Source organism: Lytechinus pictus, chromosome 17 (assembly GCF_037042905.1).
Source record: "Lytechinus pictus isolate F3 Inbred chromosome 17, Lp3.0, whole genome shotgun sequence".
Taxonomy (NCBI): Eukaryota; Metazoa; Echinodermata; class Echinoidea; order Temnopleuroida; family Toxopneustidae; genus Lytechinus; species Lytechinus pictus.
Window position 1 is genome coordinate 13,955,863 of NC_087261.1, and position 118,145 is coordinate 14,074,007.

The 118,145-nt window shown below is 36.8% G+C and overlaps 2 protein-coding genes across 5 annotated transcripts; one reads left to right on the top strand and one right to left on the bottom strand.

The window, feature by feature from the left end:
- Positions 1-830: 830 nt before the first annotated feature.
- On the bottom strand, positions 831-71,286 carry LOC129280633 (nucleoprotein TPR-like). 4 transcript variants are annotated; one of them, XM_064111869.1, is made up of 61 exons: positions 70,991-71,286; positions 68,613-68,717; positions 66,615-66,785; positions 65,035-65,138; positions 63,550-63,663; positions 59,588-59,731; positions 58,957-59,037; positions 58,055-58,211; positions 57,117-57,188; positions 51,683-51,777; positions 50,912-51,004; positions 50,330-50,434; positions 49,626-49,733; positions 48,872-49,002; positions 48,186-48,287; positions 47,641-47,797; positions 46,858-47,042; positions 45,907-45,985; positions 45,189-45,332; positions 44,677-44,850; positions 43,260-43,400; positions 41,069-41,252; positions 40,133-40,237; positions 38,090-38,239; positions 36,843-36,940; positions 36,101-36,235; positions 35,580-35,654; positions 34,716-34,793; positions 34,149-34,259; positions 33,454-33,563; positions 32,252-32,399; positions 31,969-32,106; positions 31,197-31,381; positions 30,881-30,943; positions 29,901-29,942; positions 29,584-29,625; positions 28,908-28,940; positions 26,818-26,896; positions 26,167-26,334; positions 25,975-26,013; positions 25,043-25,136; positions 24,418-24,605; positions 23,410-23,531; positions 22,675-22,943; positions 20,405-20,617; positions 19,850-19,934; positions 19,093-19,162; positions 17,083-17,275; positions 16,465-16,601; positions 15,830-16,036; positions 15,132-15,246; positions 14,468-14,667; positions 13,630-13,689; positions 13,048-13,163; positions 12,357-12,442; positions 10,985-11,083; positions 10,237-10,263; positions 5,818-5,956; positions 4,560-4,696; positions 3,111-3,275; positions 831-2,164 (listed from the first exon to the last, which is right to left on the bottom strand). In XM_064111869.1, exons 1-61 carry the CDS (start codon positions 71,157-71,159, stop codon positions 2,124-2,126), a joined length of 7,377 nt encoding a protein of 2,458 aa, XP_063967939.1. In that variant the 5' UTR covers positions 71,160-71,286; the 3' UTR covers positions 831-2,123. The 4 variants fall into 4 exon arrangements, with proteins under 4 accessions (XP_063967939.1, XP_063967940.1, XP_063967941.1 ...); XM_064111870.1 differs by lacking the exon at positions 10,237-10,263; XM_064111871.1 differs by lacking the exons at positions 50,330-50,434; positions 50,912-51,004; positions 51,683-51,777; ... (7 more) ...; positions 68,613-68,717; positions 70,991-71,286 and adding an exon at positions 50,048-50,095.
- Positions 71,287-73,937: 2,651 nt separating this feature from the next.
- LOC129280529 (eukaryotic translation elongation factor 1 epsilon-1-like) lies at positions 73,938-82,779 on the top strand. The gene is made up of 4 exons (XM_064111995.1): positions 73,938-74,087; positions 79,238-79,435; positions 80,782-80,877; positions 81,505-82,779. The coding sequence occupies exons 1-4, from the start codon at positions 74,001-74,003 to the stop codon at positions 81,637-81,639; spliced, it is 516 nt and encodes a 171-aa protein (XP_063968065.1). The 5' UTR covers positions 73,938-74,000; the 3' UTR covers positions 81,640-82,779.
- The last annotated feature ends 35,366 nt before the right edge of the window (positions 82,780-118,145 follow it).

The following is a 118,145-nucleotide window of genomic DNA, read 5'->3' on the forward strand; positions in this document are numbered from 1 at the left end:
GATGAAGTCCTGCTACTACTAAAAAAAAGTGATACTGCTAAAAAAAGTGATTCCGTGTACAAAGTTAATGCAGATTGTTTTCTTTTTTCAAACCAAAAAATCATGAATGTATGATTATTTTTCCCTTTGTTGGTTTATATGGATTTATTTTATGCTATTTATGATCACAAAAGGGTCCCTGACAAAGTAATTAAAACAAAGAAAGGTTCTAGAAGAAAGCAAAAAACAAATACAGAAGAATTAAAAAAATACTGAAATACATAAGGAGATTAATTACATGTTGGCAATTTTTTGTACATATTTGTTAGACATGTAAAAAATGATATTTTCACCAAAATAAGCATTCTAATAGCTATATCAAGTGACTTGAAGGGAAAAAGAACACAAAAAACAACTTTAGGGCAAATTAAAAGATATGAATGATTACCGTAATTTTTTGAAAATTTTATTACTAGTCTTGTAGTATACATCCAGCTCTACCCGCATGCAAATTTTCAGGGCGATCGCTCAGTCAGCGGCCAAGATCTGAAGTATATCCTGGTCTGAAATAGCCCAGTTAAATTAGGGTTAATAGAAATACATTATACATGCCTTCTTTTCATTTCTTGCTACATTGATAATATGAAATATTGGTATAGCACTTTAACGTTACAAAGTGCTGCATATTATTACATTCTTGATATTTCTTTTGTTATAATTTTAATTTGATGATAGAATTACAAACCTTAGAATTCTAAATGCTTGATTTTCATGCGTTCAACCATATTTGAAGCACATCACGAAACTTGGTACAATAAAAGAGAATAATGAGACAAACAACACTTGTGTACTGAAAATGAAATTTACTCCATGCATGAATTTATTAAATTTACAACAATGATTTGTATGTACTTAAGCATAGAAAAAGTATAAGCAGAAATGAAACAAATATATATCACTCCAGTCTGAACAAAAACTTTAGTCAACACTTAATTGATTGCTCAGTTTCATCTTCATTATTCAATATTCATGACAAAGAAAAATATACATGTACTGATGAATTTATTTAAATTCATTCTATAACTCATTACATTCTCGATGTAATATGAGTATTTGTTATTCTTCCGGATCACAGAAGAGGGTTTTGTCTGGTTTGAAAATCCGGCAAACTTGCAAATGACATGAATATAAAAGAGCCACGTAGGGACACCCAAAGTCCCCCCTCCCCCAGCTGGTTATTTATTTATTTTAGAGGGGGGAGGAGACAAAACGTGATTGTATTTTAAGCTAGGGATGCATGGCATGATGATAAGACTTGTGAACTTCATTGAGTAGGCAATATCACCTAATTCCATAACCATGTAAAATATGGGGACATTAATGGCTTATATATGAACATTAGCTCATATTACAAGAATGAATTTGATCCTATGCCAATTGGGAAGAGGAGTCAATTTGACAACTCCCCCCACCCCTGCACGACATTTTTTATTTCCGTGCAACCAGCCAATGTTGTGGCATGCCATTCAACAAGATTCTTTCAAATCTTGTGCATCTTTTGGTACCAAGCTCATAAAAACTGGACAAAACACAGCTTGTAATCACACATCCGATAAAAAGCCTTGCATTTTTTTAAAGAATGGAAACATCTAGTTTTCTGAAAATGCTATTGAACACTAGTAATACCAAATTATACATCTTGCAGCTGCCCTTAATGCATTCTAAACTTAATCTGTAGAAAAAGAATATCAATCCATAATTTCATTACACTACTTTTTCTCTACATCTCAATTTGAACTAATGATTTAAGAAAATAAAACAATATGATTACAAGTAACGTCTGCAGAGTCAAGTTGCAAATAAGTCCAGCGTCACTTCAGGCATAGTTTAAGGAGCCCCCACCCCCTCACCTGGGCGATTTACTGGTTTAAAACCTTTACATTCTTATATTTTTGTATCAATCTGAAACAAGAACTTCTCACTTTTAACCAAATAGTTCTCAGTTTACCAAGGACCTATCATGCCAAGTGTCCATTGTCCGAGGCTATAACACAGGGTATACTCTGGCTGTAGTATTCCCACTCCAAGTGTTGTGTTCAAGCAAAATATCAGTCTTTCTCAGTTACTGTTAGATTTCAAACGTTTTACTTCCATTGCGTCCTGGGCCCACCTCTATTACCGCGCCCTAATATAAAGAGAATAAAGGGAAGCAGAAATGTAAAAATAAAATCAGTCAGAATGATCAAATGATTATTTTTTCCAAAAAAAATATAAATATCTCTGGGTTTATCATAAATCTGTAATGCATGACTTGTGGAACAAACTGTTCAAAAAAGATTTTTTTAAATTCAAAATCTAATTGATGTTAATGTTTTTGGTCAAGACCTAGATTTCTGGCACATATGTACCTCTGTGGTTGTCAATTTCTATGTATTTCATTATTTTCAAATTTCGTGTTCTTCATTTTATAATATATGGAGAATTTATGACCATCACCACCATCATTATCACGACATTTGCTCTGGTGACAATTGCTCCGATGGAAAATCTTCATGTTAAGCCAAACCTAAAACTAAATAAATCCTAATCCTTGTATCATTCTTTAACCCAAAACTCTATCACAATCCGAACTCTAACCCTTTGCCCTCTGATACTAAGACCGGAGCAAATATCGCAGGAGCATATGTTGTGTCACCTAACCATCATTATCCTCATCATCACCTTCTTCATCACTATCATCGTCATCATCATCACCATCACCAACATCACCATCATCATCATCATCACCAACATCACCATCATCATCACCAACATCACCATCATCATCATCAACATCATCTTCATTATCATCACCATCATCATTATCATTACAAACATCACCACCACCATCAACATCACCATCATCGTAATCATTATCATCAGTATCATGACCACAATTAATATCATCATCATATGCAACATTACGGTTAAGCATTCTCCCTTGTCCCCTCTTACCCCTGTGAACCACATTCCTTGGACACTGCTCAAGTTCATTTCATACATTACTAAGCCCTAACTATTACCACCACTACCAATACCACCGCCGTCATCACGATCATCTAATATCATTACTAGAATACTCCAAATCTAACCTCTATATGCTACATTGCGGTTGAGCATTCTCCCTCGTCCCCTGTTACCCCTGTGGGCCACGTTCCTTGGCCTCTGCTCTAGGCTAAGGCCCGATTGCGTCTGCGATGAAGATTGGGAGGGACTATTACTCCAGACTATGGGTGTTGGCTTGGGTCGTACGTCACCTGAGGACAATAATAGCGAGAGAAATAGGTGTCCTGAGATGTATGGATAATGACACAAGAGCGTACCAATTATAAATTATTAATTTCAGTCAGTCTTAATCAATATCATTGAATTTGGCTAGATTATAAAGACGTTCCAAAGTATGTTGTATAAATCAATCATTCTAATTTTTTATCATCTGATTAAATTCCCCCACTTCTTAGCCCTGTAATATTAAGTTTGAAGGGTGGTACTTAATTAATTAATATTTATGTCCTTATGAAATTTTCTGATTGTACATAGCACCATGTGCGTCATGCGTGATGGATGTGTGCGCCCTAGAATAATCCGACAATATTGTTCTTTTCAAATTGTCCTCCGAAACCATCTGTCTTCTTTCAGCTTGTAGTTTATAACGCCAAAAATGCATTCTTACACTTGTAAATCACACATGGGAATATTGCTCAGGTCTCAGACCAACCAAAGGCCATGGCCTCCATCTGGTACCCCCCATTACCATTCACAATGATGCTGATTACAAACCTCGTTTTAAATACTAGTTTTCCTTAAATATCACTTCGATTTTTACTGATTACTCCTTCTATATTCCTTCTTTTTCTTGGAATCCAATCTTAAGTTATAATTTCTTTAATTTTTTCAATTCCTACTCTTGGTGCATGATACTACCGACAGATCTGATGAAAATTTGACGACCTGCAAAGAAAACAAGGCCTCTTCTGATAATGAACGTTGGTGCAAAATGTGTTATGACACACAGAAATTCTTAATTCTTTGCTATGAAACAACAATCCACTCCTATAAGGCTTAAGCCCAGTAAAGCATTGTGGCCCATTGAATTAGTCTACAGACTTCGAAACAGACTTTGAAACAGACGGTCATGGGTTCAAATCCTAGCATTCAACAAGAGATTGATCCTAATGTGCTGCACCTGACCCAGGTTAGGAAATACCAAGGAGGATTAATTCCTTGAATGCACTGAGCACTGCTGAAAAAGTGGTAGCTTGAGCTAAGGTCGGGCTAATAATAATCACACTTTGTATCCTCTGGCAAAAAGTGCTATATAAATCTATTTCTTATTAGCATTAAATGATGATGTTAAGTGCCATCGAGTCAATGACCCCATGGACAAACTTTCTCCATGCTGTTCTATCCTGTGAAAGCATGCTCAGTTCTTTAAAAGATTTTCCAGTTTCTGTAATAATTCCTTCCAGCCAACTAAACACAGCATTCAATACATGCACCTAAATGCACAGAATTTATTGGGAGTGAGAAGCAATCTTTACCTTCTGTGCTGGTTGTACTGGAAGACTCTGATCGTGCAGTCTCTGTGGCTGTAGCATCGCCGCTGCTTGGACCTGGTTTGTCTTCACTGGCTGTTCCACTCTCTGGCTGTCCTCCCCCTGTACCTGCTTGGTCGACACTGTAGAAGAATATGACATGTAAGAATAAAAAGAAATGTGCACAATTCAGACAGAGTAGAAAAAACCTAATAACCCATAAATTGCCAATTTAATCTAAAAAAACATGTCATGAACACAGCAAGGAATTGATCCACATTGTGCTGCACTCGACTCAGGTGAGATGAATGGGTATCTGGTAGGATTTATTCCTCAAAGGGTGCTTATATGGCGGCTCAGTTAAAGCCGCGGTACTAAAATACCAAGTGAAGTTCAAACGCAGTGATCTAGATGGACAAAATTTGCGTATTTGTAGCCGTTATGGGAGAAAACTATTAAAGGAGAATGAAACTCTTGGAGCAAGTTAGCTTTTGTGAAAGCAGAAAAATCAAAGAATAAGATCAACAAAAAATTGAGTACAATAGGACTAGCAATAGAAGAGTTATGAGCATTTGAATGTCGAGATCACTAATGCTATGGAGATCCTCCGATTGGCAATGCGACCAAGATCTATGATGTCACAGATGAACAACTCTCCCCTTTTGGACACTGAAAATATACCCCAAAACATCTCTTTTTGCTCATTCTAATCATATGACAAACGATTCATCAATGATATAATGTTGTGAAACCTCTGTACTTGTCCTCTCATAAAGAGAACACCTCACCTTGTGATAGACTCTATAAAAGTGAGAATATAAGTGAAATAAGTACTAAAGTAATGAGGGAGTTGTACGTGTGTGACATCACAGATCTTGGTCGCATTGCCAATGGGAGGATCTACATGTACATGGCATTAGTGATCTCAATATTCAAATGCTCATAACTTTCTTATCATTCATTCAATCTTCCTCAAACTTTCAACAATATGTTTCTTTGATTTTTCTCTTTGATATGGATTCAGCTGGTTTCAAGGGTTTCATTCTCCTTTAATGGACAAAATTCAGCATTTGGGATCCGAATGGGCAAATAAATGGCTACAATACAGCTATCCAAAAGTAGAGAAAAGGGCTACAAAACGAATGAAAAACAGCAGGCTGCTCACTGTGAATATATGCACATTTGGAAAAATTGACCTATATGATCGAACATAACCAATGGCTTACAAACAAAACCAAATCAATTCTTGAGAACAGGTACCCACCCTGGTTTAGGCTTGTCCGGTTCAGTGTCTGGCTCATCTTTACCACTAGGGGGCGGTGTGATGCTCGTTCTTGTAGCAGGCACAGATTGCCATCCTTCTAATCCTTCCGAGGGGCTGGTACCAGATGCTAATAAAGTCACTGAGTGAACGGGAATTTAAAAAAAAATACCCAAGTTTAAACAAGCATTTTTATGTTATATGACCGCCAAAAATTAAGATATTTCAGTGAGTGATACCATCAGTTCCCTAGTTTGTCTACCAACCAGGACGTGCATACAACTGTTTTGTGAAATTAAGCGAATCTTTAAAATTTCACATTCCTTTCTTATTTCACATCTGATTTTTATGAAATTTTTAGGGTTATATTTGCTTGAATTTTCTTTTTTCATTCAAGTCAACTTGTTTTGTTGTGGTGGACTTGCCTTTTATAATTACACTAATCCAGACATGTACACATAATGGTTTGAAGCAAAGATAAAAGCAAGGTACATGAATGGAGCATATACCATCATAATTGATTACTTTTAGATAAAAAAAGACACAGAATTAAAATCAGAAAAAAATCAATTTACTCTGCATATACTAGTATTACAATCTATGTAAGGAAAAAAAGACCCTTCATAGCTTCAAATAATATATTCTAACATGCAAAAATTAAGAGATAAACAAGGCTTTACTTGCAAGCAATGTATGTTAGTGTTGGGGTAACTATAGTACCCATGATAACGTTTTAAAGGGATCGTTTAACTTTGTGAGCAGCTGATTTAAAAAATTTTCAAACTGAGTTGAAACGTGCGTATGAGTGCCTGTATTTGTCCTCAAAAACCCTGAAACAGACCACAATATAGGATGAAAAACTCTAGTTTAGATACAAGTAGCAATTTATTAGCCTGATTTTGAGAACCGTCTAGTAGACGGGTTCAGCTTATGACCAGTTTTCTCCAATTCAAAAAGTCCGTTGGCTATTTTGACTGCCTTCTGTTGTGTGTATCTCCTATACACACACTATTAGCTGCACTGTACATTCAGTGTATACCTTGTACACACTGTATGTAGGTCATGCTGTGTTCATCTAGAATTAATGTGTTGTGCACAGATTCCCTGTATACACATAGTCATTGAAACCAACTCCCAATTATTTCAAACTTTGGTTTACATCTCCAAGGTTTTAAAATTGATCCTGTAAATATAATACTTTGAAACTTTTGGGTTGGTATTTTTACACTATAAGCCTCATGTTTAGCCCATTTTCAGGAACCAAAAGGAGAATTTTTTTAATCAGAACAAAGTGAAATGATCACTTTAAATGAAATAAGAATGATTATGGCCATGATGTTGATAGGTGTTTGAAACTGCATATCATTCGATATAATTTTGTTGCTAACCAACACTAGAAGGTACGCAGCCTGATTTAGACCATCGCCAGCCTCAGTCAGGAATGAAAACCCCAACCCAGAAAATAAAAAGTATGGGCGAGCAGGAGGGGGCCGAGGGTAATTTAGCCATTGATTCCCAAATATCCAACATAGAAGTATACTCTTCGAAATATCACCATCATTTACCTTGGGACTCGATGAGAATATTTGAAGTGAATACCAGTATTAAGGAGTTTGGTGACTTTTTGAAATCTTAAAGGAATCCCAACAAATTTGATATCATTGGAAAGATTGTGAAATATGTAAAAATAACAGTGCTTCAATCAACTCATTGTCTGATATATTGACGGAGATATTCCAATTTACAGGGAAAAATATGCCGATTTTGTTCTATAAAAAAAATATATTACAGGCTTGTTTGAGTGGGGGGACAATGGCTTTTTGAAATCTTGTAGGAATCCCAACAAATTTGGTACCACTGGAAAGCTTGTGAAATGAGAAAAAGAATGGTGCATAAATCAACTCATGATGTTAAATATTGACAGAGATATTTCTGTTTAAAGGGGAGAATGTGCAGATTTTTTTAACAGCAAAAGTGGATTTTGATAACTTACACAAAATGCAATGAATGGGACTGTACAATCCTTCTTTTTTTTAAGTGCAATGCGCTATGTGAGGCAAGGCATGCCCTTGAATTAGACATCATTTTATTCATAAAACTTCAAAGTTTCTCATGGTATAGGATTCTATGGGGTTTTTCCTCCTTTAATGGCTTCATACTTGTTTATACATGGGTGCACAGACAGATACAAATTCTGAAAGTGGCATTTTCACCGGACTCCCTACAAGTATGATTGGATGATTAAATATTACTTTAAAACTGAAAAATAGGACTATCACATTACCATGAAGGGGGGGGGGGGGGCTGATGGCCATTTAGTCCCTTGAAAAAAGGTTTAAAATGACATAGCACTATTAATTACCAAGGGGTTCATTAAAAATATTAGGATGAACATAAGCATGAATAAACCAAATCTATAATGAAACTAGCACATCAATGATGTGGAGCTCATCCGGCATCTCGCAACGCGATTTAACACAATTTTAATTTCAGCCCAGTTGACACTGTAGTGAATTATATTGGTGACATGAATTGAGGATATAGAATTGAAATTGATGAAGAACTGACATAGAAGCATTTTTTGTGATCTATGAACAAATTTCATATAAATTAAGCATAAATAATTTTCTAGTCAAAATTTCTAAACTCTGTGTAGAACCTTGGTGAACCTCATGTAGCTCTCAGATGGAACAAAAATAAAGAAGTGGAATTTTCTGTGATTTATGAATACATTTTGCATAAATTGGTATAAATAATTTTCTACTGAAAATTTCAAAATTCTATGCAGAAGTTTGGTGAACCTCATGAAGTTTTACCAGGTGGAAGAAAAAGAAATCAAAATCGGTCGACAATTAAAGAAGAAGCATTTTATCTGAATTTTTAAAAACACGCATAAATTAGCATATTTTATGTGTTTCAAAATTCTGTGTAGAAGTTTTGAATCAATCCCCCACCTAATGCTATCATATTAAGCAAACAGAATTGAAATCAGACTTGAAATGATGAAGAAGAAGCATTTTCAAATTCAGTCAACAAATAAAGAAGAGGCATTTTCTGTGATTTACACTGTATGAATAAAGCATAAATTAGCATGAATAATTTTCTACTCCAAATTTAAAAATTCTGTGTAGAAGTTTGGTGAACCTCATGAAGCTCTACCAGATGGAAGAAAAAAAATCAAAATCGGTCAACAAATAAAGAGGAAGCATTTTATGTGAATTTTTAAAAATATGCATAAATTAATTTCGCATAAATTAGCATAAAAATTGTTCTAGTCAAAATTTCAAAATTCTGTGTAGAAGTTTGGTGAACCTCATAAAGCTCTACCCGATGGAAGCAAAAAATTCAAAATCGGTCAATAAATAAAGAAGAAGCAGTTTTTGTTAATTTTGAAAAATGCACATAAATTACATATTTAATGAGTTTCAAAATTCTGTGTAGAAGTTTTGAATCCCCCACCTAGTGCTATCATATAAAGCAAACAGAATTGAAATGGCGAAGAAAAAGCATTTTGAAATTGTGGACGGACGCCAGACGACGGACGCCACGGCATAAGCTCATCCGGCAGACCTGCCAACCTCTGGGAATGAAAAACTGTATTCTGTGATTTTAAAAAATGTATTTTCCCAAAAAAAGTGTATTTCATAATTAAATGCTTGGCGCACTCGTTCATCGCGGCGCTCAAGCTGCATGCAAGCTAAAATGCGCACTGCTCTTGCAGATGAAAAAAAAAACATCAAAACATGTGTATATCTTCACCCTGGTTTGAACAAAATGATTGAAAAAAAAAAACAAGTTACCTGAAATTACATTGAACTAATAACCATATTTGTGCACGTTTTATGAAATAGAGAGATTACTTTTCTCAATAAATTACGATTTAGTTTAATTTAATTTTTTTTTTTTTTTTTTTTTTTTTTTTTTTACAAAAAGCGTATTTTTCGTACTAAATACGGCTAAAACGTACTGGTTGGCAGGTCTGATCCGGCCCTTCGGGGCCGGATGAGCTAAAAATAGGATGAACATAAGCATGAAAAAAAAAAAATTTATAATGAAAAAGTAAACTATACCAAGCAGAAGGGGGGGGGGGGTTGAGAATGCAATTTTGTTCATCAAATATCAAAAAAACATGTAACACCTTTCTACTGAGAAATACATTGAGTGTCAAGGAATTCCATGAAATAATTTGTCATAAATAAAAGGCATGAAGAAAAAAACCCAAAACCTATACCAAAAAATATCAAGCATTTTCCAGAAAATCATGAAATTAATAGCCCACATGCTATAAAATTCAAATTATATGATAATGGGAAAGTTATTTAACAAAAAAGACGGGAGTATGAATGAAATGATATTCCCATGCAATATTGCAAGATTTCAATAAAATATCTCATGCTGAGAAGTCAGGAAAGAAGTACATACTTTGTGAAGGTCGATCCCATGGCAGAACTTTAAATCGTAACCAAGAAAATAACAAAGATAAGCACAAAACATTATCATATGAGAAATTACGTGGTTACGTATGTGGAGCACTCGACCCTCCTGGCCAAGGTCCAATAAAAATCAATACAAGAACAGAAGGAGAGCAAATACAATTTACAACTGTACAAAGGTAATGTGAGAAAAGGTAAGATAAAACAAGAAAATAAACAGATACATACGGCAATGAAAAGAAACATTATTATTAGAATTGGGTGGTCATAACAACCTTGAGGAAGAACTTGCAGGCATGTATTATGAAATGCACAAATAAATTACTGAAGTGATGACGTCACAAAGGACTCTTGCATTTCAGCATTTTTTATACCATATTTTGGTAGAGCATGATAAAATAGCTCCACTTCCAAAATTTGGTGCGAATCGGTCCATGGGGGCCTGAGATATGACCTCATGAATACATAATTAGACCATTGAAGTCAATGTATTATTGGCCTGGTTCCTCCCATTTAGAACCACTCCAATACTTCAATGGAGCTAATTATTCATTCATGAGGTCATATCTAAGGCCCCCGTGGAACGATTCGCATCAAATTTTGGTAGTAGAGGTATTTCATCATGCTCTACCAAAATATGTTATCAAAAATGCTGAAATGCAAAATATGAAATTGATGACGTCACACTTCGGTACTCTATTATTATATTAATTTGCTACAACAAAAGATTTACTGACCTGGAGCTGTTGTCTGGAGAGGTGTAGTAGGAACGCTTCTCCCGCTGGCTTCATCTTCTCCGACCATCAGATTAATGCGAGTATCGTCCATACCGAGATCTACTCAATCAAAGTGAAATGAGAGATGGAAAGAAAGAAAAAGAGAGGAAGAGAGAGTCTGCATAAGTAGGCCTTCCAAGAATGAATAATATACACTACCCACTATACCAGACCTGCCAACCTCTGGGAATGAATAACTGTATTCTGTGATACAAAAAACTGTATTTTCCTAAAAAAAAGTGTATTTCATAATAAAATGCTTGGCACACTCGCCCATCACAGCGCTCAAGCTGCATGCAAGCTAGAATGCGCACTGCTCTTGCAGATGAAAAAAAAAACCATTGAAACTTGTGTATATCTCACCCTGGTTTTTACAAAATGATTGAAAAAAAAAAAAGTTACCTGAAATTACATTGATCTAATAACCATATTTGTGTATGTTTTATGAAATAGATACATATAGAGATGATTTTTCTCAATAAATTACAATTTTATTTTATTATTATTTTTTTTTTACAAAAAACGTATTTTTTAAAGAAAAAACGTACTGCCGTATTTTGGTTGCAAAAACGTACTAAATACGGGTAAAACGTACTGGTTGGCAGGTCTGCTATACTACAATTCGGTGGATTCACAATATGGTGCGCCATCTATCGGTTGCATCGTGCGCAGGCAGCTCACAGTTCTAGTTTTCTGTAATGTGATGCTTCAAAACTGAAAACCATATAGCAGGAATTAACCAAAAAAGGTCTAAATTTCGCACAGACGTATGCAGGCAAATTTCTCTCCCACCTCCTAGACCCTAGTAAACATCATATCCTGTCGAGCTGCGTCGGCCAGCGCTGAATAATCGCATGCATGCATGCACTTTGAGCGCGTGCAACTTAACAGATGTTGACTTTTTTCCCATGAGGCATTGCGAATTTGGGCCTGTTTGCTGCAACCGATAGATGGCGCATTGTTTGGTGAATCCATCGAATTGATTGACCCTTTCAATATTACCAAACAATCACATGTAGATGAGTCAAACATAAAAACCATGAAATTTCCTCTGGAGTGCGGTATGTGCGCATATGAGCTAAACCACAATAGTAAATGAGCGTGCCAGGTTGATGCAGGAGTTGATCTGGCTGGAGTTCGCCGTCTTTTCTGCTTTTTAATTTCACAACTACCACTAAGAAAAATTGGATTAGATAGAGGTTCTGCCTTTGTTCTTTTTGTACCAATAGGCAAGTTATCTGCACAAATACCCATTCATGAAGGATGGCTCTTTGACTGAAATTACACGGTCACATAAAATGAGAGATGAAAGAGGGAATGGATGATATCTTACCTCCTTGTGTGGCAAGTTGGGCTAGCCCAGGGGCAGGTGATCTACTGTCGCCCTCAAACTGGAATCGGACTGGTAGCAGAGGGGAGCTGAAAAAGATGAGGAAGGATTGCTTTAATGGTCACAGATCAGAGGTGCCGTTTATATAGCTAAATCATCGTCGTCATCATCATCGTAACCGTCAATAAAATCATATCATCATTGTCGTCATCATCATAATAACCATTACCACAATTATCTTTCGTCCCCTCCTCATCTCTCCACCTTCATGCACCACCTGAATTACATGACCATCCTCCTTTCGTCCTATAGAAACTTATTTATTACATTCACCACTGACGTCTCCGTCTACACCACTCCCATTACCATGAGTACATGTAATATCACCTTGTAATGCCATTAGTATTATCAGAACACCACCCATTGTCTCTAAAGATCAGTACAATACCATGAGCAAATTCTTCACTTCTGAAGTCGAATTTTATTCTTCATCACTGGTCTTGGTAATCGTACCTTCCCCAAAATTGTCATCACTACCAATATCATAGTTAACCATGAAGATTAACAACTAAACAACAGACATCAATACTATCCCTATTATCATTATTGAAAAATAAATTACCATTATAACCACCAAGATAAACAACTGTACCATATCATTAATACCACCACTATTTTCATAATTGAAACATACTTGATAGCTTCTGCAAATCCATCATTTCCTCTGTGTGGTACAAACAGAGTTGGAGTACTGGGGACTTGGCCATCATCGTTGACGTCTTCGAAGGGAGTTCCCCCACCAGATGGAAGCTGAAAAGAGTGAATCATACAAATACATGTATATACAATAATCCCAACAAGTTTGATCAGTGCATTTAGTCCGAGTAAGCCAACTTGTAATATGTCAAATAATCACCTAAATGAAGAGAAAATCAGAAAAGATTATGCCAGGCAGATGTGATTATTTCCTGTATTCAGATTATATCACTTGGAAAAAAATTGCAAATTGTTAAACATTCCTGCATTTACCCTACATGTACAAGTTATTGTTTGCTTATAGTTTGATTATTATTATAAAATTTCCTGTACACAAATGTAGTGATATGCGTATCAATGACCCAATTTTCTTTCCAAATTTAAATCAAGTCCAAATGAGTAAGAAATTTCAGTTCTCAGATGTTGAGTGCAGGGAATTTATATTGACCACATGTAGTACCTTCAAATTGAATATAATATAGGTGGAGGTCAAAGGTCGAATGTCAAAGGTCAAGCTTACCAATGAGAATGGTGGTAATCTTCCCTGAGATCCAAGTCTTTCTGTCCTCATACCATGACGCTGTACAAAACAAAATAACATTATATACACTCATCAAACCATAAATCATACAAAATAACCATCTGCTGCATGTTTTATGCCCATGTGGGTGTGTGAATAAACTCATTATTCTGAATATTTCTTGAAATCAATTAAACTCAATATTTACAAAATACAGGAGAAAGAAATGTGTTCGAAAATTTCACTTCTTTACATGGAAATAGTTTCCCTTTATTTGCATATCAAACCGTGTATAAATGTATCCATGTTTATCTACGTGATCAGATACTCCCTCTTTGCCAGGAAATTGTTTTAGATATTCAATATAATATATCATACAAATTAAGATGCATGCACTTCAATGTCTCTATCATTTCCAACAAAGTGAAGGTTTATCATTTTCAGTGTTAAGTATTAGTACTAAATTAGCATATTTCTCATATCAAAGGGAAATGTAAGTTGGGTTTCTGTTCTTTTGATACACCCTGTACATCGTGGTCTAGTGGTTCTGACTCTCGCCTTTCAAACAGAGGGTTGTGGGTTCGAATCCTAGCCATGGCTTGATTTCCTTCAGCAAGAAATTTATCCACACTGTGCTGCACTTGACCCAGGTGAGGTGAATGGGTACCCGGCAGGATTAATTCCTTGAATGCACCAAGTGCCTTTAGCAGCTGGAGCTACAGCCGGGGTAATATATAGTGCGCCATTAAATAGGCAACTAGATAAATCGGCGCCTTATAAATGCTATATATTATTATTATTATATTAACTTCTTGGGATACACTATAGCACTACAAACCTGCAGGAGTGGGGCATGGGTGGATGAAGTCTGCTCCTGACTGCTGCTAGTCGGTGTGGGGTCCGGGGGCACCACCCTCAGCTGGGGTGGGGGCACCCTTGGTATCTGTTGGGCTTCCATGGGCTGCGGGGCCTCGCTCTGCTGGTCTGAGCTGTGGGTGTCCATCTCCGAAGCGACCTCTGCTCCCTGGTCATCGTCATCTATATCGAAGTCCATATCGAAGAGACATTGTCAACATGCAGTTTGTGAATGTAAACATGTTCGAAACACATTTTATTATATGAAATCCGTCTTATACTTGTATTAAAAAAAAAGTTGATCTGATAACTTTGCATGAATATGTAAAATATGCCATTTGTAATCCATCTCATATATGTAGTTGTAAAACAAAAAAGGTGATCCAATAACTTTTCTATTTTTCCCACAAAGCTCACCATGTTAACTATTGTCAAGTGAGGTTCTGTCCAAAGTCCAGCTTGATTAAATAAAAAAAATCAATTTCGACATGATTACATGACAAAATTATCATTCAATGCAGTAATCTTATCATATATCTTTGTTTATTCTCATGGATAAGTGCCCCAACAATGAAATTAATTTCCATCAAATTTCTCTTAGATATAGTTTCAACAAAATCAAGTGATAAAATAAATTCCAAACTTACCAATAATCTCGACTATATCATCTTCCATGTTCTCTCCATTATCTTCTCCAGTATCTTCCATTTCTTCTTCCTCTTCCTCTTCATCGTCATCCATCTCCTCTTCCCCTTCTTCATCCTAAAATTGGAGACAAAAGGAAAACCACCATTCTAACATGTTTTTAAAGGGAAGTCAACCCAACAACAAAAAAGTTGATTTGAAAGAAAGGAGGATATTCAAACAAATGTAACACTGAAAATTTCATAATAATTGGGTGTGAAAAAAAAATTATGATTTTGATGATTTTCAGTGTAAAGCTGGTTTGATTGTTCTCCGTTTATTCAAATCTACTGTTTTGCGAAGTGGATGCGTCCTTTAAGCTTAGTACTTGTAACAAGTATTACACCCACATGTTTGGTCCGATGTTTAGGCAGTGTTGGTTCTCAGCTAAGGTGAGGTCAATGGGTACCAGCAGGAAGTAATTTCTCAAAAGCTGTGAGCACTGGAATCGGTAGGCTAGCCGGGGTAATAAAGGAGCGACTTCAGCACCTAACAAGGTGGATCAGTGCGTTATATAAATCCTATATCATTATTATTGTTATTTATTATTAGGGAATCAGAGAACCTTCAATTTGCAGTATACCTTAAAACATTCTTCCTAAATAACATGAAAAGAACTTTAAATCTGTTTATAATTGTCTTCATCTTTCAATTTAATCACCTCATATTCCACATCGACATCCTCTCCCTGAGCTTCTTCAAAGGCATCATCCTCCTCGCCATCCTCCTCTCCGATGTCCCCTTCGAATTCCTCCTCGTCATCGTCGTCGACCTCTTCTTCAACTTCCTCCTCTCCCTCAAGATCAGCATCGGCATCGTCCCCTTCTTCATCAGCCTGGTCTTGGTTGGAGTCTAGTCCACCAGTATCCTGTAAAAAAAATTCCAGTCAAGTTGATGATATCACTATCATTTTCTTTATCGTCATTGTCATCATCATCACCATAATGCACACCACGGTGTGATCGTCAGTCCAGACTTTTCGCATGTCCTAGGAGGAAACTCTCTACAACGCACCAATGCCTTTGAAAATGCAAGTCAAATCACAAAGGAGAGCTGAGAGGCTTTTGTCGAAAGTTGATGGACCGGGACACCATCCTCTTGACTCTGGACAACAACATATATGCAATTGTTCTTCTGCTGTAAATCTTCGGATGAGCTGCTGTCCCAGTACACCGTCTTTCAACAAAAGCCTCTAAACCCTCCTTTGTGATTTTAATTGCATTTTCAAAGGAACCGATGCGTTGTAGAGTTTCTCCGTAAAAGCGAAAACTCACTAGTGTCTTCTCAAATACTGACCTCATCGCTGTCGACAACGATGACCACATCATCTGACTTGCTTTCCCCCGTCTCCTCATCCTGCCTCTCTTGGGCTGCTTGCTGCTCAGTTGGTGATACCTCAAGAACCCTAGTCTCTGGTGCCGGTTGGGATGGTTCTGCCAAGAGAAGAACAAAAGAAGTTCAAAAGGCTATTGGATTCAGAGCACAGTGGATCCCCTGACATAGGCATATGTGATCCCGATCCCCAAATAAAACCAACAGTAAGCCGCTCAAGATATATTTTGAGATTGTTATTACATGTGTAAAGGCATAAAGCTTGAAAATGTTACATAACTTGTCAAAAATTGACTAAAAATAAACCACACTTGATTGTATGTGGAGTGGAAAAAAAAGGGATAAAGATGATCACTGCATCACTGCACCTTGTCCACATAAAAAAAAACTTGGGGAGCACTTCATGAAACAAATAGTTTCACTGAATAATGTTATAAGCTAATGAAATCCTTGCATCTGATTGGCTCAGAGTACATCAGTCAATGGAAATCACCGACAAGGTGCTTCATGAAAGACTCCCCAGATTCAAAAGGTTGGATTTCAAATTCCACAACGATTCCTAAGATAACTTCAACAACTTACCCACTTCCTGTGTTGCAGCTGTCTCGACCTCAAACAGTGTCTCAGCTTCGACCTCCTGAGTGACCTCCGTCTCAACTTGTTGTACTGGAATGTTAGTGGTAGTCGTGGTCGTCTCTGTTGCTGTTGTTTCCGTCTGCTCGGGTTTCTTCTCTTTCTCGTCCTCTTTCTCCTCTGGTTCATCCCTGCTCACTTGCTGCAATGTTAGAATACCACAGAGGTGTCACAAATATGTAACCAAAACTTACACTAAAGATACCTCGCAACGTTTGCATGCCTAAAATCTCAATGCTGCAGTTTATCTCAGTTACACATTTCAAAGTTTTCTTTCGGTCATAAAACAAAAACCTTGATATGAATAATAGTGAATATAACCAAGTTAGTGAGCCTTTGATATATATACGTAATACTCAATCTTCTGCTCTGAGAGAGTAAAGCATGATTGAACTCTTAAAGGGATGGTCCAGGCTGGAGATATTTATATTTCAATAAATAGAGTAAAATTCACAAAGCAAAATGCTGAAAATTTGAACAAAATCAGACAATAACAAAATTATTGAATTTTAAAGATTTGCATTATTCCGGTGAAACAGTTCTAGGCATGTCTTTATGAATATTCATTAGGTGGGCTGATGATGACATATCCCCACTTGTTCTTTTGTATTTTATTACATGAAATTAGGTTTATTCAAAATATTCTACCAAGAACTAAAACAATTGGATTAACAACTAATTGAGTGCATTATTATTTATTGCCGCAACTTATTCCATCATAATGGAGACACATCATTTACACATGTATGAAATAATGAAACATTTATGATTTCATGTAATCACATAAGAAAAAGGAAAGTGGGAATGTGACATCATCAGCCCACCTAATGAACATTCATGATGATGTGCATATGACTGTGTTCACAAAATATTGATAAACTTTAATATTCAATAACTTCATTATTGGTTATCCGATTTTGATGAAATTTTCAGCATTTTGCTCTGGGAATTTTACATTATTTTTGAATATATAAATATTTTCAGCTCGGACCATCCCTTTAAAAGAGAGTAATACAGAATTGCCAGAACTTATTTTAAAGGACAAGTCCACCCCAACAAAAACTTGATTTGAATAAAAAGTGAAAAATTCAACAAGCAAAACACTGAAAATTTCATCAAAATCGGATCTAAAATAAGAAAGTTATGACATTTTAAAGTTTCGCTTCATTTCACAAAACAGTTATATGCACATCTCGGTCAGTATGCAAATGAGGGAACTGATGACATCACTCACTCACTATTTCTTTTTTATTTTATTATATGAAATATGAAATATTTTGATTTTCTCGTCATTGTCATGTGAAATGAAGTTTCATTCCTCCCTGAACACGTGGAATTCCATTGTTTTAACATTTTGTGCTTCAGGCAAGGAGGTCCTAATCATCAAATTCGTAAAAATTGAAATATTGTATAATTCAAACAATAAAAAACAAAAGAAATAGTGAGTGAGTGACATCATCGACTCTCTCATTTGGATGTAACTGGCTCGTTCATATAACTATTTTGTTAAAAATAAGCGAAACTTTGAAATGTCATAACTTTTTTATTTTACATCCGATTTTGATGAAATTTTCAGCATTGTGCTTGTTGAATTTTTCTCTTTTTATTCAAATCAACATTTTTCTGAGGTGGACTTGACCTTTAATACAAGAGGGATATTATTCTTAAAATCAAAATTGAGGTCTGTGCACAACAGATCTGTATAATTCTATTGACACACATATGCTGCTCATTTTAATTCTGAAATCTTTAACTACATCTGCTATAAACACCTTTTTTGAGGGTGGGGCTTGTATTCCAATCCCCTGGGAGCATTTCACGAAACATTTTGTGAGTGATTTTTCACTGACTAACTTGTTCTCAACCAATCAGATGCAAGGATTTTCAGTAGCTTGTAACAATGGTCAGTGAAAATCACCAACTTCTTTGTCATGAGATGCTCCTCAGTTGTATGCTTACCGGCTGAGGAGCTACTCTCTGTCTCTTCTCGTTGGGAGGCTGTCCTTCCCTATCTGTTGTGGTTGTATCCCTGTACAGGAGATTGAGGTAAGAGGAAAACAAAATCAGTTCATGCTTCACAATTCACAATGGAAAAAAATTACAAGGAACTGGATGAGAAGAAATGATGATTTCATGTTGCATTTGACTAAATCGTATCCAAGAACTCTTTCATATAATTATGCCGCTAGGATGTTAAAACCTTATCTCAAGGTTTTAAATGTCAGCTTAGAAAAAACTTGATTTTAGATTTATGCCATTAGGAGCATCCATCTTATTCCCAGGAACATTTCTCTACACTGCCACTTAAGAATATGTCATGAGGCATCTTTTCATTGATTTTTACTGACAAATTTGCTGAGAGTCAATCGGTTGCAAGGATTTTGGTAGCTTTTAACACATAGTAGAGAAAATCATTTTGTGAAATGCTCCCCTTTATCTTTCCCTTCATTAAATGGACAATCTTACCCACTGCAAGTGTGTCATGAAGCAACTTGTCAGTGATGTCATTGATAAATTTGCTCAAAGCCAATCAGATGCAAGAATTTCAGTAGCTTATACCAAATAACCTGTGAAAAGCATTGATCATTGGTCTTATGAAATGCTCTCCTTATCTATGCTTTTAACCTGTTAACTATTGAATTCTATGACCCCCAAAAGCTGTGTACAGTGACTAGCTGCTTCCAGTAAGCAATGGGTTAATCTCTGGATATCTTACCCGTCCGTTGGATCATCCCTTGGTCTCTTGGCCGCAGCGCTGCCCGGTGACGAGGATGACCCACCGGTCTGACCACCTGAAGGCCCTATGGAATTACAAAAGGTATGGTCATGGTGTCTTTATGAGAGATATTCTTAATTTATTACTTATCTCTCTCTTTGACAAAAAAATAAACATTTCCTTGCAACGCAATAGAATATATAGAAATAGCTTTGGCGTTATACATGTATAAATGCATATTATTATTATCATTACTTATATTTCATTATATTTCAAACCCTTGTCATATCAAACCTCCAATATAGAAGTTAATTACAGTGAGTTTGACTGGCTTCAGCAGTTGGCAGTAGGACTAACAGCAACCAAGGCTTATTCATATACATCTTGCATGTTTTATTTTGACTGGCATGAGTGGAGAAAATGAAAGAAAACAAGCAAGAAATGGCCCAATTTCAGCTTCACACATTAAAAAAAGTCCCCAACATGGAATTTAATACATTTATCTTTGAATAATTGTAAGAACAGAAAGAGTTGCCATCAAACCCTGGTACAAACCTGTATCATCGTCCCTATGGGTCTCTTGTCCTTGGGGATCCTGCTGGTCCGTGGTACGCCGTTCTGCAGCAGCCATGGGCGGGGTCTGCTGAGAAGGCGGGGTCTGTGCAGTGGGTGGGGTCTGCTGGGTGGGTTGGACCGCTTGGATGGGCGTGGCAGGGGCTAAGGGGGCTACCGTAGCCGTGTCCTGCTGGAATGGTTGGTCATTGGAATCTATGGACCATGAAAAGAAAATGGACAAGAAAAGTAATAATAAAATCTTAAGTCAAAATGTATTACAACCCCACTGCCTCCTCCCCAAACAAATACAGAAGAAATGCCAGTTAATTTTACCCTAAAATCTAATAAGAATAACTCCACTCAATTATGCATACAAGTGCCAAGTTCAACTCTCAAACTGGTCTTCAGTCACCAAGATAATGTATTTTATGACCTCTGTAACCACTGATCTTTGACAACAATATCCGAAAATTCTATTGAGATTATTGTCACTCAAATATACATACAAGAGCAAAGCTTGTTAATGTTGATCCATACAGTTCTTAATCATCGTGATAATGTGACATATCAATCTATAAAATGATGTCTGTGTTCTATGACCTTGATACCACCATCATCCCTCTTAAATGTTTACTTGGAACAATTTTGAAGACGTACCGACTGACGACCTAAATCATAATGCCCCCAGCTACCACCAAATGAAAATAAGTGGTTTTTGTTTCACTCAATGATGATTATTTGATACATGCTTTTATAACCAATCACTGTGGTCGAGTGGTCTAAGGCGCCTGGCTGACACTGGAAAGTCCAGGGTTTGATCCCCAGCCACGGCACCTATGCCAAGAGCAGTGCATTCAGTTGACAGTGCTCTTTTATCCTGCATTCAAATAAATGGAAATGCTACGCATTCTTGGTAAGTATGGCCTGTATTCTGAACACAGGTTTAACTTAGACCATGGTCTAACTCTGTGCTAAAATTATGGGAAGCCAAAAGTGTCAAAATTTTTATTAAGTTGTATGTTTCTTGTGTTTACTGTGCTCTTTCCTGATTCATCGATGGTGGAGACAATCATCTATTTATACTTCCTAGACAATTATGAATGATTTGAGAGACAAAGCAGCTGTAATATGATATCTCTAATGTTAGTGATTTATGTAACAATGGGCTATCCATACTTACACCACAACTTTAAACCAAAGTTTAAGTTAAACCCGACTTCAGAATATGGGCCTGAGTGTGTACTTGTTAAAACAAGTGGAATGCCTCTGGCCGTCTCACCTGCATCACGCGATTCAATATAGCAGCAGTGCTGATAACTCGCACAAGATGTTCAGTGATACTTGGTTACTCTTATTTCCACGTTTTATGAACTAGACCAATACACTTATAGAGATATGATGGCAATTCAAAAAATACCCCCAACGTGGCCAAAGTTCTTTGACCTTACATGACCTTTGACCTTGATCATGTGACCTGAAACTCGCACAGGATGTTCAGTGATACTTGATTACTATTATGTCCAAGTTTTATGAACTAGACCAACACACTTTCAAATTTATGGCTGTAATTCAACAAATACCCCAATTTGGCCAAAGTTCATTGACCCTAAATGACCTTTGACCTTGATCATGTGACCTGAAACTTGCACAGGATGTTCAGTAATACTTGATTACTATTATGTCCAAGTTTCATGAATCAGATCCATAAACTTTCAAAGTTATGATGGTAATTCAACAGATACCCCCAATTCGGCCAAAGTTCATTGACCCTAAATGACCTTTGACCTTGGTCATGTGACGTGAAACTCATGCAGGATGTTCAGTGATACTTGATTAACCTTATGTATAAGTTTCATGAACTAGGTCCATATATTTTCTAAGTTATGATGACATTTCAAAAACTTAACCTTAGGTTAAGATTTTGATGTTGATTCCCCCAACATGGTCTAAGTTCATTGACCCTAAATGACCTTTGACCTTAGTCATGTGACATGAAACTCAGGCAGGATGTTCAGTAATACTTGATTAACCTTATGGCCAAGTTTCATGAACTAGGTCCATATACTTTCTAAGTTATGCTGTCATTTCAAAAACTTAACCTCAGGTTAAGATTTGGTGTTGACGCCGCCGTCGCCGTCGCCGCCGTCGGAAAAGCGGCGCCTATAGTCTCACTCTGCTATGCAGGTGAGACAAAAAACCTTTCTTGACGGTTCTTTCATTGACGAAAAGTGCATTATTTGATTAGGTGGGCAATGTACAGAAACATGTACCTTCTTGTTCTGATCCTTGGTCTGTCATAGGTGCTTCTATGGTCTGCGGCATGACCGTTGCCATGGGCGTCACCATGGTAGTGGGCGTGGCCATGGTGGTGGTGATAAAGGTCACACCCGTCTGCATCCTGGTCACGGCGATGGGGCGGATGCTGGCCGTTACCTTGGCAGTGCTCTGGGAGGAGGTGCCCTTGGACTGACCTACGGAGGAGGCAGGCGATGCCATTGGTCGGATGTTGGCTGTGGGCGGGGCTTCCTCCCTGGAGGTACTTGGGATAGTGAAATTAGAGATTGTTGAGTAAGCTTGATAAAATTATAATATTAAGAATAAAACATAATATTAATATAACGCTTTCTATCTTGATTAAATACTCAAGGCGTTTCAGAGCAACTTAGAGAGGAAACAAAATACATTACAGGTTTGAACTTTAACAATATTTATAAAGTTACCCCTGAATACATGTATATCTTTTGATCTTGTATTTCAAAATGAATTAATACGCTACATTAATACTCTACATTGCTGTAAGGCAGGAATTCTTTGTAAGATGTACAAAGACCACCCACTCATGAAGCCGCAATGATAACCAAATGTTCCCCGATATGTCTAACCTTTATCTCAGAGTATAAAATCATTATATTGATGAAAATTTGCCTAAGATAATCATATCAGATAAAAATAGTTTACAATAGGGTTCCTGAGTAGCATGGGAACTTTAAAGGTTGTAAATTCACCTCTGCCTGTCTGATGTTCCTGATGTCCCAGGTTGACTAAGTAACGTTTGATCTGATTGGTCGATCAGCGGCTGGATCTCTCTCACTTGCTCCTGGTGCTGCTGCTCTTCAAGGGCTCGTTGCTTGAAAAGTAAAAATACAAAATTAAATAAAATTCAGTGGTGTGCACTTTGTGTTTGAGTATATGCTTTGTGGAAAGAAATTTTGAATGAAGACTTTCTTTTAAAAACAAAAGATTAGTAATATTAACCTGTTTGATATGATTGTGTTTAACCTCTCCCTCCCCCCTTGATATTTATGATGATAAAATTGTAACTTGAGAAGCTCTCACTACGACCATGAGTTCTGGACATAGCACACAGCATAACTTTTGCCATTCAGCTTGTGCACTGAACCAGAAATTCTCCTTCTTCAGTGATGTATGACCCAACCACTTCGGGTCTACCCGTACCGTAGCTATTGCGAGTCTAAGTCGTATCTGCTTTCCCATCGCATTCTCAATCTCTTCTTACACTCTGAGGAGGAAACCTGGTAAAACTTGCTACTTGTGTTTACTCTTCTGCTGTATACTATTCTTACCTTCAAGCTACAGCAAGTTACTGGATCACACAAGCAAGAGAGCTTCCTCTGGGAACCTTTGGTTATTGTTGATAGCAATAATTCTTACCAATGCCTTTGACGACATGTATTATTTTGTAGATTACTTAAAAATAATAATAATACCAACATGCTTATATCGCGCATATCACTGCTAAATGCATCCCTACTGTGCTTAATTGGGTATTATTACACTGGCTTTAGCCCGCAGCCTTTTACAGCGCGGTGGCATTTCAAGGATTAAATTCCTGCCAGGTACCCATTTACCTTACTCATTTACCTGGCTCGAGTGCAGCACATTGTGGATAAATTTCTTGCCGAAGGAAATTACGCCATGGCTGGGATTCGAACCCCGACCCTGTTTCAGAGTCCGAAGACTAATCCACTGGGCCAGAACGCTCCAACACTTACCAGTGTTTGACGACTATCCTCGAGCTCCCTCTGTAGTTCTTGGATGCGTGATTCGTACTCTGTTTTCTGAGTGGCTTGGCTACGCTCCTGCTGGTTCATTAGACCATTGAACGCTGAAATCTCCCCTCTCATCTCATCGATCTGATTCTTGAACTTATTGTTCTCAGCGGTCAGCTTCTCCTTATCAGCTAAAAATGGAGGGGGAGAGAGAAGAATCACAATACCAATAAAATATATAATTATACAGTCCTAGAAACAAAAACTGCATTGTATAAGAGAGACTAAAATACAATCGCATGAAGACAAATTATACAATTATAAACAAATTACAATTACAAACAAAAAGTCATTACAGTAAAAGGGAGGAAAAAATACATCACATGAGAGTAAAATATACAATTATAATTGATAAAACAAGAAGTGTAGTACAAGAGTCAAAATTATGGTGCATGGTGTAAGCATGGAGTGTAAGTGTTAATATAAATGTACACATACATGGAAAGTATGAGAATGCATTATATTTTACTGAGGCCGAGACTCAAAGTCACATTTAATCTACGTGGAATACCTCCCTGCATACAAAAGGCACAGGGGCATGACAAATTCGTCCAAACTGATCACTTACCACTTAGGTTGTTGATTTTCTGTCTGACATTCTGCATGAGTTTCTTAGACTTCTCGATTTGTTCCTCTTTCTCCGTCAGCAGAGATTGGAGTGCCTGCATTCATCATCAAGAGTAATATGAAAATATGTTTTACCTCAATATCATGTTTAGCTGTTGGTCAGAAATATCATTTATTGTACTCATAATTAATTTCACACCCAAGTCCATTATTATTCATGTATGTAGCCTTGATAAATGTAGAGGAGTACAAAATTGAACTTTAAATCATGTACAGGCTTTCAGACTTAGGTGTAAATACCACATTTTCCCTTGTTTTATTAACAATTTTACAATACAGTGTTTATTTCATTTCTTTTAAATTTCTGTTTTAATAATGTACTAATGCTGCAATTTACAAGCATACACACAAATGCTTTTGTAGATTACACTTCCAAATTCCCCATGCAATTTACAAGCTGCTAATCAAAAAGGCTGGGCAGGTGTTTTGTGACCTTATCCAGGTTGGGAAATAATAAACAGACCATACCATGTGGAAACTTTCTAGGAAAATGGTCAAATAATTATTGCCCAAACTATAATTACCCATCCAGCGGGAGTTTCATGATTAAATATTTTCAAGAGTAAAGGGGAAAAGAAAGAAAAAAGTCTGAGGCCCAGAGGGGAAAAAATATTGAAAAGAGCAAGACTGAGAATGAGAAGAAGAAAGAGAAGAGGAAGTACATGTATAAGAACAAGAATAAGAATAAGAAGATGAAAATGAAGAAAAGAAGACAAACAAGAAAACTATGAAGAAGAAATATACTTAAGAAAAAGAAGAAAAAGCAGAAGCTAGCAAAGATGTACACTGTAGAGGAAGATAATGAAAAGACTGAATGATATATTTGAAGGAAAGGAAAGAAGGGGAGAAAAAATATTAAAATCAAACATTTACCTTTGCTGATTCTTCTGCCGATTTCAACTGAGTATTTTGCTGAAAAGTTATGAAGGGAGAATAAAATAACAACATTATGACAAATCTCAAATGTGGAGGAAATAGCTGCTCAACATGTATTTGCAATTCATAATAGGATTTAAAAGGGACTTTGCAGAATGAATAAAGGCCGATAAACGAAAACCTCATTACCTCCTTGAGTTTTGTGACTTCCTCTTCTAATGATTTAACCTTTGCTTCTGTCTCAGGGTCAGGCTGTGGGGTTGCGGTCTTCTCCTTATCAACCTCCTCTTGAAGTTTGTCAAATTGAAGTTTAACTTCCTCATACTGAGCTTTGTATCGGCGGCCGATCTTCTTCACCTGGAAAGATGAGTTAAGAGTTAATTAGGACTTGATTGTGAGCAGTCTTTTTATATAATGAGCCGGAAATTTCTAGTCTCATTTTCTCATCCTTTTGTTCTTGTGCAAGTCTCTCTCTTCCTCTCTCTTACATGTACATAGAATAAAAGGCATGGCCATCATGCCCACTACTAACAAAATGACATCCTCCTCATCCCTATTCTTTATCTCATCCTTTTTCCTTTTCTCCTCCTTCTTCTCCCCTCCTCCTCTTCTTCTCTCCTCTTCCTCCTTCTTCTCCATCTCCTCCTTCTTCTTCCTCTTCTTCTCCCTCCTCTTCGTTTTCTTATTCCTGCTTCTATTCTTATTTTCATTTTCTCTTTCATGATCCGTATCCTCATCATCATCACTATATATGAAACTACCAAAATCTTCACCACTATCATCATCATTATCATAAAAAACTATAGAAGCAAACATCACTAGCTCACATTATCAACTTACTTGATTAATGGTCTTATCCTTGTTGACTAGTTCATCCTGTTTAGCAGCAAAGCTGGCCTTGACTGAAGCAATCTCAGCCCTGGAAGAAATAAGTAAAATCCATTTTAATAGTTGCAATAGATAATTAGACTTCATCACACTCATACCTGCCAACCTTTGATAATAAAAAATCAGTATCAAAGCCACGAGGGCCCCGAACGGGTCGCGCGCGAGATGGTTTCCCCCTCCCATGGTAGGGACTCTGCATTTTCTGCATGTAAAATTAGCATTTCTCTACCCCTTTTAAAGCAAATTTACCATACCACAGGATGACCTACATGTAACGTTAGTCTACTTATATGTAATATAATATCATTTGTCAATTAAACATTAAAACAAAGGTCTTGAAGATATCACGTTTGTGACAAAAAATACACCCAGTTTCATTCAGGTGTGATTTGTTTTCATTGAAATCTATATAGACTTAGGAATAATTTAATTTTTTAATAAATTGTGAGGCCCTCTATTGTTGGAAAGTTTCTGGAAAGATTCTCTTTTTAATCAGAAAAAAAATAATTTCAAGAATACAATTGAGTTTTGGGCCAAGGGATATTTTGTATCATTAATTCAGATTCAAGTTGGCCTACTGTATTAAAAACTGAGTGCAAAAAAATCTAACATTTATTTATCATTTATATCAAGTCTATCATATGCATCAAAATAAGCCAAACATTGTCATCTTATTCATGTTTATATTTCACCACACAGGAGTAGTGACTGAGGACAAGGTTATATCATAAACTTTATTAGATAAGTGCTTGTTGGCATAAGAAAGCAGATTTTCAGCCATGACAAAAACGGAGCCGAAGCTTACGGCGGCATACGCCCGACCCGCAACCACCACTGCACTTGCGGTGCGCCGGTGAGACTGGGAGGCTGAGGCGCAGCAACTCGGGCGCCGGGAGTTTAGGCAAGCGAAGCAAGTAGATTTGGCGTTCAGCTCCGATGGCTCAACTTGACTCGAAAGTTGATAATTTCCTTTCTTTCTCACAAATTTGACAATTATTCGAAAAAATAAAGTACAGATCAATTTTAACATTGCGTAGGGATAGATCTAACTTGAGTAACTGCAGCAGAGCCTCCCCATGTGCACGGCGCGGCCGGCCGAGCGGCCGGGTAATTTAAGCAGCCGGTCAGCAGACTCATCAATGATATTACCAACACACTCTAGACACCAAAACACGACTCATTCACTAACTCATTCCACAATACAAAATCATCCGGCGAAAAGGGCAAAACCTCGAATAAAAAGTGAAATTTTCTTACTAAATCACCATATTTCGCGTCAAAAATATCACCATCGTTAATTCTATACATCGTAGTTAGGAAACAAGGGGTCTAAAAAAGTGAATTTTTCACGGTTTTTCCGATGTTCGTGGATTTTGAAAACGTGTCCTCACTGAAAACTGGCACTTTCGCGAGCCGATGTCAGCCGCCATTTTGTTCCGGAAGTCAACGCTAATATCGGCCGCGCGCTGCTCGTAATTTTCACATGCAATTGCAATGGAACTGTGCACTTAGCACTTAGCCGTGCGCTCCAGTTGTTTATGCGTTAGTCGTATGTTACAGCCGCTTATGCGTTATTCGCATCATACAGCCGTTTCAATAATTTCAACACTATATTGATTGACCCAAAAATCGGAATTTCGGTTTAAAAATTCGGAATTCGGAATGGAGGCTAAAAAATCGGTATAATTCCGCCAAAATCGGAATGGTTGGCAGGTATGCACAATATATGTCAGTAGTTATTCAAACTCATTTCTTTTCAAAATGGTCTAAATCTCATGTTTCAAGTTATGGGTCATTTATCTAAGAAAGGCATGCATTGGACTTTGGAATGCCTGTCTTTGTTTCTTTCCATAATTTTTACTTGAATAAAATCTGATTATGTAATATACAATACAATGTAATGATTGCAAAAACAATTGTTTGAAAATCAGTCTTAATTTTGAATGAATTTTGAAGTACAAATAACACAGAAATTCAAATTCATCACAATGTGTCTGTTCTGAATAATTATTGTAGCAAAATAAAATAAGAGAAGTGCTTACTTTAAACTGTTTTCAACTACAGATTTTTCATTTCTGCAATGAAAATGAAAAGGAAAAGTAAAGATAAGACAGTGGAATAAAGTCAGCAATGAATACATCACAACTTAATTGAATATTACAATTTGCATTTACCATTATATGAAAGAGCAATTCCTCATCTTTTAAATGATACATGACGTGTACCACTGACATCTGGCATGACTGAAGAACTTATATATTAGTTTGAAAGACAAGAGGTGCAGATTCCCCATTTTTTTAAACGAATTTATTTAAAATTCTGAATTCTATTCTGAACAGAGTTGAGGAATCTGTAATATATTATTATCTTTTCATTTATTTTCAAATCAATCAATAGACCATTCCTTATACTTATGTCATATGTAATTGATTAATGTCGATCTTCTTGAAGTGTTATTGTAAGTAATTTCTTATATTGTATGATTTTATTTCTTTAAAGTGCAGCGAGAGTCATTACAGGTCTGAAATGCGCTATATAAGAACTTCATTATTATTATTATGATCATTATTTCATTCACTTTATTTTACAATTGTCAAAAAAAAAAAATACTGTCATAAGAACATTTGCAAGAAATACAAAGGGGACCAAATAAGTACATGGAGGGGGATACCAACAAAAGAATATGCTTGTCTGGCTAATACAAGAAGATATACTCACTTTGTGGAGTTGATGGTCATATGTAGCCTGCTAATCTCCGTCCTAACAAAAAAAGAAGATGAAAGAAATTACATCAAGGAGGGATGGTACTTGAAACTGGTTATCCTGAACAGAAAATGGCACAAAAGGAATAACTTAACATTGAGAAAGAATTATTGATATACCCTCTCCATGCATAATTTCAGACATGGTATTGTAAACAGCAGTGTTGGTATATGCATGATCCTTTTGTTACATATTGGGGAAAACTATATAGTGTCAAAAGCGTTGCTCCCATAAAGTAAACAATGAGTGGATACAGACAGAAAGATACTTACTTTTGTTGTCCTAATTCAGACTTCAACCTGGACACATCAGCTCTACACATGGAATAAACAAAACATAAAAAACATATTTTGACAGTCCTATACAGCTTGGGAAATGATCATAAAACCTTACTTCTGATAATTGTTTCCCAAACTGTCTAATTCAATAGTATCCCACTTGTACAGTTAAGGATCTAGTCCATCTCAAAATCAAAACGAGGAGAATTCGAGATAAATAATTTCATAGAAGTAAAATCATGAAAAATAGATTTAAAAAAAATATAAAACCTCTGACACACATGTATCATAATTTTCAGCAAATAATTTCAGAATGTAAGTATAATAATTTGACAGTTCATTATTTCATCTTGATAAAATGAATTTCAGTTACATGCATGTTGGCTGTAATACCAGATTTATGTTGCATATTTCTTAGCGATTACACAATTTCTTCCAGATACCTTAGGCACATCCTTCTTTATATTTATAATTACAGACACTTGGGTGGTCATTCTATTCAAGTCTGTACTGACTCATTTAGAAATCATTACCACAGTTCGCAAATATCTCCAATGTCATCGATGAAAATTCAGCGCACACCTCCTGAGCATGATCAGACAGATGCTAGAATGCATTACATTTCATATGCAACTAGGAATTGAAGATTTAAAGTTGCACTTAATTGTTAGTGAAACATACTCCTCATTATATTTTTGCACTGCATTTTACTTCGTTCCAGTTTCTAAGAGATAAAAATTACTGCAAGTAGCTTTTTTCTTTATTGAATAGCATCACTTTCAGATGGTGTTTCATAAAGCTGTTCATAAACAAGTGACTAAAAGAACGACAGGTAATCCTTTCTGTGACGCTAAATCAGCATCAGTGAAGATTTGGTGATTATCATTTCGCACAAGAAAGGATCACCAGTCCTTCATAAAATCGCCCTTAACTTACAAACAGCTTGATGAAACACCTACCAGGACTGAACTTACTTGTGTCTCATGAGCTCCTCAGTCTTCTCAGATATCAGTTTCTTATTCTGATCACGCTCAGCCCTGATTAAAGATAAGCAAGACAAATGAGAGAAGTTGAAGTTTTGTGTGGCTTTAAAGCACTAGGGATGCAATTATACAAATACAATAATTGCAACTCTTATAGACATGTTCCTAAATAATTGTCACACTCATAGCATGTAAGAATATCACCTTAGTAATAGCAGAGCAGCCACAGTGCTTAGAAACTCTTGATAAACTAAGTGTTGAACCTCAAATCATTATTGAAACAATGTGCAATTTACATGAAACTTACAAGAGTTTCTTGTATTCCTCAGGATCTGTCCTGTTGGACTTCTCGATGAGCTGGTTGGTTCGCTGCTTCCAGCGGTTCACCTCGTTGGACAGGGCGACCTTCTCTGCAGCCAGGGCATCTCGCTGCGCTGTGATGGTACGGGTCTGTTCCTGGCGAGGGATGATAGCCGCCTCGAGCTCACTCATCTGGAAGGAAAATGTGATCGTCACTTCAGTATACAAAAGTCTGTTAACTTCGGAGGTACTTACATGTAATTCCAATACGATAAAGACCCATTCTAACACGATAAAGACCCATGACATGAAATTAAGCCTAACTTTGTTGTTTTGTGCAATGTATGCACCATGCACCATGTACAGCTATTACAGCAGAATTTTGTGGGTTTCTTTTTCTTTTGAAGCTTGCACCTCTTTTGTAAACAAATTCACAAGTAAAGTAAAAATAACATTGGTTCAGTAATCCCTATAAAGAAATGCTATGGTTTGCCAAAAAAGTAATACAGGCTGGTGGCTTCATATCAGGGCCCAGTAGTATAAAAGTTGTATCTTTCCATCAAATGGTAATGCTGATCAACAGCCAATCAAAATCAATGACTCCATGCAACAAGGCCCAAGTAGAGGCAATTATTATACAAGCATAAAAAATGTATGAAATTCTATAAAAAGTAACTTCTTGATGATTCATGGAAACCAATAGGGTCAATTGAGAGGAATACAGGTGGACAAGGAACAGCTCGAGAGGGTGTGTAAATGGAAGATTGCACTGTTCGTACCTTAGCCTTCAGCTGCTGTAACTGCTGTTCCAACCTCTCCTTCTCCTCCCTCAGAAGTCTGTTGCTGTCTGTGACAACATTTAAACTCTGAACTTTCTTCATTAAATCTTGGTGCTGTGCTGAGGACTGTACAAGAACCTGGATAAAGAGAAAGAAAGAGTAAGAGCTGATTGCTATTCGAAAAAATATATATAACTAATGTTAAAAGCAACTCAAGTACAGTATTCCTTGCCATTTTGGGGAGTGATGTTGACAAAGCCCAAAGTAATTTTTCCCTGCTTACCTGGGCTCTCTCCCGTTCTCCAGACAAGCTCTTCTGCGCTTGCTCCAGCTGGTTCTGAAGATGCTCACTCTTGTGCTTGAGCCTCAGGGTCTCCGTCTGGGCCAGCTCGAACCGACTCTCCGCCAGCTCCTTCTCGCGCCTCAAGAACCTGTCAAAGTCAATGTCAGTGATTCTTAACTTCATTCAGGGATCTAAAAATATTCTTGCTCTTGCAGTAAATGCTGTAATCATAATTGCAAACATTCAGGTCAAAAGTGAATCACCAGGACAAATTCAAGCTAATCAGTCGCACAATTGCTACAACAATGATCATTAGTCATGAGCTCTTGCTCAACAAATCTCCACAAAGTTACTCAATCCCTTTAATATTATTTATGCTGTAGACCTCCTAACCCATGTAACTGGAAGATATGAATTGATTTTGCTCAAAAAAGGAGAGAAACACTATTTACCATACGACTGTGGAATAAAGTTATCATACAAAATTATACCATACCAAAACAAGAGCTTGAAGTGGTACAAATAATCATACTTTTCCTCCAAATCCAAAATGGTTGAGAGGTCTGGTGATGTAAAGATTTCACATAATTTAACAAACTGACATTATTCATACAGCCAATTCTTTCAATGCTATGGTGATACGTGTACACATATTTAAAAAACTAACGTTTTTATCCAACAGCATATACTTTTTTGACAAAGGGCAATTCCATGTAATAATCAACCTTTTTGTACATCCAAACCCCATATTTGCTTCACTTCATTATCTATTCATGGGATGATAATTTTAGAGCATTAGTTATATTTTTTCACATGAAGCCCTACATCTCAAGTTCTTGGCCAGTCAAAATGTCAAAGAACCTGTGCAAGGATGCAAACCACTGACAAAAAGGTGGTTGAGAGGATGAATTGTGACTTGTTTCAAAACAACCCCAAATAGAAGTGCGATTGTAGGGGAATCAGACAAGAATTTATATTAATTCCTGGGGCCATTTCATAAGATATTTTTGTCAGTTAGGCATAACGTCATGTACAACTGGTGACTCTTTCTTATGCTAAATGATATACACAAAATGTTCAATGGTGTTAATTTAGGTCATAGAATAGGGTCACCAGTCGAGCATACACTCTTTTGTAACAGACAAACTACTTAATGGAACACCCATCAAGTCATATGTTAACAGACAATCAACATTTCTTACTTGATAACATCAAGTAGCTGTTCAGCAGATTTGTCTTCTTCTCGGAGGGAAATACTGGTGTTTGCAAAGTCCTTGGCATGTGATGACTGCTTTAACATCCTGTTACTCAACTGCAATTACAAAGAGGAAAATATTGATTAGTATTGCATGAAATACACTGGGTGACTTGTTTGGTGTTGGTGTTGAAAGCACAACTGAAACTGTCTTTGCTAGCTCCAACACCACATCAAATTATTGATAACTCCACAGTAAGTCAGATTAGTTCTAGGACCCGACTTCACTTCCAGTTTAGTGCTGTTCAACTGTGAAAATCTACTTACCACATACACCAAAGACATTGAGTAACATTCTTGCTTCGACTGGAATTAAGCCCAGGTTCGAGTATTTATTAAAAAGTCATTCAATGAGAGTCAATGGATTTCCGCACTGATGAATTAGCTGATGCCCCATTTACATTAGGTGTATGATCATCGTAGGGTGCCCGCAGTGTTTATCGTATCCTACTAATCATACTACCTCCTTAGGGTGGCGCATGACCATTGTACAATTTTTGTACAAATTCTCAATCACTACACAATCGACATTTGTTTAGAGCAGAATTCCACAATTTTGTTTAATGTTGAAGGATCATAGCCATTGTAGGACCATTGTACAATTATTGCTAAAGAGGATTTGAATAACCCATAGAGTCTTACTGCTTCTAGCTGTTGATGCAACATCTGGTTCTGATTCTCAAGCTCTTTGTTCCTCTGTGCGAGCTGCTCTACCTCAGCCTTCTGAATACGAAGTTGTTCCTTCCACGATGTCTGAAATGATCAATAGTTTAGGTTCAATACATTTCTTGTCATGTAGTCAGGCATAAAATTCACAAGATAAACTATACATACAGATGTTCAAAATAAACACTATACACTACAAGGATATAGATGTGTGAGAATTGCACAGGGTATAGAACTTGGAAAGGCAAATCCCTATCCAAAAATAAAAGAAACAAAAATTCAAAGAGATGGAATTACTGAAAGAGTTGATATCATAATGCAACAAAAAATGTTAGATCAAAGAAGAGGTTTTTTTCCCTGACATCAAGTATAATGTAAAGCAAGTCAGAAATTCTAATCAATTCATTTCCAATTTGTACTTCAGAGCAACCTTACCTCTGATGAATCAAAGAAGAGGTTTTTTCCCTGACATCAAGTATAATGTAAAGCAAGTCAGAAATTCTAATCAATTCATTTCCAATTTGTACTTCAGAGCAACCTTACCTCTGATGAATCGAGTGAAGTTTGCAACTTCTTAGCAACCTCCTCTACCTCTGCCATTTTACTGTTGTGACTGGCGAGCTGCAAGAAATGAAAGAGAACTTAGTAAACAAACAACAATAAAATACTAACAGGGCAATGCAAGAAACTAATCATCTATTACAAAATACAGTTCAGACCTGAAATCAATCATACATCTTGTAAAATAATTTCAAATTTGCAATCAATTGCTGATCTGGGATTTGTTTCATAGGCTTAAAACTATAATTCTAACTTCGCCTCTGTGGGATCCTTGACTGTGATTAGATGCTGAGCCATGTTGCCAAAGTAGTTGCCATATAATCATGGCAAAGTTACAAAAGCTGTACGATAACTCTTCACAAAATGGGCTGCTGCATCTTGCAACATGGGTATTAACTGATTGGCTATTATAGCTAAAATTGATTTATCAGTCATGAAAGTACAACAGAAATTTGCATTGATAGCAGATATTTTCTTGCAACGACCCTTGGGTAAATCCAAAATCTTTTATTCTGAAGCCATCATGTTTTTTCCTTGATATTTAGATATCGGAGAAAAAGAATGTGGAAGGGGGCAAGCTATAGGGACAAATAATGCTATCTTGTTGGGGGCTAGGTCATTGAACTGTTCGTAAAAGTTACGTATGACAAGTATATGACGTGAGATACGAGCATATATTGCAAAATTTGTATCATTATATACATGCATGTCTGCCCCAATATAAAAATGAACTGTGCTTTGTTGTGCTAGTATAAGTTTTCATCGATTTTTTTCTGTTACTTGGTGAAAAAGATCTGAATCTGTTACATTGTATAAAAGATTGAGTTTAAATAGAATTTCACTTACTTGTTCTTTGACAGTGACGAGCTGTTTCATGTCAGCAGCGTGTAAGAGGAATTCCCTCTCATATTTATCTTGCATCTGAAATGTGACAAGAAAAATATTATAGATCAACCACAGAGAACAGACTAAGCAACTTCATAAAATTTGCCATTTTGTGGCAATTTCATGAACATATCTCTAAGGAGAAATCTAAATGGTCAAAGTTCACTGCTTTCCAGCTGATTTTTAAATGGGCCAGAAAAGGGGTTGGAAAATGAAAGGAAAGGTGGCTACAAAATGACAAGTTGCTCACTGTGAACACAGGATAAGGCATCAATATAAGTAGAACAGAATTGAATGAAAACACAAGGCAAGTATGATCATATAGAAAGAAACATCTGTGACAAGTACTAGTAACTGGGCAATAAGTGTAAATTAAAATAATGGTATATAAAGGTTACACAGCACCATTTTTGTTTAGTAATAGACATCTTGATAAAAATATCCGAAATTTATCCTGATTCATATCAAAACTCTTAACTGACCTCCTCGGCGACTTTGGCTTGAGTTTGACTATCCTGTCGTGCAGTGAGTTCCTTAGCCTCTGCTTCTTTCTGCCTAGCGAGGGCCTCCTTCAGCTCATCCTGTAGATTGGCCAGGTTACGACGCAGTTCTGCAGTCTGGTAACATAGAAAGCAGGAAAATCTCTGCAATTCTGTCTCAAATTCTATCAAATATTAAATCTTAAAGTCAATTCATACAAGGTATATTGTAAAAAGAAAACGCAACTTTCTTATCTTTTGAGAAACAAATATTAAACCAATAAATTTGAGTTAATTGAAGGTATATCTTTTAGTGTTTCAATGATATATTGATCAGCTTTTAGGGTAATGCATTTAAAACATTTTTCTCAAAGTAATCACCCATAATCACAGTTGGTTCATTGCATGCATTATTACATGGGCAAATCCTTGCTTTCTTCCATTCAGTTTGTCTTCTAACCATTTGATGTTAGGCCTCAATGCCAGCCCACGTATGTTAATGTTAGAGCAAACATTAATTGTATCAAATTGATTGTAGACCAAATGAGTGTAGCCATGCTGGTGGTGGAAGTGAAAATTAGACCATCTGGGAAATAAACTAAATGGGGATTAGACTGACTATTAGACCATGTGTAGGGTAGACTAAACAACAATTAGACCAAACTGATACTAGACTAAGTGGGTCCATGTCTATATGCCGACATGTGTGCTTATAGACCAAGTAAACGTATTTCATTCAAAGTACCTGAGTCTGCACAGCAACATGGAGCTCTTTATTCTCTGATTCTTTCTCCTCTCGATCCTTCCTGAGTTCCGTAACCTCTTTGTGGAGATCGTCACGTTCTAGAGTTAAAAGCAAAGGGAGAAAAAGATACAACTCATAGCAGTGGAGCTAGCTAACATTAGTTAAAGTGAATGCAGGGGCCCCGTCTTACAAAGAGTTGTGATTGATCCGATCAATCACAACTATGGACGGCCGACAACGCCAACATCTCTTATGCATGTTTGTTCAAAATATTTTTGAACTACATGTATGATGTATATTCATGCATTCATTGTTTTCTTGAAAATTCACTATGCTTCTCTCTGTTTTTTAAGGACATTGTTCAAACTTCCTGTAGAAAAAATTATGACACTGATGGATTTCCATAGAGTTACGATTTAATGGATCAATCGTAACTCTTTGTAAGACGGGGCCCTGATCATGATTTTACTGTACAAATACATCATAGTTTGTATTCTGAAGTTCAATTCAACTTTAAACCATGGTCTGACTACGTGCTAAAATCATAGAAAGCCGAAAGATGTTAAAATGACTGCAATAATATACATGTATAATCAACAATTAAATCCCTGAAATTCATAAGAACATGTGGTAGGCTTGACGCACTCATACATGTATGTAACTCCTATTTTGCTATCCTTACACTGACTCCCTGTAAAATATATCATTTTTGTCATTAACTTTCCACTATGTGAATGGTTCTTCTCCACAGTACCTCATTACATCAATTCAAAGCTACACCCCTCAAGATCCTCAGGGTCCTCCACTTCCAGTTCTCTTGTCACCCCTAAAGTTTCAAAAACCTGGGGTAAAGAACATTTTCCCTCTAATCCTCTATGGAACAGCCTTCCTGAAGACATTAAAAGGTGTTTTAATTCTGGAACTTAAAAAACCCTTAACCATAATAGAGTCGGGTTATTTAGACCCATCGAGCGGCAAAGGGGAGGGGGAGGTGAGCATATTCCGCCCTCTTCCCCTGAAATCTTGGCCGCTGATTGCCCGAGTGCCACAAATATTTGCACGGGAGTAGTGTGCGATGAAATCTACAAGCCGCAACTCTTAGGGTTAAAACTTCTGTTCAATTGTTCTTAATATTCTTTAAAATTTCTTGAAACGCACCTTGAGCAATCTACAGGGCGGATTTGGTGCTACACAAGTCCAATTCATTATTATTATTATTATCATTGTATTACCACACTGATCCTTACCTTGCGTTACTTCTTGCAACCTCTTTTCCATCGTGGTCTTGAACGTCTCGCTCGCTTCATTCTGCTCCTTCATGTTCTGCTCGACCGACTTGCTGATAGACTGGTAGTGGGCCCTCTGCTCCTGCAGCTTCTTCATTTGCTCCCGTAGGACTGGTGGAGGGAGAAATGGTCACCAGTCATATATGTACATGAACATGTCCTATTCAAGATTCTTCTATGTGTATTTCATTGTGTCCATTGTTCTGACTCAGGTATATTAACAGGTATACCCTAAATCTCTTGATTTCTTTTGCTTCTAAAATGTATTGTACAATGCCTACTTAACTTGTTGTATGCGAACAAATGGGAGGCTGAATGTCAAACATTCATACCGTTGCACACACGACCGTACCATCCAAAATGTACCGTTGCACGGCTTTAGGAGATGACGTCCCAATACGATTTAATTAATTGCACTCAATAAGAAATGAAGGTGAAATACACGTAAAGCCTAGTATTTTCATATTTTCGCTAAAGTCCAAGGCGTTGTACAACACAAATAGTGAATATTCTTATCCGTGCAATGGTGCGAGATTTCGCATTCAGTGAAAGAAAGAGACACTCTATTCTACTCAGCTAATGCCTCGTTAAATAGAGCATCTTTCTTTCACCTCATGCGAAATCCCGCACCTTCGCACTCATGCCTATTTCGCTATTTGTATAATACTAAATGAGGGAAAAGAGCTTTTGTTCATGCTGGGGACTCACTCTGGAATTCCCTCCCTAAACAGATCCGAGATACCAACCTCCCTTGAAGCATTTAACCCTAACTAGGCCAGGCTTTTTTTTTCCAAAATAATGAGATTTTATTTCATATGAATTAATTATGCTAATTTATGCATAAATCATACTTTTTGCTCTAATTCACTAAATAAAGCTCCTAGAATGCTAATTTTTGGTAAAAATAGTCTTTGTAGCATTCTTAACAATGGCAATTGAAAAAAACTTCGGTTTGGAAATCAATTTCTTATGTATTTTATTGTTTTATGAATTTCTTATGTATATCTTTGTTTTTCAACCTTTTGTTTTTCTTTGTTTTTTTCACCAGATTTATTGCACAACCTTTTTGAAGCATAATTATGCTAAAATCAATTGTTTTCAGCTGTTTAAAGTAAAAATAATCATATCTTTATGAATAAGATGAGAAAACTCAATTTGCATTGACTTTGTACACAAAATCACGTTTTGGAACAATTTATGGTCTGACACGCACTTACAAAATGTTGCGTAATTTCGGAACCGCGTACCTGGGCGTTGTAAATTTGGTCTCAAAAGATGCGCGAGACTTAAAAGTATAAACTCTGCGAGTGGCGCAGTAAAAAAATGTCGCGCGGCGGAATGATCGCAGAAAATGTTGAGGGGGGGGTTGATTCAACCCCCCCCCCCCGGCCAGTTTAGGGTTAAAGTAAAAGTGAAGACTTATTTGAAGAACTCTGCAAATTCATAATTTGATGCTGTTTTGTTTCTCTCTTTTCACCTGTGCACCTTGAGCATTTAGATTAAAGTGGATTTGGCACCTTAGAAATCACATTTATTATTATTTCATAACTAAGGATATATATGTAATCCTATTTCCATGATTTCATTAAACAAATTATGCGTTTTCACAGATATGGCATGGGTACCACATAACTTTATTACATGGCTTATCGTCAATAAAATTGTGCCGAGTATAAAGTCCAATGGCTAGCCTGTAAACGACTTCATTTCATAAAATCATTGAAATTCAAGCAATGGTCGAGAAACAGAACTTTGTTACTGCTAAACCATTTTCTTTGATTGAGGTGTATCATTAAAGAGCAGATACTAAACATTTGGGACATGTGAATTTCATTTTGAAATTCACATACCACCCGCCAAGCAATATTTTTGGTATCCTTTCTTAGGGAACCAATCTAAATTGTGCTTTTAACACCAACACCGAACTTGAAATCACCCAATGTATACTGAATATAAAAAATAAAGGTACATAATGAAAAGTACAGTAGATGAAGGGATACTTACTCTTGATTTGATTTTCAGCCATTCTTAGTTTGTTGTTGACTTCCTTCAGCTCGGTTTCACTCACTGAAGTGACCCCACCATCAGTCTGCTCCAAGGCTGTGACAGCTACAAAGAAAATCAGGTTTTCAATCAAGAGATGTTCAAGTTCAATTCAAGTTCAATTTATTTATTTTCTCACCAGTATAATAAAAACAATATACAATATGTAAAAGAATGAAAATTACATGTAAAAGAGAAAAAAGGAAAACTACTGAAAAGTTCATAAGAACTTGTGAGTACATGTACATGTATATATGCATATTTAGCAGGCATTATATAACAGAGCTGCCCACTTTAATATTCACTTTTCAAGGGAATCTACTGAGGAAGGATGGAGATCCTTCTCGATCATACACATTTCAATTAAAGAAATCAATGTAAGACTCAGGGAGATGCTGAAAATCTGTCGTTTTTTCGCTGGAAAATCAGTTGATTTTCGAGTCCCCCCCTGACAATTGGAGACTTGGCAGCCCTGAGCTGGGATTTCTTTCATAGGCTTACAAATACCAAACTATATATATTTATCAAGCGGTTTAAATTTTGTTTCGTTTATTTCACATTAAAAACCATACAGAAAATCACAAAATTACAAATAAAAAAATGTACATATAAAAGAACTAAACATACATGTACAACATAACTATATCATACAGGTAAATAATGTGGCCGGGGCTAGCATAAATGGAATACATAACAGAGTCAATATGATTTATGTATTACAAGGCGTTTTTCCTTTGTAGTTCCGCGTTTTTAGAACTCCTTTATAGGTATGTCTGTTTTTCTTGACATTTTGAGTTAACTTCACTTTTTCAATGAAAACCATTACAAGAGCCAAAATTGTGAAAACCATGATAACAAATCAAAAATGAGTACAGAGTAATAGAACAAGCAACAAACCATCATTTTTCTCCTTGATTGCAGATTCCAGTTTGACCTGAAGTACTACGAGCTGACCGTCGGTGGAGGCGGCCTGTTGTCGTACATTCTGGAGGTCATTTCTCATCTTGGCAAGGTCATTCCGGGTTCTCTGATGGGAACTGAGCTCTGAGTTCAGCTGCCTCTGAAGGTCTTGTACTTTCCCCTAAAAAAAATCAGTTTCAAGATTACAGTATAGGATATTCTTCTGAAGATTAAAGGTATTCTTCTAAATTCTAAACCATTAAGTATTTTAAAAGTACGTATGGTCATTTCTTGTGAGATAAAATCGACATTGGTAAAAAAAATATTAAGTTCTATCTACTATAAAATTTGGTTTACATGCCTTACTTTACTTTGTTTCATCTCCTGTTGAGTCTGATTAATAATTTTCATATTATCATTATTCAGAAAACTTTTCTTGGATAATATATCAAAAAAGCAGGTCCTCGCTGACAGCAGCCTGTTTAGCATGACCTCCATATTTGTTATGCTGTTTATGATGTCGTTTATGCAGACCTGCCAACCTTCTACAACAACAAAAAGTATTCTTAGAAGGAAAAAATGTATTTTTTTACACAAAAAAAAAAGAGTATTTTTAAAAATTTGTCTCAACGTAACAATCGCCAGCCTGTTGTAGTGAGATCGGTGAAATGACTCTACTTGAAACCTTGACAATTCACCATTTAAAACATGTGCTCAGAGGCAAGATTTACTTGTTCTTTTCATGCAACTGGCCCGGACGTGATATTTACCGGTCGGGACCGGCGCTAGTGTTGCGCGCTGTATATAATACATACTCGGAAATTTAAAAAAAGGAACAATCATACAAAAAAAGTAAATCAAGTAAAAAAATAAATCAGAAATGAAATTTGAAATGACCTTTTTTCTTATCATTCCTTATTAATTAGGTCATTCATTGCATGAAAATAAGAAATTGTAAATTCAATTTGATTCGCATATGTGAGAAAACTTAAGGACGTTCCACAGTTAAGGTGAAATCCATGTCATCTTCACCAAACTTTGCACATAGATACTTTAGAACCTTAATATTCGAAATATGCAAAAATTAACATAGGTCCATGTGCTTGATTTTTTGCTATAGAGCTTCAAAGTTCACTCAAATTGATGTTCTTAAGAATTGCGCATTCAAAAGAATTTGGCATTTTTAGACCGCCCAAGATTACTACAATGAGTTTAAACCTCTATTACTCAGTCAAAATACATGAAAAAGTCATCAAATTTCGCAAGAGAATTAATAATTGTATCGTTAGAATGGAGAATCTATTTATAGTGCTATTTGTTTGCAATTTTAAGTTTAACAGCACTGTCAATTCTTAAAAATGGCGTAAAAGATAACAAAATCCCAATCTAAAAATGTGAAATTTCAGTAACAAACTACAAAAGTACAATAAATGCTGCACTTTATTAAAAATCCATGTCATTTTCACCAAAATTTGCAGAGTTGTAGAAGATGGTATTCCTAAGAGGTACAAACATTAAAAAATAGGGGTTCATGTGCTTGTTTTTAAACTATCAGCATTTTTATTAGAGCAAATGTGCTTTTTAAAACACCAAAAATGCGCCGAATGCTTTGTATCTATGTGAAGAAAAATCAAAACCACTCTACCATTTATACAAACTGGCGGTAATATTCGTGATTCTTGGCAGCACTGCAGAGTAAAGTATTTTGAAATTGTAGACATTTTTTTTTTGAATGGTCCATGGAATAATTCAATTTTTTTGCTTCATGAAATAACGCATCGGATCTGCAGTTAAAGTGCAAAAGATTAGAAAAATCAGCTCATACCCGCAGCTAATTAATCACCTGTTCATCCATTGTGACGTCAGCGCGCAGAGTGTAAACTATGCGCAGATCATAATGCGCATAAACATAACTGTGGAACGTCCTTAAACTAGCAGAACATTGAAAATTACATCAAAACCATGAGAAAGTCACATTTCAATGGTATTTCATAAACTCTTCATTAAGTTACAAATAATTTAATGCAGTACTTCTGGCATGACTGGAACATGTTCTTGGGTACTAAGTCAGCTACACAGGGATATATCATTTATCACGAGAAAGGGTCACCCGTCGTGAGTTAAGTAACTTACAAACAGCATTATGAAACACCCACCAGGTCATTCTTCCAAACAGAGATTGCCTTACCATCCATGATTTGAGAACGTTCTGATGTTGGTCAGTCTCTCCGTCCAGTTTTCTCCTGACCAAAGAAAGCTCTCTCTCCATTGCCTCAAGCTGATTGGTCATTCTAGTCTTCGACTCGAACTCGGATCTTTCAAGATTATTCTGAACAAACAAATGGAAACAATCATGTCATTGACGATTCCAGAACGAATCACCACCAGTTTATTTTCATTTGGTCTGATGCCAATTCATCCAATTGCCAACTCATCTACTATCATTTGATCTAACCATCAGTTCATCCAACAGCCACATGGTCTAATTGCCATTTTGTTCACTCACCATTTCGTCTAATAACCGTTGGCCCAATAGCCATTTAGTCCATATACCATTTGGTCTCATTAGACTAAATATCTAATAGGCAAAATGAATGAAAATAAAAAAAGACATTAGACCAACTCGTTATGAGATGAAATGGTCATAAACGAACTGGTGATAAGATGAAGTGATGATTGGACCAAATGGTTGTTAGACAAAATGTTGATGGACGAAATGGCATTAGACTAAATGAAGGTAGTCAATATGGTGAGTATACGAGTTGGCAGCAGACGAATTGGCAATTTACCTCACCACCAACATCCCAGCAACCCTAATCATCATCCTCCCCATCATCGCAAGCCCTATCATCATCACAACCTTCATCACCAATGACCTTCATAATGACCTCCAACCGTCATTCATCATCCTAACCACTGCTACAACCATTATCTCCAAACCATCTGCATAACTGCCAAGCATCATCATCCTCCCCAACAACTACCATCTTCATCATCCCAAACCACTACAACAACCATTATCACTAACCGACTTCATCACCACCACCAATCCTCATCATCTCCAGCTATTGCCATCATCATCATCACCCAACATAACCACCACCAACATCAATACCACCAACCACCATCACCACCACCAGTAACCACCATCATCACCTACGGTGACCATCATCGGTAAATTGCCAATGCATCTATTGCCAACTCGTCCACTTATCATATGGTCTAATTCCATTAAGTCTAATGCCATCAAGATCCATCAACATTTCTTCTATCAACCATTTCGTCCAATCATCACTTCGTCTAATCACCAATTCATCTATGACCATTTCGTATCATAACCAGGTGGTCCAATACCTATTTCATTTTCATTCATTTTGCCCAATTAGCACTTAGTCTAATTAGTCCAAATGGTATATGGACTAAATGGCTATTGGACCATGTGGATAGTGGACGAAATGATGGTAGACCAAATAATAGTAGAGGAGTTGGCAATTGGACAAATTGGTATTAGACCAATTGAAAATAATCCCCCACCATCCACCATCATCATTCTCATCATCACCAACATCACCGCAATCCTATTCTACCACAGACAAGTCAATTACCTGAATCTGTTGTAGATTAGTAAGAAATAGACCTTGATTCTTATGCTCTCTCAGCATAGATTCTTTCTCTTGAGTCAGACGGATCTCCATCTCCTTCAGAAGTTTATTTTCATCTTTCAAGTTTCTTGCCTCTACCTCGGCCTTATTCAGCTTCTCCTGGGCAGCTAACATGTCCTGCAAAAAAAAAGAGATTTTACAACCCATTTTTTTAATTAAATGAATTACATTGTCAATGTAAATAACAGTAATAATGCTAGGCCCTTTTTACAGTGCATATTACACAAGTCCAGCTATATGGAATAATAAAAAAAACAAAAAAACACAGAGTTATAACAATAAGTTAATTGGAATGAGAATTAAGGTTTGAAGAGATACTAATGTCTAAAAAAAATTCATAAGAGAGATTTTGAATTTATCTTATGATTGCACCTGATCAAAAGACCATTTGATTCTACAGATTACACCCACCCATATCTCCAGTAAACAGATTGCGACATTTACATCTACCATACCTGTGTAATTGAACTAGCAGATTGTTGAAGTGTTACAACTTGGCTGGAGAACTTCTGATTCTTATCTGCAAGTGCTGCTATCTCTTTCTTGTATCCCTCCACGTTGGACTGTAAGACGTTGTAGCGTTCACTTGAAAAGTCCAACTAGATAGACACAAATAAGGAGATTTACCATTCAGTATGTTTTGAATGCAATAAGCTGACATACATAGTTCTTATTCATGGATCAATTAAAGAAGCAATTATCACTTGTAAAGGAAAAGAAATGAAATGCACTGACATACACATTATTTCTAAGCCCTCTAAAATAATTTTTATAATTTTTCTTTTACAAAAGCAAGACAGAAGCACGATTAAGAATAAGATCAAAGTTTAATTAAAAACTAGTTTAAAGTTCAGTGTTGGTCCTGGTTTTGGAAGCACAATTCATATTGCCTTCCCTAGCTCAAACACAACATGACCAAGATGTATTTTCACAAAAATTACATTATCCAAATGATTGCTAGCTTAACACCAGATATCACACAAGGACCAGCTTCACTTTAATAAGTGTGGTGCTATATTGAGGTAGAAACCGACTAACACTAACACCAAATCACATTATTTACTGCTCAACACCTAATGAGGTTCAACCAAGGACCAGCTTCATTTTAGGTTTGGTGCTGTGCTCAGGTAAAAACTGACCTAACACTAAACACCAAAAGTATTTATGGTTTACCTGTGATGAGAGTTTGGTGTTCTGCACTCGGAAATCTGATAGCTCTTTTCTCAATGTCTCCAACCGATCATTCAGCATCCTACAATGAACGAAATTATTAAACGTAAAAGAAAGTAGTTGCAGCAAATAATTATTTCATGAGAAAGTCATTTAAATCAAGGTTAATTGTCACCATATTATCATAGATCTAGATCCTGGACATCAATGTAAACTTATCTTTGTGAAATCATGAAATCTTTGCTGAAAACTGATAATTCTGATGATCACTAACACAAAATAGCATATGTGTATTATTACTGCTTGGAAAAATACCCGAAATTTGATGGAATTTTGTGCTTATTTTGCTCATATCTCAGCAATTACACATTTTCTTCCAGAGCCATTTGTCACATATTTTCTATTTATACATACAAAAACTTGGATGGCCATTTTATTGGATTGTGTTTGAACTAATTTTGAGATCGTTACCACAACTGGCATTAAACTGTATCATTAAAAAACAAGACAGTATGATCAATAGGTGCAGATCTAGAGTCAGACTTTTACGGGGTGCGAACTTGTCCGAAAAATTTGACAAGCAAATAAAAGGCAATCACTCCCAATTAAAGGGTGCGCAATGAAATTATTGTATGGGGTGCACCATTATAATTTCCAATTTTACGGGGACACCCACATCTTTTTTCTTTTTTTTTAACAGAAAGGATGTGATATTTACGAGAATGGCAAGAAACAAACAACATACCATGTATTGCTATCAGCTAAAAAAGAAATCATCGATTCCTGTGACATTACATGCTACATGCAATAGGTGACCCAGCACCGAACTCTTACTTTATCTGCAGTCTGTATGTGCTCTACAATTATGAATTATGCAGTAATTAGCATAATCCCCAACAACTTTCAAATGCATCTCTTTGCATAATGGAGCCACAAATTGGTTAAAAATCTTACTTCTCGTTTACGCCCTTCTCTTTCCTATAAGTATCAAACTCAGTCTGTAGGGTATCGAAGGCCTTCTTTGTTTCTTGGTCGCTAGGCAACAGAAGCCCCGGACTCTTCTGGCTGGCCGTCGTCACAAGAGGGCTCTTCTTGTGTGGACTCTTCTGGTTGGGTGTGGTGAAGGGTGATGTGGGCAGCTGAGAAAAAGTAATAAATGAGTAGAAATGAAAATTAAAATGAAATAATAACACCCTCAGTTATCTCTAAATTCTTGATACTAGGATTCAATGTTTGCATTTCTCCGTAATACATTTTTTGCACATTTCAGGACATCAGAACATTCTCATTCCTCTTTTTATGTTTTGTTATTGTTTACTGTATTTATTTGTACGAGATTATCATACTGTGTTTGCTTTTCCCTTTCAGGAACCCATACACTGCTCCTGGGTCCAATGCAGCACAATGCGGAAGGCAATAACACTATGGCTTGGATTTGAATCCATGACCCTCTGGAAGAAAGGCACAAGTCATAACCACCTGACTGCAATGCTCCCCCTATATATGGAGAGCGGCGACATGTGGATTGACGCCTTGCCAACAGGCGCTAGGCAGCAGTGGGAAACAAACACGGTGACCCAACATTTGCTACGGCCACTATTGCTCCGGGCTATAACATCACAAGACCCTCTGATTACAAGGCGAGAGTCTGAATCACTACACCATGACCTGTCAAGGGAGTACCCATTTTCAATAAGCAACGGATTTACCACCATAAGTTTAGAAGCATACACTTACTGGTGGGGGTGAAGCTCCAGTCTGTGCTAACAATACTCTATACATGTCCCTCTGTCTCACAATGGATTCTACCATTTCAGTCTGCCGTGACCTTGCTGACCTCATGTCATCAAGCTCCTCTATGGCTTCATCAAGTTGTTTCTTCAAATCGGCGGTCCTATGAATGAATAAAGAGAATTGGAAATGTTAAGATAATTTATAGTCAATTTCATGCAAGATACAATCATAAGATAATGATGAGGAAGAGGAGGGGAGGATGAAGACGATGATGATGGTGACGATGATGGGGATAATGATGGTGATTATTGTATGATACAGAGGAGGAGCAGAAAGGAGGAAAAGGGGAGGAGAGGGAAGGGGAAGAGGGGAGGGGAAAGAAGGAGGGAAGGGAGGGGAAGGGGGAAGAGGGGAGGGGGGAAAGGAGGGAAGGGAGGGGAGAGGGAAGAGGGGTAGGGGAGAAGGAGGGGGAAGGTTGATGGGAGGGGAAGGGAAGGGAGGGGAGGAGGAGGAGGATAAATAATCAATAGAAAATGGAAATAGCTTACTTTGATTGCAGCGTCTCCGATTCTTCTTTCTCCTGTTTCTCACTAAGGTCTCTTACAACACCAAGCAAGCGTTCATTCTGCTGCTGTAGCTCTTCAACAGATCTATCAAAGAGCAACAGAAAAAAAATACATATCACTCAAGAAATTGGTGTTCAGAGGATGAAAGGAATCAAGAGTTAAAACCACTCTTTTGAAGGATTAACAACGAAAATAATCACGTAGGTAAAGATAGAGCGTTTAGAGACAGTTAAATGTTATGTGACAGGCCAGTCATTTATTTGCTGCAGTATGGAAAATATGATTTCCGGCCCTCACCATGCTACGCGTAAGAATATGTCTGACTATAAAGGAAAGTGGAGCATCCACTACAAATAATGTCTCATGACATTTGTATCAAATAAAGCAAGATGAGAGAGTATAGATGGCATCCACCTTATGTGGTCTTGCCACATTTGACTTACATTTGCTGGAAAGACATCTTCAGCCATCACCTAATTTATAGGCTATAATGCACTATGATGGGTGGTTTATAAATATGTCATCCCATTTCTTGCATATGCAGGCTACATTTTCTGAGTAGGTACATGTATGCATGTTTCAGCTGTGAAATGAACCTCTGTCAAATCATTTTAAAAAATTCTTCAGAAATCATCAGAGATGATCTCTTGATATTGCCAACAGCTCACCTGAAAGAGACGAGCGTATCTGAGATGACTTGAGATGAGCTGGAGATATCGCTTGAAGACACATCCATCTGATCTGGGGCTTGGATGGGACCTCCCCTGGCTTCCGATACCTCACGCACCAACACACGCACCTGAAGGACAATGGACAATGCTGAAGATCAATTATTGCTCGCAATGTAAAGGAATGAAAGTGAAATCTGAAATGACTTGACAAGAGCTAGAGATATTGTTTGAAGACACATTCAACTTATCAGGGACCTGGATGGGACTACCCCTGGCTTCCGATACCTCACGCACCTGACGAACAATGGACAATATCGAAAGAGATCAATCATTGCAGAAAACAATAACAAGTTGCTTATACAGCACTCATCACTTACTTTATCAAGTCTCCAAGTACTCTACAATAATGTACCATAATTACCCAGGCTTTAGCAGAGCTGTCATTATGTGCTATTGCCTATTAAGACTTCCTGTCAGGTCCCCATTTACCTCACCTGGGTTGAGTGCAGCACAAAATGGATTAATTTCTTGTTGAAAAACAAATACCTGGAGTAGGATTCAAACCCTCGACACTCAGATTAAGAGACGCGAGTCAGAACCACTACGCCATGATGCATCCTTTCCAAAAGATTCCCGTGAAAAATCTGTCACCAAATTACACGCCTACTATTCAAGTTTATTGTGGCATAACAATATAGCTGCTCTCCCCTTACATCATTGTTAAAAAACATTATACGGATAACGATTCTACCTGTTGGCTTAGGTCAGTGTTTTTCTGCTTCAGCCTGACATTATCTCGTCCTAGATGGCTCACTCTACGCTCCGAGTCGTCCACGTTGATTCTAAACTGCTCACCCTCCTATAAATAAAAAACAAAAAAATGTCACAAGTATGCCAATGGAATAATGAAATACCAATGGAATTTAAGTTTTTTTATAATACAAATATTGACAAGGAATAATCCATTTCAACAGAATCAACCGTTACCCAAGGCTATGGTATTCCTATGAAAACTTGGATTATCAGTTGGAGTTGATGATATTCAATCATAAGCATCAGTCCCACAATCACTCACTGAACTTTTTGTTACGGGCGCAAAGACATTCATATGAGTATATGGGATACAAAGTATGGGATGACCAAGATGGCTTCCAATACGATCTAGTGGCATACCAACATGGCTGCCTCTAGTTTGGATGATAGTTAAGTGACTGTTCCTAAGGCATGTTACAGGTTCATATGAGTATTCAATCATGGGATACAAAGTGTGGGATGACGAACACATGGCTTCCAATAGGATAAGGGTGCGTATCGACGTGGCTGCTACTAGTTCGGAAGATAATTGAGCGACTGTTCTTAATGCTGAATACAGGGCTAAAAATGTTTATACAAGTATTAGTGGGATACAAATTATGGGATGACCAAGATGGCTTCCAATATAATCAAGGGGCTTACCAACATGGCTGCCTCTAGTTTGGATGATAGTTGAGTGACTGTTTCCAACGCTTGTTCATAGTCTTCTCTCTGCTTCTGTAGAACTGGTGCCTTCTCCTCAATCTCCTACAGAATAGAAAACAAAGTTTTGTATGGAACTAAAAAAAGGTTGGCAAGGACGGTATTGCATTACTGCTGGGAAGCAAAACCTCCATTGCCAAAGTTCTCTTATAAGAAAAACACATGATTGGAACAGCATTTTTCCATTCAAATTTTAAATTTTGCATTCTTGCCATGCAACAACGGAAATTGGTTGCTAATTATATCAAGACTCTAAAATCAAGCTTTTTCTGTGCTATCTTCTAAAGGTTTTAAATATTTATAACATAAGCAGCAACCTTCTTTTGCCAGGAGCGAGTTTTCTCCATGAATATGGAGACTGTTGTCAGACAGTATGATGTTGCCACAACTGCTGTAATTCTAAAATACAGGTTTCTCTGACCCATCCTCATATTTTTTTTCAATTATGAGATATGAAGTTGTAACAGCCCACTAAATGATATATTAATATCACTGGTTACTGAGACTAAGAACACTACATACCGCAAGAATCTGATCCATGTACATATTGAGTCTTTGATTTTCTTGCTTCTCCATCATCAGCTCGTCTGATGTCCTCACATACTGGCTGTAAATCTGTAGAAACAGGGGAAGAATAAGACTGGTAAATTAAGAAACAAAGATGAAAGATATAAAAGGTTAAGACGAAAGAACAGTTATGGGAAAGATGGATATACTCTCTCCTTTCCTTCCTATTCATTTATTATCATATTCATCATGATACTTGGGAGCCCTGCCTTTAAGGGGTCAATGGTGTCTGCTGGCTTTTCCATTTTCTGTACCATTTATAGTTCTTTTATGTATATCATTGATTGTATTCTAAAAAAGATTTTGAAATATGCGCAAGATGTAACAGAAACAAGTCACAAAGACACTAATGGGGCATTGCAAGTCTATTTTCGTTCCCAAAATCAAGCATATGCCGTGCAATTAATTGTAAATTTGCGATTGATTGCTAATCTGCTCCATGAAACAAGGAGTGTAATCTGATTTTATATAGTTAAAAGTGATCAATCAATTGTTAAATTGCAACAGAATATTTGCGATTGATTGCAAATATTTTCTTACAACACCCCCTAAGTCTCAATTCTTTTTTAATGCCAACAAGTGTAACAGCATTACCCCCCCCCCCCCTTTCCGGTTATTTTTAGTGTTTAACAATCCATTTCATACTGGAACCAGGAGGATCCCTGAGCAATGTCTATGTGAGTTATACACAACAATGTGGTCATTGCGTTACTTTGCTTTTGTTACCTCTGTGAGCGTCATGCCTGACTTGATGAAGGAACTTGCTGCGGCGGCGGTGGGGCACAGGTTACTCAACTCCTCATCAGACATAGGTGCTACACCTTGACATGGAAAACAAATGAAGAATAAAAGAAATAGAAAGATTTATATATATGGGAAATAAAAGAAAATAAGAATGAATGAGAAACCAGCCATTCTCCAAACCCAGCCAAACTATGAGCTCATTCTTTACTGGAGGAAAAACTACTTCTTCCAGTGAGTAGTCCAACTGTGGAATGATCTACTACTGAAGTTGTATAAATGCATTAATATATTAGAGAAGGCATGGAAAACAAAATGTAACTGTTTTGACCCACACACAGAATTCCTATAACAAGTCCTAACCTACACATGCATGGAATAATTGTAGACAACAGCTGAGGACAAGTTCAAAGAGGATGCAGAGGGGGTAATAAGTCTTCTATACAGTGGCCCATATTCTGATAGCAGGTTTAACTTACAGTGCCGGCCTCGGGAAACGTCACAGTGCCCCCTAGGGCGAACGCGGTAGCCCGTAGCGGACATTTGAGGGGAGCGGACGAGGGAAGACGCCCGCGTCCGCTCCCCTAGGACATGAGTGCCCTAGGGGAGCGCCCGAGGGTAGTGCCCGCGTCTATCCTAGGGTGTTTCCCTAGGATGTTCGGCCGTGCATTCTTGGTCGAAAGAAGAGGTCTGATTTGACACATTCGTTCAAGACTGCATGTGATTTTTATCTCATATCAAGCATAAGTTTTCGATCATTTATCGTGGATAAAATCTGTTATGAAAATTACAAAGTTTGGGTTGATAACTGGGATTTTAGGCTTTTTCGCCGAATGACTTAATGTGTTCGATTACACACTGGCACCAGCGTAAAGGGTCCTTTCCTATGAATATTCTTCCCGTGGTGTCCATTATTTCATTCACTGACATGGTTAGTCGTGATCGTAAATGAGTTTCTGACGAAGGAGCAGGTATTTGTCGATGTTGACCCTACATTCCGGTGGTCGTCCTAGAACTATTTACTCTATTCTTTCCCTGCATGGTCATCCTTTTTTATATACCCTGACATGCCTTTCAGGCGCGGATCTACGAGATACAGATAAAAGGGAGAAGAAGAAAGCAAAAATGAAAGAAAAGGCGAAAAGGAAGGGATGGATTGAAGACGAGAAGGAAAGAGATGAGAGAAATAGAAAAAGTGAGAGACGGGGAAAGGGGAGAAAGAGAAAATAGAGGGGGGGGGCATAGAGGCGAAAGAGGGAGAGGGGGTAAAGAAAAGAAATAAGGAAAAGGTGAAATGGAGAAGAAAACAGAGGGGATGAAAAAAGGGAAGGTGAGACAGAAAGAAAAGAGGGAAAGGAGAAAAGGAAACTAGATGAGAAAGAGAGAAGGATAAGGAGGGGGAAATTAAATAAAATGAAGAAGGGAGACATAATAAAATGGAGTAAAAAAGCGGAGGAGGGAAGAGCAGGAAGTGTGCAGGAAACGGTAAGAAGTACAGGGGACAAAAGAAGAGGGACTTAAGAAAAAGTAGAGGAAAAGAGAGAAAGCGGGAAGAAAAATTTGGGAAATTGTCCAGTATTCCATGTCAGAAAATACTTTACTAACTCGCATCTGCCCATTTTTACGCTGATGACAAGTATTGAACATTCTTGCGCTCAATTTTGTAATTATTTTCTCTCACCATGCTCACAATTTCCTGCTCTCGTTGCATCAATTAAAAACTTGTCCCGAATTAACATACGCTCATTCAAGAAAGAAGAAAGAAAAAGGCAAAAAGGAAGGGATGGAGGGAAAATGAGAAGGAAAATAGAAAAAGTGAGAGGAGAAGGGAGCGAAGAAAAGAAGGGGAAAGGGGAGAAAGAGAAAATAGAGGGGGCTTATTGTTTCATGGTAATATGGATACCCTATAGTTCTGCAGTACTTAAATATGAAACTTGTTTTACTCAGTAATGCTCACGCGTGATGATTAAAAGGATTTTCGACTATATAGAGGTGAACCGGGACGGGGCTTTCATTCTTTAACTTGGCTTGACTAACTCCTTTGTTCCCCGAAAAGAATTGTTAGGTTTGATAGTTAGCGTTTGCGTGAGCACCCACCAAAACTCTTAACAAAAGATAAGAATGTTTTGTATAGCTCCATTCTTGGTTTGTCGGCAAGTGATAATTAACTCGTTAAGTACCCATTTCACACACTACGTCATAGTATCTTTCGAAAACATACTTTTACTTGGGTATGTGTTTAAACATTGAAGCTAAATGTGCTAAAAAAAATTAAATAGTTACATTATGTAAATAGCTTTTGTTGCTTTGCTCTGAAGCGCATTGAGCATCCAATCAAGATGGAAAGTGCGCTTTACAAATGTCATGTATTATTATTTTTAGCTGCCATATAACACTGAATTCTGTATTATACCAAGTTGTGACTTGGTTTTATCATTTCCAATTCATATAACAAAATATTATTTCGAAGGAAAGTCTTGCTTTACTGAAATAAAAAAATTAAAAAAAATGTTTATAACTTTAATTGATGTCCGACTAATCTATCAATATAAAACCGCAGTTCGTAAATATGATAGTTTAATCTTTACTTCGACGTCAATTATTCGTGTTATTATCATCGTGTATGTGTATCAGGGATATTAATATTCGTTTTAATCCCATCTATAATTTTGTATAAAATTGCGCGAAATATATGCGTTGTTCTCATCATGAAGCTGGAACCCCTCTTCATTTTTCTCATCCTCTTCATTCTTCTCCTTTATTATTTCCACCACTTTCATCTCTTCCCAATTCGAATATCTACCAATATAAATTAAAGACCGCAATAGAGAGCAGGTAATGTAATCAGATGTTTTAGCAAAAAGATAAATCTGTTCCATCTGTTACATTGAGGTAAATTTATACTTTTTATAGGGTGAGGGTTTTAGAGACCCGATTTGAACCGAAATGAAAAGAATATCCTCATTTATTGTTGTTAACGCATCAACAAATTAACCCCCCCCCCCCCATTTCTATGAACATCCTGTCATAAATTGGGAAGCGGATGTGATCAAAGGAGATCAAAGGTGTGGGCGGGGAGCAAGACTCTACCAGACTGTTGACAATAACAAAAGAACCAAATAACAAATCGATGAGCACAACCAGTTTTGCCGGTGTTCGCTTTTTGCACGTCTACTTTAATTTGTATGATCTTGGTCATACTAGTATTCGTTTTCACGTACCTTTCATTCCCTTTATTAGGGTTTTATCAACCATGTCAACGAATTGACGATCCCAATATTGACCGCACGTTTGTTTTAACATAATGAGAATTCGCAAATGCCCTTGATATTCATAATTCTGTTTTATTTTAAGTTTGCCATTAATGTTTGTTAACATTCACTCTGTTAATAACTTGTCAATTTTGATTTACCAAAAAAATCAAGTCTGCTTATTAATGTCTTTTATCTATTTTAATTCTTTTTTTGTTGTTGATATGCCTTTCTTTCTTCTTTCCTAATTCCACCCTGTGCACCCCGTTAAAACTCAACGAAGAATGTTTCAAATGTTTCTTACACTGTTCATAAGGAGATGGGATTAGGTGTATAGTTCACGCTGAAGGGCGAGGAATGGGTACGTATGGAAAAAAACATATCCCAAAAGATAGAGAATTGATCTCCATGACATTAAATCACAATTGTGTCCTATTTTTTTTTACAAGTTTGTATGATACATGTATGTCTCCCACGTAAGGCGTAAGTTAAAAAAGTTTACATAATGCATCAAATTAGATTAATTGATTAGATTCATTGCGGTAAATGAAAAATAATAAATTCGATGTTCCAGCCAGGGTGACTATGTACCATCGGATCGACCGAGCCAGGCCAAAAAATCAACAAAAAGGCTACACAATGTTAGACTTGTTAACAAAATATATTAAGAAAGGGGAAGGGAGGGTGAGCGGAAGAAAGAAAAGATAAAAAAATGAGGAAACAAAAAATGAATTGAGAGGAAAGAAAAAATAAGGAAAACTTAAAAGGAAAAAAGTTTGAATAAAAGGATGAAAGAAAGAATAAAAGACAGATAACGGTTTCCGTCATTACTTGAAATGAATAAAGAAAGAAAGGATTAAAATAAAGGAAGGAAAGATGAATAAATGTGTGAAAGAAAAAAACATAAGGAGAGAAAAGAGAAAAGTAAGAAAAATGGAGGAAAAGAGAAAGAAAGAAAAAGAAATCCTTCATTATTTGAAAGAAACAAAGACAGAAGAAAACAGGAAGGAAGCAAGGAAGGAAGAAAGGGAAAGAAGGAATAAGGGAAAAGAATTAAAAGGGAAAACATAAATAAAAAAATGAAAGAAAAGAAAACAAATAACATCTAAAAAAAAAATAATAATCTACAATAGATTCCGATCACGCTAGTTTAAAAACATAATGGTCTAACACAAGATAACCAAAGTACATGCACATGTAAACATAATGCAATGTACGTACCCTAGGGTACCCTAGGATAAGTGCGGGCACAGCCAATATTATAGAGCACGCAGGAAACTGTGGGCGCGGCTAAACGCCCTAGTCTGCTCCCCTTGAATACCCTCGGTTAGACGCGAAAGCCCCCTAGGGTGTTTGCGTGCTCGGGCGTGACGTTTCCTGCGGCCGGCACTGTAGACCATGGTCTAACTCTGTGCTAAAATTATGGGAAGCCAAAAGTGTCAACATTTTTATTAAATTGTATTTTCTTATGTTTACTGTGCTCTTTCCTGATTCATCGATGGTGCAGACAATCATCTATTTATACTTCCTACACAATTATGAATGATTTGAGAGCCGAATGAGGTGAAATATTATATCTCTACTGTTAGTGATTTATGTATGAATTGGCTTTCCATACTTAAACCACAACTTTAAACAGGAGTTTAAGTTAAACCCGACTACAGAATATGGGCCTTTATGTCTAAAATCAAGGTAATGAAAGGAGAGGGAGAGACAGATATACACACACACACACACACACAGAAAGACAAAGGGGTACAGGGATATTTTGTTCTCCTAAAACAAGATTTAATTCATCACGGTTTCATTATGTAATTGGTGTACCTCAAAGGATTGTGAGCCAAATATAAGACAATTCCCAAGTTTAACGGTATATCTCTCATGGTGAATGATTCTTTTTCGCTACTTTTCCAGTAAAAACAAATATTCATATTTTGGGCTAGCCTATGCCCATTAAACAATTGATTTGGATCACAGCTTCAGTCAGATCTCTTTTGAGAATATCACTAATTTCTGAAAGCAAATACTCTGAAAAGGTGAAACACTGATACACAACTGTACCACCATATAAATTACATCATCTTCAAACAGTATAACCCTAGTTTAAATATGAACAATTACAATACCCCTGTCAGAAATAAACTAGAGTATAAGGAATAAAACATTACCTCTCTTGCGAGCTGCAGCCAAGAGATCATTTGCATCTTCAAGCTCTCTCTCAAGTTTACTGATCTTCTCACCTTAAAATGAAAACAAATCAAATGTTAAGGTATATTACAGGCATGATATTCCCATCTGAAAAAAAATCTGAAAAATGGCTAAGGATCGCTAAGTCACCACCGAAGTACGAAGCAGTTACAAGCTCTTGCATAGTAAAGAAATCAAAAGTGATTTTTCAAGGTGAGTCTACATGATAAGTTTTATCATTTGACTTTAAAAAGCAGTAAAAAAAAAACAGCATGAGAATGTTCTTGGGCAAAGGATTTCACGTTAAAAAAAAAATTAAAAAAATAAAGAAAGTAAAAAAAAAAAAAATGATTAAAAAAATTCGGAATTCTGATTTAAATTGGGAGAATATCATGCCTGCTATTATCCTCTTTATCAGTAATCTAAGTCATCTTGATTGATAAAACTAAGATTTTGTAAAATGTTTCTCTTTATAGACAGCAAGTGTTAATTTATATAAATCCTGAAAATGCAATGTGTCGGTCATATATCTAACATTGGCATTTAACAGATGATTAATTAACTGTAATGATAATAATAGCTGGATTTATATAGTGCTTTTTGCCTGAGGATACAAAGCGCTTGCTATTATTACCCTGGCTACCATCACCGGCGCTCAGTGCATGCAAGGAATGAATCCTGCCGGGTACCCATTCACCTCACCTGGGTTGAGTGCAGCACAATGTGTATAAATTTCTTGCTGAAGGAAAACACGCCATGGCTAGGATTCGAACCCACTACTCTCTGTCTGAAAGGCGAGAGTCAGAACCACTAGACCACAATTACCAGTACCACAATCATAATCATAAGCATAATCATAATCATTATCACTATCACTATAATCATTATCAGTATTATCATTATTACTATACAATCTTACTCATTTCTTTTGCGTTTCCTGCATGGCTACTCTCCTGATCCTTCATACTAGTCTCCATCTCAGACGTGGCTTCCGTTGCTTGCTTCAAGAGGCCTCTCAGCTCCTCCACTGCTGTGATCAGCTCCTTGACGCGAGACTCGGCCTCATCACCAGCACGCTGATGTAGCAAAGATAGACCAAGAGGGTAATCATTTGTGCATACAGACTATGGGGGTGTTGCAAGAAAATATTTGTAATCAATTGCAAAAAACACTCTTTGCAATTTTACAATTGATAGATCATGTTTAGCTCTATCAAATCAGATTACTCTGTTTGTTTCAAGGAGCTGAGTAGCAATCAATCACTAATTTGCAATTAAATGCAAGAAATATGACTGATTTAGGGACCAAAAATGGACTTGCAATAGATCGCATATTTCTTGCACTGCCCCAGTATTGCACAGCAAGTTTTGTACATAAGCCTTTCGGGAATTCCTTCTTATCACATTCTCTGACAGGATAGTGGATGGGCAGTGAGTGTCTGCACATGCACTGTGTATCATGGTGCTTAAATCCACCGACTTGCCGTGAACACAAAAAAGACTATTAAATGTATTGTATAGCAGTCCAGTAACGAACATGGAACAACATTGCAGCTTTGTTCGTGTGCTACCAGCTCCCATTTTTTTACTCACTTCATTTCTCTCTCTCTCGCTCACTCTCTAAAAGAAAGGACAATCAATAATCTGAGTCATTGCTATAATTGCTGATGGTTGCCGCATATGGCTTCATCCTTTGCACAGTAGATTCAAGCAAGTATAATATGGGTTATCCTCATGCCCCACCCCTCTAAAATTTATCTCTTCCCCCACCCCATCCCCCTTGTCTCTCTCTCTCTCTCTCTTTCTCATCCCTTATACTTACCTTGTAGAGGTTAGAAAGCTTGTTCTGGGCTTGAATCTCGGCTTGGAATTGTTCTTCATTTTGAGAGATCACGTTGAGGCCCTGTTAACAAAGCATATCAACTCGCTCAAGTAAATATCCCTTGAACTTATTCTTGAGTACTATCACAAAGAGACTAGCTATTCAAAAATGTTCTCTAAAATACAGTATTATCTTCATATATATTAATTTTTTTTTCCTGAAAATGAACTTCTACAAAACCAACTTTGCCTTCATATTGATTTCAATCACACTTAAAAGATTATTAGGAATGCTATTTATCAAAAGTAAATCTAACTTAATATAAAAATATTCTACGTATGAATCTCACCAAGACAATTTCAATATTAATGCCAAACTTAGAACAATTAGCCCTATACAATAAAAGTTTTACTGGTCAAGATATTATACGGTAACCCTTAAAATCTTAGCTACAGACCACGGATCACACGATCATTATCACCATGAATGCCATAAGCTTTGTGATGGTAGAAAATGACAATCTACAGAGTTGCATATGGCAGTTTAATTTCACTAAATCTTTCTTTTCTGTTCTTAATTGAAAAATTGAGGTGCATCTTGTGTTGCATAAAGAGTGATGTTGGATGCCTACCTCCTTGACCTGTGCACCGAGTTCTTCAATCCTTTTGGCTTGTTCCTGTGTCACTTTCCTAAGGTTTTCAGATGCATCTAAAGCATGTTTACACTCATCAGACTTGTCGTTTAACTGACTCTGTAGCTGTAAAATCTGGTTGGACTGGTATAAAAATCAAACAAGTGGAACGCCTCTGGCAGTCTCGCCTGCATTACGCAATTTAATATAGCAGCAGTGCTAACTTTGAAAACTACTATAAAATAATCATTCACAAAAATATCATTCATATAATGACATAATACCACGTTCATTGACCATAAATGACATTTGAACGGAGACTTAAGACTGTCAACTACACCCATGTCCACATTTCATTCACTCTATCCATAAACTTTCAAAGTTATGATGGCACTTCAACAATTACCCCAACATGGCCTAAGTTAATTGACCTTAACTGACCTTTGACTTGGTTTTGTGACCTGAAACTCACAGGGGATGTTCAGTGATGCTTGATTACTCTTATATCCAAAGTTTTATGAACTAGATCCATAAACTTTCACAGTTAGGATGGTAATTCAACAAATACCCCCAACACGGCCAAAGTTCATTGACCTTTAATGACCTTTGACCATGGTCATGTGACCTGAAACTCGTACAGGATGTTCAGTGATACTTGATTACTCTTATGTCCAAGTTTTATGAACTAGATCCATAAACTTTCAGAGCTAGGATGGTAATTTAACATATACCCCCAACACGGCCAAAGTTCATTGACCTTAAATGACCATGGTCATGTGACCTGAAACTCGCACAGGATATTCAGTGGTACTTGATTAACCTAATGTCCAAGTTTCATCAACTAAATCCATAAATTTTCAAAGCTATGATGGTACATGTAATTCAACAAATACCCCCAACTTGGCCAAAGTTCATTGACCCTAAATGACCTTTGACCTTGGTCATGTGACCTGAAACTCAGGCAGGATGTTCACTAATACTTGATTAACCTTATGTCCAAGTTTCATGGACTAGATCCATAAATTTTCAAAGTTATGATATTAATTCAACAAATACCCCCAACTTGACCAAAGTTCATTGACCCTAAATGACCTTTGCCTTGGTCACGTGACCTGAAACTCGACCAGGATGTTTACTAATACTTGATTAACCTTATGCCCAAGTTTCATGAACAAGGTCCATATACTTTCTAAGTTATGATGTCATTTCAAAAACTTAACCTTCGGTTAAGATTTTGAAAATAATTTTCCCAACATGGTCTAAGTTCATTGACCCTAAATGACCTTTGACCTTGGTCATGTGACCTGAAACTCAGGCAGGATGTTCAGTAATACTTGATTAACCTTATGTCCAAGTTTCATGAACTAAGTCCATATACTTTCTAAGTTATGATGTCATTTCCAAAACTTAACCTTAGGTTAAGATTTGATGTTAACGCCACCGCCGCCGCCGCCGCCGTCGGAAAAGCGGCGCCTATACAGTGCGTATCAAAAAAAACGGGACAGATTTGAAAAGTCTATAAAATTTTTGTTTCAAATTATTATGTCTATATTTTGGTGTTAATCGGTGCTTTAAGGTCTTGTCTTTCAAATGCTATTAAAAAAATTTAGTTTTGTTCATGCTTGAGCGAACACGGGACGTTTTTGTTGGGGGTTCAAAAAGAGGCTTGCGCCAGAATTGCAGAATATGAGTAATATGATGATCGGACTTCTTGCTAATTAGCAGACTTCCTCTTGACCTTTTCATTATCTTTGCCATAATTTTCAAATCATGCGGTCAAAATTCATTTTCAGATCTATTTATTTGATTGCATTATTCTGTTATTTCTTTTTAATATGCTCTCTGTTAGCTTTGAATATTCCTTCTTCAAGCTAAAATTATTTTTTTCAACCAAATTATGGGAGAGCATGGATTTTTTATTCAAATCCTTTCATTATGTGCTACAAAGGTTATGGTGCCTTTTGAACAAAGCCACACAGATGGGGCGGGCGCTCGGGGGTTGCTCCCCCCCCCCCCCCTCAATTAAAAAAAATCATGACCAAGAAAAAAAATGGACAGGAAATAAAAGGAAAGATAGAAAGTAAAATATGATATTATTTGCTGAATATTATGTCAAAATCTATCACAAAATTTGACATTGTAATTAGAAAAAGTGGGAATATTTGCGTGCTCACTTCGTTCGCTCACAACTTTTTAATACATTTTACCCGATCTGCCATATCTAGCTCCTTCAAAATTGACTCAATACACCAATGTCATTGAAAGACATGAATCCCTTCCTGTGTTTCCTGTCAAGCAATTAAACTTGGTCAACGAATTAATGACCCATTGAAAAATAGATTTATGTCTTGTAAAGGTACATAACATAATTTGTTTCACATAATAAAACGATTTGAATAATCACAAGTTTTCCCAATTAATCATTCAAATCTTCTTGCTTGGGTTAACCAAAAAATTCTTCTTTTCTCAGTTACTTATGAAGGAAAATTAAAAGGTAAGAGAAGTTTAAATGAAAAAACAAAATAATTCAATTAAATAAATAACTTTGTAAATGAAATTTGACAACATAATTCGAAAATTGTGGCACAGATAATGAAAAGGTCAAGAGGAAGTCTCCTGATTAGCAAGAAGTCTGATCATTGTATTACACATATTCTGCAATTCTGGCGCAAGCCTCTTTTTGAACCCCCAACAAAAACGTCCCGTGTTCGGTCAAGCATGAAGAAAATTTATTTTTTTAAATTGCATTTCAAAGATAAGACCATCTATTAACACCAAAATATAGACATCATTATTTGAAACAAAAATTTTATAGACTTTTCAAATCTGTCCCGTTTTTTTTGATACGCACTGTAGTCTCGCTCTGCTATGCAGGCGAGACAAAAATGATTAATGCAAAGGAGATATGAGGACTCTTTTGCTTTATACTGTGTCACTTTCCTAAGGTTCTCTGATGCATCTAAAGCATGTTTACACTCATCAGACTTGTCGTTCAACTGACTCTGTAGCTGCAATATCTGATTGGACTGGTATAAAAAAAAATGTTTAATGCAAAGGAGATATGAGGACTCTTTTGCTTTATACTGTGTCGCTTTCCTAAGGTTCCCTGATGCATCTAAAGCATGTTTACACTCATCAGACTTGTCATTCAAGTGATTGTAGCTGCAGAAAATGATTGGACTTGTATCAAAGAAACAAGAATGTTAATGCAAAGGAAATCTCCTAAAGCATGTTCAGACTCATCAGACTTGTCATTTAACTGATTCTGTAGCTGCAATATCTGTTTGGACTTGTATCAAAGAAACAAGGAATGTTTAAAGCTAAAGAGATATGATGAACTTTGTTTGTTTCATCCGGAGTCACTTTCCTAACGATCTAAGATAAATCTAAAGCATGTTTACACTCATCATCTATAGCTTCAAAACCTGGTTGGACTGGTATATCATACCGATAGTAATAATAACAAAAAATCTACATTCATACATACTTACATATTGTAAATTACAAATTTACACCTTTTTTTTACACTTTTAAACTGAGAAAATATACATGTTTGCACTGCTATTTGGTTACTCAGATAACAATCACTCCATAAAAGATTATAAGTTAAACTAGGATTAACTTGATGAAAGCTTATACCGTATTGATATTTTCATGAATTACACAAGAAATATCAGAAATATCGGTACTTTAAACTGATTGAAATTATTGCGTATGGCAATGGGATATCCACGTAAGCGAGGTTGATTGTTGCGCGTGATCATAGGGTGTTTGAAGTAGGTTTTCACTGCATATTTTCTTTTATAATGGAAGTTTATTCCGGGCGCCCAAAATTAAAATCCAGGCACCCAGGTATAAGAGTTAGTGTCGAGCTCTGGCTTATGAACCAGTAAGTTGGCCACAGTAATTTTTCAGCCTTTCTAATTCACTTTTCTTTACAACTTCCAATGCATATCCCTTACCTTCTCTTTTCTCAGAGTAAGAACCTCATTGGTCTTCTTCTCCAGCTCCGTCTGAAGGTACCCAGTCTGTGAACCCAATCCTTGTATCTCTTGCTGCAGTCGCTTCTCTCGATACTACAGGGATAGGAAATGAACAATGAACGGAGCATTATACAAATGTGATCAGCCACCCACAAATTGCATTTTATTGTTGAATTAGTTTGGTTTATTGAAAACAATATCAATTATCAAACAGGCAGCTCGCAGGCTAAAAATGTTCAATTTACAAGCAAAAAATCAGCAGAGATAGTATAATTATACAATGGTGAGAGATAGATCATAAGTTAAATTAACATCGATAAAAGGTCGCCCAAAATGATTTTTGACATTTTTATTCAGCTTTAAAATGACATAAAACTTGTCAAAATTGATCAACAATGACTCTCATAATTACTTGATTGAATGAAGAAGACATTCGACAGGAGCTACGAAAAATTAAGGAGAAAACAGGGTTTGAAGTCTGGGGTTCACTCATGCATGACATGTGTGCACTGTGAAATCTCATTGAAACTTTCAAGCAGTCCACAAAAATTGGTGTCAAAGAAACTCTAAGGCCCGAATTCACAAAGGTGGTTTTGAAAAGCTACGGTTGAATCCATGGTTTATGCAGATTTCCAGTATAAATTACACTTAATTTAGCGTGTATCTGGAGCGTGTATAAGAAATGTCCAATGCTGATGCGCACTTGTGTCACAGTGAGCCAAATTGACGCCTGTTACCATGGTAAGATACACTTTTTTATTCATGAGTCCACTGTTTGAAGAGTGGACTCATTTAAAAATAGTGGACTCATGAATAAAATAGCGTGGATAACCACGGCAACAGGCGTCAATTTGGCGCACTGTGACAAAAGCGCACATCAGCATTGGACATTTTTTAATATACGCTGTAAATTAATCGCAATTTATACAGAAAATCTGCATAAACCATGGACTCAACCGTGGGTTTTCAAAACCACCTTTGTGAATTCGGGCCTAATATCTTGTTTTTTAATAAACTTTAAAACTTCAAATTATGACAGTGTGAAGAAGAATTACTCTTTCAAATAAACTTATTTTCTAATTTTTGCTTTTTTAAGACCAAATTACTACTTTGGCTATTTACAGAGAACATTCCCTGGTCCCTGTTGCATTAAAGTTGCCATTATGGTAACTTGCATGGAATCCTTGATTCTGAATGGCTTTTCTGTGACGTCACAAAGTAAATTCATAATTCTGTTATCCTTTGACAGATTTTAAAACCCTTCATCAATTTTTCTTCTATTGTTAATGCTTTTATTAAGAAAGAGAGAGAGAGAGCATGATATATCAGTTTTATGGGGTTTTTTTTTCATTCTGGATCATACCTAAAAATGTACCTGTGAAATTAATGCAACAATCTTTCCCTGTATTAGGTTATGACTGCAAAAGGAAAGTGTATGGAAGAGCAAAGACATCCCTGACTTACCTTCCATGAGACATCCTCATTCTCAAGCTCATCCAACCTCATCTGGATTTGTGTCCTAGCAGCATTGGCCGAAGCAAGCTTCTCAGACATACTGTTCCATTCATCTGAAGAAGAAAATATTATTTATGAGCCAATGCAATCTTATCGATACTTAATATTTATTCCCTCTTATAATTTTTTGTCATTTTTTTTTTACTTATCCAGGCCATTAACGAAATTGTTGGTAAAGGAATGCTTGAGTCACCTCCACGAGGCACTGGCCATCGCAGAAGTGGACAAATTTCTTAGAGTCTTGAAAAAAGCAACAAAAAAACATGAATTGTATAATGGAACAAAATATCATGTCCAATTCAACTTAGAATTCAGTGTCTCTTTATTAATGGATTTGTTTAACAAATTTACTTTAGGCCTATTTACTTGTGCAAATGATGAAGTAAAGGTACACCATATCCTACACAAGGCAAGTTTAAATAAAACTATGTGAAGGCCTACCCCTTTCAAGTTTTGGCAAATCTAAATATTACTTATTTTCAAAGTCTATTTTCATTGTCAAACAAAACTGAAAGATTCCTAAAAGAACTTCCTATGTGAAAGATGTGATTAAACATCTGATATAACTGAGAAATTCACATTTAAAATAAATGGTAAACCTATTTTGTTAAATATATTGTAAAATTTTAATGTAGCTACGTCAGGAAGGATCAAATCCCAGGAATAAGCCGTTCTACGTGAGCAGTTGGGTAGGCATCTGTCTTTCATACGCAACTGTCACACCAACCAAAGCAACTCCTAACCGACCAATGATATGTCATTAGAAGTAACGCAATAGATTTGGTTGTCTGGAGGGTAAATTGCCTATTTTCTAATGCCAAATCGTCCACTCACCACATGGTAAACTTTCATTTGGTGTAATGCCATTCCGTCCATCAACATTTCGTCCAACAACCACTTGGTTCAATAACCATTTGGTCAATTATCACTTCGTCTAATCACCATTTTGTCTATAGCCATTTCGTCTCATAACCAGTTGGTCTAATATCTATTTCATTTTCATTCATTTTGCACAATTAACACTTAATCAAATCAGACCAAATGGTATATGGACTAAATGGCTATTGGACAAACTGGTTATTAGACGAAATAGTAAGTTGTTCCCCTTTCTTTCCCTTTGTTCCCCCACTCTTATGCACCAGTTTATTATGCCTTTCTTTGTAACCTGTTTGACCAACCTCTCACTAATTCTCTTGTTATTCATCTCTTCCTCACACCCCCTATCACTGTTTTGTTCCAGATCCTGTTTGATGTTGCCTGCCCAATTGTCTTAATCCCTCACAGCTTAAGGTCTTTTACTGGCCTTACTTACACTGACTTCCCTTTTCCTAGGATCGAAAGCTTGGGCCCCTTTTGACTCTCTGAAACAGTAAGGTGACGAATTGACCATGTGGATAATGGACAAACTGATGATAGACCAAATGATAGCAGACGAGTTGGCAATTGGACGATTTTGCAGTAGACGAATTGAAAATAAACCGTCTGGAGTAGGATTGGCCAGTGTGACTGCAGTGCACAAACTCACTTACCCTGAAGCTGTTCTAGCTGTTTAGATTTCCTCTCGACCACCCCAACAAGGTCCTGCTTCTCGGCCTCCAACTGCTGGCTGACCCTCGCAAGTTCCTGGTATGAGCTGGCCGTGCCCTCACTTTGACCTTTGAACTCGACCAGCTCCAGCTTGGCCGATTGGAGCTGGCTCTCTGTAATAATTACCATCATTTATTACGCTCTCCATAGTTTACTATACAAGTATCACAGCATTTAAATCAACCAAGTACATATTACATACAACACATTTCAAAAAGAGATAATGAAAATGGAAGAAATGCAGTCCTTCACATTTATAATTTCGTGGAGCTCTATAAATCGCTCTCCTTATTTTTTTGAGGAGCTCAATTGAGCTCCTCAGAATCGCTCTCCTTGAGGAGCTCAAATCAATTCAATACAATACATGTATGATAAATTGTAGATTTTTCTTAACATCGTATATGCAATAGCTATGTAGCTATTAATTAAACTGTGGTGAAACTAGGCCTGGGTCAATACGTTTAAAAAATATCGCGCTCCTGCAAAAAAAAAAATTGCTAAAATTGCTAAAATTTCACATTTTACATCTTTAAATCCATGAAATGGCCATCTATTTTCCATAATTCCTTGAAATTATTTTGATTTAGTTGAAAACTATCAGAAAAATGAAAAATATTCACCTCTTTCCCGACTCTGATATGAACTTACCTCGGTAAATATCGTAGTCCCACATGTAGACTTCCATGGTGTTGCCATGAAAATCTACATATGGGACTACAATATTTACCGAGTTTAAATTAAAAAAAGAGTCGGGGAAAGAGATGAATATTCTTCATTTTTCTGATAGTTTTTTTTTTTTTTTTTTAGGAGTGCGATTTTTTGCTCTCCTTATTTTTTTTAGGAGCGCGGTAGGATCGCCGGCACGATCGCGCTCCTTAAAAATGAAGGTCTGGAAATGGCCAATCAGAGAAGAGGTATATATTTTTTAGTTTCTAAAACTGATCTACAGAGTTGGCTGATTTAATGAAAGGGGATTGTTGATCTATTGTTTAGATGCTGTTACAGTAATTTAGGGAAATGAAGGGTACTCACAAATCCTAAGGCCTGTCAAGTACACTTATCAAGGATTACAATGAACACAAAGAGGGGTGGGAAAAGTGAAGGAGGGAGGGGTTGAGAAAGTAGGGAAGAGGAGTAGGAGTAGGATAGAATGAGGACATGGGAATATATAGGATAAGGGGGAGAGCACTGGCAGATTAACAGTAACAGTGGATTTTTTTTTTATAATAAGGCTATTAGAATATGAAGAACATTGTTCTTAAAATTCAAGGTCATCCCACAAAAAAAAATTATTTTTAATCAAACGAGAAAAATGAAACAAGCATAACAAAATTAACACTGAAAATTTCATCAAAATCGGATGAAAAATTTGAAAGATATGACAATTTTAAAGTTTCCCCTATTTTGCACAAAACAGATATGCACAACTCAGCGACAGGCAAATGAGAGTCGATGATGTCCCTCACTCAATATTTCTTGTTTTTCTCGAATTATACAATATTTCGATTCTTACAGAATTGAAAATAAGGACCAACTTGACTGAAACATAAACATAACATAAATCTTAAAACAATGGTAATTCCACATGTTCAGGGAGGAATAAAACTTGTTTCACATGACAATAAGGAGAAAATAAGAATATTTCATTTTTCATATATATATACAAAGGAAATTGTGAGTGGGTGACATCATCGGTCCCCTCATTTGCATATAACTGTTTTATGAAATTAAGAGAAACTTCAAAATGCCATAACTTTCTTATTTTATATCTGATTTTGATGAAATGTTCAGTGTTATGCTTGTTGGATTTCTTTCTTCTTTTTTTTTTTCAAATCAACTTTTTTTGGGATGGACTTGCCCTGTAACTTCTTCACTTAACGTTATCTTGTTTTGAACTGCAGTGCCAAGACACACTATCCATACATTGAACAAATCTTTACCAAGTTCTTCTGCCTTTTTCTGTGCATCCTTGAAATGGGTCGACTCTGTTTCCAGCTTCTTGTGGGCTGCAATCAGCTGTTTTTCCAGTTGTTCATAGCTTTGCTCTGCATAACACAAGAAGGAAAGTTAATCAAGATTCAGAACTTAAGCCAAATAGTGTGATTTATTATGCTCAACTTAGGCCTGGGGATGGGGTAGGGCATGGGAGGGGCGACCCTCCCTCCTAACTTGATCACTTTTTTTTTTTGCTTGTCAATTTTTTCCTCCGGAAAATGTGCCCCCCCCTTTAAAAAAATACTGGATCCACCCCTGCACCCTATGATAGTAAAAGTATATATTTTCTGAAAGGAAATTGCTCAATGAACACAAATATGCACGCACTCATTAGGTGTAAGGCATTTAGTGTTATATTGTGATGAATAGAAAAATATGAATATTTTTAATTTCATATTTGTGATTTTGATAATTTGTATGGTCCCCCAATGATCAAAATAATCACATTTCCGTACAGTACAGAGTAAGACCTTTCTATCAGTGTTTAGTTTTATTACTTCAATTACTTCAAAATCAATCAGAATTTATGCAATTTTTTTCCCCAAAAAATAAAGAAATGTATATGTTGTGTGTGCTATTTTTGCCTGCATTCATCATCATCATCATCTGGTACAGGATGAAGGCGCAAGCCTGTAATTCCCGGTCGCTTCTTGTAGGATTGGTCACTGAAAACTACTACTTCATGAGCTTGCATGAGGAGTCATGGAAGCTCAAAGTGCTTTTTTTGCCAAAATATATCAATATTTCTTTTAAAGAGCAGTATTACATGGTGGGTATATCTACTGTTTTTATCTGATTTAAATAGGCCTACGTATAAAACAATTAAAAAGAAATTATAATAACATTATACCAAATAATACTTCTAAGATTCTTTAAATATTGTAGGTCTGAAAGTCTCTGACCTAGGTGATTTGACCTTTCATATCTGTAAACAAAACCAAGTATCGCTTTCATCCTCCAAAATAGTAGAAATCACATTTTCTGTTTTTATACACAAAAGCTACATTGAAATTAAGAATAACTGAAGAAAATATTTGTCAAGACTCAATATAGAAGAATTATTGTGAAAAGTGAACAATTTCGACAACTTTTCTATTTCTTTTTCAATGTTTTTTTTTACCTTGTTTTTTTTATTTACATGACAATGACATTGTCAAACTTATTTTTCAATCAATTAACAGCAAAGAAGAATGTTCTAGCATTAATTTGATACCAAATTTGTAGTTGGAAGTGAAGTTTTCACAAAAATATTAACGTTTTCCTAAAATAGCACAATATATTGAAAACCCCCTTAACTCTGTACAGGTGGCACTGCTTCCAGCGGCACCGCTTCCAGCACCACCCCTGTTGCTCCATCTTTAAAGATGTGTCTATTTATCCTAGAGCAATGAAACTTTCTACATTGTTAGCCATTGAATTCAGCTTTAAAATGTTACCAAACTTGTTGGCATAGCTACTTTGGTTTTGAAAATTTTAACTTTAAGGAATAACTTAATAAAACCAAAATATGTAACAGCACCACACTTTTTGGTGGGCAACCTCATGACATGGCCAAATATAACTCGAGGGCCGGTGTGAGATTTCTTTCTTGACTTTGCGCGCGGGTCATGCGCAATTCGCGTTCGCGATTTTTTTTATTCAGCAGTGAAAAAATATGTGTGGGGAACTGGGATCATGGGAACTAGCTTCAAATCACTGATTTTGAATTTGAGACGTTTACAAATACAAGAACATGAAGTGAAGAAAGGGAAAGGAGTGACTCTGTGTCCAATAGTAAGTTTAGTCCTTGGTCGTTCCTAAGTATCTCTCATCTCGTCATGAAACAGGCCCCAGCATGCAGCATCGCGAGGCTAGCCTCTGCGCCAGCGCCAGCGGTAACTTCGACTCTTCGGGCCGATTGCACGAAAGGGTCTTTCCAAGGACCGTCTTTTGTGTCGCCCATCTTTTGTTTTATGATGCGCTATAAGTGGGGTGTTTCTGAAATTTATGATAAACAAATAAACTTCGTAAGCTTGCTTTTAAATCAAATTTTATACAATTTCATGAGATATCACATCATTTTATAAACAAATATTTTGTTTATTTTAACGGACAAATAGAATATATTTGCAGATAATTTATTTGAAATGCGTTTCACATGGCGTATCATAAAAGATGGGCGACACGAAAGACGGTCCTTGGAAAGACCCTTTTGTGCAATCGGCCCTTCGTTTCCCCCGGCCACTGTCACTGACGTGATGTGAATTAACGGCCGAGTCTCATCAATCCCCCCACAACTCACACAAGTACAAGTCAGTCACTTCGCCGGTTCCTGAATACTTACCTGAATTGATCTTCAGTCGTTCATTACTTGTTTTCAATGTATTTAATGACGTTGTATTCGAAGATAGCAGTTTTTCTAGTTTCAGCTTAACCTCTTCCGGAAGCGAATTCAGCTCCTCAGCGCTCAAAACATAAGAGAGTTCTTTAACATTTTCAGAGTCACCCGCCATCTTGACCGAAACCGCACATGGAGTGAAATTAGCCAATTTCCAGTTCAGTCAAACAGTTATATTGCCAATTTGAAAGTAGAGGCAGGCATAAAGATTATGCATGATATAGGCATGCTAAAGAAGAAGTGGAATAACAAATAGAAGTAAATGAAAGGGAAAAGGAGGCGGAGCAGTGGCGTAACAGGCGGGGGCAGGGGGCAGCCTGCCCCCTTACCCATCCGTAAAATGAAAAAAAGGGGAAAGGGAGAAAAAAAGGGAAATGAAAAGAAAAGGTAAAGGAAAGAGGGGTAGCTAATAAGGGAAAAGGCAGGGGCGGATCCAGGATTTTCCAAAAGGGGGGGGGGCAAATTTTTTGGACAAGCCCAAAAAAGGAAGGTTTTCAACCACAAATGAAGGATATTTCGTACCCGAAAAAATTTGACAAGCAAAAAAAAAAGGTCTTCAATTCAGAAGAGGGGGCACATCTCGGTTGAATGGCATTTTAACATTACAAATTTTAATTTTGCTTCTCAAAAGGGGATGCACGTGCCCCCTATGCCTATGCCCCCCTCCTGGATCCGCGCCTGGGAAAAGGTGAAATAAAAACGAAAAAAAAATATTAAAAGAAAATGAAAGGATAGCGGGATAAGGAAGGAAAGAAGAATTAACTGGAATAAATCGTACCCCCGGTCGTACCCCCGAACAGGGAAATCTTAAGGACTATATTTTTTTAGGAAACCGTATAAAAGTATGCATATCTAGTGGTCACCTAATGCGAGTGCTAAGCGCTTGCTGATTGATTTTGTTAGAATTACATCTGAATACATGAAGCACTTTTTGTACTCATTGTAATCACGATTATCATACCGCCGCAGCATCTCACCAATAAAAAATTGCGAGCTTGAGAATTTAGGAAATTCAGACCTGAAGAGGGGCATTCTAGGGCTCAGTTGTTTCAGGGACCCCAACAATATTAGTCAGTTATATGGCTTGAATTATAAGTGAGTGTGTTTCCACAGATCCAGAAGAAATTTTCCGAAATTGAATTTCAAATTTCCTGAAATTCATGGACATTTCCTGGAATTTTCAAATTTTATTTTTAACCAAAATTGGACGATAACAAAGCGAGCCTAAACTTGGTCCAAGTGACCGAAATAACATAATTTAACTTTATTTGTTGAATGCACTTTTTAAAAAATAGCAACGGCGAGCGTGGAGCGCGAGCAGAAAATGTTGAGCTACGTATGAGGCAAAAAATAATAATATAATGTGAATATTGAAAGTTGCTACGTTCAATTGTAGTTTAATTGTAATTCCCGGAATTTCATGGAATTTTTTCCATTTCCCGAAAATTACCTGAAAATGATCCGGATTTCCCGGAATTCAGGAAATTTCCTTCAAAGTGGAAGCATATAGTCTGTAACAGTGTGTATCAATATAGGTCAGATATTCCACCCTATACAAAAGGAACGTCCAGTTAGTCAGCTCGTGCTTCGCGCTCTCATATCTTTTTAATGATTACAAAACTGCTCAGAATGTTCAATTTTCGGGTCGAGATAATTTTACAATAAAAAAAAAATTCGCGCTTCACACTCGATTCAGTGTGAAACATACAAACAAAACGTCGGCGGTCATCCAAACCGTCGTATCAGTCAATTTTGGTCAAAAAAAAAAATCGATTTTGAGATTGCAGAAAATTAAAGTACAAGTCCTACTCTAGCTATTCATAACTAAATTTCTAGGCAGCAATTTATTCTATTTTCTGAGATATGAGAGGATTTTCACGGTGATGCCATACATTTTTTTTAATAAAATGCGAAAATCCCATTGGAAACGTGTACCGTAACAGAGCGATACGACGTTTTGACTGACCGCGATTTCAATGCGCGCGGTCAGCCAAACTGTCGTATCGGCCACCTGCACTGCATTGACTTTGCACTTACGTGAAAAGCGACGACGTTTTGACTGACCGCGCGCATTGAAATCGCGGTCAGGGTTGTTGAATTCCCTATGGCGTTTTTGTACGGGGGGAATCTAAACCGCTCAAACCGAAATTACAAGCATGTAGCTCCTTTGCGATATTTTCTCTGATCCTTGCTTTTGTGTAAAAATAAGGATACCATTGTCAAGTAATTGTCTTGGTCTTTCCAACCATGTATTTTTCGATCAATGAATATGTTTTACGGCTGGGGAACTAGATGTGAAATTTATAGTAAACTTTGAAGTCGATTTTCTCTGAAATGGGTTTGCACCGTCGTATGTGTGATACGACGGTTCGGAATTAGACCGCCGACGAAAATCGTGCACGCATTTGTCCCCCCTATCAAAATATTGGTGCACCCACTGCCTATCAAAGTATTGTACAGAGGTTACTTATAAATTGCAGGTGTACTATTATGTTTGAACTATATCAGGACACACGGTTTTGAAAAAAAGTGCCCCCCCCCCCCTCCTCCGCTTCCGCGGCCCCTGCAAAGTAGATCCAGTGGGATCGGGGCATGCACCCAGTATAAAAATCAGCAGCTCACCCCCCCCCCCCCCTTTCGTCTATTGTGAATAATTGTGAAAATATATCGCCAGACCTGGGCGGCATCAAGGTAGAGACATTGCCAAATTCCCTATTTAATTCCCTTCCCCCTTCATTAGATCCTCTTTCCCCATATTGATATTATCATTGTTGTTATTATGGTCATTATTATTATAATCAATATCTAGGTCATTGCCGATTAACTGTTTATTAGATTGGCAACACTTCCCAACAGTCCGCAAAACTAGGGTGATGCTTTTATTCACGGCATTGGGACGACACACGTGCAAAATTGACGAGAGCTGTCTCGGACTGAGGCAACAAATGTTAACAACATGGCAGAAAAACGGAATGAGATTCGGTCCCTCGCTTCTTTTTTCGATATAGGGAACGTCAAAGTCAATATTAACAGTGAGACAAAGGTGAATATCAGTCTGTTTGTGTACGCTTAAGTTACAGTTACAATACGGTATGGCATTGCCGGTACCGGTACAGTTTGTCTGCAGCCTCGCACGGCCACGGCTCTGCTCGGAGTTCGTAATCGTAGGCTAAGCTAAGGTCGCACCGGGCCTAGCCCACTGCGCTCCATGGGGCCTGTTGCATGACGAGATGAGCGATACGTAGGGACGTCCTACTCCTAGGACCATTCTTCCGAGATAGGAAGATTGGCGACAAATCAACGCTTTCCGTTTCACGAAGGCAATTTTGTCTTCCAAGTCCGCGACATCGTTTGATATCGATAGTATCGGAAAAATATTTAGTCTTCATCGTCACCTGAACCTTTTATTTCGGAATGACGACTTTTCATAAAATCATTTATTTCAATAAAAGGAGATCAAATGATGTTTTATTTATTATTGATTGTAGAATTGATGTATGGAGCTTACTTTATGAGGTAAAAAGAGAACAAAATTTAAAGATTCACAAACATAACTGAATAAAATCGAAATTTTCATTATTTCCCTTATTTAGAACACGGTGTCCTTTTAGAGACACCTTTCATTGATATTTCAACGAAAGAGACCCTTGTCCGATATAAAAATGTATTTAACTAAGTAATTTCAACATTTTATTAGTTCAATATTCTGTATTTTTATAGAATACTTATGTCTAATGATAATTTTGCAAATTATGCGTTAATATGTTATTTTTTGAGGTAGAAATAGGGTTTGAATGGAGTAAGCAAAATCAACAGAGTCTGATTGTATGAGACTAAAAAGGAAAATATGAGACGCTGCGTGTGAAAAATCTAATTTATTTATTTTATTTGTCAGATACAACGCAAGAAATACAAATGTGAGTGTTTAAAGTATAAACATACGTCAGTTCAATGACGAGTAACCGAAGACAAGGAAAATATGAACATTGCTGCAAACATGTCCAAGTGAATAAAGTAGTGCTTTGCAATAATAATTAAAACATAGAAAAAGTTGTGCAATCCGCAATGGAAAAAATAATATTAATGCTAAAAATTACAAAGATCATAAACATTTGTCATATTTAAAGTTGATCACTTAATTTATGGAAGTTTATATAATAGAATGTAAGGTTTAAGAATATAAAAAAATGTATATGTTCAACATTTCAAAGTTAAGGAGTAGAGACTACCGTGATTGCTTCGGATTGCTTTAACATGACACTAAGAGCCGAAAGGCATCCTACGATTTAAAATGCGCCTCCTCGTATGGACTTTCCATAATCTTTTCTTTGATGAACTTATCTTCATTTGTAATGATTGTGATTGATTCGTAAACTATAGGCCTAATCTGTATCTTAAATTCAATTAGCTATTTTGTTACTGCAGATTTTTGTTTTGTTTCACTGTTTCTCATCTCAAGTCATCCCAAATGCAAGAATTAATTTTCATTGATTAAATTTAATCTCATCAAAAAATAATAATCATAATGAAAATGAAATAAAATTAAATAAACGATTTAGCATGTTTAACATTTTAGTTTTGTATCGTTTTTTTTCTGTTTTTTTTTTGCTGACCGTTAAAAACACGTTTTTTTACCTTAAATAATTTCTTTTAAAGAAATTTGTTTTCATGTTGTTTAATTATCTATAATGAGGAAGCATGAGGGGTCAGAGAGATAGTGCCGCCCGTTTCGATAGTTTAAGTTTATTTATTTTTTAATGGAAAAGGGGTGGAGATAGGACGGAGGGAGAATAAAATAAAATATATTTAAACAAATGATTTGGGCCCCCGGGTTTGGGCCTATATTATCCCCGGAGAAGTTAAAATGACATCCGTTTTTGGTCGTCTTGTCGACCTGAAATTGATGACAACTAACCCCCATATGTAAAATAACTTGGCGCCATCCCAGATAAAATGCATCATCAACCCCCTAAAAAATATGTTGAAAGGTGATATGTCAGTGTGGCTTGCCGTAAACGCATTTTCTCTCAATGCCGACGGTGGCGGGCGGTGTGCAAAGAAGATCATGCCTACGTAGGACATGTCTGGAGGTGTCTTTCCAAGGACCATTCTTCGTATCGCCCAAATCGGCTTTGTGAAACAGTTGAGCGATATCTCGTTCTTACGTAGAACGGTTCTACGAAAGACCCTTTCATGCAACAGGCCCATGGCTGCTGCCCAAGCGGAGCGGAGGCGGAGCTCATCCGCTGCCTGGCCTGCGCAGCTGCGTGTAACTATAACGTAATTGATAGGCGCTACCTATACTGCCATAGAGTGTTTATATAACTCTATGGCGCTACCTTAGGCTTAGGCTTAGACAGCTGGCAGCCATCTGTTTCGAGGAGTTTTTCAGCATTTTAAAAATTTCTCCTCGTACACAGACGGCTCGCTATCGAGCAGCCACCATAATAAGGGGACTTACAATGCAAAATCCCCCCGACGGGGCACATCGATGTTTAGACCAAAAGCTTCAGTCTCTGTATTTTGGTTGTTCCGCTGAACTACGTTGGCTCCACTCACCATACATAGACTGAAGGGGATGGGGCCCCGTACCTACAGCCAACGTATAGTGAACTAGCGTTTTATAGATCGCGATTTAAAACTGTTTTTTAAGCAAAATTGAAAGTTTCATGGTTTCCATTATCAGGGAAATATATATAACTTAAGTAATTGCATACCTTGGGCCGGAGTTATTGAAAAAAATCCTCTGGATGATTGAGAAATCTGTCATCTAAGACATTTTCACCTGACCTGACGGTTTTTCTTGCAAGTTGCCATCTTGAATGACGTCATTGTCGTTATTAACTTAATGTCTCGAATCGATATATCGCGATTATAACTAGTACTCGTACTAGTATAACTAGTATCGTATATCTTCGGTTTCGTTCGCATATGGAGCAGATCGTATAATATCGAAAGCAATATCGATATCACATTCGTGATTGTTGACGTTCGTTTGTAAATATTTTATAGTTTGGCTGCCATTTTGACCATTTTTATCGTGTTCAACCCAATTAAACATCGGTAAAGTATATTTTTCATGCCTTTTTCATCTATATCGTTTAAAGTATTTAAATGTTGGAATATCATCAATTAAAAGTTTGTTGTTTATACATCCTTAGATTGTAAATTCGATGTGTAAAATTACATCAAACTTTGGACTGTGAATTGACAAAAGGGAGGGAATGAGAACACATGCGAGCCCACACGTACACCCTACCGTCGGTAAATGGGGATTACAGTAAAATGTCAGAAATTGTTGAATAAATCCCCAGAAACGACGGTTATTCCTGTCTAATCGATGTTTGTCTTTATTTCATAAAAATATTGAAAAAGAATTGAACCAAAACAGAGATTATTGATATTATTCTGTTTTGGCCTAAAATGCACCAAAACTGGGAAAAATAAACTTAAAGGTAAATTCCAGTTCTGGTAACGATCTCAAAATGACTTTTTACAGAATCTAATATAATGACCACCCAAGTGTCTGTTTGTATGAATAAAAAATATGTGCCAAAGGATTCTGGAAGAAATTGTGTAATTGCTGAGAAATAAGCAAAATAAGCGCGGATTCGGTCACTTCCGTCGGGTCTTTATTCCAGCAATAATAATACACTGTCGAGCTGTCCCACGTGTGCTTATCTGTGTTGGCGATCTTCAGTGTGATCGTATTTCAGCTTAGATTTTATGATTTCACAAAGTTCAGTTTATGTAACTGTACAGATCTAGATCCACAATGATATTGTCATACTTAGCCTTGGTTTTACAGACTTTCTCACGAAATTAGTGTTTACTGCAACTACTGTAATTTAGCTTTAAAAGGGGAAAAGCAGTGACTTACTTCGGCTGTCACGCAACTTCACTCCCCCGTTTTATCCGAACTTAAGTACATAAACATATGATATGGCCATTGAGTACCCTGTACAGATCGCGGCGCTAATGCAGTTTCGCACCGGCCGATTACCAGCATACCTCATCACCAATACGTGTTCCCAAATGTCATGACAAGTCTCTCAGTCACATTTCGAGGTCAATATACCCACCTCTTTTCCAAATATCGCGATCGGGAACGGCTGTATTTCAGCTTTGATATCGATGTCGTTGTTCGAATCCTCAGACATCACTTCGCGGATCGCTTGGATTCGCCGTGCGCGGTAATGTTGATATGGACTGAAGTTAGCAACCAAATCATGCGAACATGAGGCGTACAAACTGCCAGCATGCTGCAGGCGAATCTTTTGGTCGCATAACTTCAGTCCATATCAAAATTATGGCGCACGGCGAATCCAAGCGATCCGCGAAGTGATGTCTGAGGATTCGAACAACGACATCGATATCAAAGCTGAAATACAGCCGTTCCCGATCGCGATATTTGGAAAAGAGGTGGGTATATTGACCTCGAAATGTGACTGAGAGACTTGTCATGACATTTGGGAACAAGTATTGGTGATGAGGTATGCTGGTAATCGGCCGGTGCAAAACTGCATTAGCGCCCAGATCGCGCTAGAACTTCGGTCTCTGTAATCGGTGAGTGGAGCCAACATAGTTCAGCGGAACAACCAACATAACAGAGACCGAAGCTTAGCTAGCCTTGAGGACTCCATGATGATATTTTGTAATATTTTGACATAGCATAGATCTATACTTCTTCATCATGGAGCCTAGAACCACCTCCCATAGTAAGAGACACATCATATTCATAACAAAGATGGATTTTCCTAGAAAATCCATCTTTGAAGATAGAAATCACCTATAAATGTTTGTGATTTTACTTATTTTTACACCTTCATACGCCTAACCTAATGCGTATGAAGGTTAAAAAAATTGGTTATATAATTAAAAGGTGAAAAATTGAAGGTTTCTTTATACCAGACCGATCTCGTGTAGATCCCTCGATTCATTTGTACACAACGCAAATACAATAGGCTTGAACCGCTTATGTATGACGTACCTTCGATTAACGATGTTACAAAATGCGGTTTTGAAGAAAAATTTATAGATGAAAACAAATAATAAAATCTAATACGTGAATACAAATAATTAGGTGGTATGTCTCTGACAGATCACCTCTTAATTTCGTAGCTATCTACTATATGTTGGCATTTAGAATATGATTTTAAAATCTCAGTTATCAATTTTGTTTCTTTTTCAAAGTTAACTTGCATTCAGTGCAATGGAATGTCCGTCTCTGGATTGATGTCAATCTGCACCTACCTAGCAACCACATCAGGGAAGGCGGAGCTTGTTGGTAAGGATGCTAAATCAAGGGCCCTGGTTGGTCAGTGGCTTGAATACAGAGTAACAGAGGTGGACAGATGTCAGGGAGACAAAGAGGAAAGGAATGTTTTCAAGGTGCGTATGGTACTGAGGCCTGATTCATGAAAGAATAACTATTCGTGCTTTTCATATTAACACATGTCCCACTAACTTGATTTGATCTGATTTATTGATTTCCATTTTACAATTATGCACAATAATGATTAACAACACATAAAGTAAAAAATATTCCAAGACGTAATATCAAACATTAATTTTCATAATCATGAGAGGTTTTTGGTCGACCACTTATTTCCATTAAAATGTACATACCTGTACATGATAGCACTGTTCACGATCGAGAATTATGAAAATTAATTAACAACAGATAAATTAAAAGTGTATAAGGAATAATCAGAACCAGCGAGATCATTTAGGACTTTTAGATAAAAGAGAAACACTGAGATAAAGGGATGACATCATAAGGGCCCAACTTTTGCACATGATTTATGATTCACTGTTTCCATTATGACAGTTATGAACAGCACTACCTAGTGCTGAAAATGTGTTATGAGTTTCCAAACAAACTTGTTAATGTAATGTACTTTAATCATGAATGCCAATGTCATACCACGATTATATTCTTCTGAATTGGCTTGGACAGAAGAAATTTTTTCTTTGTTGAGAGCTAGGTTAATGAATTAGTGAAGTAAAAACCCAAATGCCTTTATTTGACATTAATATTTGAACTTGTCTGATGAAAAAAATAAGTTTTTTTGTAATTCTCGCTACCCCAAATAGGAACAAAAATCTCATAATGCGCGAGACGAGATAATTTTCACTTCGTCGGGTCGTCATCACCACTTCCGGTTCAGAGTTATGCTCGCGCGAGGTTCGCGATACTGAGTTTTCCACCACGCTGAAATCGATGCCAATCAGCGTAATATGTACAAATTATAATACTTTTTATCTAATTTAGTCAGTTTTGATTCCATTTGAATTATAAATAGAAATAAAAAATATATTTCACGTGAAAATGTGAAAGAGAGGGTTGTGATCACGAATTTTCCGAGCGAAAGCGACGTTGTGTTGTTGTGCATGACGGCACTGTTGATCTGAATGGCAAAACAGTGCATTGGACTTCCGATCAGGAAGTTGTAATACCGAAAAGCTATCCCATAATGCAATGCGCGTTACAGGGATTTTCCCGGATCTCGGCGAAATCGCTATTTGGGGTAGCGAGAATTGAAAATTTAATGTTTTTAGTGTTTTATTTTTTAGATAGCAACCATTTCTAGGGCTCCTCCGTGAAAACATTTGAACACACATTGCAGCAAATACACAGAAATGCTTCTTGATTTAAAAATACAATTATAGTATCCACAATATCTTGTAAGACACTGGTCCTTGATTTATATAAAACATGATTTTTTCCCCATCAGGAACTGAATGCCTATCTGTCAACAAGAACTTATTTTGTTGAACAGCGATTTAGCCTTGCTGACTTACTTATCTACTATGGTCTTCACAACAAAGTTGTAAGTGTATTCATGATTCAGTGCCCATGAGATCTGTAATCTCATTGTTCAAACATTTACTGGCCATTTTCTTATTTACCTTGTTGATGCCAGAGGTGGATGTGTCCTGTTTCACATTGTTTGTGATATTTGTGCCCATTCGTTAAGTCTATCCAATATCACCTGATTATGATTTTTTATCACATCTTAGCATGTGCACGCCCATGAAATATACAGTGAGTTTAAAAATATTAGCATGGTAAAAAAGAAAATAAAAAAAAAACTAGAAGATGGAGCATTCAAAATGAATTACGGAAATCATGTAAAATAAATGGATGACAACTAAATATAATGCACATAAAACGTTTAATTCAGAAGTTGGTAGCTATCAAAGTTGAGAAGTTTTTTTGTGGTCTGCTCCTATTCCTTTATAATATAACATTTTAAAGGAAGAGAAGGGATCCCAATCAGTGCATTGGTAGAGCGGGGAAAAGTGTGGATTGATGTCTGTATATAACTAATACTGTATGTGTTCATTGTAATTTTATAAAATGTCAAACAAGCAGCTTAACATTTTTGAAGTTTCTGTTGAATGGTGTTCTTGAATAATAATAAATCTACATACATGTTTGTTCTTATTTTTTTTAGAATGGTCTCACTTATCATGAGAAGGAAACATATATACACTTATCAAGATGGTTTGACAATGTAAGTAAATCTCTTTTTTTTTTAATGAGTTTTCATGCCCATAAGATATTGTTCCTCTTTGATTCAAATGTTTGAAAATTACCAAAGTAGTGTCTGAATCACATTGCAGACTACACATTTATTATTTGATTTATCAGGAAAGTATAATATAACCATTAAAGGTATAGTGTATGATTGGTTGATCTCAGACAAGGGCAATGAATCAATTTTGAAATTATTACATTCATTAAATACCTATATTATTGCTCTATTTTATCACGGAAAAGAAACTTGCATAACTTTTATATTTTCATGATATTGAGGGGTGAAACATATATTATAACAAATATCGGTTAATCGATATAAGTTTGAACTTTCTTATTGACGCCCTCTCGGGTTAAAAAATAAATTGATATTAGAACACCGTTCGAATCATGCATATTCATTACGACTCATGCATATTGATGAAATACGTCATGGCGCATGCGCAGTATCAAGAAATCCCCGTATCAACAAAGTGCAGTACTCTGTGTGTATAGCTGAGTAGAAAGCAAACATCGAACGGTGCGTGCAAGCTCAATGAGCCGAGCTAGGCGGCTAGCGACATGCTTGCGCTCTGCATTAGTTTCAGATATAATCCACTATTTGCGATAGCACACACAGGATAAGAATACTATATTGAGCTATATCCATAAATGTATCGTACGCGTGAAAAAGGATTCAGACACGTTGATTATCTGACGTGAATGACGAAGCAAAGGATTGCCCAATACGGCTTACTTTCGGACTCTTATGTCATGAATCTGAAAGTACTCCAAGACTAAAAGAGATACGAGAATCCCAGAGATGGGCAAGGGCCGAGTTCCGAGTTTGATCTTTATTCATGTGGATTGTAGCTCTTTTATGCACCTTTCCCTTCATGTATAGCTTGGCGTGATACATATACGGGAACTACAGCGAGGCGCTGTAGCGCAGCTCACTGTATGTATACTCTATACTCTGTATACTGACTCCTTGGCCCTCCCCAAAGGAAAGGGGGAGGGAGGAGAGAGAAGAAAGAAAGAAGTGGATTGGTGAAAGAGAATCAGGAGAGCCATCATAAAGGGATATGGATACAACATACCCTAATTTGATATTTTGGTGTTTTTTTATCTTTCCTGAATGTTTCAGTCAGTTTCAGATTATTTAGATCCACTCGCAAAGTACAGAGGAGAAATTGGAAAAAAAAGTTAGACCAAAAATATTTAAAACTCTAAACAGACGGCCACCACCATTCTAGTCCAGGATAGAAGGGGTCGAACCTTGTTTTTTTATATATACAATGTTTTTTTATGGTTTCTTGTCAATTTGAGGGTGCTGATTCCGAATCTGAATGATGCCACTCGTGTAACCTTGAGCATTTTCTGCAAATTGGCAAAATCCAATATGGCCGCCAAAATATTCAAATTACCCATGAAAATCATAAAATTGTCCACACATTGGCTTTAAAGTACATGCAATTGTGCTGCCGGAGTGAAATGATATCTGAAAAAATGATTTTTGTCAAAATATTTATTTTCTTGATATCAAAATGGCCGCCATCATAGACCCCTGTACAATATGAATGGGGAAAATTAATTTTTACAAAATTGAGCACTGAAATGCAAGTAATTATGATCTATGAGTGAAGCAATGTCTGTAAACATGATTGCTAACGATATATATCATTTGTTATGTCAGTTATGTGATAAATCCTGTATTTTGATATTCAAAATGGCCTTCAAAAGCCCTAACACTATTATGTACAATGTGAATGGTGACACAATAAAATCACAAGAGTGAGCACTAAAATGCATTTTGTTGAGATAAACGAGTGGAATACTGACTAAAAACATTTTTGTTGACGAAATTTATTATTTAACATGCCATGTATGTGATAAACCCTGTATTTTGATATTTAATATGACCGCCAAAGGCCCTAAAATTATGATCTACGATGTGAGAGAGGACAAAAACAATCACTAAAACGTATTTTTTGTGGTAAATTAGTGGAATACTGTCTTCAAATATAATTTGCAACAAAATATATTATTCGGGTTTCATATTTGTGTTAAATATTGTATTTTGACTTTCAAAATGGCCGCCAAAAGACATTGACTGTATTATGTACAATCGATCTGGGAAACCAATTCTCACATGAGTCAGCACCATAACATGCATATAATTGTGATTTAAGAGTAAAATATTGTCTGAAAACATAATTCCTAACAAGATATATCATTCATTCTGCCAGGTAGGTGATAAATAATGTATTTTGAAAGTCAAAATGGCCGCTACAGGCCCTAACAGTAGGCCTATTATGTACTTTGTTAATAGGAACATATAATTTTAACAGAATTTGGCTTTGCTTGACTAAATGGTGTTGCATGTATGAGTGAAATATCGTCTGAAAATATGATTTTGTAACCAAATAGATCATTTCTTGTGTTATTTAGGTGATAAATGCTATATTTAAATTTCAAAATGGCTGCAATATGTTTCTTTGTGGAAATTATCTTTCCCCATTCAAATTTTACATATTAAGATAAGGGACTATGGCGGCCATTTTTCATTTTTAAAAGGCTGCATTCATCACCTTTATGACACAAGCTATGATATATTTCGTTAGAAATCGTTGGGTTTAGACAATACTTAACACTTACATCAAAATTAAGCCATTTTCATAGTAAAAATTTTGTCAAAATTATCTGTCCCCAGTTACAATGTACATACTACTTTGGGCTATGGCAGCAATTTTGAATTTCAAAGTAAGGCCTTTATTACCTTCTCAACCATTATGTGATGTATTTAGTAAAAAATCATGTTCAAGACCAAATTTTACCTATACATCACATAGTTACGTGCGTTTTTGGTTCTCATTCTGAGGATGATTAGTTTCCCTATACGCATGTTACAGAATTTGTAGGGGCTTGTGCGGCCGTTTTGAAAGTCAAAATACAGTATTTATCACCTATGGGAGAGGACATTTTATATTTCATTAAAAAAAATCACGTTTTCAAACAATATTTTCCTTATACAACAGAATTATATGGATTTCATAGTCAGGCAAATCCTAATTCTTTCAAAAGTATTTGTCCCCATTTACATTGTAGATAATACTGTAAGGGCCCATAGGGGCCATTTTGAATTTTACAATACAGCATTTATCTCATGCATGAAAAATGAAATGATATGTTTCGCCAGAAATCATGTGTTTAGACAATATTTCACTCGTATAGATTACAATTACATTCATTTTATTGTTTTTACTCTTGTGAAAATTAGTTTCTTCATTCGCTTTATTCATAATACAGATAGGGCCTATGGCAGCCATTTTGAATGTCAACATGCAGCATAATTACCGAAATTGCAAGGGAAATGATATGTTTCGTTAGAAATCCTTGTTGTCAGACAGTGTTACACCAATATTTCGCAGTTATTGGCATTGATTCAAACAAATTCAAAGGTTGTGAAAATTATTTGTCCCCTTTTATATATTGTACACAGTATAAGGGGTTTATGACAGCCATTTTGAATATCATAATACAGCATTTATAACATTAGATAGTATACAAATGACATAGTTTTGTTAATAGGCATGTTTTCAGACAGTAGTCCACTCGCAGGTCACAATCACATGCAATAATAGTGCTCTTGTTTGAAAAAATATTTTCCCCATTCATATTCTACATAATAAAGTATACAGGGGTTATGGCAGCCATTTTGAATATCAATAAAATAAATATTTTGTCAAATATCGCTTTTCCAATTGCTTTTTCACTTCTGCACAACAACTACATGCATTTTATAGCTAATGTGTTGGCAATTTAATGATTTTCATGGGTAATTTGCATATTTTGGCGGCCATACTAGGGCTGACGATCTGGAACAATACAGCAGACGAAATAATGTGCGTGTTTTTGGAGTCCCAGAAGCACCAGATGAAGACACTGACGATCAGGTGATCAAGATCGTGTCAAACCACCTTGGCTACAACTTGACCAAGGCCGAGATTGATAGATCCCATCGTTCCGGAAAGCCCCGCTCTCCAAACAGCAAGCCCCGCCCGATATTAGTGAAATTATGTTCACACAGAAGTAAGTTTGCGCTGCTGAAGAATCGACGAAAGATGAAGGACTCTGGCTTCTCCATCCAAGAGGATTTGACTAGGGCAAATCATGAGATTTTAATGAAACTGGTGAAACACCCCAAAGTGGCTGCTGCCTGGTCAGCTGATGGAAGGGTTATTGCTGCCCTAAAAACCTCCCAAGATGGTGTCCAAGTTAAGAAGGTCTTTACATCTCTGCAACAAGTTACTGCCTTGTAAACTGTTTCTTGAGATCATATTTACTTCACTACATGTATGTAGCTATAAACTGCTAATAATCTTTCATAAAGTCTCCCAGAGGGTAAACTCATTGTTTTCTCCTTGTATTACTTTTTTTTTTTTTCTTTTACCTTGAATAATCATTCATCACTTTTTCTTGGTGTTTTGTAAGACAAACTCAATGTTTGTTACTTTTGTGTGCTATATTTACCTTTCATTGTATATATTTACTCATCTACATATGTTGGTGCTCCTGTATGTTTCTTTTTGTGTGTGTTTGTGTCTGGGTGTGTACGTGCGTGTCTCTTTGATTGGCTACCCCAAGCTGTACTTAAGCATGTTTAGGTATTTGATGTATATTTTTCAAATTGATATTCCAAGATTTTTAATGCTACTGAAATTCAACTTAGTATGTACTTCTCTTTATCATGGATGATGATATAGAGGACCAAGCTATGATTGTAGAAAATGAGTGTAATTATATTAATTGTAATGATTTTCTTTTTAAAGGTAATAGCAAACTTTCTATCCTTCATGTAAATTCACGAAGTCTATTTAGAAACTTTGAAGATCTTGTCGTTTTCTTATCCAGTGTGAAACACAATTTTTCTATTATTGGGATTTCAGAGACCTGGTTCAAACCATCTACAGATGTGAATTTATTTCATATCCCCGAATATTCTCTTGTTCAAGTTTGTCGACAAAATAAAAGAGGGGGTGGTGTTGCTCTTTATATTAGAGAGGGTTTTGAATATACAATTCGCGATGATCTGTCAAAAGTAACTTTGGGCTACGAATGTATATACATAGAATTTGTTTTAAATAATGTTAAGACTGTTGTTGGATGTGTATATCGAGCACCTGACAATGATATGAGGTCATTTGTTTTTGACTTTGAACAGGACTTACAAGTTCTTAGTCGCAAAAATAATAATACTTATATTATGGGCGATTTTAATACTAATTTGTTGCATTATGACTCTGATGATCGAGTAAAAGATTTTGTTGATCTCTTTACATCATTTGGCTTTTTTAGTCTTATTACAAAACCTACACGCATTACTTCTTCTTCTTCAACACTCATAGATAATATATTCACAAATTGTGTGCGAGATGCTTTTGAAAGTGGTATTTTCTGCTCAGACTTGTCTGATCATATGCCAATATTCAGCATCAATAAAGAGCCGGCTGTTATCTCTGTCAAAACGAGTAGTGAGGTCTACAAGCGTTTGATTACAGATAAAAAGATAGAAAGTTTTAGACAAGATCTCTTTATTTTTGATTGGTCATTTCTTTACACATTGACAAATGCAGATGAGTCTTATAATTATTTTTTGTCTATCTTTTCTCGGGTGTATGATATTCATTTCCCCATCGTTAAACTGAATAAGAAACGCAAATGTAGAAAACCATGGATTACTAAGAGTCTCTTAAAATCTATTAATCATAAATATAAATTATACTGTACGTACATTAAATGTAAAAATGAGAGAAATAAAAAGAAGTATCTTGCTTATAAGAATGCGTTGACAATTCTAGTTCGAAAAAGCAAAAAAGATTATTACGACAATGTTTTTAAGAATACACAGAAGGATATTAGGAAGACTTGGACTCACATAAATGAGCTGCTTGGAAGAGGGAAAAGGGATCTTATACCAGATGAAATGTATCATGGTGAAAATTTACTCACTACAGATCTGCAGAAAGTTGAGTATTTTAATAAATATTTTATTAATTTGCCTGAAAATATCAGTAAAGAAATTCCAGAAGCCCAAACATCTTTCAAAGATTACATGCCAAGGCAAAATTATGCATCATCTCTATTTCTGAGACCAACATCAGTTTATGAAATCACAAGGTTAGTGTCATCATTGAAGGCTTCTAAATCAAGTGGTTCAGATGACATTTCCCCTAAAGTTATCAAAGGTTGCATTCATGTCATTGCTGACCCACTGTGTCATGTTTTCAATAAGTCAATATCTCAAGGTATTGTTCCCATTAAGTTAAAAATCGCTAAAATCGTTCCTGTCTACAAAAAGAGTGATCGTAAATGCATTGAAAATTATAGACCAATTGCTTTGTTGCCTATCTTCTCAAAGATCTTAGAGAAAATAATGTACAAAAGATTAAATGATTATTTGCTGCATTATGATATCATGACACCACATCAATTTGGCTTCAGGAAAAATTGCTCTACTAGCATGGGTGTATTAAACTTGATTAACACGATTATCACTGCTATGAATGATGGAAAATTTTGCCTTGGTGCATTCCTTGATTTAAGTAAAGCCTTTGACACCATTGATCACAGTATACTCTTAATTAAACTTGAATATTATGGCATTCGTGGGATGGCTTTAAACTGGTTTAAAAGCTATCTAGAAAACCGGTCACAATTTGTAGTTATCAATGGTGTCAGCTCAGAATATAGAAATATTAAATTTGGAGTACCGCAAGGATCGGTTCTTGGTCCGCTGCTTTTCCTAATTTATATTAATGATATTGTTAATTCTTCCAAATTGCTTACATATTCTTTATATGCTGATGACACCTGTTTATTACATTCTCATAAGAACTTGCAAAGTCTTATTCGGGAGGTAAATACTGAAATTTGTCATGTTTTTGCCTGGTTTTGTTGTAATAAGCTGTTACTGAATACAAGTAAAACAAAATGTGTTTTATTTAGAACAAAGGGAAAGAGGGTCTTTGATAATATAGATCCAATAATAGTTGGTGGTCGACAAATTGAATTCAGCTCAAGTGTGCAATTTCTTGGTGTCACAGTTGATGAATACTTGTCATGGAATTATCACCTTAATAATGTGTGTTCTAAAGTATCTCGTAATGTTGGTGTGATATCAAAAGTAAGATATTTCTTACCTCAACGAACATTGGTTTCTTTATATAATGCTCTAATTGTGCCACATTTAATGTATTGTAATATTGCTTGGGGGAATACATATAGGACTCATGTACGTAAACTACAAGTTCTTCAAAAGAAAGCTATAAGATATGTAACAAATTCAAATTATCTGGCTCTAAGTTCCCCGCTCTTTTTGCAGTTGAATATGTTACCATTTAATGAAATGGTCTCGCTGAATTGTGTTATTTTCATGTATAAATACCAAACCCTGCATTGTTCTTTTTTACAAGAAACTTTTGTGGTTAATTCTAAGATTCATAATTATAACACACGTCAGAGACATCTTATTCACCAACCCTATGCTAGAATTAATGCTACATTGAAATCCTTCAGAACAATTTGCGTTAAAGAATGGAATATGTGTCCTGCTGATATAAGAAGTAGCAGTACCCTGTCTCGGTTTAAGAAATTATGTCATAAATACCTACTTGATAAATTTAAGACCAGTTGTTAGTTGCACCAGGGGGTGACATGTTTGGAGTGTGAATGTGTGTGTTTGTCTGCGTGAGTGTGTGTATGCTTGCGTGTGGGTAGTGTTCCTGTTGTGATCTTTAAATACCTTGTATTTTTTTTTTTTTTTTTCTTCTTTTCATAGTTTTTCCATGTTTGAGTAAAATATCTTATGCAGGGGCCCCTGATTACAAGCTGTGCTTCTTTGGGGTCCCAAACCTGTCATTTGTTTTAGTTCTTTATAATGTAACCATTTATTTTGTTTGTATTTTGTTCTCCTTTGACTGGTTTGAATAAATTCAATTCAATTCAATTCATATTGGATTTTGCCAATTTGCGGAAAATGCTCAAGGTTACAAGAGTGGCATCATTCAGATTCGGAATCAGCACCCTCGAATTGACAAGAAACCATCAAAAAACATTGTATATCTAAAAAAACAAGGTTCGACCCCTTGTCTATGGGGCCTATCCTGGACTATTCTGTCTACAGCCAAGCATGAAGGGAAAGGGCGAAGAGAAAAACGATTACTTTCAGAGCAGGTTCTACGATATAAAACAGGGTTTGTTTAATACGGGGTTAAATATAGGCCTATAGTAAAACATAACGAAGGTGCAATCATATAGGCCTATAGTAAAACATAACGAATATGCAACCCCAATGCGGGGTTAAATATAGGCCTATAGTAAAACATAACGAAGATACAATCCCAATGCAACACTTGACTACTCTTCGTTTGTTTAGATTGAACTCGCGAGGTCAAAAGGTGAGCTGAGAAACCTGTTGATGCGAAGTACGTACGTGTAGTCTACATTGTGTAGACCGTGATAGCATGAATGTGACAAACGTACGCATCAAGTTGCTAATTTCTGTTATTTCTGTTGCCGAGGTTTTTACCTGACTGCTAAGAAAGCACGAATGCCTGTGAGCAAGCAACCAGGGGACCAACGGCTCAAGGTCGAACAAGCAGAGTAAAGGCGTCATGAGTCAAAAAATGAGGGGGGGGGGCAGACATGACGTCAGGGACAAGATTTCTGGGAAAACTCTTATTTTTGCATCCACACAAGAAAGCTTGCATCGAGATATGGAAAAATGAGAAGTTGAGTATTGCGCGGTGCACGAGCTTCAGAGTTGTGATTTCCAGGGCCGACCAGCATGTAGAGTCTTACAACAGAACTTTACAAGGCACGCCGTGGGGCAAAGTGCAACAACGTATGTGAAAGAAGACTAAGCAAACCTGGAGAAGCAGCAAGGTGCAACATGTACAAGGGAATTGTGCATGTACATTACGTCTGCTTTGAAATGTGTACATGGGTCGCCGAGTTTTTATGTAGTATGGGGAGGGGGTGGGGGTAGCCTATAATGATATAGTAGGGCGCTTTATACTTTATACAATCATGGACCTATTACGTCCATGCTATAATCAAACCATCAGCACGACCGGTGGATGGATGACTGAAAGAATGGATGGATAGGCATATATAAATGGATCATCCAATTGATGTATTTTCCCAAGAAATGGATGGTCAAAGAGAAATGGATACAAATGATGCAGCAATAGATAGGGGCACCCCATGGGAGATCAACTTGCTACCCCTTCATAGACAGTAAACAAGTAGAAAGAATTGATAAAAAGATGAAATTTTATAGCAACAAATGAGAGGAAGAAAGGCCTCCGGGAAAGGCCTATACGCATACAGAGTGTGCACGAGCAGTTCAACCGTTGAAAAAATGTGAATGACTGCGACATGAGCAGGACAAAGACATTACTTGCATCCGGGACTTGCATCTTGATTGGCATAACATTTTAGACTTATTTATCAATGGAATTGTAACTCCCATTTCCCTGCTATAACTATAGGAAAAACGAATGATAACTGTTGTTTTATAGACGTGGAAATTTATGCTTCATATTAGGACCAAAGAGATTCTGGCGTACGTGTCAATATTTCAAAACTCATGCGGGAAAATAATATAATCATTTTTTATGATTGAAAAAAAAGTGCCAAGTTCACACTGTCACGATTTTTTTTTTGGTGGCGGTGCTGAGGAAAATTTGACAAAGCAAAAGAAAAACATTAAAAAAGGTTCCAATACAAAATGTTGGTAATTTTCCTACATTTATCCAATTCGACACCTATACCAGAATTCCAGGGGGAGCTGCCTACATGGAAAATAATGCACGCCGCACCCGGCCATTGTAAAATCTTGGGGGTGCTTTGCACCCCCGGTTCCAAGGGCCTTAATTATAATCGCGGAATAATTAATCGTATCAGATCAGTCGAGGCGATCGTATTGATCGTATAAATAGTTGGAATGGTTCAACTATGTGGTGATGTGGCTTTTTTTGCAGGATTTTTTTGCATTTATTGGAATAATATACAAAACAAATTTACAATGCTTGAGACATGATCATAATACAAGTGACAATCGTATAAGTAGTGACTGGAGAAATACAATATATAATAAAATATATATATAATGAGTAAAATGCATAGGCAAACTATATACAGTAAGCAAATATGTGCTTGAAGCATATAGCAGCCAAAATAAAAATGAAATTTCGAAACGAGACAAAAATAAAATTGTTATTTTGGGACAAGCCCCATCTCGCGAGGTTTAATGGGTATACGCTTTTTCTGATCATGGACCCTGATGTACTTAATTTATGATGATGTAATTAATGCACATGTGCTGCCGATGAAAATATAATATTTTGCCTTTATGGGTTTTTTACAACTCCAGGGGGATCAATGAGAATACAGTAATAGTTCTGAATACGCACTGAGAGAAGTGAAGGCCGGGGGGGGGGGGGGGGGCACTTCCATTGACGAGTGGATACCATGCGCGACCATGGGGTCTCGAAAAGCACCCAAACACGTATTTTCCATATTCTCAAACTGCACCCCTTAACAAGTATTGGCGTCTCAAACCGACCCTTAACAAGTATTGGAAACAAAACGATACTCTTGGCAAGTATTCCCGAAATGAACCCCTAAACAAGTACAGCGATATTTTATTGTTATGTCGGGTCCGTCGGTCGTTGGTTTTACCTTTACACATCATTATTTTGGTTTAGTACGGCCCCATGCACCTTCCACAACTCGCGCAAGTCGGACTCTAAACACGTAGTGTTGGGGCAAAAAGGACATCCTTTATAAAACATTTTAATTTTGTTTCATCATCCCCGAAAATATTACCCTAAACACGTAGCTTTCCTAGCAACATAGATACCCTTTTTTTAATATTTTTGTGTTTTTGACAAAAAGACATCCTTTTTACGTGTTTTTGGGGTCGCGCATGGTATCCACTCGTCAATGTAAGTGCCCCCCCCCCCCCCGCGGAGTGAAGGCAAAGCGGTCATGGAGCATGCAAGCAAACGAGTAATTATAATTCCTTGAATAGTCATACCATAATAAAGTTGGAGAGGATAATATTGAAATAAATAGAAAAATAACATTAAAAAATGCGAACATAAGGAATACACACAACCCCCAACCCAAGGCTAGGAATTGTGTAAACATCGAAAAATACAGAAAGATGTTAGGAACCTTGCTTGAACTATTGGCGTAAATAATAAACGTAAAATATATGAATTAAGGGGCCAGATATATGTGTCGGGCACAAATCATTTTTTATCGGTGATAGATTTTGACATAATATTCAGATATTAGTTCCCCTTCTCGCTTTCTTTTTGTATTGGCCGTGACAAATTTGGGAATCCATATAGCCCCAATCCTTCCCCATTATTTTGAACGCCACTGATTTCAACTGGATATCGTCAAAAAATATTGATTGATTGATTTTATTTCGCAAGTCACCATAATATATATACAGTAGCATTAAAAACAACAGGCTTACACAGGATGACCCACGAAAGCTCTAAAGCTATTTTCCAGTGGGGAAATAGGCTTTACCTTGTAAATAAATATTACCTTGGAAATAAGCTTTACCTTGTAAATAAATATTTACAAGGTAGTCAAACTGACAGCAGATGCAGCGTGTAAACACAGTATGAATTTCATTACATGATAATAATAAAATGATAATTACGTAATGTCATGGGTGGTGAAACAAGGATGGGACGTTTTGTAATTCGCTACGCAGGCTTTTGATAGTAAAGTTGATGAAATACAGGGTTGAAAGTAAAATAATGAGAAAGACTGAAATGAAACGATCTATTCAAAATATAAATTCCATGAAAGAGAAGCGATTCAAACAGAGTATGATATTGCGTTTACATTCCCTTTGATTCATATTATTTTGATTCCCTTTCAACAATCTACTTCTTTCTTTATTTCTTCTCTCTCCTCCATGCCCCCCCTTCCCTTTCTTGGGGCGGCGGGAATGGGGGGGGGGGGGTATCGGATATGAGAAAGCCTGCAGTTTAGGTGTTATGGCACACTCGGACAAGTTCAATTTAGTGGCCTAGTAGGTCCATTGGTAAATTGCCAAGTCGTCGACTGCCAAGTGCCAACTTGCACTCACCACATGGTCTGATTTAATTTAGTCCATATCCATTCCGTCCATCAATATTTCGTCGAACAACTATTTGGTCCAGTATCCAATTCATTTTCATTCATTTTGCACAATAGCACGTTGTCCAATTAGACCAAATGGTATATGGACTGAATGGCTATTGGACCAACTGGTTACTAGACGATAGTGGATGAACATAATTATGGTAGACTTTAATGATAGTAGGCGAGTTGGCAATTTGACGATTTGGCATCAGACGAAATGGAAGTAAACTGATCCATGGACTTATATAGTAAAGAGGTACAAAAGTGGAAACGATGCCCGACGGACATGCGCATATCCAGGATTTTGCACCACGAGGGGGTCACTATTTTTGCGCCCCTGTGAACTTTTCGGAAAATTGCACCCCGACCCGACCACTCAGGCAATCAAAGTGCCTAAATGCATTTTGAATTGTCTTATTCCACAACCACGTGAAAAAGGCAATCGAAGACCATTTTTTTTAATGTGTCCATAGTGTGTCCATGTAAAAAAAGATCAAAGTTGTATCCACTTCTTGAAAAGAATAAATGCGACCAGAAAGCATAGAATTTTTAAGCGTTTTGGGGTTTCAATTTAGTTCAACTTTTCATCAGAGTGGTAGACCATACTAAAATTATGTGCGGGAGCTGTAATTTCTTAACCGGGGCTAGATCCAGCTTTCGCCAATAGGGGAGGGGGATATTTTCATCTGTTTTCCGATCAAACATTCTACGCTTTTTGCAACCGTGAACATGATATGTATATGAATTATTTAAACAATTATTATTGATACGAGCGCGAAACGTGAGCTGAATTTTTTTTATATTCTGACCTAAAATTTGAGGGGAAAAAAATCTATGAGCACTTTTGGCAATCAAGAACAGGATGAGTATCTATCAACATTTTATGCGATCACGAAGTGCGAACTGACAATTTTTGAATTCCCAATCCAACACTGGACATCATAAGCACTTTTTATAACCATGAACAGGATGAGTATATAGCTAAATAATTAATGCGAGCGCTAAGCGCGAGTTCAAATTTTTTGATATTCTGACCTCGTAAATTTGTGCGAGTGCGAAGCGCGAGCTTAAAAAGTGATTGATATTTTGACCTAAAATGTGGACATTCTAAGCACTTTTGGTAATCATGAACAGGATTGTCATCTAACTAAACATTGATGCGTCCGCAAAGAGCGAGATGAAATTTTTTTCATATTCTTACCTAAAATTTGGACATTTGAGTAAGCATTTTCGGTTAGCATGAAAAGGATGATCAGTAACAAAACAGTTTATGCGAGCGCGAAGCGCGAGCTGAATAAAAATCTATATATTTTGATACAAAGTCAGACATTCTAAGCACTTATCTTACCATGAACAGGATCGCCACCTTACTAAACAATTAATGCGAAGAGTAGGATGAATTTGTTTTTATATTCTGATCTAAAATTAGGACTTTCTAGGCACTTTTGGTAATCATGAACATGATTGGTAATTGATGGGAGCAAACATGAGTTTGGCACCCCCTCCCCTCCCTAGGTAAATTGAACCTGAATTTGATGCACCGAGACAAATATCAAATTGGCGTGTGGTGAATATCCATTCGGCACCCCCTAGGTTGAACATCAATTCGGCGCCCCTATATGTCAAACAGCAACTCGACAACCGTATATAGAAAAAAATTATTCGGCGCCCCATCCCCAAGGTTAAACATCATTTCGGTGCCCTTCGGTGCCCCTATGTTGAACATCTATACGGCGCCCCGAGGTAAAACATTAATTCGCCCCCCCCCCCCCTAGGATGAAGATCAATTTGGCACATCCTAGGTCGAACATCAATTCGGCGCCCCTAAGCAAAACATAAATTCGGCACCCGCTATATACATACTCTAGGTTGAACATCAATTCGGCGCATCCACCCCCCCCCCTCCCATGTCAAACAGCAATTCGTCAACCCCTTTTCTTTCCTTCCCTTTTCTCCCTATTTTGGCGCCCCCGAATACGCGCATGGTAGAGCTACGGATATAGAGAAATAAGGACAAAGATGTAATGAAAATATAAAAACTCTTGAAATACTTTACGTTTTCTAGGCAAACAAGAATCCAAACTCCAAAGCGTATAATAACGTCCGGCTGAATAGACCTCCATTTGCATCCTGTTTGATATGCTTTCCTGTAAGTTCCATTGTGGGCAAAATAAAGGGCAAAAGTAAGTCTGCTTTCTTTGAGAGGGTGTAAATGATGATATATTCAAATACCAGCGAGTGCCATAGGTGACGGAATCATAGGCGACGGAACGTATTTTCATTTTTTTTTTTTTTTTTTTTTTTTTTGGGGGGGGGGGGACAAAGCGAAAAAAGGCACTTATATGCAAAAAATTGCATTTTTTATGCAAACTTATATTTTCACCATGAGATTATCATCTGTGTTAAGTAGTTGTGCGTTTTGTAGTAATTAAATTGAGCAAAACCTTTTTAAAGTCTTTTCTGATTGATAAAATATCTATTTAGGCTTTATTTTTCCGGGAGCGAGCGTAGCAAGCAAGCAGTTTGAACATTTTCAAATCTGAAGTTGTGAAACTCGCCGCTTTTTGGTCAAATCGCGCAAATTATTGTTAAAAGAGCATTCTTGCGAGGTGTTAAGAGCGCAAATCGCGAGCTATAAATTCTAGACATTGCTTGTACCAACATGACTAATAAGACATGAAAATCAAACATTCCGAGCAATTTTGTTATGAAAAAGATGTGCATCTAATTGAAGAATGGACGCGAGCGCGATATTCCAACCAGAAAACTGGACATTCTAAGCACTTTTTTAACCCAAGAACTTAATTGTGTGTCTTAATAAATAATAATTGATGCGAAGCGCGGCGAGCCGAAAATTTGTAATATTTCAACCTGAAAACTGGATATTCTAAGCAGTTTGAAACCAAGAACATAATGTGTACCTTTGATGCGAGCGGAAAGCGCGAGCTGAAGATTTGTGACATTTAAACCTGAAAATTGAACATTATAAGCACAAGTTGTAACCAAAACAAAGTGAGTGCCTTCCTAAAAAATAAATGATGTGGGCGCGAAGCGCGAGCCAAAAATTTTGTGATTTCCAACCTAAAATGTATCGTTTGACTTCAAAAAGGGTATTTTATTTTGAAAAGGGACATTCATGTACATCATTTTGAAATAAGTGCACTCTCCATTTAAAAAAGGCATTTTTTCCTACTGGGATTTTTTTATGTAGGGGGTTAAGTGCCCCTGCCGCCCCCCGGTTCCGCCGCCCCTGCTGCTAATATAGCCTCGGGTTATAATTTTTATCTAAGTTCAAACTGGTATTAACAAAAATATGTTGGTATGACTGCATTTTATAACGATGGTTTTCTTTAAAATATATATTTTTTACCATTTCGATCCATCACATTTTTGCATTTTTTTGTCCGTCGATATGCCCAGCGCTGAGAGGTCATGCCAAAACGTGATTTTGCATGAAGTACATTCTCTGAACCATCATCGGAACTTCGGAATCACACAGAGATGGAAGACCCCTTCCCCCAAATAGTTCCGCCTAGCTGTATGTCCTCGAATATATATATATATATTTAATAAGACATCAGAAATGCGAAACACAAATTCACGAGTAATGCAGTTTTTGCAATAAAATTTGCAATTTTATTATATATATATCACCATGATAAGTACGTAATTTTATTATCCGAGCACATGCAGCGGACCGAGGAGGAGTGGGTGGAGGGAGAGGCACCTAGGAGACGTCATACTTGTTCTTGTTCAGTATACTACCATAACAAGTTGAAAAGAAAAATGCAAAGAGAAACTTGGAGGGGGATCGATGTTACATGGTTATAACATACAGACCTACGCACCGGTATCATAGGCGGATCCAGGAGGCCGACGTTACGCCCCCCCCCCCCGATATTGGCGGCGCAAAGTAATATGAACGAAAGCAGAGGGGGGGGGGGCAAAATATAAGAGGAAGAATGAATAAAAAAAGGTGAGGGGAATTCAGACTTGGGGAGGGGTGGGAGCCAATCATGTCACTACACATGTATAAAAACAATTTAGCCCGCGCTTTGTGTTCGCATTGCCTGTTCGATGGAACATCTATTCATCTATACCAATTCATTTATTGATTTATTCATTCAGTCATGGTTAAACAGGTTCACAAGTTCAGAGTTATTAGTATATAAAATCATAGTAACAAGTACAATGACAAGGTATAATTCATATCGAAATAGTATGAGACATAAAGAAATATTAACTGATCAATGTAATACAAAACACGGAAACATTGTTGAAGGGCTTATAGTAAAACGAACAAGGGAACTAAATAGGCCTTTACTTATTCAAATTTTTGAGCACCTTATCCGTCAGTGTGCATCTTGTTTAATGATCATATTGCTCAGATCAATTTTCAGGACACAATACACAGTCCGAAAATAATACCTCACGCTCGCATTTTTTATAGGGTTTAGTACTGTTACGACTATAGATTCCAACAAAAACTAGCTTTGAGCTGCCGATCGATCGGGAAAAATGTGGATGAAAATATTGTTCACCCCGGCCCCGTTATTAGTGAAAGCTGGATCCGCCCCAGAATATATTGTTTAAAAAAAAAGGCATAGGCCACGCGGTATTTGCAGTGGCGTAGCTACGGGGGGGCATGGGGGGGCACGTGCCCCCCCCTGAGATTTGGTGTGCCCCCCCAGGTGCCCCCCCTGAAAAAAATTGGCAGAGCAAAAAAAAAAAGGGAGAAAGAAGAAAAGAAAAAAAGAAAAAAGAAGAAAGACAGAAGAACAAAAAGGAAGAGGAAGACGAGTGAATGAAATAATGTGAGGGGAAGACTTGCAAAAAAAAAATCTTTCATGTTACCATATAAAATTTTTGCTTGCGCTTCGCGCCAGAATCGCCTGTTCGATGAGATTCATATCTTGCTCAATAGGCTGATATGGAGCAAGTTTTGAAGTCTATATACATAACATATTTTAGCTCGGACATCGAGCTTTCATTATTTTTTTAATTTACAAATTTAAGTGCTCTGTAAAATGTTTGTTTTTATGGTCTACATATCAGCATTTTAAGCTCACGCTGCGTGGTCACATTGTTTGATTTGCCAAGTTCATATTGTCTAGGTGTATTCTATAATGTTCCATTAAACAAATGTATTCAGAATGCCCAGATTCTAGGTCTAAATCTAAAACATGCGCGGTGGCCTGCATGTTCTTTATTTAAAATGTACTTAAATTATCCAGTTTCACGTCAGAATATCAATAATTGTCTGCTCACGCTTCATGATCGCATTATTAATGATACCCAATTAACTATATCCTATTTATGATTTACAAAATATGAATAGAGTGTCCCGCTTTTAGGTCTGAAATCTAAATTTTCTACCTCTCGCGCTTCGCGCTCGCATCAATTGTTTAGTTACATACCTATCCCATTTATTAATACAAAAAGTGCTTAGAATGACAATTTTTAGGTCGGAATGTTAAAAAAATTTGCTCGCGCTTCGCGCTCGCATTATCGAAATATATACCGTCTTCGTGGGTAACTGTAAGCAGTCCTTAACAGGTCCCTTTTCGATAATGCTAGAACAGGTAATAAAAATTTCTGCTCGCGCTTGGCGTTCGCAGTAACCATCTAGTTACATACGAATCTTGTTCAGGATCACACATAACATTGCCCAGAATATTAAATTTTCAGGACAAAATACATAAAAGTAAAAAAAAAAAAATCGCTCGCGCTTCGCGCTCGCACTTTTTATAAGGCTTATTTCATGTTAATGTTGTTTTATAAGAATAAAACTAAGAAGTGACTGATCGGGGAAAATATAGGTGAAGATAATTTCGGGCACCGTCCCCTATTGGCGAAAGTCGGATCCGCCCTTGTGACACATACACACACACACCGAAAAAATGGTGCCCCCCCCTGAAAAAGCAAGGACCCCCCAGTGCCCCCCCAGGAAAAAAATCCTAGCTACGCCACTGGGTATTTGTCATTTTTTAGTGATAAATACATTGAGGCAGTATATTGACAAATAATCACTGGAAGAGAAAGAGCATCTTATAGGCCTATATAACGCACAAAGCAAAATAATGAAGAATGGCGGCAAAGCTAGTTCAATACAAAATGATTTCCTTTTCCTTTAAAAAAAATGTTACAACACGTTATAATAATGAACAAATCAAAATACAGAACCTGAAGAAATTGATAACAATTCAGTGAATCGGAATCGAAACAAAAATGCGTATGTAAATATAATTATAAAATAGAAATAAAAAACGGGGAAAAAAATAAGAATAGCCCTTTCACAAGCAACCATAATTCTCCCTCCCTTCATACCCTGGACAAGTAAAGAAAAAAAAATACAGCTAGAGAAACGAAGCAAAGATGAAAAGCAAGGAAAGGGAAGGAAGCCGTCTCTCGGTACCTGGTACTCTGCCCAGATATCAAGATGTACGTAGGACCTATTCTCCGCGATTTGAAAAACAACGTCCATAACATCACAATTATTATGATGGTCATTTAAAAAAGTTCCTTGGTTGTTTCCAAGTTATTTAATTTATCGAGGGACTGCGCGAATGCACACGCTCCTACAGGATATGAATGAAAAAGTCGCAAACAGACTCCGCCGTTCAATCCGATACTGTACTGTATAGCCGGTATACAGATCGGCACGTGAGACAAGCGCAGAGGCGATGGATATGAATATTCATGAGCAGGTATTGATGTCATTTGGTCTCAAGGTGGCGCTCTTCATTTTTTATATCAATTTCAAAATCTGCATCAAAAGAAAGCTCACTTGGCAAAATTTATCTTCTTTATATATTTTTTTGAGAATAAAAACAGTTCTTTTGGCCAATGCAATACATTTTATGGACTCAGAACTTGTTTATGAGTATTTTGAAAAGCGAAGAGTGAAATCTAAAAGAAGGTTTTGAAATAAACCAATGTCACAATTTACCTTTAAGGTGATGCAGGGGCGGATCCAGGATTTTCCAAAGGGGGGGGGGGCATTTTTCCGAGGAAAATTTTAAACGAGGAAAAATTTGACAAGAAAAAAAAAAGGTCTTCAATGTCAAAAGGGGGGGGGCAGACTTCTGTTTTAATTGCATTTTTACATTACAAATTTTAATATTGCTTCTCAAAGGGGGGGGGGGGGCATGGGCCGGCTGTGCCCCCCCCCCCTGGATCTGCCAGTGAGGTGATGATATGTCCAGATTTTTCTTATGCTAATTTATTTAGTTTACTTACAGTCTGTTTTTCACATCGAACGCTCCTTTTAAAAATTAGTTTTATTATTGCATTAGTTTATGAACAAAAATACTGCCTTTATTAGTCATGGTAAACCTCAGAAATGATGATGTTCTAGTATTGCCTATGGACTTGAAGAAATTAAGGCCTTTATTACAATTATATTGTCAAGAATCTCTTTCTTTAGTCCATATTAAGAAATTGCATTTCTAAAGGAGCTGTTGCCAGCTTGATTACATTGTTATAGATAGTTTCCCTGTTTTATGACAATGCCCAAGTTCTTATACAATGTTATATGTATCATTTCATACAAAAAAAAGGAACAGTTGACTTCCCCTTATCTTCCATCTTCTCCTGTTTCATTTCTGAAACAATGATACACAAGCAGATAAGCACACATGGGCTCTTAAATTACTAATATTTTGTGAAAGATCCATCTACCTATTATACCGAGGTTGTTTTACCTGACTGCTAAGAAAGCACGAATGCCTGTGAGCAAGCAACCAGGGGACCAACGGCTTAAGGTCCTCTCCGAGGGACCTGGTAATGAGGATAAATGCCTTACCAAAGGGCACTAGCGCACCACTTGGGAATCGAACCCGGGTCACCGGAATCCGAAACCCCCGCTCTACCGACTGAGCTATCGCGCCTACAGAATTGCTGTGCTTATTTTGCCGAGTATCTAAGCAATTCAGCTACCTGTCTATATAGTCCAGGAAAAATAGCCGATTTGGGGGGTCAACCTCAAACAAATTGCAACAGAATTTTTTTCACCACAATGCTTTTCCCTGAAGTCCCCAAAATGACATACTAAAAGTCCAGAAAAATCCCAGTGGTGGAAAGACGCCTAATTTGCATAAATCCAAAATGGCCGCCAAATTTTCAGAAAATTTGAATTTTTGTACATAGATTTTGACATGAACATTTAATTGCCACATAATTGGTGTCATATGAAACATAAATAAATTTCCTACAATTTGGTACTATTTATAGGGGATAAATAGGTCATTTTGATGATATTTTAAGTGGAAAACTTCATTTTTGGTAATTTTTCCCCAAAATTTAAAATTTTTGAAATACATGATTTTACATAAATCTAAGAAAAATTAAGCAATTACCTTGACATGTTCCAGGAAACTTTATTGATATACTATTAGCATGTGGATGAAATTCTAACTTGGTCTCTTTCTTTTTGATAAATTTATAAGGTATCAAAGTTGACTACTCAAATTTCACAAATGTCGCTTTTGTGTGCATTTTCGAAGACTATATGTATAATGTATAGTGTATAGTTAAAAATTAAATGTATTTATCTACTCTTTTTTAATCACTTGGAGAGATAAGATAAGCCGTTTCTCTGTCAGCTACATAAAAAGTGCTGGCACATCAAGGCCTAGCCCTCCCGGGGGGGGGGGGGGGGGGGGCTGTCGAAGCCACGCCCCCACGCCCCCATGTTGTACAGTGTGTATCAAATTAAACGTAACCACTTTTCATTTCAAATTTGTAAATTGTGTTAGCTCTATAATCCAGGAAAAATAACTGATTTTGGGGGTCAACCGCAAACTAATTGCAACAATTTTTTTTTCACCGCAATGCATTTCTTAAGTCCCCAATATGACATACTAAAAGTCCAGAAAAATCCATGAAGTGGAAAAACGTCTAATTTGCATAAATATAAAATGGCGGTCATCATGATAATTTTTCATGATTACTTATAGTAGTGCAAACACTGGTTTGATCATAGAACTTTTAATAATTATGATTAAAGTTTTTAACTTTCACTTACCATAGGCTTCATTTTAAAATTAGATTTAACCTCTGCTGACCTTTAGAGGTCAATGACCTTAAGGTCAACGACCTCAAAATATCAGAATATCGATGTTTTACATTTTTAGTTCATGATGAATATTATAATTATTTATAAAGCAAACAAAATCATTCAATATTGACTTTCAATGTATCCTGTAATTCTAGAAAGAATTGTGTGTATTATAAATTCTGACCTTTGACCCTGGCAAAGGTCAATAACCTTAACATGTTAGAAATTTGATACTTGGCTTCAGTAGTTTATGATAAACAGGTCTCTCGTGTAAAAATTGCAATACAATTTATTTCAGCACAATGAATTTCCATGAAGTCTGCAAAATGACATACTAAAATACCAGAAAAATCAATGTAGTGGAGAGACATCTAATTTGCATAAATAAAAAATGGAGGCCATTGTTAGAATTTTTCATGATTACTATAGTAGTAGTACCAACACTGGTCTGATCATAGGTCAATGACTTTGAAATATCAGACAATTGATGTTTTGCAAAAAATGGTTAAAATGCAAAATAAATATGTTTTATTGACTTTTAAGGTATCGATCCTGATATTCTAGAGAGAACTTTGTGAATTGGAAGTTCTGACTTCTGACACTGTCTGGAGAGATGACAAAGGTCAATGAGCTATAAGTTTTAGAATATTGACACTGACTGGTTAATGATATACAAGGCTTTTTCGTAAAAATATTGCAATACAATTTATTTCAACACAGTGCATTTCCATGAAGTTTCCAAGATGATATACTTTAAGTCCAGTAAAATTCAAGAGGTGGAAAGATGCCAATTTGTATAAATCCAAAATGGCTGTCATCGTTAGAATTTTACATGATTATCCCATTCCAGGTACAGTATAAACACTGGTGTCTTCTCTATTAAATCAACATCTTACAAACATCCGAAACAAAAAACGCCATTTCTCTACACTCCTACATTATACTTCCATCCCTCCCAACCAACCAAAACAAAATACACAATATACAATATATATTGAGGGATAGCTTGTGGGACGACTAGGAGCCGACCGACCGTTTTTATTGTACATGATAAAACAAATATCGAACTTGCAGAACACCGTTCTTGATAGATATTAGGAATCTATAATGACATAACATACATCGTGTATTGTAGAGTAACAGTGACAAATGAACCGACCTCTTATCCTATATTATGCGACAAGTCAGACCAGTTGAAAAAACCAGAGGTAAAACTCGATGAGCAAAAAACTCTGGAAAAACTGTGAGAGACTTTTGCAAAACCCCCCTTGTGGGACGACTAGAGTCGATCATTTTACTTGCCAAGTTGTCATGAAACACAAACGAGAACATATACAAATAACATCAAATCATTGATACAAATGCTCATACATATTTATCCTCAAAAACAAATGATTGGTCAATCACATTCGCTCATCTTATACGAATGAATGTGTACGCCCAGGATGAAAAAACATAGATAAAACTCAATGAGCTAAAAAACTCTGAAAAACCCCAGGCCCAAACTAAAATGCATAAAGCAAATTTATATAACAATATGATAAATTTGTCTTGGTGCTGTCACAAGCTAGAATGATTTACACATACACTTTCCATTGCCACGCCCTATAGCGTGTTCATCTATGACACCTGTTATGCATACCATTGTGCCCATTCTTCCTTTCAATCAAGGCGCCGGACCACGGCGTAAGAATGAATACATTAAAACGATAAAACAACATTTGCCTGCTATACAAACGTACCGCAGGCAAATAATAGTCTTCTCTATTAAATCAACATCTTACAAACATCCGAAACAAAAAACGCCATTTCTCTACACTCCTACATTATACTTCCATCCCTCCCAACCAACCAAAACAAAATACACAATATACAATATATATTGAGGGATAGCTTGTGGGACGACTAGAATTTCAAAGAACGGGAACAAAAGCTATAACGAGCTTGAGGAAATTCACGAGAAAACCTAATAGTTACTCAATTGTTTCTGCAGCAATACCAATTTAACAAAATAAATAATCCTTAGCCTAAAAAATTTCATTTTTAAAGGCAATTATTAAAATATGAAAACAAATTAAACATTTATATCTAAAATGTTCTATACTGATTTTCGTACAAATTTAGACATTATCGTAGTGCTCATGTATAAACTCTGCCACAGAAAACAAATTAGATTTATCGTCATCTAATATGTACATCAAAAATTTCCAACCATACTCCCATCAAATATTAGTATTATCTTTGATGATTTTTCAAACGACTACCTTATATGCCAAATAACATCACGACTCATGTTACATACACTTTCATTTATGTGAATATTAATAGCCTATGAAACCTGTGAATTTCAATTCCAAATGCATGATGCATAAAACAAATTGAACCCTTATTATAATATACTCCTTCAAAGTTATGGCTTTTCAACACTTATACATTTCAGCCAATTTAATAAAGTACCGGTAGTGTGATTTGCATATATATAAAAAAATAACTGATTTCCTCAATCCATATTTAAGCCAAATAAAAACATAACCATATGAAACACATGTATATACATGAATATCCTACAAATGTAAAGATTTAGAAACCAATAGCCTATGCTCCATACTATCTTCAACATAGCCATCTTTGGCCTTTTCGCTTCTCCACCTTCCATGCCTCTTCCACATCCTATCTGGTACCGAAGCCCTGGCCGCTGCCGTATAGCTCCACCAGCTCTTAAAGAATGAAGACCTAAATTTGCAGTACCGCAAACTTCTCGTAACCGGGCCAAAACTGTTTCACGGGCCCTTGTATAACTAATGGGCTTGTTTTTCTTTGTTAGCCCCTTTTTTCCTTTGTTACAATACAATGGTCTAAAAACATACTCATCAGACCCTGAAGCTACATTTATGTTCCCCATTTCAACATAAGTTTTCAAGATGCTAACAGGACAAGCACTCGTCTGCCCCATACTAATTACAACAGAATTACCCTGACGATATTGATCCGTTTTGCTCTTACGGATATGAATTAACATAAAATCTTCCTGAAATTCAATATCAGCTCCCTTTAAAGATAATACTTCATCAGATCTCAAAAAAAAACCAGAATAACTAAGCACTATATAAGCGAGATCTCTCCATGCACACTACAATGGCTTTACTCCCTTTGTATTTTTCACATAATTCAATGATTTGCTCAGATGTCACTATGTCCTTCTTCACAATCGGTTTCGATGATTGCCTTTTTGCGCTCTCCATCAAGTTTTTAACAAAAGAATTTTCAGTAGGATCACTTGCTCCAATCATACTGTGTGCCCATTTAATTGAATATAAAGCGGATTGCACAACACTGACTAAAGACCCTTGATTCATTAAACTAGAAATGTATAAAGCGACATGAATCGGCTGTGCTGGTAAAAGATCACCTCCTTCCGCTAAAATAAATGTCTTCCATCTATCAAAACCCGAACAATACCTCTTTGTAGTGCTTTCACTCTTAGCGTCCAACATCTGCTGAGCCATAATCCTGGAAAGCTCAGAAAACTTGTCCGATTTAATCCCAGCTGCCTCGATCTCTCCCTGAATTCTCTCCTGGATACCTAGATCTGGAAAAAATAAATATGAAACACAACTAAAAACGTACTTTGAGCGCTATCATGGAAAATTTACTCTTCTTGCTGCCAAATATTCCATTATTCCCTTTTCCTTTCTTGACAACATCAGAATTCAAGATCTCAAAATCTTTAATGAAATAATAGAATTCCGACCCATTCCATACCTTCGACCAATATGGCGCAGATCTCCAAAGTGGCAGAATTAAAGAGCCATTTGCTTTTTCCCGAAACAACTTATCCACAGTTTTAGCAATCAAACGAGGTGTTGGTACCCACCAATTTAGACCATCTGTCCAACTTTGGCAAAGAGTGTCAATACCACTTGTCCCTCTACACCACCATTTTGAATTGAACCTTTCACATTTAGCATTATAGTTACAAGCAAACATATCAACTACATGCGGACCCCATCTAGCATCTAGTTGTAGAAATAAACTCCAGCTGATATGCCAATCATCACTATCAGCCGTCCTACTCAAATGATCGGCCCATTTTTTTTTCAGTCCTCGGTATCCAAACCGGGTCAAATCTTCATTCCTGTTTCTTCACGTATTCTGCGAATCTCCATTGCTTTACTTTGCAGAACAGAATTTCTACTGCCTGCATTCACAATTTTTGCCACATTTTTATTATCAGTGTACAACCGTACACTATGCCCTTCCAGGCTACTTTTACAAGATAAAGCCATTCTCACAACAGCTTCCAGCTCCCTCCAGGTGGAGCTTAATTTGAATCCTCTCAGATTCTGACCAAACTCCCATGAGTTCTGAATTTTCACATTCTACAACATAACCTCCATAACCAAAACCAGTTATGCCCTTGCTCCCTCCAATGACCTACAACTGCCCTCATGACCTTCGTGAATACATATCCTGCCGTCGAAATACCAAATGGCAATACGTTAAAAACATAAAATTTCCTTACACTATTACTTTCCCATGCAAAACCCAAATACCGCCTATGTTCCTCATGAATTTCGACATGATGGTAAGCACTTTTGAGGTCAAATGTAAACACAAAATCACCTTTTCCAAAAATATCTGCCACAACAGTTGAATCTTCATACTTAAATTTATCCTTAAATAAATGAGGATTAATATGCCTACAGTCCAATACCAAACGTAATTTACCCTTGTTATCAGATACGGTCAAAGGATTTATGATCAAGGGATTCTCATTAACCTGTGAAACACAACCTTTCTCTAACAATCTACTGATCTCTTCAACAAAATTAGAATTATCTAATGCCGAACGATTATTTGTCAAATCCACTCTTTCTGGATCAGAATAAAATGGCAATTTATATCCATGCTCTATCACATCCATTACCACCTCATTAGCATTTATATTTGCCCAAGACTCAAGGTTTTCACGTAATCTCCCTACAGGAGATGACACTTTATCTGCACGTTTTGAAGTGCCAACAAACAAAGCTTTCTTTATGGCCTCTGAGGCACGATTTGTCAAATTTAATGTGAAATAATTTTCACTTAACTTTGCTTTCTGTGAGGCATCGCCGCCCATCTCTCTGCACTCAGCCCTCCAGTGCCCCGCCTTGCCACAGGCGAAACACGAGCCAGGCTTCCTGCCAGCGAACAAACGCGTAGCTCTCGGCGGCTCCTGTGACTGCAAAGGTGGTCCAAAACTTGTGCTGGTGCTCGAATTGCGTCAGCCTCCTTGAGTTTCCTCGTAACCTTCACGTTAACTTTATACTGCTCTTCGTTGTCGTGTTTGCGAAATTTGTATTGATCCTTGCTCATATCTTCAATCTTTGCGATTTGAGCCTCACTCAAATCACGTTGAGTGTCACTGATGCGTTGCTGAAAAGCCCCGAGTTTATTAGTAATAAGAGTATCAAGCTGCGTAAGTAAGCCCGCCTGGCTTTCACGTATTTTCGAGTCCACAAAACTGGCTACTGCGGTCGGCTCCATGTTGTCTTGGTGCTGTCACAAGCTAGAATGATTTACACATACACTTTCCATTGCCACGCCCTATAGCGTGTTCATCTATGACACCTGTTATGCATACCATTGTGCCCATTCTTCCTTTCAATCAAGGCGCCGGACCACGGCGTAAGAATGAATACATTAAAACGATAAAACAACATTTGCCTGCTATACAAACGTACCGCAGGCAAATAATATTATTATAACCCTTTTAAAAATTAAAGCCTTAAACAGTCACTGGTGAGTAGCTCCGTGGTTACATCATGTCATAAACTTCCTTTTAGAATTAGCATAGAAGTCAAATTTGACCTTTGCTAACCTCTACGGGTCAATGACCTCAAGGTCAACGACTTTAAAATATTAGAATATTGATGTTTTGCATCGATAGTTCTTGATTAGTATGTTCATGTTAAAATATTTGTCATATTAACTCTTATGTGCCTGAAAATTTAAGAGAAAATTGCTACAAGCTTTGGGTTTTGAAATTTGAGGATTTCTAAAGATGATTGTCCTTAAAATGTAAAAATATTGGTACTCGGCATCACTGGTTGATATGATGTTTTGAGATAATTGACCTTTCACTTTTCTCATCAGTCAAATGCTGAGATCTGCGATCTTTACCCAAATGATCTGTTGAAAAATAACAAAACTGTATCATTTGTATACGATAGCCTTGTTTTTATGAACCAATGATGCTAAGTACTAACATTCTCATACTTTAAGGTCATTGACCTCTGAAAATGACCTATGAAGGCCCTCAGATGTCAAGGGTCAAAACCTGCAATACTCAGCAATACTCTCTTAATTATTCTGACTATTTAAAAGTTAATCTTTTGTGCCCATCGTCTACATGTAGGTCCTATCAGATATTTGATTAGACCTGGACTATTGCACAGCCTTCTTTTTGCAGTTATCAGGGGCCCGTTTCATAAAGAGTTACAACTGCTGTACTTTGCCACGATGGCAACCACCATGGTTACCTTGATTTTGATTGGCTGCTGAACCATGTTACAATGGTAACTGACACAATGGTAAAGTTACATGAGTAAAACGGACCCCAGGTATTTTTTGGCTAGTACATTCCTGACTGAGGTTCGAGCATTGGGTAGGTTTGACATGATATGTGAAATGCCTCAATTAAAATTTTGCTGTTATAATCTATGTATACTCCCCGACAGATATGGAAGTTTTCCTATCTAGATTGTAACTTGGTGTAGTTGCTCTTTAGAAGGGAGATGCAGCTTACCATGATGCTGGATGACACTGCACTTCTCTTCCCATAACTTGCACTTAGTTATAATGGTGACTCTGTCAGAGGTTGGACAGAATTAAAAATATGTTTCCTAGATTTTAGGTTTTTTTCAACTAGTTTGGCATACTAGCTACTGATATGCGTAAGATGGGTAATACCTGACAGGACATACAGACTTCACATTTTTTTTGGCCTTAGATAGTTTGTAATATCCCCACTTATTGTCTAGAGGTAGGTCCAAGACGGGACATGCATACTCTGTAGCAGAGTACTGGCTTCCAGAAGGAGTTTGTCAGTTCCGGACAAGGTTGTTATGGATCCTCACTTTCCCCCTTCGTCTTAATGTGACTGACCATAATAGTGACACCAAGATAAATTGCATGGTCGCAGTTCTAGAACGGAATTCCAACCATAGGTTGCGTTGAGTTTCCTCCAATCATGAGGATTGCGGGGATGAAACAAGCTAACCTTTGTCTTGGTTGGGTTTGAAGAAGACGGGACTCGAGCGAGAACACTACCTTAAAAGAGTAAATTCTTTTGAATTCTTCACAGCTGGTCTTCCTGTTGAGCTCCATAAACATGATAAAGAGATATCTGTTTTCTAGTATAAGTTTGATGAGTTTGGTCAGATGAATGTCTTCAATGTGTTGTACCATTATATGAGTAGACCGCAGTGTCAGATGCAGTTGTTAATTCAACAAAATGTTCTACACCCGTTAGTTAGTTAACTGTCCTCAGTTAACTGAGTCTGGTTGAGAACCTAGCCTGTATATTATTTCCCAAGTTAAAAACCAGCCTGGTTAGGAATAGGATGCTGTTCTTTAATAATATTGGACCATCTTTTGTTCAGGATGAGATGCTCAAGTAGCTTGTAGAGATATCAGAGTAGGGGATCGGCCTGTAGCTTTTATGCACATTTGGATCTTGCCCAGGTTTGAGGATAGCAGTTACTCTACCCTTCCTCCAAATTTCTGGAAGATGGGACTGTATAGCAATGCGTGCTGCAAAGCGGTTGGTACCATGGAAGATATTCACTTTGCTGTGGCTTGTACCGGGTTGCTCTATTCAGCAGAAGCTGGTTAATAAACTAGTTAAGTTTCATTTTTTAATTCCAGTGGCCTTTGAAGCCATCAGGGTTAAAGGTCACAACTTTTGATACTCTCATTAATATCAAAGTTCAAATTAACTATTATCACAAACTAACAATGTTTATAACGAACTTATGATGCAAAACATCAATTTTTATGATATTTCGACGTCAATGATCATTTACTAGGTCATTGCCTCTAGAGTTCAGCAGACGTCAAATCTGACTAAATGAAACCTATGATAAAATATAACACTGGTGAAAGTTCAATGCTTTAATCATAATTTTAGTGTTATGATCAGACCAGTGTTTGTACTATACTACGATTAATCATTTTGGATCACTTTGGAAATATGCAAATTAGACGCCTTTCCACCACTTGGGTTTTTCTGGACTTTTGATACGTGTATCATGTATGTCATTTTAGAGACTTCATGGAAATGCATTGGGTTGAAATAAATAGTATTGCAATATTTCTACATGAGAGGCCTATTTAAGCCTATCATAAAACGGTGATCACTAAGCGTCAATACTCCACAATATCAAGAACATTGACCTTTTCCAGCTCTGCAGGGTCAAAGGTCAAATCTTAAAACCCACCAAATTCTTTCTAGAATATCAGGATACCTTGAAAGTCAATATTGAATAAGTTTGTTTGCATCAAAACCATTTTTATCATGAGCTAATGATGCAAAACATCAATCTTCTGATATTTTGAGGTCATTGAACATAAGGTCATTGACCTCTAGTGGTCAGCATAGGTCAAATCTGACTTGCATCCTAATATTGAAATCAAGCATATGGAAAGATATACATTAATACCAATTGTTGAAAGTTTAATGCTTTAATCATAATTTTTGAAAGAGCTATGATCAGATCAGTATACGTACTACTATTAATAAATATGAAAAATACTCACGATGGCCGCCATTTTGGATTTATGCAAATTAGACGACTTTCCACCACTTGGATTTTTCTGGACTTTTAGTATGTCATTTTGGGGACTTCATTGAAATGCATTGTGGTGAAAAAATTTATGTTGCAATTTGTTTGAGGTCAAACCTTATTTTTCCTGGACTAATAGTGTAACCCTGCCTTTAGTGGCCACCAAAATCATCTCCCATTCAATAGGAATATGTGTTGTAGGAGCTGTATATAAAGGCCACCTGTCTTCAGCAGCCATCTTTTACATTTCCCTTGGGTGGCTTGTTTCATAAAACCTCTTACAATAACAAATTTTCAATAACAGTCAAAAGCTACTGAAATCATTCAGTGTGATTGGCTGATAGTAAACTTGTTATAGAAATTGTACATTTGTTATTACAACAAGTATTTTTTAAACGGGACCCAGGTTTGACAGGATTTCAGTTAATACAAACACTTCACCGTGTGGTCGTTTTGTGAGAATCTTTCATTTCATTTAATTTTTATCACCTTTCCTATCCTGTTTTTATGTCTCTCCTTCACAGGTCCAGAGGCTTCACAACACCAGGCAACACCTGACAGAGGTACCCTTTGCACTCAATAGGTTGTATGCTGGATATGTACCTCACTGATACCAACCATCATGTATAGTGTATGTTAGGTAGCCGGGAAGGGGGGTGTTTCACAAAGAATAAAGTGTGACTTGAACATGCTTGGTGCTGATGCCCACATGGTATTTAGCACTGCAGTTTCATTTATTGATACGCAATAGCTAGCATTTTCTGAGGATGAATTGGCCAAACGTCGCACGGCTGGCAGAAGGGCGCAAATTTCTCGCGAAGCAGAAGGGTGCACACACTAAATCCCATCTAATCTATAAAATATCAACTTATTTCAGACCAAACCTGAATGAATTAATAAAGGGATGAAATGGAACATGCATTGTAAATTTGGTCTGAAATAAATTGATGTTTTATACGTTATGGCATTTCTGATAGGCGAGAAATTTGTGCCCTTCTGCCAGCCATGCGACGCAATATGGTGATGCGTTTTGTACAGCATGCAACTATTTATTTGACTGCAATATTTAGTCACACTTGACTCTTTGTGAAACACTCCCCCGAATCCCACCACTGACAGACCCCACGATTTCTCTGGGCCCTGTCTCACAAAGAGTAACGATTGATCTGACAATCGTAACTATGGAAAGCAAGCAACGTCAGCATCCAATAAATGCACGTTTGTTCAAAATATTTTCTAGATATAGTGTATATTCATAAATTCATTGTTTTTGTGACAATTTGGCATTTCCCCTTTGTTTACAAAGGATATTTTGCAAATTTCCTGCAGAAAAAATTATGACACTGATGGATTTCCATATAGTTACGATTGAATGGATCAATCGTTACTCTTTGTAAGATGGGGCCCTGGTCTGCGACGGAGTGAGGGAAAACAAGTCACAGGGCTGCAATATCGGTTTATATTACTTGGTCTGCAAGGAGGTGGTCTACTTCCCTGATAGTCGAATACTGAAATTTGTCTTGACTTGGGCCCGTCTTACAAAGAGTTGGGATTGATCCAATCAATCGTAACTATGGAAAGCCAGCAAAGTCAACATATTAAATGCATGTTTGTTCAAAAAATTTCTAGATATGAATGTATATCCATAACTTCATTGATTTCTTGACAATTTGGTGTGTTCTCCTTTGTTTACAAAGGACATTTTGCAAATTTCCTGCAGAAAAAATTATGACACTGATGGATATCCATAGAGTTACAATTGATTGGATCAATCGTAACTCCTGGTAAGATGGGGCCCTGGCCTGCGACAGAGTGAGGGGAAGCAAATAGCAGGGCAGGCTGGTCAGCCATATTGGTTTATATTGCTTGGTCAACAAGCTGGTGGTCTACTTCTCTGATAGTCTAATACTGTAATTTGTCTCGACTTGGTCTGTTCATTTCTCCAGTTGACCCAACCAAGCAATGACTCTACCTCTCCTCCTACTCAGGCATTCTTGTAGATGAGTCAGACCTGGGGGCCGTTTCATAACACTGTTAGTAAGTCACAAATGTCTGTATGGATGACTGGTGGGTGACACGACATTTGCTCCTGCGACAATTGCTCGGGTCTTAATATCTCAGAGGGCATAGGGTAAGAGTTAGCATCGTAATCAAGATTTTGGTTCAGAATAATGTAAAGATAAGGATAAAGGTTTACTTAGTTTTGTAGATCAGATTTTATGTTTGGCTTAACATGCAGATTTTCCATTGGAGCAATTGTCGCCGGAGCAAATGTCATGGAACCGACTGGTGACCCTTTCTTGTGCTTAATGATATATCCGAATCTAGCCGACTTCATGCCCAAGAACATGTTCCAGTTTGGAGTAAAGTTGTATAACTTTACACGCAGCCTTATGAAACACTTTCTTGGTGAAGTTAGTTTTTTTTTCAATGTTCCATTGTGCCTCTACACAAGACACATACTGATTACAAGAATGCATGTCACTGAATGTTTCTTGCTATGTTTAGGCTTCAGACTAGGAAAGTTACATTATTGCTAAGATTTTTCTGGCTTACACCTGGCAAGTGAGATTGAATCCATGATGTTAAGATACTGAATGCAACCCTGAAATGTCTTTACATTGTTTTTTTCTCTCATCCATTTCCTTGTTTTCTTGATCATCGTGACAATATGTCAGTGGGACTTTTAACTAATATACAAGGATGCCTTGCTTATGTGGGGTATGTTGGAAACTTGAATCATCATATGGGCAATTCCATAGGTTGGTGGACATGAGCTCAATGTGTCTTTGTACATATAGCCCATCCGAACCGTAACGTGAGTAACCACTTCATCTGCACCCCTAGTAAAAGCCATGTGTTCTTTATTTTTTTAATTATATACAAATTTGTCGCCCTAATATGCTTCTTTGAAATGGATATAATCAACTTTCATAAAAGCCTTGCATGAGGACACTTTTCACTTATGTCCACTTTTCATTTTATGCATGTCCAAATCATGTAACATGAGTAACCGACACATTTCAAAGATTTGCCAGGAGCATAATGAAATTTCCCAAGTTTTGTTTTTATACAAAGGATAGTCAGACTGCGTACTATGTTGTGATAAAGAGATGTTTAGTTCCTATCAATAATAATGGAGTTACAGCTCCAAGTATGAATCAAGGTGTCTCCAAATGTAACGTGAGTAACCGTGGAATAGCCCATATCATCCTACATATTTTTATTTCCTATAAAGTTCATTTTCTTTCTACTTGTCGATATTGATTGTTAACTGCTTATGGGTACAGAGTGGTGTGACCAAGAAAAAGAGACAAGGTCGCATGATGTAGATGTCTCAGCTATTGTGATAGAAAGCTGTATGATAATTGACTAATTTATTATAGGATGGGGATGGTAAGACTTCATTTGACTAAAATGTTGTTTTATTCTCACATATCTTTATCAATTTATACACTGGTCCTTGTTCGAAAGTGAAGAATCATGATTTCTTTCTTCTTTGTTCTTTAGATTCTAGACTGTTTATTCAACTGCCATCATTTAATTCATTTTCATAACTATAAGTTTTGAATTATGAATTTGAAAGCATTCCTTTCCTTAATTTGATCTTCATATTTTTAGTGCATTCCAACATTTTTTTCTCTCATAAAGCAATTTGGTCTGCCAACCAGTGGAACTCGCTATGATCATGATTACGATACAACTGTGGGAAAGGTTAATGTTTGTATCATAGCTATTAACATTCATGAATCAATGTGAAATGTTTGGTTAATTCAATTAAAAGAATTGCAGCATGAAGGCTAAATTTCATTCAGTTTATAATTAAAAAATTGCTTCAAAGAATAAAGTTATTCATTTTCACATTACCGGTTGTGAGCATATGCAAGGATGAACCTAATATGGCATAATGTCATAATGAATTATGATGATAAATTATTTATGGAAAAACTGTCGGGTTGGGTATGTACTTATTCTCTTTCTGTATGTGACTTTCTCTCAAGATTTGACACTTGGATCATTTGGCATAACTTTTTAGGTGAAATTAATGTTCTGTTTTATTACTTAGAGAATTATATTACATGAATAAATAAAGTCATACTTCAAAAATTTTTATCATATAATTTTTCATTGAACTGTGAATAGGATTATTAATTTTTGTGTGTGGAAAGATATAAATATTTCCACACTAATGTTCACTAATGTGAACCTTATAAAATGATTCTTTTTAATGATAATAAATTGGGAGAAAACATTCTTTAATGATGTTTAGCAATTGACTTTGTTCTTAAAATAATAAGCAATTGTTTTTTAGGTGTATTTATTTAGCAGTTTTTCCCCATGGAATGTGATTGATAACTGATAATTATTGTCTACAGTTTGGAAAAGAGCTTCCCATGAAGTGATAGATGGAATGTTGAATTGGTATTCCGGGGTATCTAGCACCCCAACTGAATTAGCAAGAAAACAGTTTGATTTCTGTTTAATTTCTTTGTTAGTCAAGTGGTTACAGATACTTGTTCCTTTCTGTTTGCATGTGTACAGAAATATCTATTCTTGATTTTGTATAAATATATTGAAATTTAGTGATAACAGTTTGATCGTGTTTGGTTATTGAAATGGAAATATGGGATAAGGAGAGTTAGATGATGTGGGTAGGAGTGTTTGTAAAGGAGCTTTCACAATTGCTCGTGCGATCGTTTGCGATCACTTTGTCACAATATATGTTGCACAGAATCGCAATGGTTGAAAGCAGTCGCACCACCAATTGTGAAAGGGGCTTTAATGGAGAACATCTCCTAGTATGGCGAAGGCGTGATGGTACAGTTATAACGACGAAACCAAATTCAACCCGAGCGTAATACCTCTGTCACATTTGCTCTACGGCGAGTCGAAAACAGCCGTTTTAACATATTTTGTATCAGCTACATATAGGTGGTTTGAATAAAAACGGATAAAACGGCTGTTTTCGACTCGCCGTACGGCCGCCGTAGAGCAAATGTGACCGTGGTAGAAGTATGCCTTTGGAAATAACATTAAAGATATGGTCATTCAGGGGGGCGTTTCATGAAAGGACTTGTCGGACGTTTTATCCGACAAGTCCGATTTTATCCGACAGTTACCATAGCAACAGTACCTCTCAGCCAATCAACATCAGAGAAAGATGTCAGATCTGACAACTTGTCGGATGAAAATGTTGATGAAACACTCCCCAGGGCTACAACATATATAGGTAGGAGAGGGGGAGTGGTTAATAGATGGGATGAGAGAGGGGAGAAGGAAGGGAACATCTCGGGCAGAGATAAAGGGGGGAGGGGGTGGGTGGTGAAGAGATGGATATTGGGAGGGGCAGAGAGAGATGAGAAAGGGGGCAAGGAAAGACATGGATAATAAATACATGTACGTGTAAAGAGAGAGGGGGGGGGGGGGGAGTTGACATGGATGAGATATGGAGAGAAAAGTTTTGAAGAGAGATGACGGAAGGAAAACAATTATATAAAGAAAACGGGAAGTAGATAAAGAGGACGGGGGCAATTCTAAATCTGCATCACTCGATATGTCCCAACATCTAACATTCTAACCATTTCGACATTCAGTCTAGTAATGAAAAGAGATCATGACTCGTGAATCTGAATTTATTATAAAAAGCGATTTTATTCAAATATATATACCAATCAGGCAGCACTCCAGATAGAATTCACGTTAACGTCCCCATGATAACACATAAGCTCTGGAATTTCGTAAGAGTATAAAATATCATTGTATGGTAAAACGATAAACTAACATTTTCAATAGCATCAATGATGTTAATCATTACTTAACATAAAATTTAATTTGACCGAGACTAAATTTGAATATTTATTAAACACTTGTAAATGAATGACATCAGTACTACTAGTTGTATAAAAGGGGATTTTGATTGTCGTGTACATTATACTTCAAAATGCATAGGATTCCTATGTTTGAAGAAATGCCAATGGGTTGTTCTAGCCATAGAATTTCAAAGGCAATGTGCCACAGAAATTCTGAATAGCATCAAGAGCAGTCATAATGGTTATGGTTCCCAACCCATAATGCAATTTTCTGATCACGAGCCTTGTCATTATGTGCCGAATAAAACGGCGACATCTTTATGTAAACCTTAACTCCAGACCACGATTATTGCTGATAAACTAAATGACCATTTCCGATAAAATCAAATAGCCATCATTAAACTAATTGTTTTATATATATATATGTATATATATATGAATATATATGATTATATATATATACACACATATATATACGACGAAAAGTTAAGAAAATTAGTCTATTAGAATAGGGCAACTATTGTGTAATGAACATTATCCTTTTAAAACTGTGAATGTGACAATTTAAACAATAATTAGAATAATGGTCAGTCGCAGTAAATATTAACTTTGGTAATGTATTGGTCCCCGTGGTACAAAAACAATTATGGTAACATTGTCACCAATT

What these genes read in the sequence shown, in the direction of transcription:
- LOC129280633 (XM_064111869.1), bottom strand. Translation starts at nt 71,159, where the DNA reads ATGGCGGGTGACTCTGAAAATGTTAAAGAACTCTCTTATGTTTTGAGC. An exon ending in GGCTGCAGCTCGCAAGAGAG is followed by an intron (nt 51,778 to 57,116) that starts GTAATGTTTTAT and finishes TTCCATGTCAAG; the next exon opens with GTGTAGCACCTATGTCTGAT. An exon ending in CTGCTAGTTCAATTACACAG is followed by an intron (nt 44,851 to 45,188) that starts GTATGGTAGATG and finishes TTTTTTTTGCAG; the next exon opens with GACATGTTAGCTGCCCAGGA.
- LOC129280529 (XM_064111995.1), top strand. Translation starts at nt 74,001, where the DNA reads ATGGCAGAAAAACGGAATGAGATTCGGTCCCTCGCTTCTTTTTTCGAT. An exon ending in ATATTAACAGTGAGACAAAG is followed by an intron (nt 74,088 to 79,237) that starts GTGAATATCAGT and finishes TCTTTTTCAAAG; the next exon opens with TTAACTTGCATTCAGTGCAA. An exon ending in AGGAAAGGAATGTTTTCAAG is followed by an intron (nt 79,436 to 80,781) that starts GTGCGTATGGTA and finishes TTTCCCCATCAG; the next exon opens with GAACTGAATGCCTATCTGTC.